At 45.4% G+C, this 142,701-nt stretch overlaps 3 protein-coding genes across 9 annotated transcripts in view; all 3 read left to right on the top strand.

The window, feature by feature from the left end:
* Nucleotides 1–55,329: 55,329 nt before the first annotated feature.
* On the top strand, nt 55,330–63,191 carry LOC140515363 (uncharacterized). Of its 6 annotated transcripts, none has more exons than XM_072626040.1 (6): nt 55,348–55,784; nt 58,064–58,772; nt 58,978–59,014; nt 60,437–60,549; nt 60,703–60,804; nt 62,622–63,191. In XM_072626040.1, exons 2-6 carry the CDS (start codon nt 58,128–58,130, stop codon nt 62,742–62,744), a joined length of 1,020 nt encoding a protein of 339 aa, XP_072482141.1. In that variant the 5' UTR covers nt 55,348–55,784; nt 58,064–58,127; the 3' UTR covers nt 62,745–63,191. The 6 variants fall into 6 exon arrangements, with proteins under 6 accessions (XP_072482144.1, XP_072482141.1, XP_072482145.1 ...); XM_072626039.1 differs by having other exon boundaries at nt 55,476–55,784; nt 58,091–58,772; XM_072626041.1 differs by having other exon boundaries at nt 55,542–55,784; nt 58,091–58,772; nt 60,494–60,549.
* A 1,787-nt stretch (nt 63,192–64,978) lies between these two features.
* FLNA (filamin A) lies at nt 64,979–119,967 on the top strand. 2 transcript variants are annotated; one of them, XM_072626037.1, is made up of 48 exons: nt 64,979–65,117; nt 70,046–70,535; nt 77,813–78,061; nt 78,430–78,527; nt 78,907–79,054; nt 79,517–79,635; nt 79,821–79,898; nt 79,997–80,159; nt 81,007–81,207; nt 82,029–82,166; nt 83,396–83,519; nt 84,101–84,237; nt 84,685–84,878; nt 85,608–85,721; nt 85,806–85,949; nt 87,052–87,175; nt 87,560–87,720; nt 88,215–88,305; nt 88,552–88,721; nt 89,298–89,415; nt 89,712–89,974; nt 92,052–92,649; nt 94,710–94,883; nt 95,010–95,172; nt 95,303–95,463; nt 96,053–96,223; nt 97,067–97,190; nt 97,973–98,129; nt 99,463–99,652; nt 99,927–99,950; nt 102,831–103,078; nt 104,030–104,122; nt 104,827–104,929; nt 105,060–105,200; nt 105,423–105,551; nt 106,688–106,861; nt 107,224–107,385; nt 108,665–108,868; nt 109,007–109,159; nt 109,466–109,588; nt 110,098–110,364; nt 111,193–111,330; nt 112,375–112,490; nt 113,278–113,410; nt 114,178–114,354; nt 116,335–116,553; nt 116,640–116,843; nt 119,164–119,967. In XM_072626037.1, exons 2-48 carry the CDS (start codon nt 70,139–70,141, stop codon nt 119,349–119,351), a joined length of 7,965 nt encoding a protein of 2,654 aa, XP_072482138.1. In that variant the 5' UTR covers nt 64,979–65,117; nt 70,046–70,138; the 3' UTR covers nt 119,352–119,967. The 2 variants fall into 2 exon arrangements, with proteins under 2 accessions (XP_072482138.1, XP_072482139.1); XM_072626038.1 differs by lacking the exon at nt 99,927–99,950.
* A 21,219-nt stretch (nt 119,968–141,186) lies between these two features.
* The window catches only part of RPL10 (ribosomal protein L10), a 3,108-nt gene continuing 1,593 nt past the window's right edge, over nt 141,187–142,701 (top strand). The window contains exons 1-3 of the mRNA XM_072626046.1: nt 141,187–141,593; nt 142,272–142,330; nt 142,520–142,627. Coding sequence (XP_072482147.1) covers nt 141,226–141,593; nt 142,272–142,330; nt 142,520–142,627 — 535 coding nt within the window. The 5' untranslated portion in view covers nt 141,187–141,225. The remainder of the gene's footprint in view (nt 141,594–142,271; nt 142,331–142,519; nt 142,628–142,701) is intronic.

A 142,701-nucleotide genomic window follows, 5' to 3' on the forward strand; every position in this document is an offset into this window, starting at 1 on the left:
GCCCAAGACTAGATTTTGCAGTGTTTTTTCTTATCCTCCACCCAGAGCAGCTCATGAAACAGTAAAATACCATAACCCCCTCCCCCTCTCCAGCCTGCTGAACTATTTTGGCTTCTGCTGCTGCAATTACACTCAACAAGAATTTATTTTCCACCAGCAGCTTTCCTTAGTTTCCATTTCACAAAATTCATGTCCCTACAAGATACTCTTGGTGGCTCCTGACCCCCTTTTCAGCTTTCTTTTGTGTATTGTGCTTGCCCCATTAGATTGTGAACTCCTTGAGAGCAGAGGCCCTCTTTCTTTTTCTTATCTGTATCCTCAGCGCTTAGCACAGTATCTGGGACATAGGAGGTACTTAATATATCTTTACTGACTATTTCTTAAGAGTTTGGGATGCATGACCAACAAGATGGCAGCCTAGATATTTTCACAGATCCTCAGGAACTCTCAGACCTCTCCAAAATGGGAATTATGAGTGGGAGCTAAAGCAATTTCAGCTCTCTACAGGGTATAAGACATCAAATATCCAAACAAGGTAAAAACTAAATTAACCAACAACAGAAAAAGCCAACATTCCCTACCCTCTAATGAGCCCTCACCCAACATCCCCTCCTCTGCCATTCACTAAGCTCCATTCATTGGCAACAGACCTCAATTCCATACCCACCCCCAACCCCCATCCCTACCCACAGTGCAGTAGAGATCCAAACTCCAAATAGCAGAAGTTCACTCAGGCTGTCATAGCAGCATGGCAGCATTCTGTGCCATCGGACCAGAGAACTGAGGGACAGAGAGAATGGGCAAAAGGGGGAAGAGGAAGTAAGAAATGTATGGCACTTCATTGAGCCTGAGAAAAAGAGCCCAGCATGCAGGTGTGGCCAGTTCTACCCACTAAAAGTCATTTGGAGCAGAGACCTAGTAAAGGCTAGTAAACCAGGAATTAACCAGCAAAGGAGGCTGAGACACTTAACATCCAGCCCCTATGAAAACCATCAAAGGGGAGGGAGTGAGAAAGTAAGCAATAGAGGAAGGAAGCTATTTTTTAAAAAGATTAAAAGTACCAGAGGAAGAAGCAGATAAATTGGTCATGAAGAGCTTTGAAAGTCAAACAGAACATTTTGTATTTGATCTTGGAGGCAAAAGGGAGCAACTGGAGTTTACTGAGTACACTGGGGGAGGAGGTAGAGGGTGACAACATAATCTTACCTGCACTTTAGGAAAATCATTTAGTAGCTAAATGGAAGGTGGACTAGAAAGGAGAGAGATGAAGCAGGCAGACCCACCAGCAAACTATTGAAGTAGTCTAGAAGCACGGAGATGAGGACTTGCACAAGGGGGATGGCAGTATCAGAGAAGAAAAGATGAAATATTAGAGAAATATTGCAGAGATGAGATGGACAGATCTTGATAACAACTTGGATATGGGGGGGGGGGGTGAAAGATAGTGAGGAATCCAGGATGACTCCTGGACTGAGAGACTAAGGTGCTAGGAGGGTGGTGATGAACTCTACAGTAAAAAGGAAAGATGGGAGAGAAGAGAGAGGGTTTAGGGGGACAGAAAATGAGTTCTATTTTGGATATATTGAGTTTAAGATGTCTACTGAAAATCTAGTTCAAGATGTCTGAAAGGCAGTTGGAGATTAGAGAGTGGAGACCAACAGAGAGATTGGGCCAGGAAAGGAAGATGTGAAAATGGTCAGCATAGAGATGGTAATTAAACTCATGGGATCTGATGAGATCAGCAAGTGAAATAGTGTAGAAGGAGGAGAGAAGAGAGCCAGGACAGAACCCTGAGGGATTTTAAGTGTCCCTCCAGTGGAGGGTGTGATTTGGATTAGGATCCAGCAAAAGAGATAGACAAGGAGATGTCAGAGAGGTAGTAGGATCCCAAAGTAGTAGTAAGATCCCAAGTAAAATCAGTGTTTAAAAGAAAGAACCCAAAATAGGAACCTCAAAAGGCTTAATTCCACAAGATACACAGAGAAAAGAGAATGACTAAATAAATTTGTGGGCCATGAATCAAAGAATAAAGGTCTAAACTAGGCAGAAAGGGAAGATAAGTGATGAAGAGAATGAAAGAAAGAACTTCTTTTTAGAAAAAAGATACAGGAAATAAAAATTTTAAAAACTAACAAAGCACTGATCAGGAGGAGAAAAAAGAGAATTCTACTTGATTACTTAACCAAGAGGGGGAAAAGAAGGGAAGAATTAAATAAATAAATTTTAAAAAATAAGAAACTAATAAGCAAAACTCCAAAAATCAGGAAAAGGAGCAAAAAATAGAAAATGGGACTTGTGGATGAAGGGGGAAAAGCCAGTGGGAATAGGGCCACCTTAAAAAAAAGATTAAGGTAAAATAACTGAAGAGACATTATACTGTGTTTAGAATGGGAAAAAAACCCGTAATTTGTAGAAAAACAGCATTAGGAAAAACTGGAGGAAAACATAAACCCAATTTGTAGCTTTAAACGTGATTGGGTTAAACAATCCATAAAATGAAAGAAAGTGACAGATTGAATAATAAAACAAAACTCCACAGTCTGATTCTTACAAGAAACATATTTTTTGAAAAAATGGGGAGGCAGAGCCAAGATGGTGGAGTAGAAGGACAAACCTGCTCTATGTCTCCCCCCATTGCCCATAAATACCTGTAAAAATGACTAAACAAATTCTAAAGCAGCAGAAGCCAAAAAATGACAGAATGAAACAGATTTCCAGCCCAAGACAGCCTGGAAGGCCAACAGGAAGGGCCTACTGCACCAGGTTCAGCACAGAGCACAGCCTGGTCTTGGCATGCAGCAAGGACAGGACTGGAGCATGTCTCAGGGTGCGGAAGCATGGGTAGCAGCTGAGTCTCCCAAATTTCTCAACCCACAACACCAAAGATAGTTTCAAAGGTCAGTAAGAAAGCTCTTTCACCTGGATGGGAGGGGAGCATGATCTGGCCCCAGCCCTGGCCCCAGGGCAGCAGCAGCCACTGCAGCAGCAGCGTCCACTTTTAGAGCCCTTGGCCTAAAGACCCTGGGGGAATCAAAGAGCTGATCTTCGTCCCAGTCCAGAGTAGCAGTCATGGGGTGAGAAGGAGCACTGGTGCTGGAGTGGTGGAGCAGGTGGTGACTGTGGAGAGGGAACCCTATTCATAATTTCAGGACAGAAATGAGTGATTGTGGTTGCTCACAGATCAGAGTACAGGCCAGGAGATTGTGCCCTTAATTGTGCCACCTTAGAGGAACTGAGAACTTACAGGTCCCTGGAGTATACCCTCCACTTGACAAAGGACTCAAAAGTCAAGTAACTGGCTGGGGAAATGTCCAAAAAAGGGGAAAAAAATAAGACTACAAAAGGTTACTTTCTTGATGAAAAGGTATTTTCTTCCATCCTTTCAGATAAGGAAGAACAATGATTACCATCAGAGGAGGACATCAAAGGCAAAGCTTCTACATCCAAAGCCTCCAAAAAAAATATGCAATGGTCTCAGGCCATGGAAAAGCTCAAAAAGGATTTTGAAAATCAAGTAAAAGAGGTGGAGGAAAAATTGGGAAAAGAAACGATAATGATGCAAGAAAATCATGAAAAAGAAGTCAACAGCTTGCTAAAGGAGACCCAAAAAAATGCTGAAAAAAATAACACCTTTAAAATTAGACTAACCCAAATGGCAAAAGAGGTCAAAAAAGCCAATGAGGAGAAGAATCCTTTAAAAAGAAGAATTAGCAAACTGGAAAAGAAGATTCAAAAGCTCACTGAAGAAAATAGTTCTTTAAAAATTAGAATGGAGCAAATAGAAGCTAATGACTTCATGAGAAACCAAGAAATTACAAAACTAAACCAAAAGAATGAAAAAATAGTAGACAATGTGAAATATCTCATTGGAAAAACAACTGACTTGGAAAATAGATCCAGGAGAGACAATTTAAAAATTATTGGTCTCCCTGAAAACCATGATCAAAAGAAGAGCCTAGACATTATCTTCCAAGAAATTATCAAGGAAAACTGCCCGGATATTCTAGAAGCAGAGGGTAACATAGAAATGGAAAGAATTCCCCAATCACCTCCTGAAAGAGATCCCAAAAGGAAAACTCCTAGGAATATTGTAGCCAAATTCCAGAGTTCCCAGATCAAGGAGAAAATATTACAAGCAGCCAGAAAGAAATAATTCAAGTATTGTGGAAATATAATCAGGATAACATGGGATTTAGCAACTCCTACACTAAGGGATTGAAGGGTTCATCTTTTACAACAAAACTATTATGGAAGTGCTCTGCATTCTTACATATGTATGACCTCTATTGAATTGCTTGTTTTACCAATGAGGGTGGGTGGGGAGGGAGGGACAGAATATGGAACTCAACACTTTAAGAATGACTGTTAAAAATTGTTTTAGCATTCAACTGGAAATTAAGCTATACAGGCAATGAAGTATAGAAATCTATTTTGCCCTACAGGAAAATGGGAAGGGGGATGGAAGAAGAGTGGGTAATAGAAGGGAGGGCAGACTTGAAGAAGGGGTGGATGGGGTGCATGATGTCCTGGGCTGGAGGGTGGGGAGAGATGGGGAGAAAATTTTGAATTCAAATTCTTGTGGAAGTTAATGTTGAGAACTGAAGAAAAAATAAATTATAGATTAAAAAATAATAAAATAAAATATTGTCCAAAAAAATAAAACAAAAATGTAAATAGAGTAAAAATGAGGAGCTGGAAAAAAATTTGCTGTGAATCAAGTGAATCCAAAAAAGCAGGCATTACAACCATGTTATCAGGCAAAGTCAAAAACAAACATTCACAACATTAAAAAGGGATAAACAAGGAAGCTACATTATGCTAAAAGAAACCATAGGCAAACCAATATCAATACTAAACTTATATGCCCCAAATGCTGTGGCATCTAAATTCAAAAAGGAAAAATGAACTGAACTATGAGAATACATACATGGTAGCACAGGAGACAGAGACTCTCTCAGTTCTGGAGAAGTCTAATAGAAAGATAAGTAAAAGAAAACTATGGAATTGAATAAATTGCTAGAGAAATTAGAACTAAAAGACTTATGGTGTCTTCTAAATGGACCTGCAAAAGAATATAAATATTTCTCTATATCACATGGAACTTTTATAAAAATTGTCCATGTGTTAGGGCACAGAGATATTGCAAACAAATATAAAAATGCAAAAAGTCTTTTTTTGTGTTTTTATTTCTTTTTAAAATTATTTTATTTGTTTTCAGTTTTCTACAATCACTTCCATATATCTTAGATTTTTTCCCCCTACTTCCTCTCTCCCTCCCCTCTCCCTCTTTGAGATGATGTGCAATCTTATATAGGTTCCACACGTACATTCTTATTAAATGCATTTTCACCTTAGTCATGGTGCATAGAAGAATTAAAATGAATGGGAGAAACCATAAAACAAAACAAAACACAACATAACACAAAAGAAAATGGTCTGCTTCATTCTGCAATCCAATTCCTTAGTTCTTTCTCTGGATGTGAAAGGCATTTAGCATCAAGAGTCAAGGGAATTTTTTAGGTCCTTGCATTGCAATGAAGTGATAAGTCTACCAGAAAAATTCCTCACACACTGTGGTTGTTGCTGTATACAAAGTTCTCCTGGTTCTGCTTCTTTCACTCAGCATTAGTTCATAGAAGTCCTTCCAAGCCTCTCTGAAGTCTTTCTGTTCATCATTTCTTATAGCACAATAGTATTTCATTACATTCACATACCACAACTTGTTCAACCATTCCCCAATGGATGGGCATCCCCTTGATTTCCAGTTTTTGGCCACCACAAAGAGAGCTGCTATAAATATTTTTGTATATGTGGGACCCTTCCCATTTTTATGATCTCTTGGGAATACAGTCCTAGAAGCAATATTGCTGGGTCAAAGAGTATGCACATTTTTGTAGCCCTTTGGGCATGGGTCCAAATTGCTCTCCAGAATGGTTGGATCAGCTCACAACTCCACCAACAATGAATTAGTGTTCCAACTCTCCCACATCTTCTCCAATACTTATCATCTTCCTGTTTTGTCATGTTAGTCGATCTGATAGCTGTGATGTACCTCAGAGTTGTTTTGATTTGTATCTCTCTAATCAATAGGAATTTTGAGCATTTTTTCATATGATTATAGATAGCTTTAATTTCTTCCTCTGAAAACTATCTGTTCATATCCTTTGACCATTTATCAATTGGGGAATGACTTGTATTCTTGTGAATTTGACTCAGTTCTCTATATATTTTAGAAATGAGGCCCTTATCACAGACACTAGTTACAAAAATTCTTTCCCAGTTTTCTGCTTCTCTCCTAATCTTGGTTGCATTGGGTTTGTGCAAAAACTTTTCATTTTAATGTAATCAATTATCCATTTTGTACTTCATAATGTTCTCTGTCTCGTTTGGTCAAAAATTTCTCCATTCTCCATAAATCTGACAAATACACTATTCCTTGCTCCCCTAATTTGTTTATAGTTATCAATCTTTACACCTAGATCATGTATTCATTTCGACTTTGTTCTTGTGTATGGTGTCAGGCATTGGTCTATGCCCAGTTTCTGCCACACTGTTATTCAGTTTTCCAACAATTTTTGTCAAACGCTGAGTTCTTAACTCAGAAGCTGGAGTTCTTGGGTTTATCAAACAGTAGATTGCTATATTCATTGACTACTGTGTCTTGAGTACCCAACATATTCCACTGGTCTACCCCTCTGTTTCTTAGCCAGTACCAAGTGGTTTTGATAAATGCTGCTTTACAATACATTTTGAGATCTGATAGGGCTAGACCACCTTCCCTAGCATTTCTTTTCATTAGTTCCCTTGATATTCTAGAACTTTTGTTCTTCCAGATGAATTTTGATATTTTTTTTAGCTCTAGAAAATAATTATCTTGTAGTTTGATTGGTATAGCACTCAATGAGTAAATTAATTTAGGTAGAGGCAAAAAGTCTTTACATCCTTTACAGACCATAATCCAATAAGAATAAAAAATTGTGTAGGGATCAGAAACAAAATATACAGACCTAAATGGAGACTTTACAATGAAATCTTAAATGAGTGGTCAAAGAACAAATCATAGAAACAACAACTAGGCAAAAATTATAATGATGAAACAACATTTCAAAATTTCTCAGATGCAGCTAAAGCTAAAGTCCTCAGAAGGAAAAACTTATCCTTGCCATCATTAGCAAAATAGAAAAAGAGAAGATTAATGACTTGAACATGCATTTTTAAACAAATCTAAAGTAAGCACAAAAGAGATGTTATAATCAGAGAAGAAACAGATAAATTGGAAGCCAAAAAACTATAGAAATGATCAATAAAATTCAAAGCTGATTCTTTGAAAAGACGTACAAAACTGATAAACCTTTACCCAATCTGATTAAAAAATATAGTCCAGGAAATCAAATCAATGATGTAGCTAATGAACCAGGTGAAATCGCAACAGAACTAGAAGAAAACTATGAACACAAATTGCTCCTAGCAGTCTTCCTTCTGCAGCAAGAGAGGGAAGGTGAGTAGTCAGAGAGAGGTAACTTCTTTTTTAACCTTAGGCTGGAAATCAAATGATGTTGCAGGAGGTGCAAGGCTAGTAGGCAGTGGAGATGAACCAAATGCCTCTTCCTGCCTTCCCTCTGGGGATGCTCAGAGCAAGAAAGGGAAGGTGGACAAAAGTCGCTCCTGTTCTCACCTGAATAACTGGTTCATAAAGTGCATGGAGGAAAGTAAATTGTAAGAAGACAGGAAAAGCCAAAAGGAGGGCAGTTGTGAAGAGCTTTAAATGCCAAAATAAATCCTTTAGCTATTGAGGAATCACTGAAATATACTGAGAAGGAGGATGATGTGGTCAGACCTATGCTTTAGAAAAATCATTTTGGGAACAGTGGAGGATGAATTGGAGTGGGGTGAGACTTGAGACAGAAATATCAATTGGAGGGCTATTATGATAGTCCAGGTAAAAAGTTATTTGAGCCTGAACTAGGCTAGTACTTGCATGAATAAAGAGAAAAGGACACATAGAGAAGATGGGAAGATAGAAATGACAGAATGTGACAACAGATTGGATGTGCAGAATGAGTACAAGTGAGAAATTGAGGATGACAGCCTGGATAACCAAAAGCATAAACGGATTTATAGAGGTCAAGGAAGACAGTAGCTAAATATTAGAAAGAGAGGCAGAAGGTGCTATGAATCACCCATTTTTTGAATGTTTATAAACTTGAATCTAGCTACTAATTCTCTGAATGGTAGATCTTTGCCAATGATTTCCCATTTAGAGGTCAGGATGAAAAGATGTCAGAGCCTGTAGGGAGTTTGAAGATAATAAGATACTACCTGGAAGGGATCTTAGAACTCATTTAGTTCAACCCCCTTATTTTATGAGAAAACTGATTGGTGCTCATATAGCTGCAAAGTCGCAAAACAAGAATTCAAACCTATGTCACAAATACAAATATAGATATAGGCACAGATTCACACTCAGACCCAGATACAGATAAATGCAGATATAGATACAGATATAGATATAAATCTGTATATAGATACAGATATTAATTGAGCTATCAATACCAATATTTATATAGAGCTAATGACCTTCCTCTGTCTTACCCACCTCTGTCCCAGCTCAGTTCTTTACCTTTCTCATCAGGAGTGTGCTGGAGAGCCAAACTTGATACAACCTCTAAAATAAAAGTTGTTCTAACCAGCTTGAAAATAACCAGTTTTCTCAACCTATCAAAATAGGATTCTTATGCAGTACCATGGCTAATCTAAGGACTTTTCTACACTTAGTCTAAGCCCTCTGAGCAAGAATGATTGAACATCTTATCACTTTTTTTAAATGGCATGGGACTGAATAAATTGAGTCACCCCATTTTCACAAAAGGAATATTATTGAACAGAAGAATTCTATAGTATCTCTTCTGGACTGACTTGCACTGGCAGATTGAGTCCCTGAAGGACAATGACTACTCCTCTGCTCAGGGTCAACAAGTAAGCCTGAGGTGCTGGGATATCTAATACTCTAATTCAGGATCTCCCCTCTGGTGTGCTCCTTAATATCTATTAGCCAGAGAATATCAGTCCAATACTAATCATCCAGTTGATAATTAGCTTTTACAAAAGGACATATATGAAAAAGGTATGGAAGGACAGAAGTTACTAAGACATTCTCCAAAACTGGGGACACACACTGTCCCCTCTACATACAATCAGTATCTGGGGAGAGTGGGTTCACCTTCAACTGCTGAGTACAAAATACGTCCCCTGTAAAAAAAATGGAATGAATAATGAGTTTACTAATCACCTTGATTCACTTGAGCTCCCTTATTATCCAGGAAAGGTTGAAATAACCTGAGAACCAAAATCAGCCAATCAGGAGGCAGAATGAGTGTTGCCTGAGTTTGACATACCAGTGATCCTTTTCTGTGTCCACTGGGTGAACTCAAAACACCTCTGTTGTACCAGCAACCACAGGGCCAGCTCAAACTGGTTCAGCTCTGAATGGACAGAACTCATACAAACATCCTGGTTCCAGGTACTCTGTATCCCTCCTATTCTCCTGCCTCCCTTTGTTGTAAAACCATAAAAACCACTCCCTAAACCTCCAGTCTTTGAAGCAGCAGAGTAGGTTCCGCTGTTTCTCACTTGCACACAAATTAAATGAAATAGAAAATTTTGAGAAAAGCAACAAGATTAGACTGTTGTCTCTAAAAATTATATAAATATGCATATGATTGGCTTCCAAATTTATCTATCATGGAAATTCAGGTTTTGAGTATGTTTTACTAATAAGTTCTCAAAATTGGATTAATAATTTTACACATAAATTGTACTGATAATGGTAAAGAAAGTGAAATTATTTCCCATTTTTAAAGTATTGGTCTGATCATATTAGAGGGCAGAAAAGTTCATTTTACAGTTGGACCCTCATGAATTTTTTTTTCAGATATGGCATAAGCACATTTATTCTAAGATGCACAAAACAACTGTGCATGTACATTATATTTTCCTGTAAGTACACATATATTTGCTCTGGATCTACAGTGTTATTAAAATAACTGGATCAAAATAACAAAATGTATTGATATAAAATAAACCTTATAGTTTTTGCATCCTTAAAAATCTCAATATGCAACATATCCTCTTTTTGCTGTAATTACTTCTTTTACACTAGATGGCATTGCATTCATAAGATTGGTATATATTCTTTAATTCTTCATCTCTGAAATATCATATTGCAAGTCCTATAATTGCTTAGTGTAGAAGCTGCTCAATCTTGTGTTATCCTGATTGTATTTTCACAACACTTGAATTGAATTGTTTCTCTCTGGCTACTCGTAATATTTTCTCTTGGACCTTGGAACTCTGGAATTTGACTACAATATTCCTAGGAGTTTTCCTTTTGGGATCTCTTTCTGGAGATGATTGATGGATTCTTTCCATTTCTATTTTACTCCCTGGTTCTAGAATCTCGGGGCAGTTTTCCTTGATAATTTGGTGAAAGATGATATCTAGGCTCTTTTTTTGAGCATGGCTTTCAGGTGGTCCAATAATTTTTAAATTATCTTTCCTGGATCAATTTTCCAGGTCAGTTGTTTTTTCAGGGAGATGCTTGACATTGTCTTCTATTTTTTCATTCTTTTTGTTTCATTTTATAATTTCTTGATTTCTCATAAAGTCATTAGCCTCCATTTGTTGCATTGTAACTTTTAAGCAACTATTTTCTTCAGTGAGCTTTTGGACCTCTTTTTCCATTTGATCTCTTCTTCTTTTTAAGACATTCTTCTCCTCATTGGCTTTTTGGACCTCTTTTGTCATTTGGGTTAGTCTAATTTTAAAGATGTTATTTTCTTCAGCATTTTGGAAGGTTTCCTTTAGCCAGCTTTTGACTTGTTTTTCATGATTTTATTGCATCATTATCATTTCTCTTCCCAATTTTTGCTCTACTTCTCTTACTTGATTTTCAAAATCCTTTTGGAGCTCTTCCATGGCTTGAGACTAATTCATGTTTTTCTTGGAGGCTTTGGATGCAGGAGCTTTGGCTTTGTTGTCTTCTTCTGGTTGTATGTTTTGATCTTCCTTGTCACTGATGATGTAAGAAAACATCTCTTGAGAAAGTAAGAATCTGTAGTCTGTTTCTTTTCTCCCTGTTTGCTCATTTTCCCAGCCAGATTACTTGACTTTTGAGTTCTTTGTTAAGTGGAGTGCTCCAGAAGCAGCTGCAGCTTCAGCAGTGGCTGCTGCCACCCTGGGGCTGTTGCCACCCTGGGGCTGGGACCAGGGCTGGGACTGGGACTGGGACTGGAACTGACCACACTCCCCTCTCAACCAGGTGGAGAGACACTTCCTACTGACATTCAAAGCTGTCTTTGGGGGTTGAGAAATCCAGAAATCACAGCAGCCACCAGCAATTCAGTCCCCTAAGACCTGCTACAGCTCTGTCTGTGCTGGCATGACCCACGCCGAACTGATCTCTGTTCCTTGCCCTGTTCAACAGACCCTTCCTATCAGCCTTCCAGATTGTCATGGACTGGAGTATTGCTTCAGTCCATCATTTTGTGACTCCTGCTGCTCTAGAATTTGTTTAGAGTCATTTTTACAGGTTTTTTGAAGGATTGGGGGGGAGAGCTCTAGCAGGTCTCTGCTTCTACTTCACCATCTTGGCTCTGTTCAACCCTCAGGAATTTTTTAATATTCTTATATCAGGTACATGGTTTAGGTAAGGATAAAAATAGCAATTGGTATATAAATTGACATTCTCTGAAGTTTCAGATTTGGAATACTCAATTTAAGTGATTGTTAGAATTATCTAAGAACCTCTAGATTCGGACCCAGAGCCTGAGAATAAAGCTTATTATTATCCAAGAAAAGATATCTAGGGACAAGACGACTACATGAGGCATTTGGGACTCAAAATGTGCTGGTTAAATGGATATTGAAAATCGGTCAACAGGAAACAAGGAAACTTGATGTTAGTTAATATTGATGATAATTATTGTATTACTTCAGTCTTTTGTTTCATGATGTTTATTTTTAAATTTTCTTGGTTATTTTGGTGACACATAAATCTCCCTTCTCCAAAAAAATAGTTCACTGTGAGCTAGTAGTTTGATCTGCAACCTTATATTAATGTAATTATGATAATAAATTTATGAAAAATCTTATTGCCTTGTTTGAAACTAGTCCTGTGTGCCTGCTTAGAAATCCTTAATCAAGGACCTATGTTATGCTGACCAGAAACTCAGATCCAAGGATTGATGCAAGCAATTTCCTCACAATTCATCATTGCTAAGGGGAAAGGTTAACAAATTGGTAGATTTGCACCTTATAGTCCCCTCTTGTTAACCCTTCCTTGATCGAAAACCCTCTCCCTCTGATCCTTTTAGACTGTCTCGTCTTAGATCAAGTTCCCAAATAAAGGTATTGAGGGGAAAAATGCTTTAAAAATGTAGTGAAACTTGAACTGTGTTCCAGTTGCAGAAATTTATTAGCTGTGTAATTTTTAACAAGTTGTCTTGTCTCTGTTTGCCCCAGTTTCCTGACCTGTAAAGAGGAAAATAATAATGGTACTCAATTCCAGGATTGTTGTAAGGATCAAAATGATATAATGATTATAGAGTGCTTAACGCTAAGCACTAAATTATTATAATTTCTTTAATTGAATGTAATTGTTATAAATCTAAAGTGGGTTTAAAATGCCAAAGGTAATATTTTATAAGGGATAATTTGAGAATGTAATTAAGTGAATTGATGCCATCTAAAGTTTTGTTTCATGTTTTAAATACATGATCTTGTTTGTATTATTATTGTATTTCAAAATTCTATGACATTATGAAATTTGAGGGACCATTGTAACAGAAATGCTGTTGGACAAAACAACTTTTTAATCTAGATGAATTAATATTTGAAGAATATCCGAAATAGATACCCAAATATCTGAAACAGATATTTGAAAACTATTAAATATTTAATGAGGTATATTTTGTTATAAAACAGATAATTATTACTACTACGCAGTACTATAACAGCAAATTTTTATTTAAAATTTGAGGTTATTATGAAAATGTATAGGGTGGTTTATGAGTCAACTATCAGGTATTTGATGTATGTCTGAAGCCTCAGAATATATGAGGTAAAAATTCTTGGGACTGTAATTTACTATTATTTTGAGTTTTGATTACAGGGATAGTTGTCTGAATTGTCATGAAGCCAGTGGTAGAGAATGGCATGTGCTGCAGTCTGGCAACTGCTAACAGTGAATGTCTGTGTCTGGGAAAAGTTTTGGGGATGACCTTAGTGTAGGCTAATGTCTTGACTAAAAGAAAATTTCCCCACTTGGTTACTCTTGAGCCTTGTTTTTAACACTCTGTGTGAGATAAACTCCCCTCTATTAAATTCCTTGGACTCCCAATGGACTGTGTCTCGATTCTTAAAGGCCAGTCTCTCCAGGAATATGCAAAGAAGGGAATGCATGTAGGGTCTTGACCCAGAAACATGGGAGAAATTTCCACTCCCTTGATTATTATAGCAAAACTCTTGATACTGTGGCCAAAGCAGTCTTAAGATACTTGTGAGCAATTGTGGCAGCAGCTGATTTGGTCAAGTCTCTTGCTGATGTGGTGTTGGATTCCCCTTTGACTGCATTTGTTCCCCATGTAGCAGATGCTTTATTCAGCAGTCACCACACTCAGTATCTTTCAGCTAATTGCCTCACAAATTTTGAAGCTGGTCTCCTCAGCAAGTCCAACATTACCAGTGAGCGCATCTGAAAATGACTGAGCCCACTGGTGATCTGACTGCAGTCATCCAGAAGGGCCAGAAGCCATTGACTGCAAGTATAGACAGCTCCTCCCAAGAGATGAAGAGGATGACATCCAGTATAGACAATGGTCCCAAGACTCAGGATTTGGACTGAGGAATGCCAAATATTTTAGCTTGCTTTGCTATTGCATTTGTTTTATTGCCTTCTTGCATATTTTGGTGGGAATTTTTGGAGCCCCATGCCTGTCTTCCTCTTTATTACCTTGGTTTCTTGTTACTTCCTGGGGATCTCCATCTACTGGCCCTTAATATGATCCTTCTCATCAAGTTGTTCTTGGTTGCTCCACACCATCTTGCTAGACCTTCACAAGCCCCAGCCCTCAAGGCCAACTTAACCTTATGCCTATTGCTGGGACTTCTAGGAGTGTGTCCCACACCCACTGAAGCAGCCCCTCCAAGCATCTGCTTGACACTTATCATTGGTTGGGTACCCCATGTCAAATGCAAAATCTCAATCCTGGAGCAAAATGGTTGGTGGACTACCAGGGTTTGGGATTTATTCCCTTGAAGCAGCACTTAGTAATTTATCATGTGAGATCTCAGAATTCTTCATCATCACTTTCCAAGCCCTCCACAAGATTCATGGAGAAATAGACTCCCTCTCCACCATGGTCCTTCAGAATGCCCTCATCACTATGCAGGAGTGTGCCTGTGCCTATACCAGTGAGAAATGTTACTTCTGTGTCAACTAATCTGGTATCATTCACAATGATATCAACCTACTCAGGGGAGAAGGTCAACCTCTTTGATTCTTTGGGGCAATAGTATAATGAATTCTTAATTGGCTCCCTGGAGGCATAGGCTCTCTACTCTATTTTCTTTTACCTCCTCACTATCCTCATCATTATAATATCAATCTATGATATAGTCAAGTGCTTCTTTGTGCTTGTTTCATGCTGTTCTGCCCCAGTAGTTGACAATGTTCCAGTAAATTTTGTCCCCTTGGTGTTCAGGTGTTCTTCAGACCACCTTGACCAAAAGGAAGGAATGTAGAAATGGAATGAATAATGAGTCTATTAATCACTCTGATTTACTTGAGCTCCCTTATTATCCACAAGAGGCTAAAATAACCTGGGAACAAAGATCAGCCTATCAGTAGGCAGAATGAATGTTGCCTGAGTTTGCCATACCAGTGATCCTTTGTGGCATCCACTGGGTGAACCCAGAACACCTGTTATGCCAGCAGTCACAAGGACAGCTCAAACTGGTTCATACTGGCCCCAAATGGACAGAATTTGAACAAACATTCTGGTTCCAAGTATTCTGTATCCTTCCTATTCTCCTGCCTCCCTTTGTTGTAAAACCATATAAACCACTCTCTAAACCCCTAATCTTCAGAGCAGATTAGATTCCTACTGTTCTCCCAGCATGCATGTGCTGCATTCATCAAAAAATGCTTCTGTGTTTTGCACTTGAACTATGTCTCTGTTCCCTCTGATCAGGTGGAGGCCATACCCCAATTAGTCAAAATGCCAATTAATCACTGCCTACCCCAAATCATGGCATGCTTTCCTTCCTACACATACACAGAGTCAATCATTAACAAATAAACATTTATTAAACGCTTCCTATGTGTGAGACATTGTACTAAATGCTGAGGATACAGAAAAAGGCAAGAGATAATCCTTGTCCTTCAGGAGCTAATTAAAGAGACAAATAACTGTGTCCAAACAAGTTATATAGAGGATGAATTGGAAATAATCAATACAGGAAATATCAGGGGATGCTTCCTGTAGAAGGTGGAATTTTAGCTGGGACTTGTAGAAAGCCAGGAGATGTACACCATGGAAAGAGCATTTCAGGTATGGAAAATTCAGTGAAAATACCCAGAGCCTAGGGATAGAGTATCTTGTTTGAGGAACAGAAAAGATGCTAGTGACACTGGATAACTGAGTAGGTGTTATTGTGTAAGGCATAAGAAGCTGGAAAAACCTTTTCCAAGATGAGGGAATAGGGGAGGTTATGAAGGGCCTTGAAAGCTAAACAGAGCATTTTGTATTTGATCTTGAAGGTAACAGGGAGCCCCCAGAGTTTGTGGAGTAAGGAGTGATATGATCATGCCTGAGCTTTGGAAAAATCACATTTATTGACTGAGTGGAGGATGGATTGGAGTGGGGAAAGACTTGACCCAGGAAGACCTCCCCCCACCCGATAGTTATCGTAACAGATTAGATATGAGGTGATAAGGGTCTGGACCAGGATGGTAGTAGTGTCAGAGGAGAGAGGGGGACATAGTTGGCAGATGTTACAAAGGGAAAATTAACAAGACTTGGCAACAGGTTGCTTTATGGTATGGGAGTGTGGAAGAAGAGTGAGGAATCAAGGATTACACCTAGACTGTGAGCCTGAGTGAGTGGAAGGATAGTAAATAGGTAAGATACAAAGAAGGGAAGGTTTGGGGTGAGGGGGAATAATGAGTTCACTTTGGGATATGTTTTAATTGAAGAAATCTATAGTGTACTATTAGAAAACCAAGCCAGGTGGTCTTGAGACTACTATGACAATGTCCCCTTAAAGGAGCTTTGTAGAATTTATGCATGGAAGCCATTATTATAAAATTAGGCCTGATAGTCTTGGAGCTATCATGACAGTCTCCCCTTAAAGGAGGCTGTAAGCTTAGGGAAGATATTCATGGAGAAATATTAATAATAACATTTTTTGAATGTTGGTACAACTATGTTCCTCAAATAATATTTTGTCTATAAAAATACCAGTTGTTTTTCCCTCTGATAACAAATCCCCAAAATAACATTTTGCCCTGACACCTCTAAGGAAGTCATCCAACATCAGAGTATAAGAACCCCACCCTCAGAAGGGTACTTGGTAGTACACCCTGGTAACTTTGGTAACACCCCTCCAGTAGAAGTAAGCACCCCCTCCACAGCGCCACTCCAATGTGAGCTATGCTGTACTTTAGCCTATGTGTGTCTGAGTTGTAAATCAGGTCCTCTTCACCCTCTTCCCATTGCTTACAATAAAGCTCTGTGCTGAACGGATTCCCATCATTTTACATGTTATTCTCAGCACCCAAACTCATTAACAGGTTATTTTCCCTGCTGTCTCTGGCTATCCCACAAATCTTTCCTTAGACATAAACTGGGTACCCAGAAAAGGACTTAACCTATGGATGGCCACACGTGTGTGCAGCAGGGGAGGGGGTAGTATGGCACTGTGAACTCAGTTATAGAAAACAAGGGAACCCTACATCCTCCCAGGAGAGACATTTTTTGTGCCAAAGGACTGTCACAAAACATACATTCAGTTCAAGAGGTCAGCTAGGCAGTTGAAAACCTAGGGAGAAGAGAGGATGAAAGACAAGAGAACATATATAAATAATGTCTCTGGGAAGACTGGGCTAAACCTTGAAGCACAAAAGTACTGAAACACACATGTTTTCAGGCAGCTAGATAGTGCCATGCTAGAGTTGGAGTCAGGAAGGTCCAAGTTCAAATATAACCTCTTCCCAGCTGTGTGACCACGGGCAACCAATGTCTACCTCAATTTGCTCAACTGCAAAAGGGAACAATAACAGCACCTACTTCATAGGATTGTTGGGAGGGCCAAATAAGATAGTAAATGTACAGTGTTTTGCATACTTGAAAGCATATATACACATACATATATGCATGTATGTATAACTGTTAGAGATGAAGATGATAACAAAACAAGTGTGGGCTCAGACTAAAAGTGTGGGTATAAAACATTTCCCCCCAACCTTCCTGTCACTGAAGTTCTTTTCTCTTTTCACAAAGTCCCCATAAATTTCAATTCCATGTGCAGTAAAGCCCATAGATAAGCATTGCCCTTATCTACAGGACTGTCTTAACTACTGGGTCAAATCACTGCTGGACTGGGTCAACATTTTCCTCCACGGGTTTGGCTACTTGCACATTCTACTACCAGCTCCAATAGCTGGACCTCCTATGTACCTTCTGACCTTTCAAAGCTCACAGAATCTCATCCCGGTCTGTCCCAGGATCCTTGGTCACCTAAGATCAGGAAAGAATTAACAAAAAAGGGACAGTTACTGTGTATTCAGCGACTCAGGATGACCAGGTGGGGAAAGGGAAAGGGGTTATATGTGGCAAGGGCAACTTCCCCAAGCCTGTAAGTCCCTCTTCTTCCTTCTCACAAGAAAGCTGTCAGGTAAGATAGGGTCCTCAAGCCTTTTGTATGCATATTCCTTTTGGTCTCAACAGTCTTGGGGCAACTCCAGTCATCCTGATCTATATTTTGCTACTGGATCCATATGGCTCTAGAGGAGAAAGTGAGGCTGGTGGTTTTGCACAGCCCTCCCTCTCTCAAATCCAAGTCAACTGAAAATCATGTCATCATTCCCTGACGTCATGGTCCTCTTCCAGAACAAAGAACAAACACAAACAAGAGGTCTCAGTAGCCAATTAAAAAGCTTTTCATCTCACTTTAGGAAGCCAGTAGGAAACAATCAGGGGATACCTGTGAATTCATTGAAGTGATGGGAAGGGCACCTCCTAAATAATACATGACTGTAAGCAGTCTCACCAAGCCTCCACACTGGTTGGGACCAAGGGGGTCATATTGCTTATGCTCTAAAAACTGTGTGCTCACCCATTATACTTGTAAGGAATGACAAGGATGGTAAATACAAAGATATAGGGGAATGCTTTGCCCTTTGGGGTCACCTTAACTTTGGAAATGTATGATCAGAAGAGATAGTCTAGTCATATAGGGACATTGAAGGTTAACAGATGGGCAACCCCAGCTCTGCACAGGAACCCAGAGGAACCTCAGAGGCAGGTCTTCAGTATGCTAGGCAAATTCTCTATGAAGGTATCATGGGAGGGTGCAAGATAAAGAGATACATAAGGACTGCAACTTGCCACCCGTGGATACAGTTCCCACATATAAAGCTAGAATTCAAGATTCCATACAAGTATCATGAAAGTCACCCTCAAATCAGTTTCTTAAGACAAAATCAATTTGGAGAAGGGAAACAGAGCCCTTGGACCATAATATCACCTCATTGTGGGTAGTAGGAGAGAAAGAGAGTCAGAAACACTAGGGGATGGTTCCTGGGAGAAGGATCAAGTTAGGATCAGGCTAGGAAAGAGTTCACCTGGGTACAGTCTTTTCAGAGGAAGTACAGGGGGTAGAACAGGCACCATTCTGGTAGTTTCCAATTTTGACTGACCATTTTTGCTGACTACGCACTAAGTTCAGTTGTTTCTATCTACTGAAGTTTAAACGTTTTCAGCACCCTCAACATTTTGGCACCCTAAGTAAAAGCCCTGATCATCCCATCCTAGTTCTAGTTCTGTGGATGAAATCACAGCTCCACTGAAGACTTATGTGAAATGATGAAGAGTGAAAAAAGCATATGGTAAAGAGATAAGGTATCTATCAATGATGTAGATGAAGACAGTGTTGAACAGTAACCTAGATACAATGGATCTAGATTCAATGTGCGGCCTTCTAAAACTCTTATAAAAACCCAGAAATAACAAAATTGGATGGTTCCATCTAAGAGTACACATAATATTGGTTTTGGTTGAGTTTTGTCTATTTTCAGGAATTTTATTTTGAGTTAAGGGTTTTTGGGGGGGTTGTTTTATTAAAAACAATTTATCAATATAAAAGTTAATTAGTGCAAAAATGGAGGACTATGGGTATGGAACACCGACTAGAATGTCAGACTTTTTCAATATGTTGTTCAGTTTTGTTGAACTGGGTGTTTTTCTACTTTTTTATCCTTTGTAATTAAAACAACTGTCTAGGAAAGGGAAGGGAAAGAATATGTTGGGAAATGTAGGTAATATAAAAACCAAGGATATCAATAAAAATGTATTTGTAACTGAGGACTGGCCAATAAAGACAAAGTCTCTTAAGGATACACAATCTAATCTGTCAACCCACATGGGTGCTTGGGACATGGCCAAATATTCTTTTTAAAATTTCTACATATTTTATTGTTTATTTTTGTATTACACAGTGGAACATAAGAGAGGATTCAATATTAAACAACAAATTTCCATTTCAAGAAAACCTACACAATAAATACTACACATTGTTTTCAAAGCTATTCAGCATTTCTTTGCTTCCTTATAGATTTTCTTTTTTGTTCTCTGCTGTGCACTTTTTACTTTATTTTTCCCTCCCTCCCCTCCCAAGAAGGCTACAATACAACACACACACACACATACACACACACACACATACACACATAGATATCTATAAACATACACATATATACACTCATACACATATATGTAAGACCATACTATGCATATTTCCACTTGTCACCTATTTCTCTGAAGGTGAATAGCATCTTCCTTCATAAGTCCAAGTCTTTCCATGTTTTTCTAAATCAACCAGCTCATCATTTCCTATACAACAGCAATATTCCAATCCAAGCACATCCTACCTGAGAGATTGTCTATGAAAGTTTTTTCCCAATCTGCATTCCTTCTACCATAAAATTTTTATTCAAGTAATTAAATTAGCCATTTAAACACTTCAACAATGCTCTCACTTTAAAGTACAGTTTAAGGTCTGATACTCCTGAATCTACTTCCTTTATATCTTTTTTCCCTGTTTTTTTTTTTATTCCTGACCCTTTGTTCTTCCAAATTAATTTTGTTATTATTTTTTCTAACTCAGTAAGCTAATTTTTTAGTAATTTATGACACTGAAGAAAAAGCTTATATTTTTATTTATGTTATAATATATAATATTTTATATATAATAAAATATTTATATATTTATAGTATCTTATGTGTATAGTATCTATTATGTACAATATAATATATTATAATATAATAGCTTATTGCATATTTTATACAATAAAATACAAATTTCACATTTATTATATTTTTATTATATTGGCTTTATCTACCCATGAACAATAAATATTACTTCAATTATTTAAATCTGACTTTATTTGTACAAAAAGTGTTTTATGTTGAGGTTCATATAATTCTTGTGTCTGTTTTGGCAGGTATATTCTCAGGTATTTTATACTGTCTAGTTATTTTAAATGGTCTAAAATAATGTTGAATAATATTGCTGACACATATGGTAGTTTCTCTATTTTGCTTTTTTAATTAAATCCATTTTAGCTTTAACTTTTTCTGAAATTATGATTATTATCCCTGGGGTTTTTTACATAACAAATTCTACTCCTGTTCCTTATTTTATCTTTGTGTGTATCTCTCATTTTTATAGTGTTTCCTGAAAGCAACATATTATTGAATTCAAATTTTTAATCTACTGTTTCCATTTTTTGGGTAAATCCATCCCATTCACATTCTAAACTATAATTACTTGTGTATTTTCCTCTTTCCTATTTTTCCTCACTATCTTTCTCACCCTATTTACCCTATCCTTCCTCACTCCTCTGCTTCATTTCTACCCACTACCTTGCTCTCCTCTCCATTAACCTACTCACTCCTCCAACAGTCCCTCCCTTATTCTCTCCCTCTGCCCTATCCCCTTTCCCTCTTATTTGTTTCTGAATTTAGAAGACTTTTATACCTTTCTAGATATATATGCCGTTCCCTCTTTAACCCATTCCCAATGAAAGGGAGGTTCTAGCACTACCTGCCTTCCCCCTGCTAGCTTCTTCTGTATCAGTTTTTCCTTTTATGCCTCATTTAGATGAGAGAATTATTCCTTTTTAATCTCTCCCTACACAGTTTTATTTTTCTAGAATCATCCCATCATACACAGTTCAGTCCACTCCTTTATTTCAAACTATCCAAATAATGACAATCATATGTGCACTGATAACATTTTCACATATAAGAAGTAAACAATTTGACCTTATTGAATCCTTCATAATTGGTCTTTAATGTTTACTTTATATTTCTCCTGGATCTTATATGTCAAATTTTTCCTTAAGTTCTGTTGTTTCTGTCAAAAATACCTGAAAGTCTTTCATTTCTTAAATATCCATTTTTTTAAAAAATTCAGGATTATAACTTTGCTTGGTAAATTACCCTTGGTCCTAACCCAGCTCTTTTGCTCTACAAAGTATAGCATTCTAAGACCCACAGTCTTTCAACATAATAGCTGCTAGGTCTTATGTGATCCTTATTGTAGCTCCATGATATTTAAATTGTTTTTTTCTTGTTGCTTCCGATATTTTCTCCTTAACCTGGGAGCTTTGAAACTTGACTATGATATTCCTTTAAGTTTTTCTCCTGGGATCTCTTTCAGGTAGTGATCAGCGAACTTTTTCTATTTCTGCTTTGCCTTCTTATTCTAGAACTTCAGGGCAATTTTCCTTGATAATTTTTTGTTATGTTGTATCAAGATTCTTTTTTAAATCATAATTTTCAGGTAATCTGATTATTCTTATATCATTTCTCCTCAATCTGTTCTCCAGAATAGTTTTTCTGATTAGATACTTCACATTCTCTTCTATTTTTCCATTCTCTTGATTTTGTCTTATTGTTTCTTGGTGTCTTAGAAAGTCATTACCTTCCCCTTGCCTAATTCTAGTTTTCAAGGAATTATTTTCTTCCTTAAGTGTTTGATTCTCTGTTTCAAGTTGGTTCACTTTCTTTTCACAATTTTCTTGATTTTCTTGGATTGCTCTAATTTTTTCTATTTTTCCCCTTGATCTTTCTTATTTGATTTTTAGAGTTCTTTTTTAAGTTCTTCTAAGAACTCTTTTTGTGCTTGGGACCATTTAACATTTCTCACTGAAAGAGGAGTGACTCTGTAGCTCCATTATCTTTCTCTGAATATGAACCCAGATCCTCTCTATTCCCATAGTAGCTATCTATGATTGCATTCTTTCTCCTTTGTTTACACATTTTTATTTTTATTTTGGTTGATTTTGGTTTTAGCAGCTATTAATATAATCAAGTTCTAGTCCTAAGGTATGGGGAATAATGCCCCAAGCCTCAGATCTCTCCTACTGTTATTTTCTAAGGTCTGTCCAACCTTGGGCACTTCTAAGTCATGGCTAGGGCACCCAGACATGTTGTCCCCCCCCAAAAAAAAGATCTTGCTCCCTGCAGTCCCTCTGGTGGCTGCAAACTACAGCTGTCCTCTCTGTCCTGAAACCTGAAACTGCTCTCCTGCAAGTGTCCACAGTCAGCAGGGTCTCCACTCCTTTGCTACTGCTCACCTGCTGTGTACTAGTTCTATCTCCCCCATATCCACAGCCTGGGACAGTCTGGTCAACACTGCTATACTTGGCATCCTTCAACAATGGAAGGTCCTTCAATCTTCTATTCAGCCTTCTGACCCCCACACTGTCAATGAAATGAAAGTTTCTAAGGCTGAGGCTGCCTCTCATCTCAGCTGCACCCAGGCCTTGTTGTTTGTTGATTCTGCAGTCAGCCTGAAGTTGTCTGCACTTGTCAGGCTGAACCTCCAGAGCTGGAGATCAGGTCTTTCCTGGGGTCTTCTCAAGTTGTTTTAGGAGGACAATTGCTTTACCCTGACTTCTTTTTTATTTCTGCTGTTATGTGTTTCCTCTGAGGCAATGTTCTGGGGGGGAGGGGGAGGGTGTCAGGGGTTGTGTGTGTGGAGGAAATTTGGAGAGCCAAATATTTTCTGACCTACTCTGTCATCTTCCCAGAATCCTCTGTCTGGACAAATATTCTGTGACTGTTTTCTCTTGAATTACTTCATGACAAAAAAAAGTCTTTTGATTGGCTGCTAATCTCAAACTGAGTGCATATGCATATCAAAGGGAAGAACAGGAGAAATAATCTTATATTTCCCCTGGGAATGAGCTAGGTGAGAACTGCTGAAAGCCTCTGCATGAGGAGAGAAGGTGCAGTTGACGTGTGACTGTGAATATATGGAACATCTATTTCTTTGGCTCCTTGTGCAAATGAGTGTCAGAGAAGGATTGGTCCAAGTCACTCACTACCTTGGCAGCTTTAAAAAGTTGAAGGAACCAGCCAAGGTCCAGCACAGCCTGGTGTCACTAGCAAAGGCTGTGCCAGTTAGAGTAAGATGTTCCCCTCCTGGCCTTTTCCTGACTTTGTCCGGACTTCAGAACAATACTTCCTCTATTACATGGTGGACCTTCCCTCAGTGACTGGAGCCTCCTTGCCCTGAGGGAACAGCCTACCTCTCCAAAAGCCTGCTCACCCTGGTCTATCTCTCTTATCTCATTGGTGAGATTCGCTTGGAGCCTCCATTATTGTGGAGGAGTCCAGCCTGGCCTGGTCCTGTTCCAGACTTTTTCTGAACTTTAAAACCATCCCCCTATACAGAATATCTTCATTCCTCTCCCTCTGCCCCCATTAGAATGGCAGCCCCATGAGGGCAGAGGCTCTTTCTTTTTTTGAATATTTGTATCCCCAGCACATAGCTATGTACAATCAGTGCCTCCTCTTCTCTTACTTTCTTCTTAACCTCTTACAAATCCAGCTTTTGACCTTACCATTCCACTGAACCACTTTCTCCAAGATTACCAATGTTGCCAAATCCAGTGAACTTTTCTTGATTCTCATCCTTCTTTACCTCTCTGCAGCCTTTGACACTGTCCATCGTCCTCTCCTCCTTGATAACTCTCTTCTCTCTAGGTTTTTGGGATAGCACTCTCTTGGTTCTCCTCCTACCTACCACTCTGACTACTCCCTCTTTGTCTCTTTTGTTGGATGCTCCTCCAGATCACACCCTCTAACCACAGGTGTCCCCCAAGGTTCAGTCTTGGGCCCTCTTTTCTCCTCCTTCTATACTACATAGGGGGCAGTTAGGTGGTGCAGTGGATAGAGCACCAGTGCAGGAATCAAAAGGACCTGAGTTCAAATCTCACTTCAGACACTTGACACTCACCAGCTGTGTGATCTTGGGCAAGTCACTTAACCCCAATTGCCTCATCCTGGGTCACCTCCAGTCATCCTGATGAATATCTGGTCACTGGATGCAGATGACTCTGGAGGAGAAGTGAGGCTGGTGACCTGCACAGCCCTCCCTCACTCAAAAACAAAGTCAAATGCAAGTCATGTCATCATTTCTCTGAAGCCATGGTCTTCTTTGGCAACGAAGGACTAACACACACACATACTACTTAGTGATCTCTTCAGTCCCATGGATTTAATTACAATCTCTAAGCTGATAATTTTTTCATCTACCTTTCCTGCCCCAGACTCTGCTAACCTCCAATCTCACATTTCAATTGCCTTTCAGACATCTCAAACTGGATGTGTAGTAGATATCTTAAACTCCACATATCCAGAACAGAATTTGTTATCTTTCCCCCAAACCCACCCCACCTCCAAACTTTCCTATTACTGTAGGGGGCAATACCATCCCCCCCAGTCCCTCAGACTCCCAATCCAGGAGTCATCCTGGATTCCTCACTACCTCTCACTGCCCCCCCTCACTACCCACGCTATTTCCAAAGCTTGTCCATCTCTGCAACATCTCTCATATACAGCCCCTTCTCTCTTTTTACAAGGCCACCAAGCAGATACCTGCCCTTATTTCTTCATGCCTGAACTATTGCAATGGCTGCTGGTGGATCTGCCTGACTCAAATCTTTTCCCACTCCAGTCTATCATCCATTCAGCAATAAAGTGATTTTCCTAAAGCTCAAATATGACCATGTCATACACCCCCTACTCCATTGGCTCCTTTTGGCCTCCAAAATCAAATGCACAATTCTCTGTCATTCAAAGCCTTTCATGATCTAGCCCCCTCTTTCTTTTCCAGTCTTTTTACCCTCTACTCCCCCACACATACTCTTCAATACAATGACACTCAAGCCCCTCCATCTCAGCTCTGTGCATTCTCTCTGCCTATCCCCCATTCCTGAAACACTCTCCCTTCTTGGTTATGAATACTGACCTCCCTGACTTTCTTTATGTCCCAACTTAAATCCCGCCTCCTACAGGAAGCCTTCCCCAACCCTTCTCAATTTCAGTGCCTTCCCTCTCTTAATTACTTCCTATTTATCCTGTATATAGCTTGCTTTGTATATATTTGTTTGCATGTTTTCCTCCCTCCCCCATTAGATTGTAAGCTCCTTGAGGATTGACTGTCTTTTGCCTCTTTCTGTATCTCTAGTACTTAGACCAGTGCCTGGCACATGGTAGGTACCTAATAAATGTTTACTGAATTGAATCAAAATAGCATGGGCTGAGTGCTTAATAAATACTTGTTGGTTTCTCTTTCCTTCCTAACAACAACCACTGAATCCAACAAGGAGCTAGCATAGCACTTGAGAACAGAAATGGATCTAGCAGCTCAGACACCATTTCCTGGAAGCAAAGGGGAGACACTGTCTATGCCAAGGTGAGAAGTGAACCTTGAAAGAGGATTCTACTGACCACTTGAAATGTGAATATGCTGATCCAAGGGACAAAAGTATAGAGGAAAGAATGTGTGCCATTTTAGTGGGATGTTGGGGTTTTTTTGCTTTGGACTTTGCTATGCCTCTTCAACAAGTATTGCTTCATAAAAAATAACTGATTTTAAATTGCCTATCAATGAGATTAAGGAGATACCACTAGGTAATTGATAAGGGAGGGGAGCTAATCACCAGTGGGATGATCTTTGGGAGATGTTAACTACTCAATTGATGTGAGGGTAGTACACTGGATGGAGGCTCAGAACAATAGTATTAAAAAAAGAAACCCTGTCCCTCAAGAGTCCCCTGAGAACCCAGAGGGGAATATGGAGTCAGCTGCATTCTGGGATCTCATTCCTGCTTTGAGCTGTGTTGGTTGGGAAAAGGAGCCTACAGTCACACTACATATTGTTTTTTAAGTTAACGTTTGTAGAAAGTCTAAAGACTATGTGCTTCATGATTTCCTTCACCCCTTGTGAACACTTTACCATTATCACAGTAAAAGCAAAAGCAGCTAGAGGACTGAAGGATGCCTTTTCTTCCTCTGTTTCATGGGCTGCCTATAACCGGGTATTGCCTGGTGGTCAACCTCCAAGTACTGAGCTTCTCCAAACAGTCCCAGCCCATCCAATGTGGGAGAACCTAATTCAGTGTAACCTATTCAAATGAAACCAAAAAAGCAGGAGTTACCACCATTCTAACAGACAGAGCAAAAACAAACATTCAAAAAATAAAAAGGGATAAACAAGAAAATTATTATGCCAAAAAGAACCATAGACAACAAAACACTATCAGTCTTACATATATATCCCAAATGCCTTAGCTTCCAAATTCATTAAATAAACACTATCTGAGCTACAAGAAGACATAGACAGTAAACAAACAAGTGACTTCTTCTATTTTGGATCTATTCTATCTATTTTGGATAAGTCTAACAGAAAGATAAACAATAGGGGAAATGTGGAAAGAAATAAACTACCAGAGAAACTAGAGCTGAAAAACATGGGGTGTCTTCTAAATGGGACTCCAAAAGAATATATTTCTCTGTACCATGTGGGACTTTAATGCATTCTTTACAGACCATAATACAATAAGAATAGAAATTGATTCAGTGACCACAAACAAAAGATAGAGACTAAAAAAGGAGACTTAACAATAAATTCTTTAAAAATGAGTGGGTAAAAGAACAAATAATAAAAACAATTAATAATTGTGTAAAAGAAAATGATAATGACTGAACAAGATTCCAAAACTTCTGGGACACACCTAAAGTAGTCTTCAGGGGAAAAATCATATCCTTAGAGTGATACACTCACAAAATATAAAAAGAAAAGATTAATGAACTGAGTACGCATTTTTAAAAATTAGAAAATTTAAAAAACTAAAATAAGCATAAAAAGGAGATTAAATATTAGAGGGGAAATAAATTGGAAACAAAAAATCCACAGAAATGACAAATAAAACTAAAAGCTAGTTCTGTGAAAAGACTGATAAAATTGATCAACTCCTTAGCTAATCTGATTAAAAAGAAGGCAGAAAATCAAATCAATAAAATAACAAATGAGCAAGGTGAAATCACAGCAAGACCAGAAGAAATAAAAAGAATAATTAGAACATATCATGCACAGTTAAAAAGCTAACAAAACTGAAAACACAAAAGAAATAGAGAAATACTTTCAAAAATATAAAACAGCCAAACTATCAGAATACCAGATACAGATCTTAAATAACTTGATCTCAGAGAAAGATCTAGCTGTAAAGGAACTACCAAAGAAAAAAGTCTCCTGGTCCTGATGGATTCACAGGGGAATTCTATCAAACTTTTAAAGAACAATTAGTACCTATACTTCACAATTATTCTCAAAAATTAAGAAAGAACCCTATCATAATCATTTTAGAAAACAAATTTAACCCTAATACTTAAATCAAGGAAAAATAAAACACAGAAAGAAAGCTCCAGTCCAATATCATTAATAAATATTGACTCCAAAATTTTAAACAATATCCTGTCAAACAGACTACATCAATTTATCCAAGAAATTATTCATTATGATCAAGTGAAATTTATACTGGAGATGCAGAGATAGTTCCACATTAGAAAAAGAATCAACATGATTAATTATTTTAAAAACCAAAACATCCAAAACCTACTTTATCATCTCAATAGACACAGAAAAAGCTTTTGACAAAGTATAACATTCCTTTATCTAAAAACTCCATAAAGTATAAGCATAGTGGGACCTCTATCATTTTTTGTCATATCATAAAATTTTTAATGTCATAATCATATCATAATATCATAAAATATCATAAAAATTTTAATATCATAAATATCATTTTTATATTATAAAAAGTGCCTACCTGAAACCAAAAGTAAGTATCATATGCAGTGAGGGTACACTAGAACTTTTTCTAATAGATACAAGAGGATGGTCAATCTCTTCACTGTTGTTTGATGTAGTTCTAGAAATGCTAGAAATAGCAATAAGATGAGAAAAAGCAATTAAAGGAATAAAGATAGGTAAGGCAGAGATAAAAACTACCACCATTTGCTGATGATATAATGGGTTACTTAAAATTAGCAAAGATTCTCATTTAAACAACTTCAGCAAAGTTGCAGGCTACAAAATAAGTCCTCGAAAATAAACAGCATTTCTATATAGTCATAACATAAGTCAAGAAGCAAGAGTAGAAAGGGAAATCCCACTCCAAAAAACCACAAAATGCACAAAATTTGGGTATGGACCTCCAAAAGCATACAAAATACATGTATAGATTCAATTATGAAGCGCTCCTGAAAAGAAATTAAAAAAAAAAAACAACCTAAATGCTGCAGAAATATTCAGTACTCATGGCTAAATGGTACCATTATAATAAGATGATAATACTACCAAAGTTAACACTGGATGCTTTACAGAGCTTGACAAAATAATAACAAAATTCACTTGGAAAAAAACAGAAGATCTAGAATATCAAGGGAAATGATCAAAAGAAGTGAAGATGAAGTGGGACTTCACTTCTAGACCCCAAGCTATATTATAAAGAAATAGTCATCAAAATTATCTGGTATTAATTTAAAGAATATAGGAATAGATCAATGGAATAGACTAGAGAAAGGAAATTCAGAAACAATAGAATTCTTTAACTCAGTATTTGATAAAGTGAAAAACCTAGGGAAAAATTCCCTATTTGACAAAAACTTTTAGGAAAACTGGAAAGTGGTCTGGTAGATGTTAGACTTAGACCAAGGCCTGTCAGACTAGGAAGAGTCTAAAGGGCATGGTAGAGCCAAACCCTCCCAGCATTCCCCTTCAAACAACTTTAAAATAATTCTTCAAATTGAATTCTGAAGTGTCAGAGTCAACAAAAGGTTAGGGTAAGACATTTTTTTCAAACCAAGATAACTTAGGAAGTTGTAAGGAAAGGTCTGTGACACTGGAGTGGAAGCTTTGGAAGCAGTGACAATGGCAACAGTAGCTTCAGAAATTCGATGGGACAACTAGTCAGAAAGAGATTACAGAGGATCCCTATGCTAGCACTGGTCATAGGACCAGGTGCTGTTTGGTAACTCCATTGCCCATACACAGTTCAGGGTCACAGTTCCAAGGCAGAGATGAATACTTGCAGTCAGCAGGGGCCCTTCCTAGATAAGGACCAGGAGAGCAGTGAACACACCTTTCCCCAGATCATACCACCTTGGAAGTACCAAATACTTGCAGACCCCTAAAATTAGCTCTGAAAACAGTAAGATGAAAAAGCCTGAAGCTTGGGACAGTGCCTCCCTACATCCAGGTGAGCAGAGTCTAACTTTAACATGAAGTTCAAAGTCAAGAAACAGGTTGGGAAAATAAGCAAACAACAACAACAAAAGAATTGGACCATTAAAAGCTGCTATGATGACAGGAAAGATAAAGACACAAGCTCAGAAGAAGGGAACAATATGAAAATGGCTACAAGCAAAGCCTGAAAGAAAAATGCAGATTGAACACAAGCCCAACAAGAATTCCTGGAAGAGCTAAAGAAAGAGCCAAAAAAAATATTCTAGAATTTTAAAAATCAAATAAGATTGGTACGGTAAAAATTGGCAAAGAAATGAGAACAATGCAAGAAAATTATGAAATGAGAATTAACAGCCTGGTAAAAAAAAAAGGCACAAAATTTCTGGTAAAAAAATGCCTTTAAAAAATCAGAATTGACCAATTGATTTAAAAAAAGACAAAAAAACCTCACTGGAGAAAAGAACTCCTTAAAAAGCAGAATTAGTCAAAAGGAAAATGAGGTACAAAAGCTCACTGAAGAAAATAATTCTTTCAAAATTAGAATTAGGCAAGTAGAGGCCAATGACAACAAGAAACAATAAAACAAAGTCAAAGGAATGAAAAAATAGAAGAAAATGTGAAATATCTTATAAAAAACAAATAATTTGGAAAATAGATTGAGGAGAGATAATTTAAGAATTATTGGTCTATCTGAATGCCAGGATCAAAGAGAGAGTTCTAGATGTCATATTCCAAGAAATTATCAAGAAAAATTGTTCTGATATCCTAGAATCAGAGGGTAAAATAGAAACTGAAAGAATCCATTAATCACCTCCTGGAAGACATCCCAAAATCAAAACTCCCAGGAATACTATAGTCAAATTCCAGAGCTCCCAGGTCAAAAAGAAAATAAGCAAGTCAAAAGAAACAATTCAATATTGTGCAGCCAGAGTCAAGATTACACAATATTTAGTGGCTTCCACTTTAAAGAAGTGGGGGGTTTGGAATATAATATCCTAGAAGGCAAAGGAACTAGGATTACAATTAATAATAATCTACCCAGCAAAACTGAGTATAATCCTTCAGGGGAAAAATGAATCTTGAGAGAAATAGAGGACTTTCAAGCACTCTTGATAAAAAGATCAGAGTTGAACAGAAAATTTGAATTTCAGGTACAAGATTCAATAGAAGTATAAAAATATAAAAACAAAAGAGTAATCATAAGGCACTTCATAAGATTAAATTGTTTACATTCCTATATGAGAAAATAAAGATAAAGAAGATGTAACTCCTAAGAACTTTATCACTCTTGGGAGTGTTAGAAAGAGTACATATGAACAGAGGGCATAGATGAGAGTTGATTATATTGGGATGATCTGAAAAAGAAAATTGGAAGGTGTGAAAGAGAGATGCACTGAGAGAAGGGGAAAGGGAAGGGAAGAAGGGGTAAAATTATCTCACATAAAAAATGTAAGAAATAGTTTTTACAGTTTGGGGAAAAATGTTATTAGAGGAGAGGGCAATGCTTGAACCTCACTGTCATCTGAATTTCTTCAAAGAAGGAAGACTACACGCACACACACACACACACACACACACACACACACACATACACACACACACACACACACACACACTCAGTTGGATATAGAAATATAACAACCAGTAGGAAAGTTGAATGGGGAAAGGAATGAGAGAAAGCACCACCCTCAGGGGGTAATAAGAGGGGGGGAAGATAAAAGAAAGCAGTGGTCAGAAGCAAAGCAGACTTTAGAGAAAGGACAGGAGAGAAGGGGGAGGGGAGGTTTATAAACAGAAGAAAACAGATAGAGGGAAATACACAGTAATCATAATTGTGAATGTGACTGGGATGAATTTACTCATAAAATGGAAGTGGATAGCAGAAAGGATTAGAATCCAGAATCCAAAAATATGTTGTTTACAAAAAAACACACTTGAAGCAGAGAGAGAGAGACAGACAGACAGACACACACACACACACACACACACACAGCTAAAATAAGGTATTGGAGCAGAATCTATTATAATTCAGCTGAAGTAAAAAAAAAAAAAGGCAGTGGTAGCAATCATGATCTCAGACAAAGCAAAGGCAAAAATAAACCTAATTAAAAGAGATAAGCAGGGAAGCTATATTTTGCTTAAAGGTGCCATAGACAATGAAATTATACCAATGTTAAACAAATATGCCCCAAATAGCAGAGCCTCCATACTCTTAAAGAAAAAGTTAAATGAATAACAGGAGGAAATAGACAGTAAAACTATGCTAGTGGGGGACCTCGTTTCCCCTCTCAGAGCTAGATAAATCTAACCATAAAATAAATAAGAAAGAAGTTGAGGAGATGAATAGAATCTTAGAAAAGTTAGATACGATAAACATCTGAAGAAAGTTGAATAGGGATAGAAAGGAATGTACCTTTTTCTCAGCTGTATATGGCACCTTGACAAAAATTAACCATGTATTAGGGTACAAAAACCTCACAAACCATTATGGAAAAGCAGAAATATGTAAGGTACCCTTTCAGATAATAATACAACAAAAATTACATTCAAGAAAGGGTCTTGGCAGCTTAGACTAAAAATTAATTTTAAACTAAATGATCTAATCTTAAAGAATGAGGGAGCCAAAAAGCAAATTACAGAAACTATCAATAATTTCATTAAAGATGATGACAATAGTGAGACATCATATCAAAATTAGTAAGATGAAGCCAAAGCAGTACTTAAAGGAAAATTTGTATTTCAAAATGCTTATATCAACAGAAGAGAGAAAGAGCAAATCAATGAATTAGACACACTACTAAAAAAAACTAATAAAAGGAACAAATTAAAAATTCCAAATTAAATACCAAAATGGAAATTCTGAAAATCCAAGGACAGATTAATAAAATTGAAAGTAAAACAAAACCAAACAAAAACCATTATACTGACAAATAAAACTAGTCTGTTTTAATTGGGGGAGGAGGGACCAATAGATAAATCACTGTTTAATTTGACTAAAAAAGAAAGAAGGAAAACAAATTATTGGTCTTGGAAATGAAAAGGATGAATGCACCACGACTGAAGTTGTAATTAAAGCAATTTGGGGTGTTATTTTGCCTAATTATAAGCTAATAAAACAGTTAAATGAATAAATATTTACAAAAGACTAATTGCTGAGATTAACAAAAGAGGAAATAGAATATTTAAATAACCTTATTTTAGAAAAACAAGCCATAAACAAGCTCCCTAAGAAAAAATCCCCAGGACCAGATGGAGTTACAAGTGAATTCTATCCAACATTTAAAGAATAATTAATTCCAATACTATATAAATGATTTTTAAAAATAGGTAAAGTAGGAAATCTACCAAGTTCCTTCTATGATACAAACATAGTTTTGATACTTAAACAGAGGACAGCAAAAATCAGAGAAAGAAAATGGTAGGTCAATTTCACCAAAGATTATTGGTGCAAAATTTTTAAATAATATACTAACAAGGACATTTCAGAAATATTGAATATTAGGAAAACTATCAACATAATTGACTATATCAATAAGAAAAGCAACAAAAATCATATGATTATCTCAATAGATGCAGAAAAGGCTCTTGACAAAATATAACACCCACTGCTGTTGAAAACACTATAAAGACAAGAATCAGTGGAAGCTTCTTAAAATGATAATTAATATCTACCTAAAACCAAGAACAAGCATGATCTTCAATGGGGATAAACTAGAAGCATTACCAATAAGATGAGGAATGAAGCAAGGATCCATGATCATCACTATTATTCAATATTGAAGGAAATAAAATTCTTTACAGATGATATGATGACATAGGAAACTCTGGAGAATCACCTAAGAAACTAATTGAAACAACAACTTCAGCAAAGTTAGAGCATATAAAATAAACCCACATAAATCATCAGCATTTCTGTATTTTACCAACAAAACCCATCAGGAAGAGATAGAAAGAGAAATTCCATTTAAAATATCTGTAGACAATATAAAATAGTTGGGAATCTACATGCCAATACATACCCAGGAACTAGATGAACACAATTACTGCTAATAATAAAAATGACAATTTTACTTAAATTAATTTTCTTATTCAGTGCCACATCAACCAGCCTACCAAACAAATATTTTTAGAGTTAGGGAAAATAACAGAATTACTTTGGAAGAACAAAAGATCAAAAATAGCAAGGGAATCAATGAAAAAAATGAGGGAAGGTGGACTGGCAGGACCAGATTTCAAACTATATTACAATGCAATAATCATCAAAATAATCTGCTGGACTAAACAAGAGATAGAGAACATTATGAAGTGCAAAATGCATAATTTTGACTACATTAAATTGTAAAGGTTTTGCACAAACAAACCCAATGCAGCCAAGATTAGGAGGGAAGCAGAAAACTAGGAAAGAATTTTTGCAAGTAGTGTCTGTGATAAAGGCCTCATTTCTAAAATATATAGAGAACTGAGTCAAATGTACAAGAATACAAGTCATTCCCTAATTCATAAATGGTCAAAGGATATGAACAGGGAATTTTCAAAGGAAATCTATCTATAATCATATGAAAAAATGCTCTAAATCACTATTGATTAGAGAGATGCAACTCTAAGTTACCACATCATACCTATCAGATTGCCTAATATGATAGAACAGGAAGATGATACATGTTGGAGACGATGTGGGAGAGTTGGAACACTAATTCATTGTTGGTGGAGCTGTGAGCTAATTCAGCCATTCTGGAGAGCAATTTGAAACTATGTCCAAAGGGCTGCAAAAATGTGCATTCCCTTTGACCCAGCAATAGCGCTTTTAGAACTGTGTCCTCAAGAGATCATAAAAATGGGAAAGGGTCCCACATGTACAAAAATATTTATAGCAGCACTCTTCGTGGTGGCCAAAAATTGGAAATCGAGTGGATGTCCATCAATTGGGGAATGACTGAACAAGTTGAGATATATGAATGTAATTGAATACTATTGTGCTATAAGAAATGATGAACAGGAAGACTTCAGAGAGGTCTGGAAAGACTTATATGATCTGATGCTGAGTGAAAGGAGCAGAACCAGGAGAACTTTGTACACAGCAACAACCACAGCGTGAGAGGGTTTTTTCTAGTAGACTTAGAACTTCATTGCAGTGCAAGAACTTTAAAAATTCCCAATGTTCTTTTAAGGCAAAATGCCTAAGAACTATGGAATTCAATCACAGATTGTAGCAGATCATTTTCTTTTGCATTACATTTTGGTTTGTCATATGATTTCTTCCATTCATTTTAATACAGAAGTATTAAACATGACTGGTGAAAATATGTTTAATAGGAACATATATGTAGAACCTATATAAAATTGTATGCCATCTCAGGGAGGAAGAAGGAAGAGGGGGAGGTAGGGGAGGGAGAGAAAGAAAAAAATCTAGGTTGTATGGTAGTGATTGTATAACACTGAAAATAAATAAATAATTTTTTTAAAACAAATAATTTTTGCAACTAGTGTCTGTGATAAGGGCCTCATTTTCAAAATACATAGAGAACTGAGTCAAATGTACACAAATACAAGTCATTCCCCAATTGATAAATGGTCAAAGGATATTGCAGAGGAAGAAATTAAAGCTATCTGTAGTCATATGAAAAAATCTTCAAAATTCCTATTGATTAGAGAGATACAAATCAAAAGAACTCTGAGGTGCCACATCACACCTGTCAGATTGGCTAACATGCCAAAACAGGAAGATGATAAATGTTGGAGAAGATGTGAGAGAGTTGGAACACTAATTCATTGTTGGTGGAGTTGTGAGCTGATCCAACCATTCTGGAGAGCAATTTGGAACTATGCCCAAAGGGCTACAAAAATGTGCATACCCTTTGACCCAGCAATATCGCTTCTAGGACTATATCCCAAAGAGATCATAAAAATGAGAAAGAGTCCCACATGTACAAAAATATTTACAGCAGCCCTCTTTGTGGTGGCCAAAAACTAGAAATCAAGGGGATGCCCATCAATTGGGAAATGGCTGAACAAACTGTGGTATGTGAATGCAATGGAATACTATTGTGCTATAAGAAATGATGAACAGGAAGACTTCAGAGAGGCCTGAAAGGACTTCTATGAACTGATGCTGAGTGAAAGGAGCAGAACCAGGAGAACTTTGTACACAGAAACAACCACAGTGTGCAAGGAATTTTTCTGGTAGACTTAATACTTCATTGCAATGCAAGGACTTAAAAAATTCCTAATGGGCTCTTGAGGCAAAACGCCTTCCACATCCAGAGAAAGAACTATAAAATTGGATCACAGAATGAAGCAGACCACTTTCTTTTGTGTTATGTTTTGTTTTGTTTTGTTTTATGATTTCTCCCATTCGTTTTAATTCTTCTATTCAACAACAACAACAAGAAAACAATCTGCTGGGCCTCTGAAGACTCATCTTACTGAGTTCAAATCTGGCCCCAGACACTTAGTAGATGTGTGACCCTCATCAAAAAAAAAACAACAACAACAACAACTATTTGCCTCAGTTTCCTCATTTGCAAAATGAGCTGGAGAAGGAAATAGCAAACCACTCCAGTATCTTTGCCAAGAAAACTCCATATGGGGTCACGAAGAGTCAAACACAACTGAAGTAACTAAACAACAACAATTGGCTAAGAAATAGAATAGTGAGTTAGTGGAACAGCTTAGGTACGAAATACACAGTAGTAAACAACCATAGTAATCTTGTGTTTAGGGACAGCTAGACGGTACAGTGGATAGAGAGTTAAACATGACTGAAAAACAACTGAACAACAACAAAATAGATAAATAGTCAAAGGATATGTAGAAACAGTTCTCTAAAGAAGAATTAAAATTATTCACAACCACATGAAATCATATTCCAAATCTCTAAAAAGAGAAATTCAAAGAAATACAACACTGTAGTTTCACCTTATACCTTGCAAATTGGCAAAAATGACAGGAAATGGTAATAGTCAATATTGGAGGGTTTGTGGGAAGATAGACACACCAATACATTGTTGGTGGAGCTGTGAATTGGCACGACCATTTTGGAAAACAATTTGAAAATATGCCATTAAATGACTAAAATGTGCATATGTTATGAACCAGAGACTCCATTACTAGGCATATACCCCAAGGAAGCCACTGATTAAAAAAAAAGTCTTAACATACTCCAAAAAATTTATAGTAGCACTTTTTGTGATAGCTAAAAATTGGAAACAAATAGGTACCCATCAGTTAAGAAATGACTAAGCAAACTGTGGTACATGAATATAAGGAAATATTGTTGTGGTGCAAAAACTGATGTACGTGATGAATACAGAGAAACATTATAAACTGGTGCAGAGTAGAACCAAGAAAACATTCTACACACTAACTACAACAATGTAAATGGAAGAAACACGCCAAAAAATCAAAAGTAAATGTAACAAAATTAGAAAGATTAAGTGAGACTTGAATGAAGAAAATGTTCCCAGCCTACCCCTTCATGGAGGAGAAGTTCACAGGTATTAATCACTGCACATGTTTTTGGACTTTTTCAACATATCCAACAGTTGTACTGACTTTTTTTCCTCTCTAAAAAAATGCTGTTTGAGGGCAACTAGGTGACACAGTGAATAGAGCACCAGCCCTGGAGTCAGAAGGGCCTGAGTTCAAATTCGACCTCAGACACTTGACACCTATCAGCTGTGTGACCTTGGGTAAGTCACTTAACTCCAATTGCCTTGCCTTTCCCCCTCAAAAAAAAAAAAAAGAAAAGAAATACAATTTGTCCTGAGGGATGGCTTTTGGGGAGGGGGAAAGGGAAAGGGAAAATCTTGGGATAACTATGATGATATAAGAAACAAGAAATATCTTCAAAAATTTATTTAAAAAAAAAAATTGAGAAAGATTTCCAGTAAAAGATGGGACTTTAGTTGGGACTTTAAGGAAGCCAGGGAGGTCAGTAGGCAGAGTGGAGGAGGAAGAGTATTCAAGGAATGAAGGACAGCCAGAAAAAATGCCTCAAGCTGAGAGCTGGAGGGTCTTTGTTGGTGGAACAGCCAGGAGGCCAGTGTGGATGAAAGAGTACATGTAAGAAGAGTGGAAAAGGTAGTAGGGAGGTGGATTATAAAGGTCTTTGAATGTCAAACAGAGCATTTTGTATTTGATCCTGGAGACAATCGGGAGTCACTACAGTTTATTGAGTAGCGGGGTAACATGATTGGATGTGAGCTTTAAGAAAATCACTTTGGTGGCTGAATGGAGGATGGATTAGAGTGGGAAGAGACTTGAAACAGACAGATCCACTAGCAGCTATTGCAAAGTCTAGGCATGAAGTGATGAGGGCCTGTATCAGGGTGCAGACAGTATCAGAGGAGAGAATATAAAGGTATATAGATATATAGGTATAGATATAGAATACATATGAGGACATATTTGAGAGATGCTACAAGAGTGAAGTTGACAGGCCCTGGCAACAGCTTGGATATGGGGAGTGAGAGGCAGTGAAGAGTTCAGGATGACTCCTAGGTGGTGAGCCTAAGGGACTAGGAACATGGTTGAACTCTCTTGTTGTTTGTCCTTCATTCTTGAAGAGGACCATGTAGGTGGTGCCATGACTTGAAAGTGAATTGGATTTAAGTGAGGAAGGGCTGTGCAGCCCCACATTCTCCTCCAGAGCTATCTGGGTCCAGTGGTCAGATATAAATCAGAATGACTGTAGATGGCACAGGATGCAGTGGGGGACCATGGCCTTTTTAAGCTAAGGTCTTTTCCAAGTCTCAGTTTGACTGAGATAATGTCCATCCAGTGATTGACCAGGTAAGAAGTGAGGCCAAAAAAAAATGGCCTCTTTTACCTAGTCAGAAAAAATAAATAGATAGATAGATAGATAGATAGAGATCATAGATAGATATAGATAGAGAGATAGAGAGATAGATAGATAGATAGATAGATAGATAGATAGATAGATAGATAGATAGATAGATAGATATAGGTTGGTTGGTTGTTGTCCTTCGTTCTCAAAGAGGACCAAAATGAAATCATTATTGTAAAGTGAAATTTCAGTATTTCTGACTGTGGCTGATCAGATCAATATGAACTCGGAATGCTCTACCACAGGTTGGGCACAGATAGTCCATTTGAATATTTAGGGTGGATACCCCAAATTTGTGCATCCTACATTTCCTTTGTGCTGTCTCAATTCTGCTTTGTTCAAAGAGCACAGCACCTATTCTTATGTGGGCATGCCATGCTGAACGATCCTGTGCCAGTGTCTCCATGTTGCACAGTCAAATCCAAAGTTCTTGAGAGAGACCTTGAGAGTGTCCTTGTATCGTTTCTTCTGGCCACCATGTGATCACCTGTCCCATGCAAGTTCTCCATAAAATAGTCTTTTTGGCAAGCGTATATTTGGCATTTGAACAACATGGCCAGCCCATCAGAGCTGCGCTCTCTGAAGCATAGTTTGAATACTTGGCAGTTCAGCTTGAGCAAGGACTTCAGTGTCTGGTACCTTATCCTGCCAGGTGATCCTCAGAATCTTCCTAAGACAGTTCAAATGGAAACGATTTCATTTCCTGGCATGGCACTGGTGGACTGTCCGTGTTTCACAGGCATACAACAATGAGGTCAGCCCAATGGCTCTGCAGACCTTCAATTTGGTAGTCAGTCTAATACCGCTTCTCTCCCAAACTTTTCTTCGGAGCCTCTCAAACACTGAGCTAGCTCTGGCAATGCGTGCATCAACCTCATTGTCAATGTGTCCATCCATGAAAAGTACATTACCAAGAAAAGCAAACTTATCCACAGCATTCAAAACTTCTCCATTTGTTGTAACCGATGGTTCCACGTATGGATGGTGTGGTGGTGGCTAATGGAGCACCTGTGTTTCCTTAGTGTTAATTAACAGGCCAAAATTAGCACAGGCAGCAGAGAACTGATCCACACTTCGTTGCATCTCAGCTTCAGGGCTGCACTGAGTGCACAATCATCTGCAAACAGAAAATCATGCACCAACACTCCCTCCACTTTGGTCTTGGCTTGTAGCCTCTTCAAATTGAAGAACTTACCACCAGTATGGTAGTTGACCTTGAAGCTGTGTTCATCCCCATTGAAAGCATTTGTCAACACGACTGAAAACATCATGCTAAAGATGTACATTGCTGATGAATTTCTCTGAGCAACTAAATTTTGACATAATTTTTCATAAGCCCTCATATCTAACAGTGTCAAAGACCTTGGTCAGGTCTACAAACATTGTGTGTGGACTTCTGTTCTGCTCCTAGCATTTCTCTTGGAGTTGCTGGGCAGCAAACACCATATCGATTGTTCCTTGGTCCTTTCTGAAGTCACACTGACTGTCAGGTAGATGACCATCTTCCAGGTGAAGGATGAGCCTATTAAGGAGGACTCTGGCAAGAACTTTGTGAGCAATGACAAAGAGAGAGACCCCCTGTACAGATATAGATATAGATAGATAGATAGATAGATAGATAGATAGATAGATAGATAGATAGATAGATAGATAGATAGATAGAAAGATAGAAAGAGAAGACCCTCAGGGTTTCTGGCCCAAACAGAAACAATTGCTATTTACACTCAGAGCAATGAGGATCCAGACAATGACCCCATGGGCTTGGGCTGGAACTTGTTGCTGTCCAGTCAATGACAGTCAGAATGATTTGTGTTTAACGTATGGTCCTTAAGAAAGAAACATAGCCTATAATCCCCAAGATATCTTGTGAGGTTTCAGTGATCAAAATTTACATTCATTTGAGCAGAGCACCCGCAGGTGATATGACACCCTATATGTCTAGAGAGAGAAGAAGAAGAAAAGAGAAAGAAAAGAAGGAAAAGGAGGAGGAGGTGGAAGAGGAGGAGGAGAGAAAAGAAGGAGTTGTGTTGCCCAACTGTAACTGGCCAGCTGGGTCCTCAGTGGAGCATCTTATTCTACTCACAGATTGTTGTTTGTTTTTTGTTCCCAAAGAGGACCATGACATCAGAGAGATAATGTCATTAATTACAAGTGAATTGGATTTAGTTGGAGGAGGGTTGTGCAAAGTTGCCAGCCTCACTTCTTCTCTGGAGCCATCAGGATGAGTGGAGATGACCCAGGTGCAGTGGGGGACCAGAGTCTTTTTAAGCTAAGGTCTGTTCCAGGTCTCAATTTGACTGAGGCAAAGCCCATTCAGTGATTAAAGCTAGGTAAGAAGTTATTGCCCTCTACCTTAACAAGGAAGAGGGTGGGATGTGGAGAAGGGTTTAGGGGGAAAGATAATGAGATCTGTTGTGAACATGTTGAGTTTAAGATGTCTACTGGACATCTAATTCAAGATGTCTGAGAGGCAGTTAGAGATGTGAAATTACAGGTCATCAGAGAGTTTGGGGTACGATAGGTAGATTTGGGAATCAGCATAGAGATGGTAATTAAATTCATGGTTGCTGCTGAGAGCCTCAGTTGAGCACTAAGTTGGAAATTCTGAAAATCAAATGTGAGATTAATAAGATTGAAAGAAAAACAACTATTGAAGCAATAAATAAAACTAGGAGCTGATTTTATAATAACAAACAATAAAACGGATAAGTTATTGGTTAATTTGATTAAAAAAAGAAGAAAACCAAACATCCAGTATCAAGAATGAAAAGGATAAAATCACTACCAATGAAAAAAAGTAAACATTTTGTCCAATTATATATCAACAAATCTGAATGAAATCAGTGAAGATTTGTGAAAATATAAATTATCCAGATTAACAGATCAGGACATAGAATGCTTAAATTACTCCATCTTAGAAAAAAAAATTGAACAAGTCATTAATGAACTCCCTAAGAAAAATTCCCCAGGGCCAGTGGGTTCACAAGTGAATTTTACCAAATAATTAAAGAACAATTAATTCCAATACTATATAAACTATTTGAAAAAGTAGAGGAAGAAGAAGGTGATGGTAAGTTCTTCAATTTGAAAAGGCTACAAGCCAAAGTGGAAGGAGTGTTGGTGCATGATTTTCTGTTTGCAGATGATTGTGCACTCAATGCAGCCTATGAAGCTGAGATGCAACAAAGTATGGATCAGTTCTCTGCTGCCTGTGCTAATTTTGACCAAATAAACCTTCTACCAAACTCATTTTATGACATAAATATGGTGCAGATATCTAAACCAAGAAGAGCTAAGACAGTGAAAGAAAATTACAGACCAATTTCCCTAATGAATATTGATGCAAAAATGTGGAACAAAATATTAGCAAGGTGATTACAGGAATATATCACAAGGATTATGTACTACGAGCATATAGCATTTACACCAGGAATGCAGGATTAGTTTAATATTAGGAAAACTAGAGAATAATTGATCACATCAATAATAAAACCAACAGAAATCATATAGTTATCTTAATACCTATTGAAAAAGCTTTTGACAAAATACAGCTCACTCAAATTAAAGTCAGCTGCAAGTCATGTCATCATCATGATGTTATGGTCCTCTTTGAGAACGAAGGACAAAACACAACAACAACAACCAAGTGAAGTAGTATAGAAGGAGAAAAGGCCCCAATACAGAATCCTTCCATCTATATGTACAGGGTGTGACCTGGAGGAGGATTCAGCAAAGGAGAGAGAGAAGGAACAATCAGATGGGTGGGAGAATCAGAATAGAGGACTGTCCCCAAGACCTAGAGAGAAGAGTGTATCAAGAAAGAAAGAATGACAGTGTCAAAGGATACAGAAAGGTCAAGAAGAATGAAATGATCATTGGATTTGGCAACCTTTAGTAACTTTGGAGAGAGCAGTTTCAGTAGAATGATGAGGTCAGAAGCTGTATTGTAAGGAGTTAAGAAAAGAGTGAAAGGAAAGTGAAGACACCTATTGTAGACAACCTTTTTAAGAGGTTTAGTTACAAAGGGCAGGAGAGATATGGGATGATAGGTGGAGATGGCACGATCAAGTGAGGGTTTTTTCAGAATAGGGGAGATATACGTATGTTTGCAGGCAGTAGGGAATGATCCAGTAGACAGAGAGAGACTGAAAATAAATGAAAGAATAGGGATGACAAAGGTATCAATCTCTTGGGAGGAAATGGGATAGAATGTGATCACCTGTGCAGGGAGAGGGGTTGGCCTTGGTAAGAAGTAAGGCCACTTCACTATATGATACAGAAGTGAAGGAGAGAGTGGCAAAACGTACCCAAGTGACAGGAAGTGAGAAAGAGGGGGAAAAGAAGGAGTTAACAACCTCAATTGAGAGCAAATGGCTTCAATTTGTTTCTGTTACATATAAGACAAAGTTCTTATCTGAGAGAAGGAAGGGGAAACCATGGGAGATTTGAGGGAGGGGTGAGGTTTGGAAGAGCCTCTCTGGAGAGTAGGATAGTGAGTTGATAAGGCAGATATAGTAGAATTGCCTAGCAGCAGTGAGGGCTCAGATGAGGTTGCGTAACAGAAATTTTTGGTGAACTCAGTCAGAATAGTAGATTGACTTTCTCCATCTTTGTTCAGCAGCTCCTATGTAAGAGAGAAAATTGAGGGGTCAAGTAATGGGAGATCATGGTGTGGATGAAGAAGAGGATTTGGTAAGGGAAGGGAGAGGGAGAGGTGAAAAGCCAATAGATGATGAATAGATAAGGGGATTTCAGAATTCCTGAACATAGAAGTGGTACATTTGTGAGTGATGGTAAGATCAAGGGCATGACCATCTTTGTGTGTGGCTAAGGTAGGGCGGATGTCATAGAAAGTGAATAAGTTGAGCAAGTGAATGATTAGGGTATTTGAGGGAGTGAATATATATGTTAAAGTCCCCTAGTATAAAGGCAAGAGTTGGCAGGGAGAGAAAAACTGTGAGCCAGCTAGGCACTGAAATACTCAGAGAAAGAAGAAATATTTCATAATCTGTTTTCAGAGACCATAATTTAATCTAAATCTTTTCCACTCTCCTCAAACCCCCATCTCCACTCCCACCCGTCTCATGTCTCCCCTCACATCCTAGTGCCTCCTGGAGCTTGTGATCTGTATTTTACATTTTTCTACCAAATTTCCAGCAAGAATCTTGGACACACAGTTTCCATATTCACTTCATTCATTGCTTAGCCACTGCAGTCTGACTCCCATTTGTCCTCCACGACTGAAGGTACTCTATCAAATGTTACTAGTAACTAACTGATCCCTAAGCCCAGTAGTCACTTAAGCCTCATCTTCTCTGATATGTCTACATCATTTGACCCTGTTCACTATCCCTCCTCCTTTTGGTTCTCTCTCCCATGAATTCAAATATCATGTTGACACTAACAATTCTCAGGTCTCTGCATCCAGCTCTAACCTCCAGTCTCACATCACCAATTGCTTTTCAAACATTTCAGATGGGATATCCAGTAAACATCTTAAATTCAACATGTCCCAAACGGAACTCAATTATCTTTCCTCTTCTAAATCCTCTCCCCTTCCAAAAGATCCCTATTACTGTCAAGGGCAGCACCATCCTCAGAGTTCCCTAGATATACAAATTAGGTGTCACTCTTCACTGGCTCTCACGCCCTCCCCCCCCCCCCCCCACCATATTCCGGCTATTGTCCATTGATTTTATCTTTGTAACATCTTTCATATACATCTCCTTCTCTCCTTTGACACAGCTACCAACCTGGTACAGGCCTTCATTCCCTCATACCTGGACTATTATAGTAGCCTCTCAGTTATTCTCCCTGCCACAAGTCTCTCCCAACTCAAGTCCATTCTCCACTCAACTGTCAAAGTGATCTTCCTAAGCACAGGTCTGACCATGTCATCCCCTACTCAGTAAATTCCAGTGACTCTCTATTACTTCCAAAATTGAATATAAAATTCTATAGTTGGCTTTTAAAGTCCTGCTCTGCCCCACCTGTCCAGTCTTCTTGCATCCTATCCTCATCCACTCTACCCCCACATACTCTTCTATCTGGTGAAACTTGTCTCCTTTCAGTTCTGCCTACGAGACACTCCATCTCTCAATTCCAGGCATTTTCACTGGCTGGTCCTCATACCTGGAATGCTCTCTTTCTTCATCTCTGCCTCCTGACTCTCCTGGTTTCCTTCAAGTATCACCTAAAATCCTCCCTTCTACAGGAAGCTTTTGTTAATTCTTAATCCTAGTGTCTTCCCTCCACTAATTATTTCTCAATTATCCTGTCTGTAACTTTCTTGTCAATAGCTATTTGCTTTTGGCTTCCTCATTAGACTGGGAACTCCTTATGGGCAGTGACTGCCTTTTGCCTTTCTTTGCATCCCAGAGGTACTAGTCTTTCTACCTTTGGTGTCCACCTTTTCCACCCAACTCTCACCTGTGTCTCCAATAAGCTGCAGCATACACAGTAGCCACACCCCAGTAAGCCATTTCGGCAGACGGGCTAAACCAGGTTGAGGGTAACCAAGAGGTTTCAAACCCACTGGTGAGAAAAGGGGGTGTCTACCCCAAGCATGTGAAGTCTTCCTCTGGTGGAATGGGTGGATAAGAACAATTTGTTCCAACGGCCATGAAGGCAGCTAAAGCAGGCTATGTGGAGGGCTTAGAGTTTGGTTAGACACTGAAGACACCAAGATCATCCACTGCATCCTGAGTCATTGCCTGCCATCTTGACTCTGTCCTGTCACTGGACTATGAGGACTCTGGAGGAGAGCATGAGGCTGGTGACTTCGTGCAACTCTGCTTCACTTAAATCCAATTTATGCACAAATCAAAAGACATCACTCTGATGGGCTGGCCACATTGTTCAGATGCAAAATGTATGCTTGCTAAAAAGACTATTTTATGGAGAACTCACACACAGCTGGTGATCACAAGGTGGTCAGAAAAAGCAATACAAGGACACTCTCAAGGTTTCAACAACAAAATTAACAGAAACCACATGATTATCTCAATAGATGCAGAAAAAGCTTTTGACAAAATACAACACCCATTCCTATTGAAAACACTGGGGAGCATAATGGAACTTTCCATAAAATAATAAACAGTATCTACCTAAAACCTTCAACAAGCATTATATGCAATGTGGATAAGCTAGATGCATTTCCAATAAGATCAGGGGGTGAAGCAAGGATGTCCATTATCACCACTATTATTCAATATGGTACTAGAAATGTTAGCTGTAGCAATATGAGAAGAAAAAGAAAGTGAAAGAATTAGAATAGGCAAAGAAACTAAGTTATCACTCTTTGCAGATGATATGATTTACTTACAGAATTCCAGAGATTCCAGTAAAAAACAACTTGAAATAATAAGCAACTTTGGCAAAGTTGCAGGTTACAAAATAAACCCACATAAATCATCTGCATTTTTATGTATTACTAACAAAGCCCAACAACAAGAGATAGAAAGAGAAAGCCCATTTAAAGCTACAGTAGATACTACAAAATATCTGGGAGTCTACCTGCCAAAACAACCCCAGGGACTATATGAACACAATTACAAAGCACTTTTTGCGCAAATAAAGTGAGAACTAAGTAAGTGGAAAAACATCAGTTGCTCATGGGTAGACCAAGCTAATATAATAAAAATGACAATTCTACCTAAATTAATTTACTTATTCAGTGCCATACTAATCAAACTACCAGAAAATTATTTTCTAGAGCTAGAAAAAATAATATAAAAATTCATCTGGAAGAACAAAATGTCCAGAATATCAAGGGAACTAATAAAAAGAAATGCTAGGGAATGTAAACTAGCCCCACCAAATCTCAAATTGTATTATAAAGCAGCAATCATCAAAACCACTTGGTACTGGCTAAGAAACAGAGGGGTAGACCAGTGGAATAGGTTAGGAACTCAAGACACAGTAGTTAATGAATACAACAATCTACTGTTTGATAAACCCAAGGGACCCAATTTCTGGGATAAGAACTCACTGTCTGAAAAAAAATTGCTAGGAAAACTGGATAACAGTGTGGTGGAAACTGGGCATATACCAATGCTTGGCACCATACACAAGAAGTCCAAATGGATACATGATGTAGGTATAAAGACTGATACTATAAACAAACTAGGGGAGCAAGGAATAGTGTTTTTGTCAAATGTATGGAGAATGGAGAAATTTATGACCCAACAAGATATAGAGAACATTATGAAGTGCAAAATGGATAACTTTGATTACATTAAATTGAAAAGTTTTTGCACAAACAAATCCAAGGCAACCAAGATTAGGAGGGAAGCAGAAAACTGGGAAAGAATTTTTCCAAGTAGTGTCTGTGATAAAGGCCTCATTTCTAAAATATATAGAGAACTGAGTCAAATGTACAAGAATACAAGTCATTCCCTAATTCATAAATGGTCAAAGGATATGAACAGGGAATTTTCAAAGGAAATCTATCTATAATCATATGAAAAAATGCTCTAAATCACTATTGATTAGAGAGATGCAACTCTAAGTTACCACATCATACCTATCAGATTGCCTAATATGATAGAACAGGAAGATGATACATGTTGGAGATGATGTGGGAGAGTTGGAACACTAATTCATTGTTGGTGGAGCTGTGAGCTAATTCAGCCATTCTGGAGAGCAATTTGAAACTATGTCCAAAGGGCTGCAAAAATGTGCATTCCCTTTGACCCAGCAATAGCGCTTTTAGAACTGTGTCCTCAAGAGATCATAAAAATGGGAAAGGGTCCCACATGTACAAAAATATTTATAGCAGCACTCTTCGTGGTGGCCAAAAATTGGAAATCGAGTGGATGTCCATCAATTGGGGAATGACTGAACAAGTTGAGATATATGAATGTAATTGAATACTATTGTGCTATAAGAAATGATGAACAGGAAGACTTCAGAGAGGTCTGGAAAGACTTATATGATCTGATGCTGAGTGAAAGGAGCAGAACCAGGAGAACTTTGTACACAGCAACAACCACAGCGTGAGAGGGTTTTTTCTAGTAGACTTAGAACTTCATTGCAGTGCAAGAACTTTAAAAATTCCCAATGTTCTTTTAAGGCAAAATGCCTAAGAACTATGGAATTCAATCACAGATTGTAGCAGATCATTTTCTTTTGCATTACATTTTGGTTTGTCATATGATTTCTTCCATTCATTTTAATACAGAAGTATTAAACATGACTGGTGAAAATATGTTTAATAGGAACATATATGTAGAACCTATATAAAATTGTATGCCATCTCAGGGAGGAAGAAGGAAGAGGGGGAGGTAGGGGAGGGAGAGAAAGAAAAAAATCTAGGTTGTATGGTAGTGATTGTATAACACTGAAAATAAATAAATAATTTTTTTAAAACAAATAATTTTTGCAACTAGTGTCTGTGATAAGGGCCTCATTTTCAAAATACATAGAGAACTGAGTCAAATGTACACAAATACAAGTCATTCCCCAATTGATAAATGGTCAAAGGATATTGCAGAGGAAGAAACTAAAGCTATCTATAGTCATATGAAAAAATGCTCAAAATCCTTATTGATTAGAGAGATGCAAATAAAAACAACTCTGAGGTACCACATCACACCTATCAGATTGGCTAACATAACAAAACAGGAAGATGATAAATGTTGGAGAAGATGTGGGAGAGTTGGAACACTAATTCATTGTTGGTTGAGCTGTGACCTGATCCAACCATTCCAGAGAGCAATTTGGAATTATGCCCAAAGGGCTACAAAAATATGCATACCCTTTGACCCAGCAATATCGCTTCTAGGACTATATCCCAAAGAGATCATAAAAATGGGAAAGGATCCCACGTGTACGAAAATATTTACAGCAGCTCTTTTTGTGGTGGCCAAAAACTGGAAATCAAGGGGATGCCCATAATTTGGGGAATGACTGAACAAGCTGTGGTATATAAATGTAATGGAATACTACTGTGCTATAAGAAATGATGAACAGGAAGACTTCAGAGAGGCCTGGAAGGACTTCTATGAACTGATGCTGAGTGAAAGGAGCAGAACCAGGAGAACTTTGTACACAGTAACAACCACAGTGTGCGAGGAATTGTTCTGGTAGACTTAGTACTTCATTGCAATGTAAGGACCTAAAACATTCCCAAAGGACTCGAGGCAAAATGCCATCCACATCCAGAGAAAGAACTATGGAATTCGATCACAGAATGAAGCAGAGTATTTTCTCTTGTGTTATGTTTTGTTTTGTTTTGTGGTTTTCTCATTCATTCACTCATTTAAATTCTTCTACGCAACATAACTAATGTGAAAATGTGTTTAGTAAGAATGTATGTGTAGAACTCCTATAAGATTCCATGCCATCTCGGGTAGGGAGAGGAAGAAAATCTAAGACTTACAGAAGTGATTGTAGAAAACTGAAAACAAATAAGTTAATAATTTTTTTTAAAAAAATGCAAACTCCCTGAGGATTAAAAAAAAACTTTGGAAATGATTGTGTGACATGGGAGACACTAGCAAAGGACCACTCAGCATGGTGAGCCCACATCAGAGAAGATGCTGTGCTCTATGAGCAAAGCAGAATTGAAACAGTTCAGAGGAAATGTAGGATGTGCAAATTTAGAGTATCCACCCCAAATGTTCACACGGACCATCTCTGCCCAGTCTGTGGGAGAGCATTCTGAGCTCGTATTGGTCTGACACATTGAAACTTGACTAATGATGTCATTTTTATCCTCTTTGAGAATGGACAAAAACCAACCAATCCTAAGTGCTTAGCACAGTACCTGACACGTAGTAGATACTTAATAAATGGTTATTTGCTGACTGCATGCATTCTCTTGGTACTTTGTTTATCTCTCTTACCTTCAAAGATATGGCCTTCTCAGCCTCCTGAATGAATCAGTTACTTACTATTGTGTGATGTTGGGCAAGTCACCTCTTTGGGACTGTTTAGCCCTCTGTATAATGAGAGACTTGGAGGCAGCTAGACAGTGCTGGTTAGAGCACTTGGCCTGGAATCAGTAAAACTTAAGTTCAAATCAAGTCTCAGACACTTACTAGCTGGGCGACCCAGAGCATGTCACTTAATCTCAGTTTGTCTTAATCCACTGGAGAAGGAAATGGCAAGCCACTCTAGTATCTTTGCAAAGAAAACCCCATGGACAGCATTGGCTTGATATGATCCACAGAGTCACTAAAAGTTGGACATGACTAAACAACAACAATAAATGGTTCTGAGGTCCCTTCACAGCTCTGGCTCTAGGATCTTATGTGTGACCTGGGTAAATAATTCCAGGCTTCAGTTTCTCCCTTTGTAAAATAAGAGGGTAGAATGAAATAAATGACTTCCAAAGCCTCATCCTGTAGCTCTAGATCTGAGTCTATGATACCATCTATCATACTTTCTTGTTTACTCATCTTCTTTTTAGCCTTGTGAATGTAGGCATCTCTAGAACTCCATCCTTGGTCCTCTACTCTTCTCTCCCTTGCTCACTCTCTCTCCCCTCTCTGCAGGAAATCACATGGATTCTTAAGTCTTTGGTGATCACTTCCCAGTTCATTATCTCCAGCTCCATCCTCTTTTGTGCTTCAGACCTACATCTCCACCTAGAGGTCCTACTGACACCTGAAGTCCAACAAATCAAAAACAGAAATTATTTTCTAACTGCATAGCGGAAATGCTTAATGAGTTTGGTGAATGGAAGTGAATTTGGAAATGATTAAGCCCACTTCAGACTAAAGGTATTGCAGGAAGAGGAAGAACAAGGAATAGAAGTGGGAAAGGGGCAAAACGGACTCAGAGTCTCTGCTCAGCTGCAATAGAGAGAGTAGAAAAGAGAAACTTATGAAAGAGGACTAGAAAGGAACTTGAGCCTAGAATGTGGCTCTGGTAATATGCTCAGCCTACAGGAGAAAAGAGGCTAATGAATAAGTAAACATATGGGCTTGACACCTAAATCAGGAAGTGCCAAAACAGAGAAAGAAAACTATAGGCCCATTTCTCTAATGAATACTGATACAAAAATTTTAAATAAACTACTAGCTAGAAGATTATAAAGATATATTGCAAAGATCACACACTATGATCAGCTGGAATTTATACCAGGAATGCATGGATGGTTCAATATTAGGAAAACTAACAGCATAATTTACCATATCAATAACAAAATCAACATAAATCATGTGATTATCTCAATAGATGAAGAAAAAGCTTTTAACAAATACAATACCCACTCCTATTGGAAAAAAAAAACACTAGAAAGCATAGGAACAAACGGAAGCTTTCTTAAAATGATAAGTAGTATCTACCTAAAACCAAGAGCAAGCATCATCTCTGATGTGGATAAGCTAGAAGCTTCCCAGTAAGATCAAGCATGAAGCAAAAACGTTCATTATCACCACTCTCATCCAGTATCATACCAGCATCATCAATACTGTACTAAAAATGCTAGCTCTAACAATAAGAGAAGAAAAAGACATTGAAAGAATAAGAATAGGCAACAAGGAAACGAAATTCTTTGAAGATGACATGATGACATTACTTAGAGAACCCTAGAGAATCACCTAGAAAACTAGTTGAAACAAACTTTAGCAAAGTTGCAGATATAAAATGAACTCACATAAATCATCAGCATTTCTGTATATTACCAACAAAACCCATCAAGAAGAGAGTGAGAAATTCCATTTAAAATACCAGCAGAAATATATATAAAATCCTTGGGAGTTTACCTGTCAACACACACTCAGGAACTACATGAACACAATTACTAAATACTTTTCCACAAATAAAAATCAGTCTAAAACAATTAGAGAGAATATTAATTGCTCCTGGGTAGGCTCAAGCAATATAATAAAAATTACAATTCTATCTAAATTAATGAACTTGTTCAGTGACATAACAACCTAATAAAGAATTCTTTTTCAGAGCTAGAAAAAAAATTCATCTAGAAAAACAAAAAATCAAGAATATCAAGGGAATCAGGGGCGGGGAGGGGGGAATGAAAGAAGGCAGCCTAGCAGTGCCAGATTTCAAACTATATTACAAAGCTGTAACCATCAATCTGGTCCTAGCTAAAGAACAGAGTGGTGGATCAGAGACATATGTTAGGTACAGAATACATAGGACTAAATGACCATTGCAACCTAGAGTTCAATAAACCCAAAAATCCAAGCCTTGGTGGGCAAGAACTCACAAAAACTGCTAGAAAAACGGGAAAGTGGTCTGGTAGAAATTACGCACACAGACCAACGTCTCACATTGTACACCAAGATAAGGTCAAAATGGGTATATGATTTAGTAAGGTAACATCATAAATAAATTAGAGGAACATGGAAGAAATTACCCGTCAGATCTATGGATAAGAGAAGAGCTCATGACCAAGCAAGAGACATGGAAGATCACAGGAGGTAAAATGGATAATCCTTTTTTTTCTGTAACAATAATTCTATTTCAGATTCAGGTTCCAACACATTAGAAAACTATTACCCTTAAGTAAGGATTTGGCCAACAGGCAATGATTTCTTTCCTTATGACTCATAAAACCACCATACTTTCTCATGCCAGTCTCCTGCACTGATCTCTTCCTTCTAGCAGAGGATTCATTAAAATGGATAATTTTGATTACATGAAGTGAAAAAGATTTTGCACAAACAAGACCAGTGCAGCCTAAATTAAAGGAAAGTGGAGAACTGGGGGAAAATTTTATAGCAAGTTGCTCTAATAAAGGCCTAATTTCTCAAAAATATGGGGAGCTGAGTCAAATTTATAAAAATAAGAGTCATTCCCAATTGATGTCAAAGGATATGAACAGGCAATGTTCAGAAGAAGAAATCAAAGCTATGAAAAAAATGTTCTAAACAAAAGAGAATTAGAGAAGTACAAATTAAAACAACTCCATCACAGTCATCAGACCTCACAGTCATCAGACTGGCTAACATGACAGAAAAGGAAAATGATAAATGTTGGATTGGATGTTGAAAAATAGGTACACTACATGCATTGTTGATAGAACTGTGCAACTGACCCAACCATTTTGGATAGCAATTTGAAACTATGTCTAAAGGATTATAAAACTGTGCTGCCCTTTGATCCATCAATACCACTACTTTGTCTGTATCCTAAAGAGATCCAGTAAAAGAGGAAAGAATCTATATGTACACAAATATTTAGAGTAACTCTTTCTGTGGTGGCAAAGAAAGGTGGAAATTGAGGAGAAGCCCATCAAAGGGGGAATGGCTGAATAAAGTGTATTATGTGATTGTGATAGGTTTACTATTATGATGTAAGAAATGAAACGGGTTTCAGAAAAACCTTGAATGACTTATGTGAGCTGATGACTAGAACATTGTACACAGTAATAGCAATATCTTCCGATGAACAACTGTGAAAGATAATCTAAGACAATTCTAAAGAGCTGGATGAAAAATGGTATCCCCCTTGAGAGTGAACTGATAGATTCTGAGTGCACATTGAAGCATTTTTTTCCTTTATTTTTTCTTGCTTATTTCTTTTTAACAACATGGCTAATACAAAAATGCGTTTTGCATGACTTCATCGGTATAATGTGCTTGTCTTCTCAATGGGTGGGTGGAGGGAAGGAGATATTTTGGAACTCAAAATAAATTTAAAGAAAAAAATTGAAGAAAGCTAATGCACAATTTATAAAAGATCAGTAAAGGCCCAGACAGAGGTGGTAAGTGAGGAAAGAGAAAAGAGGGAATAAGAACCCAAATTTGACTTCCTTTGCAATATTGGCAAGAATGGTTCAGGACTCTTTGAAACATTCACAGGCAGTGTACCCAGTGGGAGTACCAGAATTAGAGGTTAGAAGCCCACCTCAAACACCTACTAGCTATGTGATGGACCCTAGGCCTTCCATCTTTGAGCCTCAGTTTCTTCATCTGTAAAATGGAGGTAATAATAGCACTTACTTCATTGCAAGGATCAGATAAAAATATTTGTATTTGTATTTTCCGAACTTTAAAGTCAATGTAAATGTGAGCTCTTCTTCTACTCCTCCTCTCCTTTCTCCAAAAAAACTTATTTGGGTGTTTTCCCTGCCCTGGGCTTGGCAGATGGTAGGCGGGGGAGTTTAAGGACCTAGCTAAATCCTTCCTTCTCCCCACTTTCTTCCCTGTAACATCAGGGGCTGCTGCCTGTCTCTGTTCCCTTTTTAAAGACTGATTTCCTAGCTTGTTGATATGCTTGCGGGAAAAGACTAGTATCTGTGGGTACCTGGTGACGTGGTTCAATACCTTGGTTAGTGCCCCTACCCCACAAGCCCAGGAAATCTGAGTCACCCTGACAAGTATGGTTGACATGCAATTCTGCCCTGATGCCAGGGGAATTACCCTTCCCTTTGGCCTGTTTTAACTCAGACCCTCCTAAGCCTGAGTGTCATCACTAAAGCTTTTCCTTGATAAGCTTGATAGGCAGGGATTCCTGTGTCTAGGAGGGGGTGATTGTGGTATCAAGGTCTCATTATAGGTCTAAACAGCTTGCCCTTGAGTAGGCATGAATTCTTGTCCACATGCCCTTGCCCCTGAAATTTCATCTTGGCCACCTCAGATGGACCAGCCTCAGAGAGGCTGGAGAACCAGAGGGAGGGAGGAAGGAAGTCTGTGGGTGGGTGTGTGGGTGTGTGGGTGTGTGGGTGTGTGGGTGTGGGTGGGTGGGTGTGGGGGTGTGAAAGGCAGAGAGAGAGAGAGAGAGAGAGAAGGAAAGAGGGAGAGAGGGAAAGAAGGAAGGAAGAGAGAGACACAGAGATATAGAGAAACAGAGACAGAGAGACAGACAGAAGGAGAGAGGAAGAGAGGGAGGGAGGGAAGGAGGGGAGAGAGACAGACAGACATAGAGAAACAGACGTAAGGAGAGAGGGAGAGAGGGAAGGGGAGAGAGAGACAGAGTGAGACAGAGAGAAACAGAGATAGAGAGAGACAGAAGGAGGGAGAGAGGGAAGGAGGGGAGAGACAGAAAGAAACAGAGATGGAGAGAGACAGAAGGAGAAAGGGAGAGAGGGAGGGAAGGAAGGAGGGGAGAGAGACAGAGAATGACAGAGAGAGAGAGAGAGAGAGAGAGAGAGAGAGAGAGAGAGAGAGAGAGAGAGAGAGAGAGAGAGAGAGAGAGAGACTGGGAATGGAATGGGGAGCAGAAGGAGGAACATTCAGGAGAATATCCATACCCCAACATGGACTTGCGATCCAGGGACCACAGTGCTGTTCTCTGAGCAGAATGCTTTAGCTCCCGACATTTTCCAAGCACTTGTGCTTGCCTTATCTCTATTTCTCTCCCTTCTCACCTTCCTGGCTTAAAGATCTAGCTAAAATTCGACGTTCTACAGGAAGACTTTACGATCCCCCATATTAATAGCTGTCATTTCCTCTTTATCTGGTTTATATCTTGTTTGTAAGTGGTTGTTTACATTTGCCTCTCTCTTTTGTGAGTAGGGACCCCGTTTTTGCCTTTTCTTGTCTCCCTAAAACTTAGGTACATAGTAGGCACTTCATAAATGCTTATTGCTTGAGGAGAAAGAGGAAGAAGGGGCCCCCGTCAGCCGCCTGAGCCTGTGATGTACGTGCACACCACTCCCCCATGGTCAGGCGCCACAGACTTGCGGACCCCTCCCAGTCCAGCAACCCTTTCATGTGGCCCCACGCCTTCCTTCTAGGTGCTTTCCCCAGTTTGGGGGCACAAAAGCGGAGATGGGAGGGGGAGAGAGGAGGTCTAACGACGACCATTAGCCCCTTTCCCAGCTCGGAAAGCTGTTGGTCCCCGCCGTGACCAGAGGCGGCGCTCTTTCCGCGTCTCGTCTCTTTTTCTGCACTGTCTTATCAGAGGCTAGCCTGCCCCTTATCTCGTTGGGTGCCTTTGTGGCCGCAGTCGCAGCCGCAGCCGTAATCGCGGTGCCCTCATTTTCCTCCTCATCCTCTTTATCATTCATTCCCTCTCTCTCCCCCTTCTCTCTCCATCGAACCCTCTCTCTGAAACTATTGTTGCCGCATCCGATTCTCTCGTTGGCTCTACTAGAGTGAGAGGACCCGGCTTGGGAGCCTGTCTACCATCCATGTGACCTTGGGTAAGTCACCTAACCTCGCTGGGCCTCAGTTTCCTCCTCTGTAAAATGAGGCCCCTCCAGGGGGGATCCCGTCGGCCCGCTTCTGCATCTGTTCTAAACTAGGGGTGAGAAGCGAGCCGGCTGTGGGGGGCCGCCAGCAGCCCCTCCTTTCCTCCCAGTGATTTTTGTGGGCCCCCCCCCCCCGCCCCGCCACTGAGGCTGTCATGGAGAACACTGGATCCCTCTTTCATTCCCTCCATTCCCAGGCCCCCTCCCCCCACCGCTCTCGCCCCCCAAAAGCTTTCACTGAGGGCGGTGACGTCACCCGAGGGCATAATGAGCCTGGCAACTACCGCAAAGCTGAGCTGTGATTGGCTGAGAAATAAGTGACAAATGCTGATTGGCCTAGCTGAGAATGGCCGAGCCCCTTTGGCCCCAGTTGGCAAGCGATTGGCTGAGACCATGTTACCGGGCAGCCGCGGGGCGAGAGCTGGGTAGGGATCGTGAGGCTGGGTGGGGCTAGGCTGGGCTGTGGGGAAGGAGGTGGGGGGGCCCCGGGATGAATCGGGTGGGAAGCATCGTGTGACCCCCAAGGATGACCCAGGGCACGGCCACGCCCCCCGAGAGAAACAGCTACCCTAACCTTGCCATCCCAGACCCGCCATATCCTTCCCCCCAGCCCCACTGGGTGCCCCTGCCCAGCCTTCAGGGCCCTGGTCTGTACTGGTGCTTGGCCTGCCCCTGTTGGCCAGCCCAGGGTCCCCAGCTGGGCACAGCTGGTACACACACCCTGCCTACAAGCCCAGATTGCGTGTGGGATTTTGGGCAGTCCCCCTCTCTGGGGCCGGTTTCCCCTAGAGCTTTAGGGCCCCATGTGACTCTAGCATGACCAACGGAAAGCAAGGCTGCCTCAACCTCCTTCACCCCAAAGCACCCTGCCCTCCTGTCTCACTGCTGTTGCCCAGTTGCAGCAGCACCCAGGTTTGTGGTTAGTAGAGCTGAGGAGGCTCAGGGACAGTTTGTTCATCCCACCCAGGCTGTGGCCTCCAAGCAGGTTACCACCCATAAACCACAGGGTGGGGAAGGAGACAGCCACGTGGTTACTGTTATGACTCTGCTACCTCTTTCCTCAAGCAATGGCTCTGCTTAGGACTAAGACCAACTCCTGGCCCCTCCCCTCATCCCAGTCAGTCCGAAGGTATTTCTCCAGCCTCTAATGTATGTCAAGCCCTGTGCTAAGAGCTGAGGATACAAAGAGAGGCAAAAAACAGTTCCTTCCTTCAAGAAGCTTACTGTGTAGTAAGGGAGACAATGTGTGCAAACCCATTTTGTATGTACAGGATAACTACAGTGTAAATTCTTCTGTCCAGGTGAGGTCAAGTAAAAGAGAGTTGCTGATACACAGGGCCTCACCATTCCCAGTCAGTACTAAGTCCAGCACTTTGCATTGAGATGACAAGATAGGAGCACAGAGACATGGTTGTCACATTAGGGAAAAAATCAGAAAACTCCTAGCAATTCAAGTGGATCCAGTTTAAGGACCTATAAACCAGGCTCTGTCCTAAGTTCCAAGGATACGGGGAGGAACCAATCAATCAATAAACATTAAGAGCCTACTATGTGCCAGGCACTATGCTAAGCACTTCAGATACAAATATCAGTGAATAATGAAACAGTCCCCACCCTCAAGAAACTTGTATTCTACTGGGACCAGGGCTTTGGCACTGGCTATCCACCAATGACTTGCCATGTGACCTAGGAGAAGTACCCATCCTTCTCTGAGTAGAAATATCCAGATAGCCCTTGGGCCCAGAGTCAGGAGTTCAAATGTAGCCTCAAACACTTAGAAGCTGTGTATCCGTGGGCAAGTCACTCCACCCCTGCCTGCCTTCATTTCCTCAACTGTAAAATGGGGCTAACAACACCTGCCACCCAGGGTTGTAGTGGGAATCAAATGAAAAAATATTTGTAAAAAGCACTTGATACAGTCCCTGACTCACAGCTTATTGTGGTTGCTCAGCCATTTCAGTAACGTGTGACTCTTCGTTTAGGGTTTTCTTGGCAGAGATACTGGAGTGGTTTGCCATTTCCTTCCCCAACTCATTTTACAGATGAGGAAACTGAGGCAAAGAGGTGAAGTGACTTGTCCAGGGTCACAGAACTAGGAAGTATCTGAAGCCAGATTTAAGCCTTCCTGATTCCAGACCCAGCATTCTATACACTTCACCCCCTAACTGCCTCCTGGCACACAGTAGGCACCATATAAATGCTTATTCCTTCCTCCCCATCTGATCCTCCAGGGATAGAAAAGACCCTTCTCATTCCAGATTGGGCATCTGAACTGTGACAAAAAGAGAGGAGAAAATGGAGGAAGTCACCAAGACAGAAGATGGAAAAACAGCTGCAGAAAGGCCAATGGACTCGGCCCTTGAGACGCAGCCTGCTCTGCTCTCCCACCAGGGGGAAGCCAGAGCCACTGCCCTCCAGGAGCCAAAAGTGTGGCACCCTGGAGAGGCAGAAGTAGGGGCCTATCACCTGCAGGAGGAGGAGGCTCTGAGCCTCCCTGGCTCAGCAGAGGAGGATGAGGAGAGTGAGGCTGTCCAGGCCATGGCCCTAGGGCTGGAGTTACAGTGCAGGCTTCAGCTCCACCTGGACCAGCTGGAGGCCAAGGCCAAGGCTGCAGCCACAGCCCAGGGCAGCTCAGAGCCTGCTCTGGAGGCCTGTGGAAGTCTAGCAGCCCCAGACCACCCTCAGCCCTTGATCTGCCAGGGCAAGCATGGGGACCCCCACATCAGGACCCAAGAGTTGAAGACTGTCCTGGGGCAAAAGATCAAGCTGCGTGAGAAGGGAAGCTCAGAGGTATTTGGGGTACCATACCGGGGGACAGGATGGTGTCCCAGAGAAAAGGGGGAAATTACTGCTGAAGCTTGGGGAAGCCGGCCAACCTCTGGTCCTACTAGTGTCTGCCAAAGAAGGCAGCTCTACCCAAATCTGGAGCGAAAAGGCCAGGTGAGTATCCTGTCCTGGCCCTTCCCCAGACCCTAAAACATCCAGGTGTCCCATCCCACCTCTTCCCTTGTCTTAGGACTTGAAGGAACATGAATCCTTTGCTGCTTCCCCACACCCCACCCAACTTCCCTCTGCCCCATCCACTGTTGAGGGGAAGGGCATTGTCCCTCCCTTTCCCAGACTTGATCCCATATCTACTCCCCAGGTCCCTGAAGGAGCCAGCACCCTGGAGCTAACACATGGTAAGACTGCTCAAGAGGTATGTGTGTGTGTGTGTGTGTGTGTGTGTGTGTGTGTGTGTGTGTGTGTGTGTGTGTGTGTGTGTGTATGTGTGTGTGTGTGTGTGTGTGTATGTGTGTGTGTCCATCCCTACCTCTATAGGCAAAGACTGACTCACTGTTCACTGTTCCCCTGGGTAGCATAAACAACTCCTTTCCCCCTAAGCCAGAATGAGGCTGTTTCCTTATGAGGAGAGGAATTCCAGCTTAGCTGTTCCCCAGGGGCTGCCAGGCCTGGGCACGTGTATGGGCATTGCTTTCCCTAGGACCCCCAGCCTTCTAGGGGGAGATGGAGGACTGCTTCTCCTGCCCCCCACCCCCCTCTCCCATTGAGCTTCCAATGAGCCCTATCCCTGCCCTCCTCCTTGCCCCCCCCCAAGAGAACTGCAGCCTCAGGGACATGAGTAGCCAGAAGCCTGGAGAAGCCTTGACCCCACTTGGGGAACAGCTGGAGAGGTGAGAGACTCCCCCAATGCTTCCACCCTCTCCAGGTGCCTTCCTCACTCATTCTTTCCTTCATTTCTCAATGGAAAGCCAGAGTTCTGGTTGAAGAGCTTGGTTCAAAGTCCAGCTTTGACTCTCACTAACTGTAATCTTGGGAAAGTCATTTTTTCCTCCCTGGACCTCAGTTTCCCCTCTTTCAAAGAAGAGGTTTGAGACCCTTTCCAGCCCAACTTCTCTGATCTTCTTTTCCCATATCCTTGGCCCTCCTCTTTTCATCCCACTAATCCTCCTTCAAACCCTAACTGTGTGACTTTGGGCAAGTCCCTTCTCTTGACACCTCTGGTTCCTCCTCCAAACCTCCATCCTTTGGGATGCTTGCCCTAACTGGCCTCATCTCCGCCTTTCTTTTTGTACCTCCTCTGGCCTGAACTCTGATCAGATTGTCCATATTTCTCTGCTACCTGGGAAGCTAGCCTTTCCCGACTAGCCTCAGGGTTCCTCTCCCCTTGTCTCCAGCACAGTGCCTGGGGCAGGGGCCCCTAACTGCTGCACCCCTCCCCAAGGAAGAACAGGAACATCCTAGGTCCATGTCTCGAGGGCCCAAGCCACAGGAGTTTGACCCCTGCCCCCATGTTATCCTCTCTTTCTTGCGCCCTGCCTCTGTCTTCCAGTGTGCTTGTATGACCTCAGACAAGTCCCTTCTCTTGAGGCCTCAGTTTCCTCCTCTGGCTCTGGCAAATGAAGGAAAATGGGGATTCAATGATCTATAAGCTCTTTTCCAGTCCTCAATTTGTGTGTGTGTGTGTGTGTGTGTGTGTGTGTTTGAGTGTGTCCACATCTGTACCCTGCTGTTGCCACCACTGGTGCTACCTCCACCACCACCACCTTCACTGCCTCCTCTGGCTGTGCTCACTAGACCCTTGTGCTGCCCCATATTTGCAGTCCCCCCCACCCCCCAGAAGCAGAGGAGGCCCTTGTCTACTCCTCTCCACCCTGTAGCCTGTCTGACCAAGAGACATTTGCCAGCAGAGGAAAAGAAGAGTCGTAAGCTTGAGGTGAGTGGCCCTGGGTGAGGGAAGGGAGAGAGCAGGGGGATGGGTGCCTTCCGAGATGCAGGTGCTAAGCCTCTATAGTGTCCTTGCCTTTCTATAGCTTCAGGTCATTAGAAACCTAAACTTCACTGACATCCTTCTCCATTCTTGCCACAGGCAAGATCCCAGCTCCAGGCTCTGTGGCAGGAGGATGGTGGCCTTCAAAGAAAGGGCCTCAACAAGGAACTGAGGGCCTGGCCTCCACAAGTCCCAAAACAGGTGAGACTTTGACTTCCCCTTCATCTGGGGCAAAGTAGGGCCAAACAGAGACCGAGTTGGAAAGAGGGGCCCTCAGAGATCAGCCTTCCCTCCCTCTCCCCCCCACTTCTATTTTAGAGATGGAGAAAGTGAGGTACAGAACTGAGGATTGACTTATTCAGGTCATGCATCTTAGTCAGAGGCATAGGCAGGGCCCTCGTCCATCCGTAAATGAAGTAGTACCAAGCAACACATGGGCAGACATACATCCCCTGGGACCCATAGGCACAATGAAGGAAGGGCCTGGGTCAGGGTTAAGGGTCCTTATTCACCCTTGCTTGCCCACTTGGCCCCTTCCAGCTTAGGGAACTTGAACCCACAGGTTCCCTCTCACCCCCTTCCCCACCCCTTGGGATGAGATGTCAACAAAACAGTCTTCCCCTGGGTTGGGAGCATTAGGGACCTCTGAGTCGCGCCCCACCCCATTTCTGACTGCAGGGTAATGAAGCCAAGCTTCCAGCCTGGGATTCACCCTGCTGTACCCAAACCCAGAAAAAAAGAAAGTCATCTCTTCTTTGTGCGGGTGGTCAGGGAGGTTGGGGGGCCTAGGGGGAGGTGGAATGGGCTTAGGAAAATTGGGGCTTGGTTAGGAGTTGGAAAGATACCCAGGAACCTTCCCTGGCATGGCTGGTGCCACACCCTACTCCCCCAGACTTGGGCACAGGAGGCTGATCTGGATGGAAATATTGTGAAATAAGGCAGAAAGAGGAACTGAGCCAGAGAGAGAGACCAAGAGAAAACTGAGAGAGAGGGAGACAAGAGAGAGAGAGAGAATAGGCAGGCTTTTGGACAGAATCCTCAGTGATATCAGAGGCCAAGAATGAGGCCCATTTCCTTCATTTCTTTTAGGATCCTTTTCCCAGGTCCTAGTTCAGAGAGGGACTGAGACTGGTCAATAATTGGTTGGAGAACAGGCAGGCCAAGGGGGGCCCATCTGGGACAGTTTCCTGTTATTTTGAAGACACCTTGGATTGGGAGACTGCTGCCTGGACTAAGGGGAGGACAGAGACAGATATGGACATTTTCTCTGAGTCCCTGATAGGCCTGGGCCCCAGTGGGTCTAGGAAGTAGACACTAGCCACAAAGAGACCACTCTTTGCCTTGAGATAATAAGTCAGACTAGGAGTGCCCAAGAAACCTGCACTGATTTCCTCCCAGACTCTGGTTCCCCCCAAATGTAGCCAAAGCCAAAGTCCTCCTGAACAGCAGGTGCTGAGAAATATTTTCTCAAAGCATGGCCCATCAGAGCTAGAAGGGACTTTGGGGACCCTTGTTCTACAGGGAAGGATTGGGGTGGGGCAGGGGAGACAAGGCCTAGAGAGGGGAAGGATCTAACAGAGTTAGTGGCAGAATCCAGAAAAAAGAGCAGACCTACTGACCATTCAATCCATGTGTATGCCACAGTAATGCCCCATTTGATTCAACAAGCTCCCATTGGGTGCCAGGCACTAGGCCTTGGTCTCCATGAGGAGATAGAACCAAAAGGGAAGCAGCCCCTGCCCTCAGGGAGTTTATGTAGTGCTGAGGGAGAATGAAGGAGGAGGAAATATAAGATATAAACCAGGAAACACCAGGTGCTGAGACAGGACCTGACAGTGGGCAGAATGGGAAATGGCTTCTTGGCAGGACGCCCAGAAGGGAGGGAGCCATTTGTATGTAGCATGTGCAAACATTCTACCTCAGCTGAGTACATTGGCTGTTCTATGAAGATCCCTGAGGTGGCTGTGGTGGGCATGGGAGACACTTAGGGCTCTTTTCTCCTCCTCCTCCCCCCCCAGCCCCCAGTTGACCTGCTAGTAGCCTTGTGGCTACTGCGGGAATCGGGTCATTCTGGTGGCTCACCAGGCAACAGAGCTGAGCCTATGACGGACATCTACCTGCCCAGCTGTTGGAACCTGTGAGCCTCCTGAGGGAAGGACCCCTGCTTGTAGGCCCTGTTCACCTTTGTCCCTGGCAACCCCTTGGGATCTGGGGCTGGGGAAGGGCCACTGCCCTTTGCCACCATGGGAGGATCTAGAGCTGTGGGGGTACAGTAAGGCTGGGATCTGCCACCCCCTGACCCCACCCCTTTAGGACCCTCCCTCTGCCTTTTCAGTGTCTGGAGAGAGTTCAGAGAGCTCTTTCAGGCACATCTTCCCCACCCCCACCCCCACCCCCCATGGTCATCTCCTCAGTTCTCTTCTCTCCTTTGTCTCTGTGTTCCCTTGTGCAATCCATCCCAAAGACCAGAACCTTAGGAGCCAGGCCTGGCTTCCATTGAGGGTGGCAACTTTTGAGAGTGTTGTCTTTGTGTCTCCCCAGGGCCTGACATAATAGAGGCTAAATAAAAGCTTGTTGGTCAGTTGAAATCTTGACTGTTGTCACTGATTATCCTTCATTTTGGGGAAGTATAAAATCGGGGAGGGAGGGTATGAGTCTAGGGAGAACAGAGCAGGAGTAAGACTAGATAATCTCACAGGGCCTGTTCTCCTCTAAGACTCTGGGGTCCTAGACCTCTGTGAGCTCCAGCCCACCCCTACTGGTCCAGTTCTGGGCCAGACTGTGCTGAGGGCAAGAAAAGGAAGATTCTGGAGAAGTCTTTGGCTTCCTCACCCCCACTTTCCTCCCACCTTTTGACCCTACTTCCCAGTTAGGGGACATGGTGAAGTTTTAACCTATAGGTAATGCTACTGTTTCCTTACTGCCTTTAAGGGAGTCACAGCTGGATGATGCTCATGGTCCTCCATCAAGCCAAGGGATTAGATTGGATGACCTCCAATGGCCCTTCCAGCTCCAAGTCTAGGATTCTGTGATCTCTCTCCCTTCCCCTTGACCCTATCCCTCCCCTGCTGATCTACCTACCTCAGGTCTCCTCCTGTGGCCCTGGATCCTGACACTTGGCTTTTGAGGAGGCAGGGAGGGGCCCATGTTCCCCCTGTATCTGAGAATGGGGATGGATAGCTAGATGCTCCTAGAAGAGGGTGGCAGTGTCCTGGACCCATACCCCCACCAGCCCCCTTCCCCCCCATGGCATTTTTATAATATTGCCTTATATTCTAATACACTATTAAAGCTGGGAGGGACCTTAGAGAATCTGTAATCTAATCCAATTCCATTTGCCAGATGAAGAAACTGAGGCCAGGAGAGGGGTAGGGACTTATCCAAGGTCACACAGGGAATGAGCCAGGAATCCCAGGCCAGGATTGTTTCCATTTTCTTTTCCATTGCTTCATTCAAAAATAATTCTGTTAGGGGCCAACTATGAAGAAAGAGTGTGGGCTAGACTGGGGAGCCTTGGAGATCAGAGGGAGGGGAATGAACCCTGAACAAAGGAGGACGCTATGGAGGAGCAGAAGGACCCAAAGAGGTGGAGCCACCCTGGGGGAAGAGGGTCCCCAACCCAACTATAGGAGAGCAGGAAACAGCTTCAGGGTCCCTGTCCCCATTATTGAAATAGAATTTTGGAGAGGAAGAGAGAAAATGGGGGAGATGCCCCCTCCCCTGCCCCAGAGTCTACGCAGCTCTCCAAGGATGCTTTCTTCCTCTCTCATTCCAATCTGCTCCATCGATAATATGTGATTGAAGTCAAGGTCCACCCAGGAACTGACCCCTGACCCTCAGCCTAAACAAGAGATAGGAGTGTGCCTCCTTCTTTAACCCTACAAGTCAGCTTGAACTTGGGGGAGTGGTGTTGTGAAAGGAGAGCATTCAAAGTAAAGGGGGTCTACGAAACTAAGAGGGCACCCTAGTGCAATCCTCCCCCTCCTCCTCTCTTTGCCCCTCTGGGGTGGGGGTAAGGGTGCCCCCCCCCTGGGCTGGAGGCCCGCTGGGCTGTGAGCTCATTCCCCTAGGGGCGGGGTCGCCGCCAGCAGTGCCATCACCCTTCCCCCTCCTGCCCCCTCCCCCCCTCAGTTTCTCCTTCACTCTTCCTCTCGCTCCCTCATTCCGGGCTCCCCGGCGACTTTACCAATTAAGGCTTTCTCCGCCCGAGCCGGCTCGGACCCAGGGGGGGTCTTACTGCTGACAAGAGGTGGCCCCGGCCAGCGGGTGAGTTCCCGCAGCCCAGCCCAGCCGAGCCGAGCCGCCAGGCAGTCAGTCTGCTGGCCCTTGCCCTTCTGGTCCTCGGCACGCTCCTGGGACCCGGCTCCGGATCCTGCCCGTCCCGTCTCGGGCCAGAGCCGAGCCAGGGAGCCAGCACAGGTCGAGGTGCCCTCGGCTGCAGGTTCCCGGCTCCCGATCCCAGGCTCTCCAGGCTCCGGAGGCTCTCGGCTCCCAGCTCCGGCTCGGGGCTCCAGGTAAGACAGCTGCTCCCGGTAGCACCCTCCCATCCCACCCCGTGCTGCTGGCTACTGGCACCCGGGAGCCATACAGGCAGCCTGGCTTCTCTATCCTGGGCCTGCCCAGTCCCATCTAAGGCGCGTTCCCCTCCCCACTCTACCCCCCTTCCTAGTCACCACAGGTTCTCTTGGCCTGGACATCCTCTGTCTTGGCAGGGGGCAGAGTCAAGTGGGTAGGAAAGATCAGGACCCGCTGAGTGGGCAAAAGGAAGAAAGAGGAAATCCATTCAGGGGATAGATATTCGTGGGTGCCTGACCCTCCATTTGTGGAGAACTGCTGTGGATGTGTGCAGGCAGGCAGGCAAGACTGGGGAATCAGGGTGGGGCGGGACAGGACAGAGAGATGGACATGACTCCAGGTCACTCTGTAGATGGATATGTATGATTCTAAGTCATTCTGTGTGTGTGTGTGTGTGTGTGTGTGTGTGTGTGTGTGTGTGTGTGTGTGTGTGTGTGATGGTCACTCTGGGGATGGGTGTGTAGGATTTCAAGTCACTATGTGTGTGTGTGTGTGTGTGTGTGTGTGTGATGGTCACTCTGGGGATGGGTGTGTAGTATTCCAAGTCACTGTGTGTGTGTATGTGTGTGTGTGATGGTTACTCTGGAGATGGATGTGTAGGATTTCAAGTCACTGTGTGTGCGTGTGCGTGTATGTGTGTGATGGTCACTCTGAGGATGGATGTGTAGGATTCCAAGTCACTGTGTGTGCGTGTGCGTGTATGTGTGTGTGTGTGTGATTCCAGGTCACTCTGTGGGTGAGTGTGTAAAATTCCAAGTCTGTGGATGTGAGTGTGTAAGATTTTAGATCATTCTATGTGGGTGTACGTGTGGAAGATTCCCAGTCACTCTGTCAGTGTAGGTGTGAGTGTACAAAGGGGTATGGGGGGGGTATATAAAATTGTCACTCTATGGACATGTGTGTGCATACGTGTGTGTGTGCATAAAAAAGTGGCCAGGCTCCTAGCCACTTGATAGCCATGTATTGGGGAAACCAAAGAGCCCAGTAGCCTCCCACCAGGCACCCATGGGAGCATGTAGCATCCCTTGCCAGACCCTGGGGCTGCGCTCCACTCCAGCTGCTCTGTGAACAGTGCAGTGTGTCTCGGTGGGGTGTTGGGGTGGCATGGACAGGGAACTTCTTGGCTAAGTCTGAACTAGATCTGTCTCCAGTTCAATTGAATGGTGCCAAATCCCTGGCTTCCTCCACGGGGCAGTCTGAGCCTCCAAACAGGGTGCTGTTTGGAAACTAGGGATGTGTGGCCCTGGGTGGTGAGGAGTGAGGCCCCACAACTGGCACAACTGATACTTCCTCTGATTGTGTCCCCCCCATCCACCCATCCCCTCTGCCTTCCAGTCTCCCCTCTTCTTTGGGGAGGAAGTGCTTCGCCAGAGCCCCACAACGTCAGGCCAGCATGAATTTAGAGTTGGGGTTAGGTAAGGTGCTCTGGGAGAAGCCTCTGTTGCGGGCTTCAAGTCACATTCTGAGGCTCTCAGGCAGGGCCGTGAGAGACTATGAGACTGGGGAAACTGAGAGCCCAGGAAGGGAAAGTGAGAGGAAGGAGTGGGCCCATTGCCTTAGCTAGCCCATCACGCCAAAGGGAGACAGCCTTCGAGTCTGAGCTGCAGGCAATGCTGTGTCCTGGACAGGGGAATCGGGGAGGCAGCAGGCCAGGAGAGGGGCGTGGGTCTGAGGCTATGTCTGACTCCTCAGTCTCATTCCAAATAAGGGAAAATATGAACTCGCGGAATTTCAGCTTCCTCGGACAGGGGAGCTGCTGGGGTGTGGAATGGGGCGTCCCCTAGTGTCCAGATGTCCACACTGCAATCCCAGGTGGAGCTGGGGTCCGTAGAGGAATCCATCACAGCTGGAGAGACATCCGAGGCTGTTCTACTAAACCCCTTCTTTTTACAGATGTTTTGGCAGCCTGAGGCCTTGAGAGACAAGTGACTCATTAGCAAGTGACAGAGTAGGGTTTGAACCAGATGCTCACTGTCCTCAGTTCCCAGTGGTGCAAATCCAAGAACAGGCTTGCTTCTCCTCTCTCCAGCTCAGGGAGCAAAATCTAATGGGATTGGGTGAATTTCTCTGGGAATTGGGGGCCTGGGGCTGGAAACTAGAATGCCTGAGGTTAACTGCCTCCCCAAACAGGAGTTGATTGATGAATAATCCCCTGCATCAGTTCTCCCTTCCTTGGAGAGCTGCTTCCATTGAGACCTGCAGAAAGAGCAGCCCAAACGCCAAACTCAGATTTTTAGGCATATGTGTTCACTGGGTTCTGGGTTCTTTTCCACTGGGCTCATTGCAAGGGGAGGGATGGAGGACACTACTGAATGTGAAAAAGAGACTGTATCAGAGCTGGAACCTGTATCAGAGCGAGCTCTGCCCACCCCCATAGATGGACATGAAAAAGACCAAGGAGACTGAAATAGACCCAGAAATGTGCTGGGAGGGGAATGAGGCCAGTCTGGAATTAAAAATAGTCCTCAGGTAATTCATAAAGTGATCTAAGTGAAAGTTGACCGTATTTGGATGGGTCATGCTGCAGAGACCATGGCCTCCTCCTTCCCATCCTCCCATTCCCCCCTCAGTCAGAAAGAAGAGAGTGGTGAGGAAAGGGAGGGGAGATGAGTTGGGAACTGGTCCAGTAGTGACGCAGGATTTCCTGGCAGATAGATCAATGACTTAGGTCTTCAGGTTCATTCAATGGAGAGAGCAAGGCACTGTTCAGGGGGCCCAGAGCTGGAGAAAGGAACATTAGGGCTGAAATGAGAAAAGCCAGGCACTTTTGAGGGGACAGAGTCAGGGGCAACTGGGAGGTAACCCTGTCTTTCTCAGCTCTTTGCTCCTTATACCGAGAAAACCCTCCCCCCAAATCCCAGAACAATAAACATATTGGCTCCTTCTAGCTCCCCTCCAGCAGGTTCTGCCCTCTGTTCTCCTGGACCTAAAAAAAGTTGTGGCCACCAACTGACACAAAGTAAAGGCTTTTTTTCCTGGTTTGGCCAATAGAGGTCAGCAGGGCCCTGGCCTCTGGTGGTGTGACTCAGTTCCCCCAGAGTTGGGTGTGGTTCCCCCCCCTCCACCTCCCACATTTCTGCCTTGGGGTTTGGTTTTGACTGGCTGGTAGTTGCATCCCTTAGGGGTGGGCCAGGGCAGCCAGTCACTACCACCCTGGGCCACAGTGGGTCCACTGAGGCTGGAAGGGAGGAGCCCCTGGAATCTGGGTCCCAGTCCTGGGCTTCAAGGTGCTGCCTGCCCTACCTTACTGCCCCAGGTGAATGTTCCAGCCTTCAGGCAGACACAGTGAATCCAGCTCTCCACGGGGGGTGCTCTGGGGTTCGGTCACTGAAGTCTGGGAGTTTCAATTGCGTCCTAAGTAAAATGAGGCTAAAAGATCAGCCCTGCCTATCTCTCCCCAGGTGGTTTTGCAGATGCCACCCCCTTTTACCTCCTCCCCTCACACCACCCCAGAAACTACAATTTAACTGCCTTCTGAGAGGATGCTGAGAAGTGGAGGAGGGGCAGGTTTCTAAAACCTGGGAGTGCCCCTGGCGGGGAGGGGGGCGGTGCAAGGCGGACTGGGAACTTCAGGGTGTGGCAGGGGCCTTGACTAAAGGCTGAGAGCCCAGAACCGAGCCAAATATGGAAAGATGGGGACCCTCGGGTCCCTGTTTGCCCAAAAGCCTGAGTAGCCCCCTTTCTAGTCAAGCTTCTTTCAGATGGTGAGAGGATGGCCTGATCTTTCCTTATCTGGAGATGGGAACCAGTATTTTCCTAAGCCAAGACAGAATTCGCAAGTGCCCCTCTCTCCTTCAGGCCCCCCTCCCTCTTTAGGGGGTCAGGGGAGAAGGGAGAGGTCAATTAATCTCCTCCCCCTTCATTCCTTGGCCAAATAGGGAGTGCTAGGGTTGGGGTGAAGGGCAGGCTGGAGCATCAAGGTGGGGGTGCTGAAGGTAGAAGGGCTCGCCCCAGGCTTACAGGGTGGAGGAGGTCTGTTGGAAGAGGAGGAGGAGGAGGTATCTTGTAGACAGACAATGAAGGGATTCGGTAACATGCCCGGGCCTGAAGGGCAGCTGCAGTCGTGGGAGGAGGACGGGAGAGGGACTTGGGATCTTTCCCAAGGACAGCCCTAGTGTCCCGGGAAAGCTTCCCTCCCTTTAACAAATGGAGCAACTGAGTCTCTTCACCTCAGAGCAGGAGGGGAAGGAAAGCCTTTACTGCCCAGGATGACTGGGTGGGCACTTGTATACCTAGAAACCACGAACGTGTGAGAGAGGAGGGGAAGGGTTTTGGATGATGCAGGAACAGCGCCCTGACAGCCCAACTGCGATCTAACTGCCAGGGTGACCTTGGGCCAGTCCTTTCCCTTCCCTGGCCTTCAGTTTCCCCCTCTAAGATTGACTGGGGGGGGGGGGGGCAGGGAGAGAGGAATGAGGTTCCTCAGGCTCATTCCAACAGGAAAATGCTTGGTCATTGGGGGGTGGGGTTTGGACGGAGGGGGCTCGCCGAAGTGGGGAGATCGGGGAGGGAAGGTTCGCCTTCCTCTACTTCCCTTTACCCGACTGGGGGTGCCCCCCCTCCCCCATCAAACCCCAGGGACAGGGAAAAGGGATGAGTTTAAAGGGCCAGCAGGGGAAGGCTAAGCTTGGGAATGGGTTGGAATTGGGGCGACTGGGGTGGGGGTAGGGGCAGAAAGCAAGCTTTCGATGCTGTGTGGAGTGGGGAATGGGGGCCTGGAGCAGAGGGGGAAGGGTGGAGGGGAGGTCTCAGCCCCCTGACTCCCCCTCCCCCCACCTCTTTCTCTCCCTCGCCGGCCCGCCCCCGCCCCTTCCCATTTAAAGGGCCGGAGCGTGCAGCCGCCCCAAGGCCGTGTCTCTTCTCCCAGCTCGTCTGGCTCTAGGTGCCTGCGTCTTTAATTAAGGAGGGCCGCCCCCTAGCCGGGCTCCAGCACCGCCCCCAGCCTCTCCGGGCTCTCAAAATGAGTAGCTCCCACTCGCGGCCCGGCCACAGCCCCAGCCCCAGCAGCGCGGCTTCGGCAGCAGCGGGCGGCGGCGGCGGCGGCGAGAAGGACAAGGACGCGGAGATGCCGGCCACCGAGAAGGACCTGGCCGAGGACGCGCCGTGGAAGAAGATCCAGCAGAACACGTTCACGCGCTGGTGCAACGAGCACCTCAAGTGCGTGAGCAAGCGCATCGGGAACCTGCAGACGGACCTGAGCGACGGGCTGCGGCTGATCGCGCTGCTCGAGGTGCTGAGCCAGAAGAAAATGCACCGCAAACACAACCAGCGGCCCACCTTCCGCCAGATGCAGCTGGAGAACGTGTCCGTGGCGCTCGAGTTCCTGGACCGCGAGAGCATCAAGCTCGTGTCCATCGGTGAGCGACTGGAAGGGGGGAAGATGGGGGCAACCGGGAGTGTGGAGGTCGGGGAGGGAAGGTTCGCCTTCCTCCGCTTCCCTTCACCCCACTGGGTGGGGCACCCACCTGCGAGCGGGGATCCCGACCTGCGGGGGGCACCGCACTGCGGATGGGCACAGCGGATGGGGCACCGACCTACTGGGGGGGCACCACCCTGCAGAGCTGGGCACCGCACTGGGTGGGGCACCACCCTGCAGAGCTGGGCACAGCACTGTGGGTGCACACCACGGATGCGCAATGCGGTGGGCACTGCACTGCGATGGTACGCACAGTGGATGCACACTGTGGGTGGGCACCGTACTGCGGATCTCTGATGAGGCACCGCATTGTGGGTGGGGCACTGTATTGCGGGATTGGGCACCACGAGTGCAGGGCAAGGCAGGATTGGGCATCCGAGGCGCGGGCCATGTCCCAAGCCCTCCATAGGGGCCCCCTCGGAGCTGTGACTCAACCGGTCTCAGACCTCTTTGCCCACACATGTTCCCCAGGCCTGGCATGTGCCAAGGCAGCGGTGCCAAGACTCACAGCTGGTCTAACCTGTTGGAGTACGGGCCCAGGGTGTCACCCCAAGCTAGTTCCCTTCCGAGCTCCTCTTTGGAACCACATTGGGGAGGGGTGGCCCGTTAAAGGGCCGAGCCAGCTGGAGAGGGGGAGGTGCTGTTTCGACATTTGTGTCTTGGGGGAGGCTTATGGCTGGCGACTGTGGAGCTTCCAAAACAAAGGAGGAGTCCTGTCTGAGCCCACTGCTTTTCTGGAGCCGAAGGAATGTTGCTGGGGCTGTTAACTGATTGTGGATTGGGGGCTTGTGGTGGGGTCAGGGAGTGTGTGTGACTGTGTGTGAGACTGAGGGGAGGAGGGCCTCTTCTGGGCATTGCCTGGGGTTGGACCCCAATGCTCAGCTCCCCCTACACCACCCCTTCAGCCCCCCACACACACACCCACACCTCCCCTTCAGCCCATCCTGTAACACCTTCTTGATGGTGAAGGGCTGGGTGCTTCTGTGGGTAGGAGTGGGTGTGGCAGGGTAGAGCTGCTGCTGCCAACATGGGGAAGGACTTCCCCAGAACCAAACTGTTGCTTCTCGTCCCTTAGCGGGCAGGCAGGCAACAGTGGCTTGTATTGAGGCTAGAGAGAAAATGATGCTGCCCCTGCCCAACAGGGAACCTGGCAAGGTACAATGACTTGAACTTTGACCACTGCAGACAGACCTGGAACACCATCCTCAGTTCTGACTCTTAGAATCCTTCCTTTCTTTCAAGGAGCAATTCAGAAGCCATCTCCAAGAAGTTCTCCCTGATTTTCTCCAGCCGTAGGGCCGTAGGTTTCCGGGAAGCCTTCCGGGTCACCTTTCTCTGTGGCTGTCTCATATTTCTGAGTGTTATATTTATCCTGAAGGCAAGCCCTGATACCTACCCTGTACCCAGCAGGGCATTGATGAAAGTTGACTTAGATAGGTTTAGATGGAAGGAGAGATCCAGGTGAAAGGCCTGTGAGACATCTCAGCAGAGGGAACCCTGAACCATGCAGCCTAAGAAGGAGGGGTTGAGAGTGGAGTATCTTGGAAAATGTCCTGGTTAGAGGTGAGCCAAGCCAGGATGGAGAAGGATTTCCAACAACCAGGATGTGTAAGGCTGGGGCCAGGGCTTAGGAGTAAGGCCTGTGCCATAGCAGGAAAGGATGGGACTGGATTCAAATAATGAAGGAGGGGGAGTAACCATGCCCATGGGCTGCAGTAGACTCTTAAACTGTAGGCCCAGATATGGTGTCTTGAGCCACATTTTTAAAAGCCAGGAAGGAGTCTCTAGTGGAAGAAATTTAAGAAGCTCTGCAGAGAATACCCAGTTTATGTGACCAGGGGCAGCAGCCTAGCTATGTGGGTCTGTCTCCCCTGCTCAGTCTCTCTCTTTCCTCCGTTCCCAACTCCTGACTCAGAAAGCACCAGTAATCTGACTGGGGGGAGGGGGGGGCGGGGAGGGCAGGGGGCAAGTACCTGTGTCTGGAATGAGGAGTGAAAACAAAGGGAGGCACCCAGAGAATGTTTGGGGGATTTGCTGAGCATCATTTGTTATCAAATGCTCTGGGGGGGAGGCAGATTCTGATTCAGTGACTATCTAGTCCAACTCCATCCTAGAGAAACAGGCCTCAAGAAGGCATGGGACTTGCCCAGGATCAAGCTGCTTACCAGATGGGGCTGGATTTAGTTCCCCTCCCTGGTAATGATTAGAACAGCCCTGAGCTGGTGTTTTCTTCCCCAGAATTCCTCTTTTGAGGGCCTGAGGGCTGCTCACAAACCCTGTCGACTGTTTCTGAGTGTGCTGCCCCCTCCTCCCCTTCTACTCCCAACTAGGGCTTATTGTAGTTCTGGGAGGCCAGCCCGGTTGGGTACCAGGCCCCACCCTGTTTCCTGTGTTGAAGGGGGAAGGGAACAGATTGGTAAAGGCTGGGCCTGGGCACCCACCCAACTCGTCCATCTCCCGTTTCTGTTGCCCTTGGCCCTTCTTGTTTCCAGCCCCTATCTTTCTCTTCCCACACCCACACCCCCACCCCCACACCCCTGCGCTTCCCCCCCGCCCCCCCATGCTTTAGGCGTTGCTTAGACTTTTTAAGCCTCTAGGGTTTTCTCCAGTCTGGGCTCTGGAGGGCTGAGAAAGGAACTACTATGGGGTTACTTCCCTCCCTGGAAAGCCTTCCATTCTGGTTACAGGAATGTCTTAGTCACCAGACCCAGACCTTGGAGGCCTACACTCCCTTCTGCCAGCTACCCTTTGGGGTCTCACGGGCTTTCCCCCAGGCCCTTCCCAGACATTTCCCTCTGCTCCAAGAAGTCTGAATTTCTGGGGCAGGAAGGGACTGACTCACCTCCCCTCTCCCCCCCCCTCCCCCACATAGTATCTGGGCCCTGAAGGGGGTGGGGTGGGGCAGTTGTGCCCTGAAGCTAAGGAAGGAGGGAGGGTGGGTGGAGAGAGTGGGTAGATGGAGGAAGGAAGGCAGGATATGGGGAGGGGGGGTGCTCTTCCTTTTCCCGCCCCTGATTCCTAGAGCTTTGCCCATATATGGCTAAAAAATGTTGGAAAGCTGTGTGATTAGCAGGCTGGGGCCCAGCGGCTGAGGGGGAGGGGTGTGTCACCCCAGCAGAGGGGGGCGGGCCCAGCTGGGAGCTGGGGGGAGAGGGGAGGGCCTGGGCTGGTAGCTAGGCCGTGGGAAAGGCCCCTTTAGTAAGGGCCCATGGCTCAGGTCTTGGTGGGACAGGGATAAGCTGTTGTCTGTGGCAGATTCCTAAATACTTGCTGCCTTAGGCATTCCAAGGGAGCCTTGGTACCAGCCTGTACCAAATGGATGGGAAAGAGCCTTGCTCTGGGCTTAGCTGGGAGCAAGTCGTCTTTCTTCTCTGGGAGCCTCAGTTTCTCCCCTTTTGGACCTCTGCCCTGGAAGTGAAGAGATAAGCACTCTGTAAATACTCTATACATATACATACACACGTGAGGGAATGACCATTGTTGTGACTGGAACTGGAGGGTGTGTCCCAGGCACTCCTGAAGAATAGGGCCTGGCCTGGAAGCTGAGTCGGCCTCCCTGGGTCTGAGGGATGGCTGGTGATGGCTTATAACCTGGCCTTACCCAGCCCCTCTTCCTCAGTGCTCTGTACCTAGCTGACTCTTGGCACATCCAGCCCACTAGGCCAGCAAAGGATATGGTAGAAGAGGTGCCCAGCTTGAGCTCTGACCAATGCCAGCTGGAGGCCTGGCACATCTTGTTTATCTTTGGCATACTAGCTGGCAGTGAATAGTCTTTTCGATCTTCCCCTCTTCTGATCAACTGTTTTGAAGTAGGTGAGATGTAATCAGGAAAATAGTGTTGAATTTAAAAAGTGGAGAGACCATTTGAGGTGGGCCATCAGAGCAAACTTCTTGCCTCTCTCTATGCTTTTCTGCCCAGAGAGAATCTCCCAGCTTTCTAAGCTAGCTAGAGCTCTCAGTTATTGATGGGTAGGGAGGCCTATTCCCCTTGGTCATGTTTGAGTGTGTTAGGGTTCTCTTGCTTCTGGAGAATAGGTTGACAAGAGCTGCTTCTGACCTGGGGAGCAAACTGAAGGCCTGGGAGAGAAAGGAATGAATCCTGACTTGGGGGAGGCCTAGAACCTGAGTTCTAGTCCCAATGTTGTGTCAGTGTGACCCCTGGCATCTTCTTCCCTGGGCCTGGATAAAGGCATCTGTAAAGTAAGGGGCCTGAGGTGATCTCAAAAGTTTGACCAGCTTGATATTTCGTAAGCCCCTTATATGGAAAAGTCTTACTCCAGACTTTCTCTTCTCTCCTTTTTGGTACCCTCCCCACCCCCTTTCCAACTGACTCAGAGGGCAGACATTTTTTGCTGCATATTTGTTTTTTCTGACTTTGGAGAAGAATCTTACAGATAAGGACCAAAACCATCTGTCCCTTTCTTAGATGGACCAGGGAAGGTCTGCTGTCACCCTTTTTCCCTTTCTGCATTGGGTAAAATTGACATCATCCCTGCCTTTGTGGAAGTCCTTTTAGAGCTCCTGGTAGGTAAACCAAGGCACTCCCTTCATGAGAATCAGATTTCAGTTCCACATAAAGAGAAACTTCCTACACTTGGGGCTGTCCCCAAGAAGAGAGTGTTATCTTAGGAGATCATGAGTTTGCCCTTCTGGTAGTTTTCATAATGACCTAGAAGAGTTTCCTGGATAGATAGGGTGAGACTAGGTGATCTGAGATCCTTTCAACCCTGAGGGTCTGATTCTCCACCCCCCCCCTTCCCCTCCCCCAAGGCCCTTTTCTTATCTTCTCAAAGCCCAAGAATGTGTTGGCAGGGACCATGGGTTGCATCTTATCTCATCCTTACTTTGCAGATGGGCACATTGAGGTCCAGAGACAAGAAGGGACTTGCCCAAGGTTTCAGGGGCAAAACTGGGACAAAAATCCCAGGAACCTCCAGGGCTACCTAGTCTTTTAGCCCTAACTTCCTGAAACCAGGAGGCTTACTACTACAGCATACCTGCTAGAGCAGGAACCCATTCCCCTTGGAGACCATTCTCCAGGTTTTTTGTCCTATGAAGCCTAAAATGGAATCCTTTCGACATTTCCATCCCCCACCCCCACCCCCCCACTCCTATTGTTGTCCTGCTTCAAGACATGGGATTTCTTTTCTGGTTTTTCTTGGTTAGAGGGCCTTTCTAACTTTTCTCTTCAACCTTCCTTCTGTTTCCTTTCTTAGACCTCTCTACCATTCCCATCGCCACTCCCCCCCACCCCACCCCACCCCCTTGCAGGCTTGGGTCAGCTATTCAGGGCAAGGCCCCCTGAAAGGCGGGGTATGTGTAGGGGCTAGCCCTACTCTGCTGATTGGGGCTGAGGGGGTTGCCGTGGTGATCTGAGTGGCTGCTTTCCAGGCCCTTCGGGTGGGTCTTGGAATATCCTGGCCTATTTCCCCAGACCAGGCCCGGCCAGGTTTTCCTGGGCCTGTTCCTTCTCCTGGCTCACAGCCTGCTGTTAAGTTTGGTTTCTGTGGTTTGGGGTGGGCCTGTCTTTTTGCTCCAGTCCCCCAAATCAGAGGAGATTTTTGACCTGTGGGTATATATTCCCTGAACTCTTTGGGGTGCATTCTGATCAGGACCATTCCTTTTATTCCCAACCCCCCTCTTCATTTCCTCCCTCTGGCCCCACAGGCCTTGCAGTAGGAGAGACAAAGTGTCTAAACTATTCTTTCCTGGCCCTCAGGGCTGGCCTAGGCCTCCTGAGCCCAAAATAGAGCAGCAGCAGGGAGGGAACCAGCCTTTGGCAGCCTCCACCTCTTGTTCCATCCCCAAGGCGATCTGGGGCTTGTTCTAGGGGCTGTAGAGCTATCTCAGGAAACAGAGGCCCCTACCTGTGGAAGCCTCCCCTTCCACTTCCCAGTGGAATGTCCCCAACTTGGACAGGCCACCATCTTGGTTGGAAGGCAGAGCTAGAGCCTGCTGGTCTCCATCAGCCTACACTGCACTGGAAGGGGAGGGGCTGGCACCAAGAAACCCTTTGTGATAATAGGCATTCTTCCCCTCACCCCCCCACCCCCACCCCAGCCTTGCCTGTGATGGCAAAGGGGGAATGAAATCCCAACAGTTAGCGATTTTGAGTCAGCAGACCTGAGCTGAATCCTGGCTCTGCCAGGACCTGAATGTGGCCTGGGGCATGTTCCACTGCCTTCTCTGGGCCTTCTTTTCTCCCTCTGTAAAAATAAAGGGATTGTGCTTTCTTTGAGGGGTCTCTTCCAACTCTGCTATTCTGTGGTCCTGTGTCTAGGCCTCAGGAATGTGGAACTCTTATCTCCTCAGCAGGCCTACCCCCAGGCTGGGGTGATGGGTGACTCAGGGCTCATTAGTTATGCCCGAATTCTTGGCTCCCTTGTCTTTCAACCTTGACCCCCTCCCCCCCCAATTAATTTCTGCTGACTTTTACAAGCTCTCTGTCTCTCTGTTCCTCCACCCCTAGGGGGCCGGAATCTGGCTGGCTGAATGCCAGCTCACTGAGGACTTTGGGGGTAGGGAGTGGGAGAAGAGGAATTCTGTTTCTTTTTTATACACATGTGCACACATATACATTCACATGTACATATTCTTTCTCTATCCCTCTGCACCACCACCCCTTCTCTCATTTGATCCTTATAACCTTGTGAAATGAAATATAGATGAGGAAACTGAGACCCAGAGGTTAAATGACTTGCCCAGGGTCACTTAACTAATAAAAGTCAATGAGGATTTGATCTCATATCTTTCCTAATTGCTGGTCTAGCGTTCTAGCCATTTCACCTTGCTCAAGCACCACCTCTCCTGAGTCACTGGCATTCAGAGCTAACTCTGGGGAGGGGCTGAAGTACTGGTATGTGCTAGAACCTCAGAGGACATTTTCAAGACCTGGGGTCGAATCTTGGGTGTCCTCATTACCTACTGGGAAACCTTTTCCAAGTTCTTTCCCTCATCTGCCCTGGATGTTTCCCCGATTCCTTTTAGTCTGGATAGATCTTACATTTGGCATAGACCTCCAGGGAACCACGATTTTGTGTATCCCCAGCACTCGGCCCAGTGTCTGACACCCAGTAAGTAGGTGCTTAATCAGTGCTTGTTGATAGATCCTTGAGGGTTCTAGCCTTAGCTAGAGGCTACCATAGCCCTGTGTGCACCCAGGGCTCTGGAAAGAGGCTGAGCAGATATCCCTCTCTCCCCATGCCATGCCCCCTGCAGACAGCAAGGCCATTGTTGATGGCAACCTGAAGCTCATCTTGGGTCTGATTTGGACCCTGATTCTGCACTACTCCATCTCAATGCCAATGTGGGATGAGGAAGAGGATGAGGAGGCCAAGAAGCAGACGCCCAAGCAGAGGCTCCTGGGCTGGATCCAGAACAAGCTCCCTCAGCTGCCCATCACCAACTTCAGTAGGGACTGGCAGAGTGGCCGTGCTCTTGGGGCCCTCGTGGACAGCTGTGCTCCAGGTGAGAACCCAACCCTGCTGCCTCTTCTGTGCCCAGGCTTCCCCACTTAGGAACCAGGGCAGGGAAAGTGCTGGGAGGGGCCAGATTTTCCATGCAGTAGAAGAGACCAAGGGAACCCTGTCCCCCCACCTCCTGCCACTGTATATTGGCACAGGTTGACCCTTTTGCCCTCTTGGAGTCCCTACCTCCCTTCAAGGCTCAACTCAACACCTGCCTCCTACAGAATGGAGGCCTTGGCTGACATCCCCATACCCGAATAGAATGTATTCCAAGGCAAGTCCAGCTCAGAGTCCATTCCAAGATGGTATGAGCTACTTCCAAGAGTAGAGGGAAGTCTGGCTTATGACATGCTCCTCTGTCTGCTGCAGGCCTGTGCCCTGACTGGGATTCCTGGGATGCCAGTAAGCCTGTGAACAATGCCAGAGAAGCCATGCAGCAGGCTGATGACTGGCTGGGCATTCCTCAGGTACGAACTTTGCCAGTATTTGTGTCTAGTTCAGCCTACTGTCTCTTCTCTGTCCCAAGAGAGCTATGTGATTGACCTAGAGCTGGAAAGGACCTCAGAGGCCATCCAGTCTAACCCCCTCATTTTACAGAGGAGGAACCTGAGGCACAGAGCAGAAAAGTAAGAGTTAGAGGGATTTAACCATAGGTCATCCTGTGACTCCAAATCAAATGCCCTTTCTGCTGGGCCTCTGGTCCCTTGTCCCATTTTCCCCCCATGGGTCCCCAACTCCAGGCCCTCCCTTGCTCTTTGTCTATAAGTTGGGGTAGCAGGAGGATGGTGCCAAGTTGGCTTGACCTCCCTTCATCCTGGCAACAATGGTCCATCTCATCTTCTGCAGGTGATCACTCCTGAGGAGATTGTGGACCCCAATGTCGATGAGCACTCAGTCATGACCTACCTGTCCCAGTTCCCTAAGGCCAAGCTGAAACCTGGGGCCCCACTGCGTCCCAAACTCAATCCAAAGAAAGCCAGAGCCTATGGGCCAGGTGAGAAGTTTTTGCTTCAGTGTAGTGGGCAGTTGGAGCTAGACAGAGGAGGGTAGACCTGGGAGGTCGGCACTTTGGGGTAGGGAGGGCAGGAGGGCAGAAGCTCTGAGGTCCCAGAAGAACAAGCAGGTACCAGCTGTCTAGGAAGGCAAGGAGTTGAGTCTTGATGTTGACCTGTTCCTGCCAAGCCGTCTGTGGGGAAGGGGCAGCTTAACACTGTTAAGGAAGCTTAACACTGACACCAAGCTAGACGCAGCCAGCAGATATCCTCCCCAGACCCCCTAGGGGAAACCAGTTGGGCCACCAAATTGGAGAAAACGGGGGTGGGTAGGGGATTGGGCAAGGGCCCCGCAGGGGTGGTTAGTATACATTTGTGGGGACCCTTTGCTTGACCATGATGCAGAGGAGAATTAGGAGCCAGTCTGGTGACATCCTGACTTTGCCTTGGTATCTCCCACGTAGGAATAGAGCCCACTGGTAACATGGTGAAGAAACGGGCAGAGTTTACCGTGGAAACAATAAGCGCTGGCCAGGGGGAGGTCCTGGTATATGTGGAGGACCCTGCTGGTCACCGGGAAGAGGTAGGTGGTAACCCTGCTTCTGCCCACCTACGGGCTCCAGAGGGATGAGACTGGACATCTGTATGGGAAAGAGAAGGAATCTAGGGCTGGCTACCAGAGAGAAAATTGGTCCAGGAGAAATGGGTGAACCATGTCCTGGCCTCATGCCTGGCAAGCTGACCAAGGCCCCCCATCTGCCATTACAGGCCAAGGTGATTGCCAACAATGACAAGAATCATACCTTCTCTGTCTGGTACATCCCTGAGGTCACGGGAACACATAAGGTGAGACCAAGGATTGGGCCAGAGGAGGGGAGGGAAAATAGAGTTCTACCAGCCTCACTGCTTGACTCCATCTCGCCCTGGCATCCTACCTTGTCTAGGTGACAGTCCTCTTTGCTGGCCAGCACATTGCTAAGAGCCCCTTTGAGGTGCATGTGGACAAGTCCCAGGGAGACTCCAGCAAGGTCACAGCCCAAGGCCCCGGCCTGGAACCCAGTGGTAACATTGCCAACAAGACCACCTACTTTGAGATCTTCACTGCTGGTGAGGCTGACCTCCTTCCTATTCTCTCTCCCCTCCCCACCACCCCCTGAATCTTCCCCCTCCCAGAATCCAAGAGACCTAGAGCCAGACCAAGCTCACATCCCTCATTTTATGGAGAAGTGGTTGGATGGGTATTTGATCCCAAACCCAATGTTCCTTCCACTGTGCCATACTCTCTCTCTCTCTCTCCACTAGCAACCCTCTGTGGGATGTGAGGTTCAGGCCTGAGCTTAGAAAGAACCAATAAGTAAGGTAACAGTGGCACAGGCTGCCATACCCTTGGGGAACACCCTTGGCCCTTTGAAGCCTGTAAGTGGCAGATGCCACCTTCTGGACTCATTAAGCACCAACCAGGGGTGGGGAACCTATGGCCTTCTAAGTCCTTGGGTGTGGTCTTTTGACTGAGTCCAAGTTTTACATAACAGATCCTTTTATGAAGGGGATTTGTTCTGTGAAGTTTGGATTCGGTTGAAGGGCCGCACGTGAGGACCTAGACCACCACCCGAGAGGCCTGAAGATTTCCCACTCCTGCACTAAAACTCTTGATCTTTTGCCCTAATAGCTGGAGCTTTCACCTGCTCCAGGGCACTTTCATTAGTTAGTTGGCAGATGTGAGCACAGATTGCATGCCTGTTCTAATAGGAATTAACTGCTCTCATCTTTTCAGAGGTAGAAGAGACCCAAGAAAATGAGAAGGAAAAGTATGCTTTTCAGCTTTATTTCAGATATTTGTTCTGAGTCAATGATTCTATAGCATAGCCTGCCCCTCCCTACCCACAGCTGTTTCCCACCTGGATGGGGGTGGGGGAAATGCATCTCAGATCCCATAGTTTGGTTTCCCTATCAGGTGCTGGTGTTGGAGAGGTGGAGGTAGTGATCCAAGATCCCACAGGAAAGAAGGGTACTGTAGAACAGCAGCTGGAGGACAAGGGCAACAGCACATACCGATGTAGCTACAAGCCTACCCTGGAAGGAATCTATACCATCTATGTCACCTTTGCTGGGGTACCCATTCCCCGGAGCCCCTACAGTGTTGCTGTTGGGCAAGGTGAGCTCCTCTGATGCATGTTTTGCTCCCCATGAGGCCAGCCATCCCATGCCAGGGACCCCAGGCTGACCACCATCTCGGCCACTGCTGCTCTGGCTGCCCTCATCCATCCCTCATCCCCTGGCTGCCCTGTCCTGGAGAGATGGAGCCCATGGTGGGTGGGTCACAAGACCACTCTTCTTCTCATCTTAATTCATGGCTGCCTTGGGTCCCCCCTCTTTCCCTCTCCTCTTTCTTCATCCATCGCCTCTCTTTTCGTTGTTCTTGGCAAACTTGCTCTTTCTTCGTGGTTTGTTTCCCCTCTTCTGTCTGTCTGTCTCTTCATGCTTTCGTCTTCTCTGAAGACCTGGCTCCGGCTGCCCAGGAATCTCTGCTGAGCTCTGATCTCACCAAAGGGTGGACGGTACTTGAGCCCACTTATTTTGGAGGGAGGGGGTAATGTTGGAAGGAGTAGGGGAGGGGAGGGAGGGAGAGAGGGAGGGAGGTCCCAGCATGTTCCTGTAGCCTCCCAGCTCTGGTAGCGCAGTAAGTAGCAGGAGCTCACAAGTACCCTGGATCCCAGTCACTGGACTAGCTCGGCCTGGTCACTCCCCTTCCTTGGGGCCCTCTGTCGCACTGATGATTGGCTGCTCTAGCTTATGATTACTGCCTACTCTATCACCCAATTCTTTGAGAAAAGAGGATCCTGGGTCCAGGTTCTGGCAAGCAAGAATGTAATGTCAGAGCAGAGGCCTCATCCTTGGCCTTGGGCTACCTGGACCCAGGGTATCCTTGTGGTTCCTCCAGTTCTCCAAATAGTGAGACCACCCTTCTCTCCCCAGCCTGTAACCCCAGTGCCTGCCGGGCCGTGGGCCGAGGTTTGCAACCCAAAGGTGTTCGAGTGAAAGAGACGGCTGACTTCAAAGTCTACACCAAGGGGGCGGGCAGTGGAGAGCTCAGAGTTGTTGTGAAGGGTCCCAGTAAGTCAACTGCCAAACATGAGGACATGGGGGGTGCAGGGCTGGGGGGGCCCCACAAGCCAAGAAAGAGAGATGTCTAACCCCAGAATGTGTCTTCTGGAGGCCCAGAATGGGCCAAAGGAAGGCCAAGGCGGGGAGGGACAGCAACCTAGGAATTCATGGACCGTTTGTGCTCAGTCTAATGAGATGAAATTTAAAAATGTCAGGTTTGGAATGTAAGTACCATAGGGGTGCGGTTTTTTGAGATAGCAGCTTATCTACAGCTATGGGGACTGAGTGGAGTTAACAAAGATACAAAGTTAACAAAGGAGCTTACTTTCCTGCTCTGCGTGGGCTAGGAAGATGTTGAGAAAGTGCCAAGAGGAGAAAAAAAGACTGAGATGGGGGGAGGACATGATCACTGCTTTGTAGTACTTTTGCAAAGCTGTCCCAAGCAAGGCAGACTGATTTCCTTTGGTCCTCAAGGGCAGAGCCCTTTCAAAGAGGAAGCTGTAGTCACTGGGTGGTTGGGTCATTGTAGGGTTGGGGGGTGGGCCCATCTGGAGTGGAAGACCTCAGGTCTTCCTTGGTTGATGACTCTGGACTAAGTGTTATAGGAGGTCCTGGGGAAACTAAGGCGCTTCCTTAGCCCTGTGGAAAGCTTACAGTCACATTTCAGGGGGGAGAGGTCAAGACGACAACACATAACTGAAATCTGGCATTGCCTGATGCCCACCTCTGATAGATGCAAAACCATTTGCCATGTGAGGCCTGAAGTTGCTTTGGGCAGGAAGGATATGGAATGGTTTCCTTTCCCAGAGAAAGTGGCATTTGAGTTGGGGATACTTTAAGAATGAAAGGAATGACACAAAGATGACTAGGGGTTGGTGGAAGGAAAGACCTCTCCCAGTATGTACAGACCTAGAGGGCAAAGTGCATTCTTGGCCCTTGGCCAGAGTGGAAGTGGGGAGAACAGCGGTAGGAAAGAAAGCCAAGGCAGATTGGGGGGGGGGGGGTGGGGGGAGGAGGGTCTTCCATGACAAGCAGTTTTGTAAAAGCATCTTCTAGAGGTATCAGAAATGGAAACCTCTGGACAGCTAGTAAGAAGCCACTCTGCAACTGTGCCAGGCTCCAACTGGGGCCTCTTCACAGTGGCCAATATGAATGGATACTGGGAACTGGGATTCTTGGAATACTTTGGGGCCAACTCTTTCACCTACTTCTCTTCTTTCACCTCTTCCCCCCAACAGAGGGTGAAGAACGAGTGAAACAGAAGGATCTTGGAGATGGCGTCTATGGCTTTGAGTATTATCCTCCTGTCCCTGGCAACTATACAGTCACTATCACCTGGGGTGGTCAGAGCATCTCCCGGAGGTGAGGAGGCTGGGGGCAGTGCTCCCTTTTCAACACCCTCCCCCCCACCAGGACAGGGCACTGATATCTGTCCCATTCCCTCTGGACTTCCTTATTTGAACAAAATGGAAACCAGGTCACATGGTGGAACCCCCACAGCCTAAGAAACAATCCCTGTATGACAGCAGTGTGTATGTATCAATAACATTTTATATACATTTATATACACATGTATTGTCTCCTTTGAGCCTCCGCACAACGCTGGCAGTTGTATTTCCCCATATGATAAATAAGGAAGCTGAGGTTTGAAATGACAAAACACCCAGGTCACAGACCTAGCAAGTGTCAGAGGTGGAATTCAAACCCACAGTTTCCTAACTCAGACATCAGTAAACTGTCCCTTACACCTGACTGTGTCAGTCAGATCTGGCCATGGTTCCTACACCTGCCACCTGGTAACAAGGCCGTTCTCCTCCTTGAGCCTTAGACACTGTAAAATGGATAAAGTCTCCCTTCTCATCTAGGAGGACCAGGGTGGGGAGGAGGAGAGGAATTCAGTGCTTTCCTCACAGCCGTTTATATGTTGTGTGTCCTCTCGGTAGCCCTTTTGAGGTAAAGGTGGGCACGGAGTGCGGCAACCAGAAGGTTCGGGCCTGGGGCCCTGGCCTGGAGGGTGGCGTGGTTGGAAAGTCAGCTGACTTCGTGGTCGAGGCCATCGGGGATGACGTTGGCACCCTGGGTATGTCAGAAGGCATTTTCTTCGGGAACATTTACCCTAACTGGGGTGTGGGCAAGAGACTAGAGAAATGACATGAAGCCCCATTACAGGATGCTCCTCCCCAGCTTAGCAGAGAAATCAGGAATCTATGGTGAAGGGATCCTCTACTCAGTTAGATGGTTCCTGAGTAGAGTTGCATGTAGGGTCTTGTACTAGGTTCAGAGAAAAAGGAATTATTGGGATGGCAAGGTGGTGGAAGATGTGGGTTCAAATCCTGGCTCACTTATGATGTGTCCGAGCAAGAGACTTGCCCTCTCTCAGACTCAGATCTCTCTAAGGCTCCTTCAGATAAGGGGGAGTTCAGAAATAGTCTCTGCCTCGGAAGACCTTTTGGTCAGAGGCAGACCCGCTGCCACTTGATCCAGGCTCTCAGGTGGTTACCCTGCCATGATTCCCCCCCACCCCCAGGATTCTCAGTGGAGGGCCCCTCACAGGCAAAGATTGAGTGTGACGACCGGGGCGATGGTTCCTGTGACGTGCGCTACTGGCCACAGGAGGCTGGAGAGTACGCTGTCCATGTGCTCTGCAACAATGAAGACATCAAACTCAGTCCTTTCATGGCTGACATCAAGGCGGCCCCCAAGGACTTTTACCCAGAAAAGGTGAGGGAGGGCTTCATCCTAGGAAGACGCCCAAGGCCAATGCTGGACACCAGGCTGTCTAGCCTTGCCCTACTACAGTGGGCATGGCCGGTGGCCTCTCAGCTGCTAGGCTCCTGCCTCACTTCTCACCCCACCTGAAAATATGCATGTGACCCAATCTTTTCTTCTGTGTTCCACTTCAGGTCTGTTCTGGAGCCTGGCCAGAGGCCAAAACTGAAGGGAAAGGGAGGTCCCTTGTCCTAGAAGTTGGTTGGATCTCCCCTTTTGGGAGAGTCCCAGAGTGTCAGCCAAGCTCAGGGGGGGAGGGGAGGGGGGAGTGATGGGGCCAGCTAGCAGTGCTCCAAGGCTGCCCTGATTGCCCTCTTTGATCATATTGTCCCTTTCCCTTCAGGAGGGAGATGCCACTCCCATTAAGTTGCTGCCAAGGCATAGGTTAGGTCAGTGCCAGGGAGGTGTGGTTCAATCCAACAAGCATTTTATGAAACCCACACTTCATGCAAAGTATGACCCCTGGCTTGCCCACTCTGGGTCCCTGAAGAGCTTTTGGAGGTCTCTGGGCTAGGCTGGTGGAGAAGGGACAGATTTTGATGGGCACCCTCATGGCTTCCCTCCTGCCTTAGCTCTTCTGACTGTCTCAGGGCTGGAGTCAGGGTGAATTGACTGCTCCAGACTCTCTCTGCTTTTCCGGGCCAGGCCCTCTGGGTTTGATGTCTTTTGGACTTGTTTTAGGTGAAAGCTCGGGGCCCAGGACTAGAGAAGACTGGCGTGGCCATCAATAAGCCGGCCGAGTTCACCGTGGATGCCAAGAATGGTGGCAAGGCCCCTCTGAAAGTCCAAGTTCAGGTGAGATGGGGTTGAGAAGCACAGGGCCCACACAAGCCCTGAAAAGAAACTGTCTGAGCTCAGTTGCTTCTCCTCCCCTTTCAGGACAGCGAGGGCTCCCCTGTGGATGTAACCGTGAAGGATAATGGTAACAACACTTTCAGCTGCTCCTATGTCCCCAAGAAAGCAGTCAAGCACACAGCTGTGGTCTCTTGGGGAGGAGTCAATATCCCCAACAGCCCCTACCGGGTGAGCTTCCCTCCTCCCATCTCCACCCAGGAAGAAATTAGGGACCTTGGGTGATAGAAGAGGAGACAGGCCTGGAAAGGTTCAGTGACTTCGCTAAGGTCATGCAGGGAGACGGCCATGTTGGGTGATGAGCCAAAAGAGACTTGAATACAGCCCCCTCCTCTCTAAGCAGTAGAGCTAAGATTTCAGCTTACTCTGCTCTGCTGTTGTTCCCATTTCACAGAGATGAAGCCAAGGTCCAGCTTTGTCTGCCAGTGTGGACATTGTCCCCCAGCCACAGCCTGCTGGTTCCTCTTGGGACCAAGCCAACTGATGTTTTTTGTCTTTGCGGTGGCCATGCCACTGGTTTCCATTGAGCTAGCACTTGTTCAGGAGCCCTGGGCAGCTCTTTTCTTCCCCCTGTGCCTCATCTTGTATTGGAATTCAATCCCATGAACATTGATTGATTGAGCTCTTACTTTGTGTCTGGCCAATAGCCTGGATTACAAATGAACCAGCAGCAGTCTCCACTATCCCTCTGGGGGATGTAGGGGTGGGGATGATAATGAGCTATAAGGAGATGAATGAGCATAAGATGATTTGGGAGTGGGGTGAATCAGAAAAGGTCCTTCAGAAGCATCAGCTGAGCCACAGAAATATAAAGGTTAAGGATTTGAAGGAGAACGGCCTGAACGAAGGAGTTTTCCTGCCTCTCTCTCTCCCTTCTCCCACCCCATCTCCACCCAGCTGCCCAAACAGTTTTTCTAAATAAGGAACAAACAAGCCTGACCCCTTCTTTGCCCAGTCCAAAAACCCTCCATCAGTGCCTGCCTTCTACCTCCTGGAGGCTGGGCCACCAACTTGGTCAGATTGGAGATTCCAAACCCTCTTCGGGATGTGTCCCAGGACCTCCCTTTCCAGATTGATTTTCCATGATTCCCCTCACAGACTCTATATTCTGACCAAACTGTCCTAGTGCCTGGAGGAGATGGTCACCTCCCATCTTTGTGTGTGCACAAGTATTTCCCCCCTCCTGCCCCATGCATGGAACGCAACCCATCTTTCATCTTCCTCATCATCTGAAATGCCTGTCATCTTCCTCCTTTGTCTCCTGTCTTTGTAGGTAAATGTGGGAGCAGGAAGTCATCCTAATAAGGTAAAAGTCTATGGGCCAGGAGTGGCCAAGACTGGTCTCAAGGCCCATGAGCCAACTTACTTCACTGTGGACTGTACTGAAGCTGGGCAGGGTGAGTCACCTTGGGGGTGTGGTGAGGCAGAGGTGGCTTATAGACTTGGGGGCCTGTTGGGGAGCTATCATAAGGATGAAGTAGATGGGTTTCTTCTCCTTCTTGGATTTCCTTTTTTGTCACTACAACTTTCTATTGGACCCTTTGGGGAGGAAAGTAAGGGGCCCAGGGAGATGTCATTAGAAGCCTCTGTTGTCCAAGGCCCCACATTTCCATAGGTCTGGAAGTAAGCCTGAAGGGAAAACCCTGGCTTTCACCTCCTCAGTCCAGGTTACTGGACAAGAAGGAATTCAAAGTTGGCTCTAGGGTGGCTTTGGCCTAGCCAGGGGCCAGGGAAGAAGTCTAGCCAATACTGTACTAAGCTTTGCCCTTGCCCTATTCCAGGTGATGTCAGCATTGGCATCAAGTGTGCCCCAGGAGTGGTGGGGCCAGCTGAGGCGGATATTGACTTTGACATCATCCGGAATGACAATGACACTTTTACAGTCAAGTACACCCCTCGGGGGGCAGGCAGCTATACCATCATGGTCCTATTTGCCAACCAGGTGAGAGGTACCCACAGCCTCTTGAGTGCAGATCTAAGAAGCCTTTCCGTATTTTCTCTACTTTTTCCCCCTATCTGGCCCCATTCTTGAATGCATCAGTTTTTTCCTCCTTTTTAAAAATGAAACGATGGGTTTTTTTTAACATTCTAGAATTTCCTCTCATACCCTCCCCCAAAGCAAAACTCCAAATACAAGGCAGCAAACCCCTCTGATCTTGTATGCACTAACAGTCCTCTCCTCCTCTCCCCCACCAAGAGGAAAGAATACATTTCTGTTCTCCAAAAACCATCCTTTTCTCTCCCATTCTTGCAAGATACAAATTTTCAGTTAACATTTACCTCTGTCTAGTCCCTTTTCTTGAAACTCCTAAGAGTAGCTACTGGCTTCTTTTTCCTTTCCTAAATCTGAACTCCTGAGCCAGGGGGGGCAGAGACTTGTGGCCCCCTGGAGACCTGAGGGAGTTTCTTGCTGCTTACCTTCTTGATTCTTTCTAGGCCACACCTACTAGTCCCATTCGAATCAAGGTCGACCCTGCCCATGATGCCAGCAAAGTGAAGGCTGAGGGCCCTGGGCTGAGCAGGAATGGTGAGTGCCTGGAATAGAAGGGATTGGGCAGTTCAGGAAGAGAGGAGCCCATCCCATCTACCTCCTGCCCCCTTGGCTATGCCACCTGGGTAGTGGGTCTGCCAGTATATCTATCTTCATCCAGCTAATGGGAAGGAAAGGAGGGAGGGTAGCACTAAAGCAAGAGAGGGGACTGTGTCCCCAAGAGTCCCATCTGAGGGGTAATGCAGCTGCTCTAGCTGTCCTGTGCCTTGTCTCTCTCATCAGGTGTGGAGCTTGGCAAACCCACTCACTTCACTGTCAATGCCAAGCCAGCAGGAAAAGCCAAGCTGGATGTGCAGTTCACAGGCCCAGCCAAGGGGGAAGCTGTTCGGGATCTCGATGTCATTGATCATCATGACAATACCTACACTGTCAAATATGTTCCTGTGCAGCAGGTAAACCCTGTGACTCTGGCCCAGGCATCTCTAGGGATGGCCGTGCCATCTCTTCATCCCTGTTGCAGACATCTTAACCCACTGGTAGGATGTACCATTAGACCTAACCCTAATCAATTGTTTAGTTCTTGTTTTCAAATTTGCTTCTAGATTCTGAACTTGACAAATTTCAGCAAGCATGAATGAGGGCTATAAGCAATTAATTGCCTAAGCATTCAGTTCAGTGCATTTATTAGGCTCTGTGCTACGCAGTGAGGAGACCTGGACAACAGAATGATCCTTGCCTCAGAGCTGAGAACTTCAAGATTGTACAAGAAAGGAGCCCCTTAAGTACCTCCTACTTCATTTTCTCTAAGAAAAGATGGGAGGCCAAGAGAAAGAAAATAATTGGTCCAAGGTCACCTCATGAGTTACAGGCAGAGCTAGGACCAACGGGCCAGCCTCTTGGTTTCTTGCCACATTATGACCAGGTTGTAAGATTCTGGCCTAGGGAGTGAAGAAATCCTCTTTCCCCCTTAGAGTTTAGCAGATGGTAACTAAGGGCTGAGTATTGCTGCCTCCCTCTCCCCAATCCAGGGCAACATGGGTGTGAATGTGACCTATGGAGGGGATCATATCCCCAAGAGTCCCTTCTCTGTGGGTGTGGCCCAGACCCTGGACCTCAGCAAGATCAAAGTGTCTGGCTTAGGAGACAGTGAGTATTTGAGAGAAGGGCTATGTGGCTCTTCATCCCATGGGGACCCCCTCCCCCCTCTCTGAGGATTGCCATTCTCCAAGACCCTGTCCTCCCAAGAGACTAAATACATGTGGTTTAGGGGAGTCTGGGACCCCTTCCCCACCACATTGGTCATAAGTCAGCATTTGGGGGGAGGAAGTCACAGATCTGCCCCTGAGCCTTGTCTGGCCCATGTACACACGCGCGCGCGCACACACACACACACACACACACACACACACACACACACACACACATCCCACTGTTCCCCACAGAAGTGGAAGTCGGCAAAGACCAGGAATTCACAGTCAAGGCCAAGGGTGCAGGGGGCCAGGGCAAGGTGGCGTCTAAGATCACAGGCCCTTCCGGCAAGGTGGTGCCCTGCAAGGTGGAGCCAGGCCTGAATGCAGACAACAGTGTGGTCAAGTTCATCCCCCGAGAAGAGGGCCCCTATGAAGTGGAGGTGACCTATGACAGCGTTCCTGTCCCTGGAAGCCCCTTCCCAGTGGAGGCTGTGCCACCAACCAACCCCACTAAGGTACCAAGCTAGGTGGTAGCTACCCAACTCTCAGGCTTGACAAAAGAGCCCTTAGGAAGCCACATATCGCCACAGTTTACTGGCCTAATAGCTCTCAAACTCCCAGGATTCCAAGATGTCAGCAGCTATGCATTTAGTAATCCTCTGTGTGCCGAACAACACTGTTTTAGCTGAGTTCTGGAAAGACAAAGAAAAGCAAAAACTAGTCCCCTCCCTCAAGGAGTCACATTCTAATGTGAAAGAAAACATGTAAATAGATACAGAGTAAACGAAGGGTCATCTCAGAGGGGAAAGGCACCTTCTACACAAGGTAGGATTTGAGCTGAGTCTTGAGGGAAGCCAGGAGGCTGGGGGGAGGAGGCAGAGGATTCTGAACATGACTGTCCTGTGTCAGGACTCGCAGGAACAGGGTCTATGTGGGGAGTAGGAGACTGGAGAGGTAGAAAAGGGTCAGGTAGTGAATGCCCAATAGAAGCATTTCTATCTGATCCTAGAGGTGATAGAGCACCACTGGAATTTTGAGTGACCCAGGCAACTGAATGGAGAAGGGGCTGGAGTGGGGAGACACTGGAGGCAGGCAGATTACACCCCACCCCCGCAGATTGTCTGCCACAGTCCAGGCATGAGGTGATGAGGGTCTGCACTAGAGGGGTGGCCATGCCAAGGGAGAGAAGGGGGTGCTGCAGAATCTGAGTGAGGAGTCCAAGGTGACATTGAGGTTTTAAGCCTGGGTGAGTCACTGAGGGGGATGATTGCCTTTGATAAGAGAGGGTTCTGGGGGATATCTTTCCTGTGAGTACAGTTTTGGACGTGTTGATTTTGAGGTGACTACATGACTGCTAGGTGGCGCTATAGTGTACAGAGCACCAGGCCTGCAGTCAGGAACACTCATCTTTCTGCGTTCAAATCCAGCCCCAGGCACTTCCAAGCTGTGTGACCCTGAGCAAGTCACTTAACCCTGTTTGCCTCAGTTTCCTCATTTGTAAAATGAGCTGGAGAAGGAAATGGCAAACCACTCCAGTATCTCTGCCAAGAAAATCCCAAATGGGGTTTTGAAGAGTCAGACAGGACTAAGCAACAACATGCCATTCACTTCAGGATAGAAGTTGGTGTCACTCTGACCAGTGCCTAGGAGAGAGATTGGGGCAGGATAGGTAGATCTGAGGATAATCCACATAGAGATGATAATGAAATCCATGGGAGCTGATGTGAAATAGGGTAGAGGGAGGAGAGAAGAGGGCCCAGGACAGAGGCCTGAGGGATACCTACAGTTAGAGGAAGTGACCTGGAGGAGGATCCAGCAGAAGAGACAGAGAAGGAGCAGTCAGAGAGGTAGGAAGAGAACCAGGAGAGAGGGATGTCCCCAAGACCTTGGAGGAGAGAATGATCAGCCCATAGTCAAGAGAATGAGGATGGAGAAAGGCCATTGGATTTGGCGACTAAGAGATCATCAGTAACTTTGGAGAGGGCAGCTTTGATGGAATGATGAAGCTGAAGACTGTAGAGAGTTAACAAGAGAAACGTTGATTATAGACAGCCTTCTCCAAGAGTTTAGCTGCTAGAGGAGACAACCCAGAACGGAAGGGTCAAGAAAGGGGTTTTTGAGGGTGGCAGAGACACGAGTACATCTGTAGCCAGTGCCATGCCTGGCTGTTTTTAATCTCCACAAACGCCAGCTGATGGTCATATCTAACCAGTCATTGTTGAGCATGAGCAGCCAGCCGTTCCCCGCAATGTTCCTGGTGGGTTTTTAGAGAGTGGAGATTACCAAGTATGGTTGAGAAAACAAGCAATATTTCACAATATGCTGTGGTGGTGGTGGCACTTTGTTTGAGACTTCTGCAGGCCTGGTGTGAGACCTTATGAGTCCCTAGCTATGCGTAGTCCTGTCTATAGCTGAGGAGGCAGGCCTAAAGAGTTCACAGGTCACCCATGTTAGGACCAGGACTAGAAGCCAGGTCTTCTCATTCTCAGACCATATGCTCCTCGCTAGTGAAGTTCTTGGAGTTCCCTGAGGCCTGTTAGTCACCTCAGCCTTACCTGCCTCACTTCCATTTTCCTGTTTCCTTCCCTGCAGGTGAAAGCCTTTGGGCCAGGGTTGAAGGGCGGCAGTGCTGGCTCCCCAGCCCCCTTCACAATTGACACCAAGGGAGCAGGCACAGGAGGCCTTGGCCTGACAGTAGAGGGGCCTTGTGAAGCCAAGATAGAGTGCCTGGACAATGGGGATGGCACCTGTTCCGTGTCCTACCTACCCACAGAACCCGGAGATTACAACATCAACATCCTCTTTGCTGATGCTCACATCCCAGGTTCCCCCTTCAAGGCCCATGTGGCCCCGTGTTTTGACCCCTCCAAGGTCAAGTGCTCAGGCTCCGGACTGGAGCGGGCCACAGCAGGTGAAGCAGGCCAGTTTCACGTGGACTGCTCCAATGCTGGTAGTGCTGAGCTTACCATTGAAATCAGCTCTGATGCGGGCATGCAGGCAGAGGTACACATCCAAGACAATGGGGATGGCACCTACACCATTACCTACATCCCTCTCTACCCCGGGGTCTACACCATCACCATCAAGTACGGCGGCCAGATGGTCCCCAACTTTCCCAGCAAGCTCCTGGTAGAACCAGCAGTTGACACCACTGGTGTCAAGTGCTATGGGCCTGGTGTGGAGGGCAAAGGTAAGCCCCATGTCTCTGGGCACCTTTCTTCCCTCCCTTCTAGGCTTCTGTGAGCATTCACGTCCCAGGAAGCTGATTTTCCTTTGTCTCCCAGAGGCATGCTATAAGAGCAAGCTGAGGTCGGTCTAAGGCTGCTTTCTGGGAGGCCCAGCCAACTTCTAGGACAAGGGAGGTGCTGGACTTTCTGTGTCCCTCACCTTTGCTCACACTCCATCGGGTATCCCGTGGAGCCTTCTGGGGGCCCCAGGTTAGGGTCACAGCTGGACAGTGTCCAGAGGAGAGCAGCCACAACAGAGTACCACAGGAAGATGGCCTGAAGGAAGCTGATGTGTTTCAACTGTGGAGTAGAGAGCCTAAGAGATTGGGGGGAGTGGGGGGGCGGGGGGTGGAGAGGGCACTTGGGGGCTGTTTTTGAAGGCAAGAAGAGGTTTGGGCTCCCAGGGCAGAGCCAGGAGCTATGACGATGGGGAGGGAGCAGAGCCCTAGCAATGTCAGAACACTCCCAGAGTGGGCTGGGCTCCCCTTCACTACATGTTCTCACCCCCTGGGCCTGGGTGTTAGAGCAGGAATTGAGGGGGAAGGGGATGGAAGGTTAGATCAGCCTGGAAAATGATTGGCAGGGTTCCTTTCTACAATTCTGGGCACCTAACCTGGCCCTCATCTGCTGTGAAATCATCTCTTGGTTTGTAAAGCTGGCAGAGACCTCAGCCATCAGCTAATCCAAGATAGGTCAGGGCTACCTTGGGGGTACCAGGTCATACGTCAAAGCTAGGGCCTCTGACTCCAAATCTTTTTCCCTTTTTTTTTCAAATACTATTTTATTTTTTCCAATTATATATGATAATTTTTAACATTCATTTTTACAAAATTTCGAGTTCCAAATTTTTCTCCCTCCCCTCTACTTAAAATGATAAGTATTTTGATACAGGTTGTGTATGTGCAACCATGTAAAACGTATTTCCATGTTAGTCATGTTGGGAAAGAAGAAATAGACCAAAAGGAAAAACGCATGAAAAAACATTGAAAATGGTATGCATCCATCTGCACTGAGTCTGTCCGTTCTTTCTCTGGATGTGGATAGCATTTTTCCTTTATGTCTGACTCCAAATCCATCTTCAGCCACTGGCAAGTTGGGGAAGAGAGACTTTGCAAATCCCCTGGGATCCAGGGTTTCTACCTCTTCTCTCATCTTGGGGAACCCTTGGATTAGCTTGGTGGCTTGCAGTCTCTGCCTTTTTGGTACATTATGGTTGGTAATCAAGACAGGGAGAGTCAGCATGTGGACAAGTCCTCTGGTGGGGTTGGCGGGGCTAGAGTTTGTACTAGAAACATGACCAGTCCAGCACTGTGATTTTGTAGGCAAGTAGGTGAGGGGAACGGATGTGGTCCCTTCCCGATGTAAGTAAGCTCGTCCTTCCCAATGAGGGAACCCAATTGACCTGTGTAGGTCACTGGGTTGGCCTGAGCAGCTGGGCCCTACCTCCCTACTCTCTCTTGCCATCTCAACTAAGCCAGGCTGTCAGTAGCCTAGAGCTCCTAGCGTAAGCCTGGAAACCTTGCTTCTTTTAACATTGTCCCTGCCCATTGACTAGGGCAAGCTACATAAGTGAAGCCTTCCTTATTTTTGTCCATTTGTAAGACAGAGGTTAGTAGTGAGGGCATTTTCTGCAGCCCTGTCTCAAGTGCCAGATGCCACTGGGGGTGCTCAGGCCATAAGGTATACATGCCTACTTAAAAGAGAGGACTTCTCTGCCACAACTGCTATCCCCATTCCTGGACAGTAAACAGAGGGGGACAGGCCTGTAGCATTGGCCTTCCCCATCTCAGCCAGGACCTTCCTTACCTCCCTTCATATATTCTGCTCAAGTCTCTGGGGTATCTGTGGCAGGGGTGGTGGGGCCAACTCTAGTTGTTTTTAGCATTGCTGAAAGGCAACCAGCCACTTGTAGGGGGCTCAAGGCAAGGGATGACAGCTTCCCAGCTTTCTGACATAGAGCCTGAGGGTTACCATAATGTCCCTGGCCAGAACCCTCCCCTCATAGTTCCTTACACCTTTGCAGGGGTATTCCGAGAGGCCACCACAGAGTTCAGCGTTGACGCTCGGGCCCTCACCAAGGCTGGGGGTCCCCACATCAAGACACGTGTTGCTAATCCCTCAGGCAACCTGACTGATGCATACATCCAAGACAATGGAGATGGAACCTACAAAGTTGAATATACACCTTATGAGGAAGGTAAAGTGAGAGGGTCTCTGGGAAAGAGAGAAGAGGAGGCAATAAAGCTTTTCTAGGCCTGAGGATTGGAAGACAGGGGCCTAGCTCTCCAGAGTCAACCACTGCTTCCCTCTTCCCTTGGCTCAGGGGTCCACTCAGTAGATGTGACCTATGATGGCAGCCCTGTGCCCAGCAGCCCCTTCCGAGTGCCTGTGACTGAGGGCTGTGACCCGTCCCGAGTACGTGTTCATGGACCAGGCATCCAGAGTGGTACCACCAACCAGCCCAACAAATTTACAGTGGAGACCAGGTACAGGGGACAGCTGGGTCAGCTGCCTCCTGGTAACCCAGAGTACCTGGAGGATGGGAGTGGAGGGGGGCAATGGCATGGAAGAAATTTTCAACTGGGTAGACACTGTCTGTTTCCTTGGGACCTCCAGGGGTGCAGGCACAGGGGGCCTTGGTCTGGCTGTGGAAGGCCCGTCAGAGGCCAAGATGTCCTGCATGGACAACAAGGATGGCAGCTGCTCTGTGGAGTATGTGCCCTATGAGGCAGGCACCTACAATCTTAATGTGACCTATGGCGGCCACCAAGTGCCAGGTAATGGGAACTGTGTTTAAAGCGTGTGCCTGAAAAAAATCTAGGGGTTTAGGGTCTCACAAGTACAGTGTGAGTGGGTAGGGCTTCCAGACCTGGGGAGGGGAGAGTCTAGCTGTCCTCTGCCCTGGTCAGGGCCTGGTCAGGAGTATGCAGTTTAGTTCTGAGCACCATGGCTTAAGAAGGGCATGGATAAGCAGGTGAGCAAGCATCTAGAGGTGGGCAGCCAGGACAAAGAACATCCACAGGTCTGTGCCATACATAGGACAACTGGGTAGAAGAACAAGGAAAAGAAGCTTTAAGTAGAGGTGTGATTGTAAGGGACAGAACCCAAACCAATAAATAGAAGCTTGAAAGATAAATGTAGGCCTTTTTAATGCTGTGAATTGGAATGGGGAGCCATCATGGGGCAGCCTCTTGCTGGAGGCCTTCCAACTCAAGTTCTAGGTTTGTGCTGCTGCTATGGCCATGTGGGAGAGAGGGAGGCCAGCTGGGGCATGGAAGTGAGTGGCCTAGCCCCATTTGGCCCTGGGGACTGGTACCTCGTACTCCCTCACTCTTTTCTGGGCCTCTCCTCACTATGCCCCCACAGGTAGCCCATTCAAGGTTCCTGTGCATGATGTGACCGACTCATCCAAGGTGAAGTGCTCAGGTCCTGGGCTGAGCCCTGGGGTGGTCCGTGCCAATGTTCCTCAGTCCTTCCAGGTTGACACCAGTAAGGCAGGCGTGGCCCCACTCCAGGTTAAGGTGCAGGGACCTAAAGGTAAGTACATAAGCAGCTGACTTGGGGGGGCGGGGTGAGGGTTGCATAGTAGCCATCATACAGGAGGGCCTCCAAGGCATGGACTTAAGTGACTGAGTACCATAAGGAAGGAAATAAGCATTTATTAATGTGCCAGGCATGTGCTCAGTGCTTTATAAATACTCCTTTATTTGGTCTCCACAACAGCCCTGAGAGGTAGGGGCTATTGTGATCCTCATTTTGCAGATGAGGAGACTGAGGCAGACAGGAGTTAAATGACTTGCCCATGGTCCCAGCTAGTGTCTGAGGCTGGATTTGAATTCAGATCTTGCTGACTCCAGGCCCAGCACGCTATCCACTCTGCCAACTAGCTGCCTTAAAAATGCCCAGGTGGCTCTGTTGTAAGAGTTTGAAGGGTGCAGTTATGAAAGGCTTAGTGGAGAGTCAGTGGGTTAGCAAATGGACAGTTCTTGGAGGAGAGAGAACTAATGCTTCCCATGCAGCTATCAATGTATGGCTTTTCTAAAAGTCTGGGATAAAGCTGGAAGAGAAGTTTGGGGTCAGGTTGGGAAGAATTAACTAGCCATGGAGACTTGGCTAAATGGAGGTGGCTTCAGCTCCATTAAAGGAGGAGGAGGCCTATACCAGCCAGGCAGGCTTTTGGGCCTGGTAACAAAGCTAGAAAGGTTATTTTTGACCCAGTGACTTGAGCAAGGGTCAACTGCGGGCCCCACTGCCTACTTGGCATTTGGAGCAAGCAAAAATAATGCTGAGAGAGTTTGGGGAGGGTGGGGTACAAAAAGCAGCTTGACCCATTTTCTTCACCCAGCCTGATGCCCAACATATTCTCTTCCAATCCCACAGGGATAGTAGAGCCTGTGGATGTGGTGGACAATGCAGATGGCACAAAGACAGTCAACTATGTACCCAGCCGGGAAGGCCCCTACAGCATCTCAGTGCTGTATGGAGATGAGGAGGTTCCTCGGAGGTAAGTCTGCTCTAGGGTGGGAAGGGAGGCAGAAAGCAGGGTTGTTGTTGTGTTTGTCCTTCATTCTGGAAGAGAACCATGCCATCAGAGAAATGATGACATGACTGGCCATTGACTTTGATTTGAGTGAGGGAGGGCTGTGCTGGTCACCAGCCTCACTTCTCCTCCAGAGTCATCTGGGCCCAGTGGCCTGATATTCATCAGGATGACTGGAAATGGCCCAGGATGCACTGGGAGACCCTGGCCCTTCCAGGTTAAGGTCTTTTCACAATTTCACTCTGAGTGAGATACACCCATTCAATGAATAGGCTTCTTTAAGTTACTCGAGGGATGGCCCCTTTAATAAAAAAAAAAAATCAAACTGGGAGGGAAAGACCCTCAGGGTTCCTGGGTAAATGAGAAACCATTATTATTTAGTTATAACTAAAAGCAGGGCGGCCAAGGTTGACAGATGAGGGGGTGGGGCAGAGTCCTCATGCTGAAGGAATGCTACCCTCCCCAGGGGGGCCCTCAGTTGGCAATAGGGAGAATAATCAGGAAAGGTTATCTGGGAAGCGTGCTCCAGAGGGGCCTGGGAAATATTTATCTTCCCATTCTGTGTGGCCCTGGGGCTGAGGTTCCATACTGGCTACTGTTGTCAGGGCCTGAAGCTTACTGGATGTAGACAAAGGGAGGGCTCCTGGGGCTGGTGAGTTTATACATGTCAGAATGGTAGCCCATCTTCTAGGAAGTCGTGTGTGCTCATGAGAGTTTTGTTTTGTTTCCCCATCTCAACTTTCTAGTCCCTTCAAGGTCAAGGTTCTGCCTACCCATGATGCCAGCAAGGTGAAGGCCAGTGGCCCTGGGCTCAACACCACAGGTGTGCCTGCCAGCCTGCCTGTAGAATTCACTATTGATGCCAAGGATGCAGGTGAAGGCCTGCTGGCTGTCCAGATCACGGTAGGTTGGTCAGCTTGAGGGGGAGGTGGGGTGTGCCTAGCTGATTACAAAAGTTACAGAGCCAGTCTAGGAAGGGCAGTGGGGGGAGCCCTTCCTAGATTAGTGGGAGGCAGTGCAGCTGGCCAGGGAGCAGGGGGATTGCTGTGTGTGTGAGAGGTCAGCTCACATAGGCACTAGCCCCACCTTGGATTCATTTAAGTACTGATTATTAAGCACTCACTGTGTTCGGAGAACTGGGTCCCCGACGAAAAGAAAGTGACTCACTAGTGGGGGACCAGGACAGATGTTTTGCCTCTGATGTTGTTGCCTTGCCTACAAAAAAGGACTTGGGCCAGGGCTTATTTATAAGGAAAGTGCTTCCAAAATAGGTGAACGAATGGTAGCTAAATGTGCCATTGATGTGGTGGGAAGGACTTCTGTGCCAAAGGTCCACTGAGAGCTTGAGGCAGTGAGGAGGGCCTGTAAGGGCTGAGGTGGGAGAGCATGAGGAGGCGCTAAGGACTGGGCATGGGCCCTATACTCAGAGAACTCTGTCTGGTGAGTCAGAGATGGTGCATGAAGGGCAGACTGGGGGGTACAGACCCAAGCCTGGGAGGAGCAGGCCCCTCATCTTTCATCTGCCTCATCAGTCTGAAGTTCTTTGGCTCTCTGCTCTCAATTAAGTGTTCTTTGACTGCTGGCTTAGTTGAGATGACCATGTCCCAAAAGGCTTCGGTGGCTTCTCCACTGGGCCCTCTGTGACCTAGGTGGGAGCTGGGTTTAGGGCAGGAGGGCTCCTTGGGCCAAGGACTGTGTCCTACCCTTGGCCCATGCCCCTGTTGACTAAGGTTTGAGAGAGCCTTCCCTTCAGAGAACCAGGATTTGTAAAGGCACAGGATCAGAAAGGAACTCACTTAAGATGAAATACAGTGATCACAATACTTGTTAAAAATCAGTTCATGGGCTTTGGGTTAAGAATGACTTACAGTCCAAAATCTGCTTCTGTCACTTAACTCCCTATCTGAACTTGAGCATGTCAGCCTCTCTGACCCTCAGTTTCGTCATCTGTAAAATAAAAGGGTTGACTTCTGGCCTCCAAAGTCCTTTTCAGCTCTACATCTAGGTTTCTCTGGCTTGGATCAAATCCTGGCTTAACTGATTTCAACCTATGGGACCTTGGGTAACCTCCCCAAGGCTTCACTTTCTCTGTAAAATGAAAGGATTGGATTGGCTAAGCTAAAATCCCAGTTCTCAATCTCTGATAATGACATTTGGGGGAGTTGTGTCCTGCATGGCGGGCAGGCAGGGTTCAGGGAGCACCATCTCATGTCCTGGCTTCCTTCCCTTATGGCAGGACCCTGAAGGGAAACCCAAGAAGACGACGATACAGGACAATCAGGATGGCACTTATACTGTGTCCTATGTCCCCGACATGACGGGCAGATACACAATTCTCATCAAGTATGGGGGTGATGAGATCCCCTTGTCCCCATACCGCGTCCGGGCCCTGCCCACGGGGGACGCCAGCAAGTGCACAGTGACAGGTGAGAGCACTGGCAGGGGAGGGGCCTTGTGCCCCCTGGGAGGGGGTTGGTGGGCCCCCTCCCCCCAAGCCGAGGTCGGGTCAGCAGCCCCGCAGACACTCGCTTTCTTACAGACACCCCTTGTTTCACCGCTGCTCACCGCCCCCCCCAGTTGTCTGTGTGTGCAGATGTGTGTGTGCGCGCGTGTGTGTGGGTATGCAGGTGGCATTGGCACCTTGTGTGACCTGGTTTTCTCACTTGACCTTTCTCCTTGCTCTCTGCCCTTTCACCTCAGTGTCAATCGGAGGTCACGGGCTAGGTAAGCTGCTTGCTGGTGCATACCCCGAATTCATCCCTGTCCAGAGGGGCAGGTTCCTTTCCTGCTTGTCCCAGCTCCCCTCAAACCGTTCACAGCTGCAGCCACTCTGGGCAGTGTTGGGGGGGGCAAGGAGAGGTAGACTCTGGGTTGGGGGGAAGCTCTCTGAGCCCTAGCTCAGCTCAGCCTCTGCACGGCCTCAGGCAAGTCGCTTCCCTTTCAAGGCTAGGGGTGGAAGTGCACACTCCCCCCTTGGCCCTAGGGCTCTCTAGGGAGCTGCTGTGAGCTGTTTGGGTTGGGGGCATCCAGAGGGACCATCTTTGCCAGGGAGCCTTGGGGTCTGGGGATCTCGGCACAAACGCTGCCCCTTTTCCCAGGGAAGCTGGGCCTGGCACCTGGCTCTCTGTCTTCCCTGACCCCAGTCTCCTCCTATTCTCCCTTCCCCTCCAGGGGCAGCTGTCTCCCTCCCATCCCCCCCTTCCTCCCTCTCTTCCTTGCTAGCTGGGGAAACCCTGCCTTCCCCTCCCCCAGGGCTATGATCCAAAGGACTGAGGGAGTATCGGTTTGCCCTGCCCCTGGCCCAGAGCAGTCCTTCTTCCCCTTCCCAGCCTTGGCCGGATCCGCAGACTCCTATTCCCACCTCCAGGGGGTGCCTTGGTCCCTATCCTGGGTGTGCATGGCAGGGGAGGTGGGTGTTGCTGGGGAGGTGGTTCCGCCAGCATGGCAGGAGATGGTGCTGTCTCTACATCGTCTTGCACTCCCCTGCTCCCACCCCACTAACCCCTCAAAGCCCAAGCAGCGACGTTGCTTCATGTGACCCAAGGGCCCTGAGAGTTTGGGGAGATCAGAAAGGAGTGAGGCTTAGGCCCCACCTGAGAAAAGCTGTGTGAGGCTACAGGCACCACCCTAGGGGAGTTAATGGCTTACAAGGGACGAGATCTGCAGTTGGGCTTTGAAGGCCAGGCCAACCAAAAGGCGAGAGGAGGGGCCCCATTCATGCACGTTCCAGCTTCTTGGCTGGGGCCGGAAAAAACCCTTGAAGGCAGCAACCATCTCTTGTTTGTACTCCCAGGGCCTAGCCTGGCCTAGCACCTCATTTGGGATGGTTGTCACATATGTGGTCTAGCACTTCACTTGGGATGGGTGTTGCATACAGATGGAGGCACCTCCATGGGGATGTGTCCCATAGGTGGCCCTGCGCCTCCATTGGGATGGGTGTCCCATACGTGGCCCTGCGCCTCCATTGGGATGGACACCTCCGTTGGGATAGGTGTCCCATATGTGGCCCTGTGTCTCCATTGGGATGGGTGTCCCACACATGGCCCTGCACTTCCATTGGGATGGGCATCGCAGACATATTTGGTGTATGGCTTTGAATGGATTAATTACACAAGAGGAGACAAGGAGGGCCAGGAGAATGGCCTTAATAAGGGGGAGGTGATGCAGAGGGCAGATGCAAAAGGAGGCTGGAGAGACCAGCCAGGCGGCTGAGGGAGGGCCTCAGGTTGCCCGTCACTCACCTTGGGAGCCCACAAACCTGAAAGTGCTATTGAGAAAACCCCAGGGGTTTGAGCAGTGAGGAAGAGGAGGAAGCTACTATAGGCCAGGCCACTTCCAGTGCACTGAGCTCTCAGTACCAAGGAACATTTAGAGGTAGACATAAGATTGGCTACTAGTGGGCTGGGACAGAATAAAGACAGGGTACCTGGGAAAGCAGTGCCAGAGACAGGTGGAGGGAGCAAAAGGGAGCTCATCCCCAGAGCTGCCTTCATCCTGAGGGTTGGACAGGTCCCCTAAGTCGTCACCTGTCCCCAAGCAGAGTTGGGGCAAGGCCAGACAGTCCCTCAGTAGCCCTTTCCCTGTGAGCTCTTATAGGTCCAGTAAGATCTCACTAGCGGTTCTTAGACCCTCAGTAAAGGAGCCAAGAGTTTTGCCTTCCCTTCCCAGGCAGGAACCACCCACACATACAGTTACCCAAATGCTCTCCAGGACTAGCCTCTCAATCCCATTCAACAATTGCTGGAGGGCAAAGTACCCCCCAGGTAGCAGAGTGGGAGGATGGCACAGAGATTGCTCAGGTCTAGACCTTCCCCTCTAACAAGAGGAGCCCTGGGGTGCCTCCTAGCACTCGGTCCCTTGCTCTCAAACGTCACTGCCAGGCCCTTGTCCTTTAGGCTGCAGGGCCCCCCACTAGGCGGCTGCTACTCCTGCTTCTTTGCCCCTTTCTCAGTCCTTGTTCTTCCCCTCTGCCCAACCATCACCACTACTGCTGCGCTAACCCTGCTGAGCCTTGCAAATCTCACTGAACTCCCCCTTTTACTGCACACTTCACCCGGGCCCTGCCTGGCTCCCCTGCCCTGCTCCCTGCCTGGCTGTGCTAGCATCTCCCATGGGGTGAGCATTCTCAGTCGTCAGGAAACTTCACTCAGAACCTCAGTGCCCCACACACTGCTGCTGGGGCAAGGGTTTCTCTTCAATTCCTTCTGCAAATCCTGGGAGGAGGGAGAAGGCAGCTGTGTTGCCAGGGCATGTGCCCATCTTTAAGTGGAGAGGGGCTGATGATGCACACTCACTGCTACCACTGGGCTGGAAACTGCCCCTCACACAGCCCCCCAGGCACCCCACAGTGCTCCCCCAACCTTTTGGAGACTCTGATTAACAGTTGGCCTCACCCACTCCAAGTGAGGAAGGCAGATCTGCTGGATCAGGGTTGCCCTGACACTACGGAGAAGGAGCTACTTTCCTGCCCACTGAGAAACTCCTCCCCTTCTCCCTTTGGGACAGATGGGGGCTCCCTTGGCTGTGCTTGGGGAGTCATGGAGGGGGGGACCACAGGATCAGCCAAAGGCCCAGGCTCACTGTCCTGCCCCTGCCCCACACCAGGCACTGGCATCGGCCCTACCATCCAGATTGGCGAGGAGACAGTGATTACTGTGGATGCCAAGGCTGCTGGCAAAGGCAAGGTCACGTGCACAGTGTGTACCCCCGATGGCACGGAAGTAGATGTTGACGTAGTAGAGAACGAAGATGGGACTTTTGACATCTTCTACACAGCCCCCCAACCAGGCAAATACATCATCTGTGTCCGCTTTGGGGGCGAACACATTCCCAACAGCCCCTTCCAGGTCATGGTGAGTTGGGCCTTGAGGGAATAGGCAAAGGGTATGGGCCTTCCTCTGCTGGGCTCGCCCAGTCCCCAACAGTCTGCATGTTTGGGATTTGGGGCTTTTTGGTCATTCCAGGGATGGCCCTCCCCCTGCTTCAGTGGACAAAGGCCCCAACCTCTGGGGAGGCTGTTCACATTCTCCTACCCTTATCCCTTCACTGGCTTCAAGAAGGTGAATGGTAGAACAGTGATGCAGTGGAGAGGACATTGATTGGGTTAGGGCTCTGAAGACTCTTGGGCTCCTCACTACCTATGGCTTGGGTCAAGGCCCTTCCCTAATCTGGGCCTCATTTTCCTTAATCTTCAAGTGACAGGGGTGGCCATTAGACCACTGCTCTGCCTCTATAGCTGTGATCCTGTGTGTGTGTATGTGTCTATCTCCAACCCAAAGTTGTTGGCTCTTTTCATACAGCACACCCAGAAGGCATAAATGTCTTCTTTTTCCTGGGCTACAAGTTGGGGAGTCTGTGTTGTGACCTCCTTTGTTCTGGAGTAGGTCTCCCCATGTGAGAGTGCAGTAGATAGATAGACCCCTTTATCACTGGGTTGTCCCAGCGTCCCTTTTTCCTGGACTTTGGAAAGACCAGGAACAGGAATCCAGGTCAGGTGTGACAAGCCATTCCCTTTGGTTTCCAAGGGGAGGCCCTGCCTGGCACTTTCTGACACCACATGCTGCATTCCCCTCCAGCTTCCAGGTACCCAGGTACTTTCCAACTGAGGCCTAACTCTGGGGTAGGCTGAAGATGGGGCTACTTCCTGTTTTTCCTCCCCTCCCTCCTCCTCCTCTAGTTGAGCATGGTGAGGCCCTGTACTTCAGTGGCCTGTCTTTTGGTTGAGCGTCCGGGTGTTCCAGATGGAGGTTATCCCAGGTGGTTTCAGCTAGCCTGTCTACTAATGGCCTTCTTTCTCCCACCAGGCCTTGGATGGGGACCAGCCCACTACTCAGCAGATGCGTACCCAGCAGTTGTCAGCCCCATACTCATATGCACCAGGCGTCCAGCAGCCTTGGGTATGAGTCCATTTGCTCTCTTTAAAAACAGAAGCAGAGGCCACTCTCAGCTAAGGACCTGGACCCTATAGCATGTGGGCCTTCAGTTCTGTCACTGACCCTTCTAACCCAGGGGAACAGTGAGACTATAGGGGTTCAGTCTGCAGGATGGTGAACAAGAAGGATCCTGGGCTCCAGCCCAGGGCTTCTTTCTCTATTCCAAGAGTGCTCTTTTCTCATTGGGCTGGGGAGAGGTCACTTAGTCACCCTCAGTGGGCCCCCAGTTTGCCCATTGGAAAGGCATTCAGTCTTAAGAAGCCTAGTGTAAATGCCAATGCTGAGGGTACAAAGACCAAAACTAAAACGGTCCTTGGCCTCAAAAAGCTTATAGTCTACTGGACCAAACCACTGGGATCTGAGGAACTCCTGAGGCAAATGAGCATGACAGAGGTCATGCCTCTGTTCAGAGCACTTGTGCCTGGTCTGGGATGGCATGTGGCCAGCCAGAGGGCTGGTCTGTCCTCCATGGGCCTGACTTCAGCTTCCAGCCAAGGACTGGGACAAGAAGAATTCCCAATTTGGGGGAAGGAGAGACACATTGTCTCTTTCCGTGGGCCCCTCTGAATCCGATTCTATTTCAGCACTCCTCCTTTTGGCCCAGCCCTGGTTCTCTCACAGCTGCCACCTCTAACCTGGAGCATCTTATCTCTGTTTTCACTTTGTAGGCTGCAGAACGGCCATTAGTGGGGGTGAATGGGCTTGATGTTGCTGGCTTGCGGCCTTTTGACCTGGTCATCCCCTTTACCATTAAGAAGGGAGAGATCACAGGTGAGGAGGAAAGCAAGGGAAGAGGAGGGCTAGAGCCTGACTGTGGACCTTTGGGGCAACAGCTAGCTCTTCCTCATGGGGGCTGAGTAAGGCCTTCTCTAGACATCTCTAAGGTCTCTGGTCTCTGCAGGGGAGGTTCGCATGCCATCGGGCCAGGTGGCAAAGCCTTCCATCACAGACAACAAGGATGGCACTGTAACTGTGCGCTATGCCCCCACTGAGGCAGGCCTCCATGAGATGGATATACGCTATGACAGCATGCACATCCCAGGTGAGCCTGACTGCTGTGCTTTCAGTGCTGAGTGAGCTTTGACATTGTGGGCAAACAGAACCTGTGAAGCTTTGAAGAAGCCTGGCTAAGAAAGGTTTCAGCACTTGGGCAGGGGCAGAAGGTAGCTGAGTGGGCCTCTAGATTGGTGAAAGCAGCAGGGTGGGCTCCAGCTTCCAGGGCACCAAAGACCCAGCCTTGCTGAACTCCTAACCCTACCCACAGGAAGCCCATTGCAGTTCTACGTGGACTATGTCAACAGTGGTCATGTCACTGCCTATGGCCCAGGCCTGACTCATGGACTAGTGAATAAACCAGCCATTTTCACTGTCAACACCAAGGATGCAGGAGAAGGTAAGGAGGGATAGGGGCAGGGAAGGCTGCCCTCTGGCTGGTTTTGGTTAACACAATACTTTCTCATCTTGGTTTTGGGGATTATAGAGCAGGTATTCTCTAAGTTAAAGGTAGTGGTCAACATGGTGTAGTGGATAGAGGGGCCAGGTCCAGCCTCCAATTCTGGAAGACCTCGCTTCAAACCCTGCCTGTGACACAAACTGGGGCAAATTCCATTGGAGGAGGGGGTCCATACTGATGAAATTACGGGTTTCTACACTTACAGGAAACTCAGACCCTGTAATGAACTTGTGTCAAGGTCCCCCAGTGAGTTAGTGGCAGAGCTAGGAGTGGGCCCTAGTTAGAGTGTTGTCTACTAGGTCAGATCATATGACTTTTTAATGGAGAGGTAGTGTGACCTGATGGATAGAGTACTGGCCTTGGAACAGGAAGACCTAGGATTGAATTTTACTTCTGGCCCATACTGACTCTGTGAACTTGGACAAGCCTCTCAACATTCTAGGCAACTCCCTAAGGCTCTAAATTGCAAAGGAGATGGTGGCCTGCTTTAGGAGAAGGAATCTCATCTAAGAGATTCTTTCCTTCCCTAACCTGAGCCTATGATCTTCAGCATTCAGGTTACAACTGTTGTAAGATGAAAGTCTGACCACAGTAGTCTGTCGAGCTGCTTTCTGGTTTTCCCCGAAATTCTTATCAAATAGAGAACTCCTTCCTAACAGCACACAGCTAGTTTTTGGAATCTCCACAGCATGGCTGAGCCCTATAGACATGTGTCTTGAGACAGTAGGCCCTGGCCCCATTTCTTCTTTCCAGACAGTAGCATGCTGTCCCCATATTAATTTTTTTACTTACCATGTTGTATTCCCTGCCTCCTCCTCTTCATTAGAATATAAGCTCTGCCAAGGGCAGGGACTGCTAAACTCTGTGTGTGTGTGTGTGTGTGTGTGTGTGTGTGTGTGTGTGTGTGTACATGCACATGTGCACATGCATGACACATAGGTGCTTCACAAAGGCTTATGGGATTAGAGTGAGCCTTCGGGTCATCCCTGGAAGACTTGGGGCTCTATCCAGCCAGTATAGCACAAGGGACCTCTCTTCTCTCTGGACCCTCTGGGCTCATGGTATGTCTCCTTCAGGGGGCTTGTCCTTGGCCATTGAGGGCCCTTCAAAGGCCGACATCAGCTGTACAGACAACCAGGATGGAACCTGCACTGTCTCATACCTCCCAGTCCTCCCAGGGGACTACAGTATCCTGGTGAAATATAATGACAAGCACATTCCTGGCAGCCCCTTCACAGCCAAGATCACAGGTATTGGTCCAGGGGGCTCAGGGCAGGGCTGAACTAGGGAGAGAAAAAGCCTAGATGAGGCCATCTTTTGTTGGGGGAGGACAAGAGAACTTCCATGCTCCTAGAGCAGTCAGGGGACTCTTAGATCATTAAATCTCATTTTAAAGATGTAGGAAACTAGGGTCAAGGGAAAGGAATTGACTTGCCATGAGTCACGTGACAGTCTATATGAACAGGCCAGTTCTCCCCCAACACAGAGTAGCAAAATGTGAAATCTCAAGTTGAATGTATGTTCTCTTCACATCTAATCAAGGAAAATGTCCCGGATGAAGAGATGGGCCAAATCTTTGTTTTCCTTCTAGCTCTGTCATTTTTTCCCACAGGTGATGATTCCATGCGCATGTCTCACCTGAAGGTGGGCTCTGCTGCTGACATTCCCCTCAACATCACTGAGACGGACATCAGCCAGCTTACAGCAACCGTTGTACCCCCATCAGGCCGAGAGGAGCCCTGCCTGCTCAAGAGACTACGCAATGGCCACGTTGGTTAGGAAACTCTCGTTTGCTCTCCTCTAGCCCTAGGAACACCAGGGAGAAAGTCCCACGATAGCAGTTTGTAGCCAAGTATTAGGAGGAATTTGCTGGTAACTGGAGCCATCCCAAAGCCAAATAAACTGCCTAGTGGAAGTAGTGAGTGCCCTGGTGCCCCTAGCATTCAAGAAGAGGTTAGGTGACCACTTGGCGGGGTTGGAATGCTCCATGATGTATGTTTGTCAGTACCAGACCTCAATGGTATTGAAAGAGTCAGGGTCTGAAAAGAGCTTCGTAGGCAGGCCAGGAACGTAAGGCTAAATCAAACAGAATGAGATGGAAAGTCTTTGGCTTAGGGGTTCCAACCAATCAACCATGGTTGTATGGAGTGGGGAACAGGGGAGAAGAAGGTCAGACAGAAAGGGAAGACTAGGGGTGGACAGTGATTCACAGGGAAAAGATTTGCACCTCTGCCAGTTTAATATGAGTCAGCAGGCAGTGTAATAGGGCAGCCAGATGGGATTGTGGGCTACATTTACAAAAGATGTGGGTACTCACAAGTGGGGGCAGTCATCCCTCCTTAGTCTGTCCTTGCTGGACCCCATTGGAAGTTTAGCTAAGAGGAAGATTGATAAGCTGGAGTCTAGAAGGATGATTACACCTTGATAAAGATCTGTGACATCTAAGGAATGGTTAAAGGAACTGGGGATGTTTTCTTAGGAAAAAGAAAGATTGGGGGGAGATGCACTTACCCTCTTTAAGTAATCTGCAAGGCCCTCGTGTGCCTGAGGGGGTAGGTTTGTTCTCTTTGACCCCCAGGGGCAGAACCAGAGACACAGTGGGGTTGTCCCAACCAGAGGGCAGTCTCAGTGGGACGGTCCCTCAGGAAGTGGTGGCTCCCTTTGAGAGGTCGGTTTCTTAGGGCCAATTTGGCTAGTGAATTCCCTTCCAGCTATGGAATTCTGGGATTCCTCCATGGGGGATTGACTGATCCCCTCTGAGAGCCTTCCCTACATGGACATGGGTGATGCTAGGAATTGGCCTTCTATTCCCTAATCCATGAACACAGGCCCTGCCTCGAGCCTCAGGGCTACTCAAGAGGAGGTACTTGCCTAGGGGGGAGGATAAAACACTGAGACACAACCAGACTTACCAACAGCTGGAGGAGCAGGGGTGGGAAGCTAGAGGGAGCTTGCTTGCCAGAGCTCCATGGTGACTCTCAACCTAACAGGACTTAAGTCTTCCTCTCCAGATGCCCAACCTTGTTCACTGGGCTCCGTTCTCCCCATCCCAGGGATCTCCTTCGTGCCCAAGGAGATAGGAGAACACCTCGTGAATGTCAAGAAACATGGGCAGCATGTCCCCAACAGCCCTATCACAGTGATGATCAGTCAGTCAGAGATTGGGGATGCCAGCCGTGTACTTGTCTCTGGCCAAGGCCTCCACGAAGGCCGTACCTTTGAGCCAGCTGAGTTCATCATTGACACCCGGGATGCAGGTGACCATGACCATCTGAACTGGGAGGGTGGGGAAGGGAGCTTAAGAAAAGCAGAGTCCTCATTGGACTGCAAGTTCAAAGGAAGGGGAGAGAGCCAGGCTGAGCAAGTGGGCTAAACCTTGTCTTTGTGTGGCCCAGGCTATGGAGGGCTCAGCCTGTCCATTGAGGGCCCCAGCAAAGTTGACATCAATACTGAGGACTTGGAAGATGGTACCTGCAAAGTCACCTACTGCCCCACAGAACCTGGAAACTACATCATCAACATCAAGTTTGCTGATCAGCATGTTCCAGGTGAGCAGTGGACCCTATGGAAGTAACTCTGTGTGTGTGTGTGTGTGTGTGTGTGTGTGTGTGTTGGGGGTGGTGTATCTAAGGCCTGTCTGATGTCACCCACAAGTATGTGTGTATACCACTCTAAAACAGACCAGCTAAGGGAAGCAAGCTAACTAGCAACTTCATGGTGCATTGGTATGATGGTGCCCATATTATACCCAGTGTCCTTCCCTTTTCTCTTGCCACTGACTAACATGGTAGGAGCAGGCAACGGGCAGGGTAGGAGATACGATGTAATACATAACTGAATTCTGCCTTCTGCAGGTAGCCCCTTTTCTGTCAAAGTGACTGGCGAGGGCCGAGTAAAGGAAAGTATCACCCGACGACGAAGAGCCCCCTCGGTTGCCAATGTTGGCAGTCATTGTGACCTCAGCCTGAAAATCCCCGGTAGGTACACCCAAGGTAACCTAACATTAGGTGTAATCTTAGGCAAGACACTTCACTGTCTGGGCCCTTCCATGATCTGCAGTACCTAAGTCACTCCAAAGCTAGAAGAATCTGATTCAAAATAGACAAAAGCTATGGCCCAGGAGGTAAGGCTGGGACAAGGAATTCACTTCCTCTGCCGTTGTAAAGTATGGCAACAAGGGAATGGGGTTCCTGGATCTCAGGGAGGGCAGTGAGGGCCTGGACAAAGGCCAAGGCATTTTTTCTATCACTTCTCCCCACCCCACCCCATTTCCACTCTGGTCCAGGTGTGAATCAGATGGCTGTGAGCTTCCAGGGCCAGAAGGGCAGCTGGTAGAAAGGAAGGGAGGGCACAGACCCCTAAAGCCAGGGGGTTAGAAGAGTTTGGGCCTCTTGAAATAAATACCTGGCCTGACCTATATACCATTTTCCTGCCTTGCCCACTGTCTGTCTCTTCCTCTCTATGATGTCTCTTCCCCCCCTTACAGAAATCAGTGTCCGTGATATGACAGCCCAGGTAACCAGCCCTTCGGGCAAGCCCCATGAAGCTGAAATCCTAGAGGGCGAGAACAACACCTACTGTATCCGTTTTGTACCTACTGAGATGGGTGTGCACACAGTCATTGTCAAGTACAAGGGGCAACACGTGCCTGGCAGCCCCTTCCAATTTACAGTGGGGCCCCTGGGAGAAGGGGGTGCCCACAAAGTCCGTGCTGGTGGGCCTGGCCTAGAGAGGGCAGAAGCTGGAGTGCCAGGTAAGCCATACCCTTGCCCGCACACACAGCCTCCTTCTTCCTTTGGTCAGTGTGGGAGTCTGGGGTCACTTCCTTCACATGGGTTGTTAGCCATCCCTGGGCTAAGAGGGATACTTAGTGGCACTCCCTTGCCTTCATGGAGCCTGTTGTGCCCTCCTAGGAGAGTGTGGAGAGAAAGGAGCAAGGAACAAATTGGGGCATCTGTACTGGGATGGAGAGTGGGGAAACTGGTTCGTTCCAACTTTCTGAGCACATGTTGAATGCCCAGGTTGGGTGGGAGCTGGGTAGCCACCTAGAACAAAGGTCACCACCAGCTGCAATGCCAGTCTGCCAACCAGCCTGACACTCAAAAGAAGAAGGTTGTAGAGGTAGCCTGGAGCCATGGTAGATATATAGTCACCTAGACCTGGGCCTGAATCTCAGTTCTGCCACAGCTTTCTGAGCCCTGTGATCCTGGGCTCATCTGTATAGTAAGGGTCTGCCTTACTGCTACAGTGTATGCTTCAAAGGGTTGTTACAAGGATGTGAGATACACTGAGATGGTGCACATCAAGGCGCTACTATGGCAATGTCAGCTATATGTCCAGTGTCCAGTCCAATGTCCAGGCTTATCATGCTGTCCGAGATAGTGACTTGAGTGTGGCAAAGGTAGGGTTTGAACCCAGGACTTTGCCGAATCTGAGCCCAGCCTTTTATCAACTGTCTGTTGGCACCATTCTAGAAAGGGCAAAGGTGCTGAGCTGGAGCTGTGCTTGGCATCAGTTGCAGCCTCCTGCCCCCCCCCCCCCAAAATACATACACACATGTGCTTCCCCCCTCCCTCCACAGCGGAATTCAGCATCTGGACGAGGGAGGCTGGCGCTGGGGGCCTGGCCATCGCTGTTGAAGGCCCTAGCAAGGCTGAGATCTCCTTCGAGGACCGCAAGGATGGCTCCTGTGGCGTCTCCTATGTGGTCCAAGAGCCCGGTAGGTGGGGGGCAAAAGGGCAGGCCACGCCACGGCGGGCCACATGCCATGGCGGGTTGTGCCTCGTGTAGAGCTTGATGAGGGCTGAAGTCTGACCTGTGCTCCCCACAGAGAATTCCCCACAGGAGCAGTTGGCCTGGCCCAGGTTGCTGTTGGACAGACACATAACTGATTCTTGAGCAGCTGGAGAGGCTTACTCCCCATCTCAGCCACTGCATTCGTCAGTGGTTGGGGCCTATGGAGGAGGGACCAGGGACCCCTGGGGAAAGATGTTGCCCCTGCCCTTAGGAGCCCCTTGATGTAAAGGGCCCCCTCCTTTGGGGAGCCCCTGGTCTGAGGGGAGAGACATGGCCCCTGTCCTTGGGGGAACCCCCCGATCTAAGGGGGGAGACGTGGCCCCTACTGTTGGGGAACCCCCAATCTGAAGGGGGAGACAAGAAGCCCCACATATGAAGGGGATAACAAGGCCCCCTCTTGGCTCTGGGGAGCCCCCTCCATCTGAAGAGGGTGACAAGGCTCCCTCTTGGCTCTGGGGAGCCCCCCCATCTGAAGGGGAGACAAAACCCCCCCATTCTGGGGAACCCCCACATCTGAAGAAGGAGACAAAGCTCTTTGCTCAGCTCTGGGGAGCCCCACATTTCAAGGGGGAGACAAAAATGCGGTTAGAGATAACAGGCAAATGACTTGGTGCCCAAGTTGTTGCATGGCCCCCTAACCTGCCTGTTTCCTTGTGCTACATTGCTGCCTTGCGCCCTCTGCAAGCCAATCTCTGCTCCTGAGACTGGAGGGGAGCAAATAGTAGATGGTTCCCCGCTAACCTGGCTAAAGGAGGCACCTACATTTCCAGAGGGGCTCCTACAGCCCCAGTGCCACCAGCCTCCCTGCAGCTGGGTTTGAGAACTAGTTAGGGTATGGGCCAGGACTGGAGGGGAACCATCAGGGTATGGTTTGTGAGAGGAGTACAGAGTGGGCTTCCCCAAGGAGGGAGATTGCCAGGCAGCTCTGGCATGTAACACCTAATACCTTGTTGTTTTTCCTGCCCAGGCGACTACGAGGTCTCGGTGAAGTTCAACGATGACCACATCCCCGACAGCCCTTTCGTGGTGCCTGTGGCTTCCCCGTCTGGTGATGCCCGGCGCCTTACTGTTTCTAGCCTTCAGGTGAGGCACTGAGAGAAACCATCCCCCAGCAGGGCCCAGCCCCCCTGGGCAGGACATGGGCAGCGCCAGGCCAGACCCTGCCACAGGGGAGAGCCAGGGACTTTCGAGCAAAGATCTGGAGCCTAGGCCCAGGCTGGGGGATCGGGGTAGGGGATCAGCTTGGGGGTCTGTAGGTAGGGGATCTGCCTCAGCCAGGCTAGTGGGGAAAGAGGCAGGAGTCCCTGGTCTGGCCATGCCTTCCCCTGCCCAGGGCTGGCGCCAGCCCCTGCCCACCACTGGGGGTTTTTCTCGTGTCTCAGATCTAAAGGTTTTTAACAGATCTTGGTGCCTTTTGTGTACCAGGGCTGAGGTTTAAAGAGGGAGAGCCTGGCAAGGCTGTGTGGCAGTACTGAAAGTCCTCCCCCCTCCCCTCTCCTCACCTCCCCTGGTCCCACAGTGTGAGAGTATGTGGCAAGTGTGTGGCCTGTGTGACACATGTGTGCCATGTGTGAGTGTGGCTTCTGCTGCCTATCCCAGGGCCCCTTGCTCTCCCTCTTTAAACTGAATTTGCTGCCAAGTGGGTAAGTTGGACAAGGCCTTGGGGCTGCTATTACTACCTACCTACCTCTTTGCTCTCCCCCCACCTCCTCCTACTTTTCCTCAATTTCTCCCTTCCCCTTCAACCCCTCCCTGCTGGAAGGGGTGGGGCTCCTCTGTGCATCCCCTTCTGTACCAAGGCTCCCCATCTCCCTGCCCCAAAACAGCCTGGTCCCCTGAAGGTCTCTAACCACCTGTGCTGTGATTCCAGGAGTCAGGTTTAAAGGTCAACCAGCCAGCCTCTTTTGCAGTCAGCCTGAATGGGGCCACAGGTGTCATCGATGCCAAGGTCCATAGCCCCTCAGGGGCCCTGGAGGAATGCTATGTCACAGAGATTGACCAAGGTGAGGCCATGCTGTGCTGCCATCTCCCTTTTAGCACTTGGCAGGGCAGGGGAGGGCAGAGTCACTTATCTAGTACCCCAGGCACCAGAGCAGCTATGCCACTGGCAGGGGAACACTGACAGGTGATGGTTGTTGAGAAGCAGGTAGGGAGAGTTTTCCCATCTGCTTTTTCTAGAACCCTCACATGTGGAAGCTTCTGAGGGCTCCACTAGATTGTCACATACTAGAGACCATCTAGTACAGCTCTCATTTTCCAGATGATGAGGCTGAAGCCCAAAGAAAGGGAGTTACCTCCACATCCAGCTGTTTGTTACATCATCCTGGCACCCGGAGCCATCTCTGAAGACAAGAGAGGCATGGCTGCCACATTAGACTTACCTCCAGAACTGCTCTGTGTCTGCTGCCACCACCACCACCACTGCTGCTGTGGCTCAGTGTTGCAGTTACTGTGGCTGGGATGAGAGGGGCCATGTCCCCACCCCAGGCTTCCCAAGCAGAATAGCAGTGAATATGTGTTCATGGGGTATCAGGCAAATTTGGCAGTGCAGGAGTTAGGCATGACAAGCAGATACCACCTCTAGGGAGGCCCTGGAGGCCAAAATTTAGCAATGAGGATGCAGGGAAGAGCTTAGACAGTGGCTGTTGGTGGGTGAACTGGGCAGGACCATGGCTGTCCCTCAGGCAGGACCTTGGACCAGCTCTCACATATGTATGGAGGGAAGGGTTGGTGGTATCTCCTTGTTCTCTCATCCCCCTTTCCCTATCAGATAAGTATGCTGTGCGCTTCATTCCCCGAGAGAATGGTATCTACCTGATCGATGTCAAATTCAATGGCTCCCATATCCCTGGGAGCCCCTTCAAGATCCGCGTGGGAGAGCCTGGGCAAGGAGGGGATCCAGGCATGGTGTCTGCCTATGGGGCAGGCCTTGAAGGCGGGGTCACAGGTAGGTCTGTGGTAAGGAAGGGAGGAGGGAAGGTAATGGCTGTGGTTGGAGTAGGCAGAGCTGGCCAGTAAAGGTACAACATGGCCCTCCATGGCCCAGCAGTAGCTGTCCTAAACCATAGCCTTATCTGGTCCTGTGCATATCAGTACCATAACAAAGCTATGGGGGAAAGCCAGGTCTCCTTTTTGAGAAGAAACCACACTTGGCCCTCTGCTGCTGAGTAGTCACCACTAACTTGTTTCAAGGTATGCTCATCCTAGCTGAGAAGAATCACTCACACTCTGACCCAAAAGCTATCTCTCACTAGGCCTTAGGCTCAGTCAGTGTTTGTACTTGACCAGGTTGAGCTGCTTTTCGAGTCTGACCAAGCTCGTGAACTCACAGCTTGGGAATGCCTGAGCTCTGGGAACAGGAGGCCCAGGGAGGCCTGGCTTAAAGTCAGCCAGGTGCTAAATATCAGAGACAGTTCTGGGCTACAGCATCAGCTTGCCAGAAACAATTTGGCAGCTGGCTGAGATGACATCTGGATTTACTTTGGCATCTCAGAGAACAGCAATAAGCTGAAAGGCTTGAGGCCTTGCCTTTAAACGCAGGATTAGTCCCAGAGGGTAGCACCAAGACCAGCAATGGTGGGGAGGTGGGAGAACTGGTTCAACGGGCCAATTAAGGGTGAGGTCAAGGGTCAATATTCTAACAATGAGAGCTGGCCTGGGGAGGTAGTGGGCTTCCCATCACTGGAGAGCTTGAAGCAGCAGCTGAGGCTGGATGGGCTAGGTCGTGTTGGCCTCCCAGTTTCTCTCTAGTATAGTGCTTTAGGGAGCTGGTGAAGTTCTGGGGACAGTGGCTCTTTCCTCTCAATCTCCTGGGATCCCTAGGCAGGCAGGTAGGCTTTCTACTAGTCACCTATCTAGGACACAGTGTGACTGACTCCTGCTTTAAGACCTCCAAACAGCAGCAAACAAGAAAGCTTCCCTAGCCCATTTTCACAACACTAGGAGGTATCACCTCATGGTGGGGAGACTGGGCAGGGCCTCAAGACCCAAGCTCTTCTGAAGCCAAGCTCTGTGCTTGGTCCACTGTATCTTTCTCACTTTGCCACCAATTGCCTCTGTGAAGCACCTCTCATACATGGACACTTTCCAACCAGCTTCAGACCTCCTGCTGCTGCTGTCTGTGAGTGGGGAAGGAATGGGGACACACAGAGAAATACTAATCAGTCATATCTTGTTCCAGGTCAGATCCCAGGCAGGGAATCCATAAGTGTCCCAGGAAGTTTTCTGTCACCATTCTATTTAGCCATGTCACCCAGGCCTCAATGTCCCCCACAGCAGAAAGTCCCTGTTCTTCCTCCAGACTGGCCTCACCTCAGGCCATGACCTTGTCTTCAGAGGGTGGATTGCCTCACCCAAGTAGCTGCTTCAGCTCTCTTGAAAGCTGCTTCTATCTTGTGGAGAGTTTGAGCCCATCCTTACTTGTTCTTTGCTTCAAAACCATGTGGTTCCCTTCCTCCAGATAGATACAGCTGAAGAGAACTCCCAAATTGGTCATTGCTCTTTCTCCCTCTGTTCTCGAGCCCTGAACATCATTGGGGTAGGGCCATCTTGAGCATTCTCTTTCACTCGCACTCCAGAAGCTCAAAGGGGGAAAAAACATTGAGTGTTCAGGGACAGGGCCATCTTGAGCATACCCAGATCTCCCTTCATTCACCCTAGAAGCTCCAAGGGGAAAGTAATCTTGGTGTTCAGGATCATCTCCTTTGCTTTGTCAAGCCCATTCCCCCCTCCCCCTCATGGATCCTCTCTTGCTCACAAATCTCAACAGAAGTGCTAAGGCCCTCTGACAGACAACACTGTCACCTGCCATAGCTGCATTATCTCATGTATCTGAGTCAGAACTAGTGAAGGAGGGTAAGGTTCAGGGGTCAGTAAAAACCTTCACCCCTTTCCCTCTGGGACTACCTTCTTCTTCCCTCAACACTAGGGAGCCCAGCAGAGTTCATTGTCAATACCAGCAGTGCTGGAGCTGGCGCCTTGTCTGTCACCATTGATGGCCCTTCCAAGGTGAAAATGGATTGTCAGGAGTGTTCAGAGGGCTACCGGGTAACCTACACACCCATGGCGCCTGGTAGTTACCTCATCTCTATCAAGTATGGAGGCCCTTACCACATCGTGGGCAGCCCTTTTAAGGCCAAAGTCACAGGTATGGACTTTTATCCCCCAATCCCCCTTGGCCTTGTATTCCTCTCTTCTATTTTCTAGCCTTCTCACACTGTGTCTGCTCCATAGGTCCCCGATTGGTCAGCAGCCACAGTCTCCATGAGACCTCATCAGTGTTTGTGGACTCAGTAACCAAAGGCGAGGCTCCCGTACAGCCTCGAGCCCTGCCCAAGCTCCATTCCGATGCCAGCAAGGTGGTGGCCAAGGGCCTGGGGCTCAGCAAGGCCTTTGTGGGCCAGAAGAATTCTTTCACTGTGGATTGCAGCAAAGCAGGCAGGCGTGGGGGCCTCTTCCCAGAGGGGGCAGGCCTGGGGAGTGAGCGGGCCCGTAGTTAGCCAGCTGCTTTTAGAAAAGGGATTCTGGGGCTGGAGTAGACTCTGAATTGGGAGTGGAGACCAGGGTCCACACTGGCTCCTTCAGTCAAGGCACTAAGTGCTCTTGTGGGGCCCAGAATGTATAAGAATTTTGGGGGGAAGCAAGGTATAAGACCTGAGCCACAACTTAGTTTTCCAGAGTTGCCTGGGGCACGTTGTCAAGAAGCATTTATTAAGCACCTACTGTGTAGCGCAAAACACTGATCCAAGGCAAAAGATAGCCCCTGCCCTCAAAGAGCTTACAACCTAATGAGGGAGACCAAGTGCAAACAGATAACAAAGCAACCCCCAAGTGGCCCCCAACCCCCCCACACACACACACACACACACATAGGATAAATAGATAATTAGCAGGAGGAAGACACTGGAATTAAAAGGAGTTGGAGAAGGCCTCCTATAGAAGCCAGAGAAGTCAGCAGGCAGAATGGAGGAGGGAGAGCGTTCCAGGTATGACAGGCAGCCAGAGACAACGCCCAGAGCTGAGAGGTGGAGGGGCTTGTTGGTGGGACAGCCAGGAGGCCAGTATCACTGAGTCAAAGAGTGTATGAGGGGAATAAGATAAAAAGACAAAGGGTAGAAGGGAGCTAGATTATGAAGAGCTTTGAATCCCAAACAACATTTTGTATTTGATCCTGGGGGTGATAGGGAGCCACTGGAATGTATAGAGTAGGGGAGTGATGTAGTCAGACCTGCACTTTAGGAAAATCACTTTAGTGACTGAATGGAGGATGGACTGGAGGGGAGAGACTTGACAGTCAGATCTAGGCATGAGGTGCTGAGGGACTGCACCGCAGGGGTGGCAGTGTCAAAGGGTGTAATTGAGAGATGTTGCAGAGGTGATGTTGACAGGCCTTGGCACTATATTGGATGTAGGGAGTGAGAAAGAGTGCGGAGTCCAGGATGACTCTTAGGTTGGGAATCTGACGGATGGGAGGATGGTGGTGACCTTTCCAGTAATAAGGAAGGTGGGAGGTTGGGAGGGATTAGGGGGGAAGATGAGGTCAGTTGTACACATGTTGAGTTTCAGATGTCTACTGGACATATGGTCCAAGATGTCTGAAAGGCAGTTGGAGATGGGAGATTGGAGGTCAGAGGAACAGGAAAGGTAGATCTGAGAATCCTCAATATAGAAGATGGTCAATCTATCCATGGGAGTTGATGAGATCCCCAAGGGAAGTAGGATAGAGGGAGGAGAGAAGAGGACTCAAGACATAGTGCTGAGGGATACCTACAGTTAGAGGAAGTGATCTGGAGGAGGATCCAATAAAAGAGACAGAGAAGGAGCAGTCAGAGAGGTAGGAGGAGAACCAGGAGAGAGCAATGTCATAGTTAAGTGACCTGCCCAGGGTCACACAACACTACCAGAGGCACATGAATCCAGGGCTTCCTGACTCCAGGCCAGTTCTTATCTGTGCTAATTCTTTCAAGGAAATGACTTGCCCTTCCCAGACCGAAGAGAGAATTTGGCAGGGGAAAAGGAGAGATGAGCATTTATATAGCACCTCCTGTGTGCCAGGCATTGTGCTAAAAGTCTTACAATGATTATCTTATTTGACCCTCCCAACAACCCTGGGAGGGTGGTGCTGTAGTCAGATGTAAAATGACCTGCCAGGGTTACACAGCTAATAAGGCCAAATTTGAACCCCCATCTTCCTGACTCAACCCCCAGAGTTCTATGTGGCACCCCCTAACTGCCTAGGAGGAGCAGGATTCCAATCCGAATCCATTGTCCCCTGCCCCCACCCCCACATTTCTAGACCAAGTGTTTGGGGTTGGAAACAGAACAGGCCTTGGGAAAAGTCATGTGTTAACAGAGTCCCAGGATATCTATACAGGGCCAGATACGTCTCTCACATATCTCTTGTACACACACAACCCCCAGCCAAGCAGTGTTTAGTGAGTTCTGCTGATTCCCCTGGACATCATGTCCACCCATCTTCCTTTCTCTCCACCCTTGTCACTTGTCGCCCTCAGCCCTTGGATGCTGTTTGGCATTCAGAGCCCTTCGCAATCCACCTCCACTTGAGTGTATCTTACCTCTCTCCATTGTGGCCAGATTGACCTCTTCTCTATGCCTTCCAGTCTGGAAAGCCAGCTCCTTGAGGATGGGCCCTTTTGTCTTGGTAGTCCCCCAGTGCCTAGCACCAGGGCTCAATGGGGGTTGGTGGGCTCTAGCCCAAATTCCTAGAGATTCCTAAATTCCTCTCTCCTGTTCTTAGGTAATAATATCCTCATGGTGGGGGTCCAGGGCCCCAAAACCCCATGCGAGGAGATCTTGGTGAAACACGTCAGTGGCGGCCTCTACACTATCACCTACCTGCTCAAAGAGAAGGGTGACTACACCCTCATGGTCATGTGGGGCGAGGAGCATATTCCAGGGAGCCCCTATCACATCACCATGCCCTGATTTTCACCTCTTCCCCTCCTATTCCACGCCACCTGCCTACCACTTGCTCCTGACCCCCCTTCCCTACTCCCAGTATTGACCTGTGGATCAGTTTACAAGGAGGAGAATTGACCCTCTTCCCACCCCATGACCTCCCATCACCATTTTTCTGGCCTTGTATTCTCTGCAGGCAAAAAGATCCAAGCCCCACTATTGATACAGTGTGAGGGGGGAGGCATGCATGAGTGCATTTAGGGTTATGCCTGCAGAACCCCCCTCCCCCATAGGCCGTGGATGCCTCCTTGCTTCCACATTCACCCTTCCAGGCTGGGGTTGGGGGAGGGATGGTGGCTCTGTCCTTAGAACATAGCCCGCCCCACCCCCACTGTACTACTGGCATGGGCTAGACCGCCAGCCTATTGCTGTGCAGAGGTGTCCCCAGCTGGCTGCTTCTTGCTCCCTGCTCTAGACACATCTCTGGTCCTTAGGCTCAGAAAACAGTTGGGTATTTTTTGTTTTGTTCTTGTTCTTAATTTTTTTGTTTTATTTTGTTCAAAAAACTTTTTGGGGGGGAGGGGGCGTGCAACTGCCACTCCCTTTCCTACCTGAAGGGGAATAAAGTTCTGCTCCAACTCTCCTCCTCGTCTGGGGGGTCCTACTTTCTGCGCCGGTGCCTAATGGAGGGAGTGGGGTGGTAACCCCACAGAACCCATCTCACTTACAACTTTCTGAACATTTGGGGTTTGGACCCTAATCTTGAAGTCAACAGCTCAACCAGTGCACCCCAAAGTGCTGGTCATTTTGTTCAGCTGTGAGTCTGAAGCCTCTGCCAGCTACAGTGGCTTAGACCCTCAGACTTTGGAAGGCAAGGAGATTCAGGGAAGGCCTCTAGTGGGTGTCCAGGGAGATCTAGGGTGAATTTTCAGGAAGGAAGTGAGGAACAGGCTCTAATCCATATGAGTTGCTTCATTCTTTCCACACATTTGTCAGCTTGCTGGTAGACTAGAGCCAACTTGGAAAGTTGAGCAGTGAAATAGACTGTGAAGGGATGGAGGCAGAAGCCTTCTGTCAGGTCTGGGATCAGGTCATACCCACCATCTGGTCTAATACTGAAGCAGAACTCTAGACAAGCACAGGGTTAGCTGGTGGGGCCACTACCCTTAATTGATAACCTCTTATTATTCAATCGTTCCCAACTCTGTGACTCCATGGACCACAGTATGCCAATGCTGTCCATGGGGTTTTCTTGGCAAAGATACTGGAGTGGTTTGCCATTTCCTTCTGCAGTGGAATATGGTAAATAGTGAAGTGACTTACCCAAGGTCACATAGCTTGTAAGTGTGTGAGGCCTCAGGTCTTTCTGACTCCAGGCCCAGCCCTCAGTAACTGCCCTGGGCTTCTCAAATCTAAGCTGTTTGATAGCCTTACTCATTCCATCTCTACCTTGACTGGGACCATACAACAGAGCATTACCTCAACCAGGAGGCTTGGGGGGATGAGAAAGAGTGGGAAATTAGCCCAAGGTTTTTATACCTTCAATTCAACAAACATGAAATGCCTATCATAAAACCAAAAGGGTCTCTGGTCCCTGCTGTTGAGGATTTTATCTAATTGTTACACAACCATTTGATGAGAACTTTCTTAAATGGAAAGTATACACCATCTTAATCCACAGACCCCCAAAAGCTCCAAATGGTACATATTGTAGATTTAAAAGTTCCTAACATCAAGAAGAGGGACAAGGAAGGAGAGAGCACCTTTTATAACTACATGATCAGGCATGGAATGAAGAAAGCTCACAGGAGAGAACATGGATGACCTTGAACTTAAAGTGAACATGTTTTTTACACAGAGTCAATGAAGCTGACATCCAGACAAAAGGTCCAGACAGGTCTCAAGAAATTTACACTATTAACAACCAGATGAAAAAAAGCTCCAAATCATTGATCACATGAGAAATGCACATGAAAGTAACCGAGGTTTGACCTCACACCCATCAAATTGGCAAGAAAAATGACATATTGGGAGAGCTGCTCCCATGGCTTCATTTGGCCTGGGCAACATTCCATCAGTGAAGTGGTGTACACCAATTTTCAGGAAGAGAGGCCTCTTTCAGGTTTCGGCCCCCTACCCCCCAGTATGTGGTAGTAGGAAGGACCATTCAGGTAGCCCTGAATGGGGTAGGATGACCAAGGTAAACCTTGCTAGGTGAAAGACCCAGGAATAGAGAAATGAGCAGTGCAAAGGTTGATGAGCACACCACCACTCAGTCCAGGCCTGGCTGCCTGGTCCACCACACTGATGGGCAAGAATGATTGCATCTGTGGGGCTGCCATAAGACACCAAGAAAGCCAGTGCCATCAGACCTCACAAGCTGCATAGGATTGTTAATGTGGATAAAGATAATAGATAAGGGAGCAGATACACCAAAATACCCCAGTTTACTTGATCTCTATCCCAGACAGGAAATGGATTGTTCCACCCCCACCCTGGGGACCCAATAACACCAAATGTTGGGGTTAAATACACTTGATGGTTTGGGCAACTCCAAGGGTTTCCATGTGAACCTACACACAATAATCAACATAAGGTACAGATCCTGACTCCCAAGAACTCATGATACCCATTTTCTCAGCTGTTTGCCCTCTGTACCCTCCTTCCCCTCCCCGAGGAACCCAACGTGCTCCAAAGGGTCATGGTAGTAACCTGGCTTCCAGCAGCCAGCAACTTGTTATATCTAGATGATCGTTTAGGAATGAAGCCTATATCATAGACACTAGTTGTAAAAATTCTTTCCCAGTTTTCTGCTTCCCTCCTAATCTTGGTTGCATTGGGTTTGTTTGTGCAAAAACTTTTCATTTTAACGTAATCAAAATTAACCATTTCACACCTCATAAAGTTTTCTATCTCTTGTTTGATCATAAATTTCTCCTCCATAAATCTGACAAAAACACTATCCCTTGCTCCCCTAATTTGTTTATAGTATCAGTCTTTATATCTAGACCATGTACCCATTTAGACTTTATTCTTGTGTACAGTGTCAGGCACTGATCTATGTCCAGTTTCTGTCACATTATTATCCAGCTTTCCCAGCAGCTTTTGTCACACAGTGAGTTCTTATCCCAGAAGCTGGGGTCCTTGGGTTTATCAAACAGTAGATTGTTATATTCATTGACCACTGTGTCTTGAGTACCTAACATATTCCACTGGTCTACCCCTCTATTTCTCAGCCAGTACCAAGTGGTTTTGATGATTGCTGCTTTATAATACAATTTGAGATCTGGTAGGGCTAGGCCACCTTCCCTAGCATTTCTTTTCATTAATTCCCTTAATATTCTGGACCTTTTATTCTTCCAGATGAATTTTTATATTATTTTCTTCTAGCTCTAGAAAATAATTTTCTGGTAGTTTGATTGGTGTGGTGCTGAATAACTAAATTAATTTAGGTAGAATTGTCATTTTTATTATTTTGGTTCGGCCTACCCACGAGCAACTGATGTTTTTCCACTTACTTAGAACTGACTTTATTTGTGTGAAAAGTGTCTTGTAATTGTGTAGTCCCTGGGGTTGTTTTGACAGGTAGACTCCCAGATATTTTATAGTGTCTAGCATAGCTTTAAATGGGATTTCTCTTTCTATCTCTTGCTGTTGGGCTTTGTTAGTAATATAGAGAAATGCAGATGATTTATGTGAGTTTATTTTGCAACTTGCAACTTTGCCAAAGTTGTTTATTATTTCAAGTAGTTTTTTACTTGATTCTCTGAGATTCTCTAAGTATATCATCATATCATCTGCAAAGAGTGATAATTTAGTTTCTTCTTTGCCTATTCTAATTCCTTCAATTTCTTTTTCTTCTCTAATTGCTACAGCTAACATTTCTAGTACCATATTGAATAATAGTGGTGATAATGGACATCCTTGTTTCACCTCTGATCTTATTGGAAATGCATCTAGCTTATCTCCATTACGTATAATGCTTGCTGAAGGTTTTAGGTAGATACTACTTATTATTTTAAGGAAGTTCCATTTATTCCTATGTTCTCCAGTGTTTTCAAGAGGAATGGGTATTATATTTTGTCAAAAGCTTTTCCTGCATCTATTGACATAATCATGTGGTTTCTGTTAGGTTTGTTGTTGATATGATCAATAATCCTGATAGTTTTCCTAACATTGAACCAGCCTTGCATTCCGCAAATAAATCCAACCTGATTATAATATATTTTTCTCATGATAAGTTGCTGTAATCTTTTTGCTAATATCTTGTTTAGAATTTTGGCATCTATATTCTTTATAAAAATTGTTCTATAATTTTCTTTCTCTGGTTCTTCCCGGTTTAGGTATCAGAATCATATTTGTATCAATTAAAAGAATTTGGTAGGACTCTGCCAATTTTCCCAAATAATCTACATAGTATTGGAATTAACAGTTCTTTAAATGTTTGATAGAATTCACTTGTAAATCCATCTGGCCCTGGAGATTTTTTCCTAGGGAGTTCATTGATGGCTTGTTCAATTTCTTTTTCTGAGATGAGGTTATTTAGGTATTTACCTTCCTCTTCTGTTAATCTGGACAATTTATATTTTTTAAATATTCATCCTTTTCACTTAGATTGTCAACTTATGTGCACACAATTGGGCAAACTAATTTCTAATTATTGTTTTAATTTCCTCCTCGGAACTGTCTACCCTTTTCATTTTTGATTTTGGTAATTTGGTTTTCTTTCTTTTTTGTAATGAAATTGACCAAAGGTTTATCAATTTTATTGGTTTTTTTCACAAAACCAACTCTTAGTTTTATTTATTAGTTCAATAGTTTTCTTAATTTCAACCTTATTAATCTCTCCTTTGGTTTTCAGTATTTCTGATTTGGTATTTAATTGGGGATTTTCAATTTGTTCTTTTTCTAGCTTTTTCAGCTGCATGCCCAAGTCATTGATCTCCTCTTTCTCTATTTTATTCATATAGGCATTCAATGATATAAAACTTCCCCTAAGAACTGCTTTCACAGAATCCCATAAGTTTTGGTAGGTTCTCTCATTATTGTAATTCTCTTGAACGAAGTTATTGATTATTTCTATGATTTGTTGTTTACTCCACTCATTCTTTAGGATTAGATTATTTAGTTTTCAATTAATTTTTGGTCTATCTTTCCATGGCTGTTTATTACACATAATTTTTATTGCATTATGATCTGAGAAGGATTCATTGACTATCTCTGCCTTTCTGTACTGGATTGTGAGGTCTCCATGCCATAGTACATGGTCAGGTTTTGTCTACGTGCCATGTGCTGCTGAGAAAAAGTTATATTCCTTTCCATCCCCATTCAATTTTCTCCAGAGATCTATCATATCTACCTTATCCCAAGTTCTATTCACCTCCTTAACTTCTTTCTTGTTTATTCTGAGATTAGATTTATCAAGTTTAGAGAGAGGGAGGTTGAGGTCCCCCACTAGTATAGTTTTGCTGTCTATTTCTTCCTGTGATGCCCTTAACTTCTCTTCTAAGAATTAGGATGCTGTGCCCCTTGGTGCATATATGTTTAGTAATGATATTGCTTCATTGTCTATGGTGCCTTTTAGCAGGATATAGTTTCCTTCCTTATCTCTTTTGATTGGATCTATTTCTGCTGAGATTAGGATTGTTACCCCTGCTTTTTTTATATCAGCTGAAGCATAATATATTCTGCTCCAGCCTTTTACCTTTACCCTGTGAGTATCCCCCTGTTTCAGACATGTTTCTTGTAAACAACATATTGTTGGATTATGGTTTTTGATCCATTCTGCTATCTATCTATCTATCTCCATTTTATGGGAGAGTTCATCCCATTCACTTTCACAGTTATGATTACTATCTGTGCCTTTCTCTCCATCCTATATCCATCACTTTATGCTTTTATTTCTCCATTCCCCCTTCCCCTCCACAATGGAGTTTTATTTTTGACGACCTCCTCTCTCAGTTTTGCTTCCCTTCTATCATCCCCCCTCCCTCTTATTTCCCTTTTCCCTTACTACTTCTTCCCTGCCTTTTAACCTCCCTTCCCTTTTCTTTCCCCTTTCCCCTCCTAATGCCTATATGGCAAGTTAGATTTCCATACTTAACTGAGTTTATTGTTCCCTCCTTGAACCAAATCAGATGAGAGTAAATCTCAAATAATGCTCATTTCCCTCCTCTGTTTCCCTCTACTATAATGTTTTGTTTCTCTTCCTGTGATTTAATTTATCTTTTTCTGCCTCCTCCTTTTCTATTCTCCCATTACAATCCCTTCACACTCTTTAATCATGTTTTTTATCATCCATCAGTTAATTTATACCCACTCCCTCTATCTATGTATGTCCCTTTTAAATGTCATAATAAATATACAATTCTCAAGATTAACAAGTGTCATCCTCCCATATAGGGATGTAAACAGTTTGCCTATACTGAATAACAAGATTTTTTCCCCCTATTTACCTTTTTATGCCTCTCTTGAGTCTTGTATTTGAAGATCATATTTTCTATTGAGCTCTGGCCTTTTCATCAGGAAGGTCTGGAAATCCCTTATTTCATTGAATGTCCATTTCCTTGCCTAAAATATTATGCTCAATTTTGCTGGAAAATGGATCCTTGGTTGTAGTCCCAGCTCCTGTGCCATATGGAATATCATATTCTAATCCCTACAATCTTTTAATGTAGAAGCTGCAAGGTTCTGTTTGATCCTGACTGTAGTTCCTTGATATTTGAATTGTTTCTTTCTGGCTACTTGCAGTATTTTCTCCTTAACCTGAAGGTTCTGGAATTTGACAACAATATTCCTTGGAGTTTTCAATGTGGGATCTTTTCAGGAGGTGATTGATGGATTCTTTCGATGACTATTTTGCCCTCTGGATCCAGGACCTCAGGGCAGTTTTCTTTGATGATTTCTTGGAAGATATTGTCCAGGATCTTTTCTTCATCATGGCTTTCTGGTAGACCAATAATTCTTAGATTTTCTCTCCTGGATCTATTTTCCAGATCAGTTGTTTTTCCAATGAGATATTTCACATTTTCTTCTATTTTTTCATTCTTTAGATTTTGTTTGACTGATTCTTGATGTCTCATAGAGTCATTAGCTTCTACTTGCCCAATTCTAATTTTTAATACATTGCTTTCTTCAGTTAACTTTTGCACCTCTTTTTCCATTTGTCCAATTGTTCCTTTTAAGGAGTTATTTTCTCCAGGTAGGTTTTGTACTTCCTTTTCCATTTGCCCAATTTTCCTTTTTAAGGTGATGTTCTCTTCAGTGAATTCTTTTTTTTTTTTTCATTTTCTCAGTTTTTAAAGTCATTGGCCAATTTTTCTTCTACCTCTCTAATTTGGCTTTTAAAATTCTTCTTGAGCTCTTCCAAAACGCTCTTTGGGCTTGATACCAGTTCATATTCTCTTTTGAGGTTTCTGATGTGAGTACAATCTCAATGCTGTCCATTTCTGAATTCGTGTTTTGGTCTTTGTCCCTATAGTAAGATTCTATTGTCTTTGCTTATTTGGTTTGCTTCTTGCTCAGGATGATTGCCTTTTTCCTGGCTTTTAAAGTGGATCTCTGCTTCTGGGACACAGGGAACTCTGTCTCACGTTTCTGATGCTGGGAACTTGTGGCTTTGTGTGTTGTGGCCTCTGGTTCTTTCACCTAGAAGCTAGAATGCTGCAGCTTACTTGGTGCTGAGCTGACTGGTGTGTGCCAGGGCCAAGGCCAGGTAAAGTCATTCTGAGTTTCCCCAGGTTTGTTCGTGGAACAGTCAGGAGGCCATTGTCACTATCCAAGAGTGTGTGTCAGGGAGAAAGGTGTGAGACATCTGAAAGGGAGGAAGGAATTGAGTTATAGAGGACTTTGAATGTAAAAGACAGCATCTGGTATTTGCTCCTGGAGGCAATAGGGAGTTATGAGAGTTTACTGAATAGAAGGATGACATGGTCTGGCTGAATGGAGGATGGACTAGAGTGGGGACAGACTTGAGGTAGGCAGATCCACCAGAAGGTTATTCCAAAACCTAGGGGGAGTAGATGAGGGCCTTCATGAGGGCAGTGTCAGAAGAGAGAAGAGGACATACTTGAGAGATGCTGCAGAGATGAAAATGAAAGGCCTTGGCACCATATTGGATATAGGTGGTAAGAGACAGTGAAGCATCTAGGAGGACTCCTAGGCTGTAAGCCTGAGGGACTCAGGGGATGGTGGTGCCCTCTACAATAATAGGGAAAGCAGGATGGGGGAGGGGGAGATGATGAGTTCGGTTTTGGACACATTGAATTTAATATGTCTATTGGGCATCCAATTTGAGATGTCTGAAAGGCAGATGTGAGATTGGAGGTCAGCAGAGAGGTTGGAGCAGGATAGGTAGATGTAAGAAGTATAGAGACATGTAGAGCTTGTTGGTCATTAAATCCATGGGAGCTAATAGTCAAAAAGCATTTATTAAGTATCTGCTATGTGTTAGGTACTGTACTGGGGGTGCAAAATAAGGAAAAGTATGACAGCATCTGGCCTCAAGGAGCTTACAATGTCAAAACTAGAAGGGTGAGCAGAGAAAGGGAATAGGCAGGGAGAAAGGATGGGAGACTGGTTTAGAAACAACCTCTACACATCCAAATTGGAAATGAATCTGTAATCTAGAGTCTTAGAGAGTTTGTTAGGGTCACTAACAGATTAAATGACTGCCCATGCCCACACAAGTTGTACACGTCAGGGATACAACCTGAACAAAGCTATACCTCTCTCTGGTATTCCATTATTGCCTTTCGCTGTACTTAAATGGGGTGGGAGAGATATATTTTAGGTTTACAACAATTTTAAGTTTTTTTAATTTAATATGGAAATATAGTTATAATTAGGACACCATATTTCTCACATTTTTAGGTTTGTTAACAATTTGCTATAGTTTTTGAGTGACCACGTTTAACCAGACGCTATGTATATACTGTCAGAACTTCCCAGGCAGTTTTGCAAATGATTCTATAAAACCATTCAAAAGACCTTAGCTTAAAAAAGCCAAGGTCACCTGCTACACCCTGGGCCATCTCCAGTCATCCTGATCCATATCTTGCCAGTGGACCCAGATGGGTCCATAGGAGAAAGTGAGGCTGGTGACTTTACACATTTTCCCTCACTTAAATCCAATCATTTGCAACTCATGTCATCATCTCCCTGATGTCATGGTTCTCTTTCAGAACAGAGTACAAACTCAACAACAACAAAGTAATGGGGAAAGACAACAGAAAGGAAAACCAAAAGGGGGTGGGAGAAGGCTAATGAGATCCACAAGTGAAGTGGTATAGAGAGAGAAGAGAAGAGGGTCCAGGACAGAGGCTTGAGGGAACCTACAGTAGGGGTTGGCGGGCGGGGGACAGGGGCGGGGGAGTGGATATTGGAGGAGGATCCAGCAAAGGAGACAGAGAAGGAGTGGTCAGAGATATAGGAGGAAAACCAGCAGAGAGGTGTCCCAAAAACCTAGAGAGAGGAGAGAATCCAGGAGGAGAGAATGATTGGCAGAAAAGTCAAGAAAAATGAGGATGAAGAAAAGACCACTAGAAGCGGCAACTAAGAGCTCATTGGTAACTTTGGAGAGAGCAGTTTTAGTGGAATGATGAGGCTGGAAGCCAGAGAATTAAATAAGATTAAATAAGAGAGGAAGAGGAGAGAAAGCAGAAGCACCTGCTGTAGATGGCCTTCTCAAGGAGTTTGGATACAAAGGGCAGGAGAGATATGGAATGATAGCAGTGATAGGGATCAAGGGAGGGTTTTTTCAGGATAAGGAATACATGGACATGTTTGTAGACAGTAGGAAAGCAGCTAGTAGACAGAGACAACTAAAGTTTCAAGGTTTGATTGGTTCTATGTGATTTCCTCCCCCACCACTCCTCCATGGCATGCTAATACCCTGTGTTCAGCCTGCCTGGGGTCTTCTGGTCTTTAGCTCTGAGTTTCCCCACCCCAACACACACACACACACACACACACACACACACACACACACATGCCTATATGCGCAGATCAATTGGGAAAATCAGAATGTAAGACTGAGACATTCATTGGTGGCTGGAGCAAATAGGGCTGCTCCTGGGAATGGTGGGAGAAGGTAATGAAATGCAATGAGTGATGGGTGATGACAGCGGAGTCTCTTGAAAAATGGCGTTAGGATAGGCAGAGACAAGATGGAGGAATAAAGGCAGGAACTCTCCTAAGCTCTCTCCTAAACTCCTGCAAATACTCTTAAAAATGACTCTAAACAAATTGTTATGGAATGATGAGGTTGGAAGCCAGAGAATTAAATGAGAGAAAGTGGAGGCACCTGTTGTAGATGACCTTCTCAAGGAGTTTGGATGCAAAGGACAGGAGAGATATGGGATGATACTTAGCAGTGATGGAAGGATCGAGAGAGGGTTTTTTTCAAGATGAGGAATACATGGACATGTTTGTAGGCAGCAGGAAAGCAGGAATCCACAAAAAGATGAAGTCAAACAAATTCCTAGCTCAAGACAACTGGGAAGGTTGCCAGGAAAGGTCTGTGGCACCAGGGTGAGAGAGGAGTGCAGTCTAGTGCAGACCAAGCCAGCACAGACCAAGCCCCAACAAACCTGGAGCAGGTGTTGGGGTGACTGAATCACTGGCTTTAGTGAGGGTCTCCAGACCTCTCATCCCATAGATGCCAAAGACAACCTAGAAGGTCAGCAGGAAAGGTCTGTCACACATAACTGAGAGTGGAGTACAGTCCAGCACAGGCCACACCAGCATGGTCCCAGCCCCAGAAAACTAGGAGCAGGCCTTGGGAGCCACTGAATCAGCAGTGGCAGTGGCAGCAGGTGCTTCTGGAATTCACAGCCCACAGACAGTAAGGGAGTCAAACAACATTTGCTAGCATTGAGGCAGGACTCTGTAGATTCGCCCATACTCAGATCTGGATTCCAGTCCTGGGTGGCAGTCCCAGGACAATGATGAGCACTAGCGGAGCTTGTGTCCACAGTGGAGGGGGAAACCTTCCTCACAGTCCCAGAGTAGGAAAGAGTGCTTACAGACTCACAGACCAGAGCACAGGCCAAGAAGGAGTAAACACTTCTCCTTAGATCATACCACCTTGGAAAAACTGAAAACTTACAGGTTCCTAGAAGTATCTTTGAAAACAGCTACACAAAACCCCTGAAGCTTGGGACAGTGTGCCCTCCACCCTGGAAGCAGAGCCCTGCTTTAACAAAGAGTTAAAAGTCAACTAATAGGCTGGTAAAATGAGCAAACAACAGAAAAAACTCTACTGAAAGTTACTATGGTGAAAAGGAAGATCATAACACACACTCAGAAGAAAACAAAATCAAAGCTCCTCCATCCAAAACCTCCAAGAAAAATACGAATTGGTCTCAGGCAATGGAAGAGATCAAAAAGGATTTTGAAAATCAAGCAAGAGAGGTATAGGAAAAATTGGGAAGAGAAATGAGAGTGATGCAAGAAAATCACGAAAAATGAGTCAACAGCTTGGTAAAGGAGACACACACACAAAAAAAAATACTGAAGAAAGCAACACCTTAAAAAACAGACAAGGCCAAATGGTAAAAGAGGTCCAAAAAACCAATGAAGAGAAGAATGCCTTAAAAAGCAGAATTTACCAAATGGAAAAGGAGGTCCAAAGACTCACTGAATGAAATAATTCCTTAAAACCTAGAATACAGTAAATGGAAGCTAATGACTTTATGAGAAATCAAGAAACAATAAAACAAAACCAAAAGAATGAAAAAGTGGAAGACAATATGAAAATACCTCATTGGAAAAACAACTGTCCTGGAAAACAGATCCAGGAGAGATAACTTAAAAGTTACTAGACTACTTGAAACCCATGATTTAAACAAAAAGAACCTAGACATGATCTTTCAAGAAATTATCAAGGAAAACTGCCCTGATATTCTAGAACCAGAGGGTAAAATAGAAATTGAAAGACTACCAATCACCTCCTGAAAGAGATCCTAAAAGGAAAACCGCCCAAGAAGATTATAGCCAAATTCCAGAATTCCCAGATCAAGGAGAAAATATTGGAAGCAGTCAGAAAGAAAATAATTCATGTACCATGGAGCCACAGTCAGGATAATACAAAAGATTTAGAAACTTCTACCTTAAAGGATTGGAGTACTTGGAATATGATATTCTAGAGGGCAAAGGAGCTAGAATTACAACCAAGAATCACCTGCCCAGCAAAACTGAGTATAATCCTTTTTGGGGGGGTGGGGGGAGGGAAATGGACATTCAATGAGATAGGGGACTTTCAAGCATTCTTAATGAAAGGACTAGAGATGAATCCAAAATTTGACTTTCAAATACAAGACTCAAGAGAGGCATAAACAAGTAAACAGGACAGGGAAATCATAAGGGACTTGTTAAAGTTGAAATGTTTGCATTCCTACATAGGAAGATAATATTTGTAACTCATAATACCTTTCTCATTATTAGGGTAGTTAGGAGTATATATAGACAAAGGGTACAGGTGTGAGTTGAATATGAAGGAATGATATGTAAAAAAAATAAAATTAAGGGGTGAGAGGAATGTACTGGTAGAAAGAGAAAGGGAAAGGTAGAATGGGATAAATTATCTCACATAAAAGAGGCAAGAGAAAGCTTTTACAGTAGAAAATGTTAGATGAAAATTTATTGCAGCAGAGTTCAGAGGAATTGAACACCTTTGGCCAAAAGCAGGCTTTCCCCTCTTAGGAAGGAAGAGCACTGAATGCAGAAATGAGATGAGCTATATACCATTAGTGCAAGACAGATCCTCCCACCAGGATACAGATTGGACCGTTCTCCATCAGGTCACCATCTTCTCTACATGCTCATTATGTAATCACCCTTGGTGTGATTCCCCCCTCGTAAACATGCTTTAACATAGGACCCATGATCAGAAAATGGAGGGATAATTTTATGCATGATGTGTCTGCTTATATGCATGAGGCTCATTAAGCAAGCGGAATGAAGAAAAGCCTTCTCCAGGTAACTCTAGGTCATTTTTCCTGACTGGTTCCAGCTAGCTGTAGATTTGGTTCCTTTATCAAAAACTTTGTAATTTTCTGAAGGCCACTGTCTGTCTCCCAATTGGTTGAGTCCACCAGCAATCTGCTGGCCTTATTATCTGACTTATTTTCAATGACTTCATCAACTAATAATAACTTCTGTGGAAACTTAACATTTATTGTCTCTCACAAGGGGAAGAGAGGGGAAGTGAAGAGGAGTTGAGTCGATCTTACTTTCATCAAAATCGACTCAAAGAGGGAATAACATACACACTCAATTGGAAATCTATCTTACCCTACAGGAGACTTATGATGAAAAATTATATCCATCCCCAGAGAAAGAACTGATGGTATCTAAATACAGATTGAGGCACACTTCTTAAAAATTTTTCTTTATTTTTCTTGAGTTTTTTTGTCTATGTTTTCTTTCACTGTTATGGATATGTTTTGCATGACTACACATGTATACTTATATCAAATTTCTTGCCTTCTCAATTGGGGGCAGAGAAGAAGAGAGAGAATTTGTAAGTCAAAGTTTTAAAAATGAGTGTTAAAAATTGTTTTTATATGTAACATGGGAAAACATTTTTTTAAATAAATACATAAAAAAGGAAATTTTTTAAAAAGAAAGAAAAGCAAAACATAGAGGTCTCCTGCTATCAGGAATAGATCCAGATTTTAAGAATGAGGACATTTTAAGATTATTGGCAGAAAAGTAATAGAATTGGAAGAGTATAATATTAAGGTCATTGATATTAACACAGGTGAGACAACTCAACAAGTTTCTCTAATCCTTTCTAAAAAATGTTTTTTCCTTTCTGAAAATTTTGACTTTGGAGATACACCTGAGGAATTGACAGTAGGAAGTTATTCTTGAGAATTTCAGACTTGCCCATCCTCTGAGGATGAGGAATAGATTAAAAAGGTAGGAGCCCTTCTAATCAAGGGAGGTCTTCTTACAGAAAGAATGTCTTACCCCCTGTGCTATGCAGATACCATAGTTGCAAAATTGGCATTTTCCCTGGACGTGAACCACGTCACCCAGAAGAACTGTCCTGGGAGACTTTGGCTAGAAAATAGCCTGCTTCATTGTGCAATCCAGTTCCATAGTTCTTTCTCTAGATGTGGAAGGCATTTTGCCTCAAGAGTCCACTGGGAATTTTTTAGGTTCTTGTTTTGCTGTGAAGGACTAAGTCTACCAGAAAAATTCCTCACACACTGTGGTTGCTGCTGTGTACAAAGTTCTCCTGGTTCTGCTCCTTTCACTCAGCGTCAGTTCACATAAGTCCTTCTACACCTCTCTGAAATCTTCCTGTTCATCATTTCTTATAGCACAATAGTATTCCATTACATACATATGCCACAACTTGTTTAGTCATTCCCCAATTGATGGTCATTCCCTTGATTTCCAATTCTTCGCCACCATAAAGATAGCTGCTATAAATATTTTTGTACATGTGGGACCCTTTCCCATTTTTATGATCTCTTTGGGATACAGTCCTAGAAACGATATTGCTAGGTCAAAGGGATGCACATTTGTGTAGCCCTTTGGACATAGTTCCAAATTGCTCTCCAGAATGGTTGGATCAGCTCACAGTTCCAACAACAATGAATTAGTGTTCCAACTCTCCCACATCTTCTCCAACATTTATTATTTTCCTATTTTGTTATGCCAATCTGAGAGGTGTGATGTGATACCTCAAAGCTGTTTTGATTTGCATCTCTCTAATCAATAGTGATTTTGAACATTTTTTCATATGACTTTATATAGCTTTAATTTCTTCCTCTGCAAACTGCCTGTTCATACCCTTTGACCATTTATCAATTGGGGAATGACTTGTATTGTTGTACATTTGACTCAGTTCTCTATATATTTTAGAAATGAGGCCTTTCTCACAGACACTAGTTGCAAAAATTCTTCCCCAGTTTTCTGCTTCCCTCCTAATCTTGGTTGCATTGGGTTTATTTGTGCAAAGACTTTTCAATTTAATGTAATCAAAATTATCCATTTTTCACTTCATAATGTTTTGTATCTCTTGTTTGCTATGATTTGGATATTTATGCTTTTTGGCTATTTACTACAGGTATTCATTGGGAAATTGGTATTCAGTGGGAAAGAGGTCAAGTCTTGGATATAGAGCTTGGGGTCCCCCTTTGCTCCCCAAATGACAAGGGATAAGAAATTAATTGGAAACTAATTATACCCCCAGATGAAATATATATACACACATATATACATATATGCGTGCATATATATATTTGTGTGTGTATGTATACATACACACACACACACACACACACACACACACACACACACACACACACATATATATATATATGGATAGATTAAATAGATACGTTTCTATCCTGGTAGCCCCTCTCTCTGAGGAGAGCAAAGTGGTGGTCTCTGACCCTCATCCTCCTGCTTCCTTCCTGACAAGAATAGAAGTCTCCCTTGGAGAAGAGTGGAGAGCAGAAGAGGCTACAGATGTCTCTTCTGCTTCCCTTTGAGACACACTCAGTGGCAGCCTCCTCATAATACTTGGGGCTCTCTACACATGTGGGGCCCACTTTATCTACACAGGGCCCTTTCTACATACAGACATTCCTACCAGATGATTCCAGGCTGTCTAGCCTTAAGGGTTCACATGAAGTCAAGAGCTATCCCTCAGAGATAAAGGACAAGGAGGATGAGAAGAAGTAGCTTAGGAAACTGGGACCTGTCCTAAATGAGGAAGACTTTCCCACAGAAAACCAGAAAATCATATTCCAGTCTAAATATGACACTTCCTTTGTAACTAAGGAGGAAGGCAGCCAGATACTGTAGGCCCATAGTTAGCATCTTTTCTGGACAGGACCATGCCCCTCAGGGGAACATCAGTGGGAGACTTAGATCATCAGAAAGGGTCCAGCAAGGGAAGGTATCAAAGTCAGAAAAGATGATCAAATTTACAGAGAATCTCAGAGAGACAGCTCTTGATTTTGTGCTTAACCCTTAGGGACAAACAACTTGGAATCATCTGGCAGGCTTATATGCAAAATGTAGTAATGCATTTTGGAGGTAGTGAGATCCTACAGGAACTGTATACAAAATTGTATTCAAAATACAATTATACCATTCAGCATAAAGGAGAAAGACCTTCTGATTTCACAATCTGAGCAGATAATGTACAGCAAAGGCTAATGTGGGGAGACTCGGTAAAACTGAATTTAAGACTTCTGACCAACCTGAATGGAATTACATGGCCTAGTTTCCAACAAACTTACTCTTACAAAACCCTGAAATTTGCACCAGACCAAATAACTATCAAGATATCCAACCAGACTTCTTCCACCCCAGGAGACAAAATTAGCCAGAAGCCCAGAGTCAATCATTAAGAGGACTACCAATAAAGCTGGTGCCAATGCAGATAAATAAAGCACACAAGATCTTAGCACTGTGGAGCCTGCCTGGCTCTGAGGTCCGAGGAAGCAAGAGCAGCAGACTCTTAAAGATCCAGGGAGCTTACCAGAAAGCCCAAGGGTGGTGTAGAAAAGGTAGATGAACCTCTACTATGAGTTTGGTAGAAACATCTCCTCAGAGAAAAATCACCTCTGAGGCCAAGGAAAGAGAACTCTGGGAGTTGTGCTTTACCTCCTTTCTTACTGGCAACAGTCTGATTCTATCATGAAGGAGACCTCCACAATCTTAGATTTTTCCTACAAACACTGGCCATTCTAATGAGACAAACCACAGAGAGATGCATTTCCTAAAGGAACAAACCTGACCTGTAGCAATTCCTGTGACCTCAAGACTGGCACGCTTTCCCCATTTCTACCTCAGAATGCTACTGTACTCTAAACAAGTGTACTCTAAACAAGCCTAAAACTGTAAAAGCCCAGTTTGTACTTTAAGAAACTGAAGCTGCTAGCAGCCTGAGAGGTTTTCCATGATATGTTAATAAATTGCTTTTCCTTTCAGCTTTCCTACTCACTTCTTGACCCCTTGCAGGGGTCATGCAGACTTGATGGTGGGTGATATTTCTCCCTGGTCTCTCAAGGAACTCAGACTGGGAAACTCCCACAATAGTGGGGACTTTGGAAGCCTTGGAGTGACACTGTCCAGAATGGCATAGTACTGCTCACCCAGTCATGACTCAGGAGCTCTGAGGTCCCTAGCACTCTATCCTGACATACCACACAGGGCTCCAGCATTCTGATCACCTAGATCTAGGTAAACCCAAGCCCAGTAAGAACCCAGAGGACTAAGGATTTCTTACCCAAGCAAGGCCAACCACTCTGACCAAAAGTGTAACATGCATAGGACCTAATCCCAGCACAAAGTCCCAATTCAGGGACCAAAGGTGGAGAGATGAGTAAATCAAATAAAATGCTAGCCCATAGAAAAAAAAGTATTACAGAAAAAGGAATCTCTCCCAAAAGTAGTGAATAACTCCATAACCACTGCAAACAGAGACAGGAAGAAAGGAAGGAAGAAAGGAAGGAAGGAAGGAAAGAAGGAAGGAAGGAAGGAAAGAAGGAAGGAAGGAAGGAAGGAAGGAAAGAAGGAAGGAAGGAAGGGAGGGAGAGAGGAAGGAAGTTAGTTTCTGGAGAAAAGAATTGGAAGAAGAATAATTTAGAAGGGAAAGTTTGCATAGTCTAAAAACCAAACTCCCTGAAAACTAGAAAAAACAAACAGAAATCAACTATTCCATGACATGGCAAGAATTATTAGGAAATCAAAATATTAAGAAAATAGAAGGTATTTCATATTAAAAACAACTGATCTCAAAAACAGTTTTGAAAGAGAGAAAACTTAAGAATCACTGGACTCTCTGAAAACCACAATCAAAATAAAAGCTTGGACATAATATTGCAAGAAATAATCATTGAAAACTATCCAGACAGAATCAGAGAGCAAGATAGATAGATGATCACCTCAAAGAAAAAATATTGAAGATAAAAAACAAAATCTTTAAAAAGAAAAGAAATGCTAGGTAAAATATTTGCAGTGAATGTACTGGGATAAAGGTTTGACATTCAAAATCTATAAGAAACAGCTTCCCCTCTGTGTGGGCACAGAGACAAATTTCTTCTTTTTTCTCGTGTCTTTGACAGCAGACAGGCAGAGAATCTAAGAAAGCCTGTGAATGGATCCCTGCTCAGAATTATATTCCTAAATGAATAAAATACAGCAGATTACAAAGGAAACCAATTATATTGAAATAGTTATCAAGGCCCCAGGCTAAGAATCTCCACAGAGTCCAAAATTATTTATTGATGAATTTTATTGATGTCTTTGTTGCTCCATCACCCTCATTTTCAAATATATTATCCCTCCCTCCTATACCCAGTGAGGTGTTCCTTATAACAAAGAATGAAAAAGAAAGAGGAAAAAAAGAAGTTTGATAAACACAATGCACACATCAGCCAATCTGACTGGAACTCACTAGCTATGTGACCTTGGTAAAGTCACTTGCCCTCTGCTTTCACCTAGGAAAGTGGAACTAGGGGTTTGAATTAGATTCCTTCTAAATCTGTGATCTTGGGACTTGATCTATTTTATCCTAGAAGCAGCTGGGAGTCCCGGAGCTTCTAAACAAGACCCTTCTGAGCTGTGTGGCCTTGGGTAAGTCTCTTCACCTCTCTTTGCCTCAGCTTCCTCAGCAGTAAGATGAGGATGAAAGCAGCACCTTTCTCCCAGGGTTGTTGAGAAGATCAAAAGAGATAAAAAATTGTAAATCATTGAGCACGGTGCCTGGTACAAGACATAGTAAGCACTTTATAAGTGTTAGCTAGTTTATTAGGCAGGAAGGAAAGGGACACAGATCTATGCTTTCAGAATATCAATTTAGCAGTCATATGGAAGATGGCTTAGAAAAGAGGGATGGAACCACTCTGGAGAACACTTTGGAACTATGCCCAAGGGCGATCCAATTGTATATCCTTTGGTCTAGCAATACCATTACTAGGTCTATATCCCAAAGAGATCATAAAAAGGGGAAAAGGACCCACAGGAACAAAAATGTTTATAGCAATTCTTTTTGTGCTAACCAAGTATTGGAAATTAAGGGAATGCCCTCAATAGTCATGGAATTCTATTGTGCTATAAGAAATGATGAGCAGGTGGATTTCTGAAAAACCTGGAAAAACTTATACAAACTGATGCTGAGTGAAATGGGCAGAACCAGAAGAACATTGTATCAACTGTGATTGACTTAGATCTTCTCAGCAGTTCAGTGATCCAACATGATTCCCAAAGACTCATGATGGAAAATGCTACCCACATTCCGAGAAAGAACTATGGAGTCTGAGTGCAGATTAAAGTATACTATTTACTTTTTGTAGTTTTTTCCTTTTGCTCTGTTTCTTCTTTCATAGCATGACTAATTGGAAATATGTTTTACATGATTGCACATATATGACCTATATGGAGAGGGAGAAAAATTTGAAACTCAAAATCTTATTTAAAAAAAAATGAATGTTGACAATTGGTTTTACATTAATTGGAAAAAATACCATTAAAAATAAAATAATATAAACTCCAAAAGAGGGGGAGGGAGATGGGATCAGGCTATTGCAAAAGAAACTGAGGGACTGACTCAAGGTTGGAGCCAAATAAATGGAGAAAAGGGGGATGGGTGAGAAAGATATTAGGGAGGTGCAATGACCAGACTTGGCAGCTAGAGAGGGGGTTGTTAAGCACTGAAGAAGACTCCAAGGTTATAAACTAGGTGATTAGAAGGATGGTCTTGCTGTGCTCAGAAGTGGGAAAGTTTTGAAAAAGGAATTGTTTTGGGGGGGAAAGAGAATAAGTTATTTTGGACATGTTGCTTTTGAAATGCCTGTGTTTGTGCATGAACTGAATATAAAGTGAAATGAACAGAATCAGAACATTATGTATAGTAATAGCAATATTGTTTGATGGAGAACTGTGAATGACTTAGCTATTCTCAGTAATATAATGATCCAAAACAATCCCAAAGGACTAATGATGAAAAATGCTATCTGCCTCCACAGAAAGAATTGATATTGTTTGAATATAGACTGAAGCATGCTATTTTGACTTTCTTTCATTTCTTCTTTTTTTATTTGAATCTTCTTGTACAAAATGACTAATATGGAAATATTTTATGTGATTGTATATGTATAACCTATTTCTGATTGCTTAGTCTCAGGGACGGGAGAGACAGAATTTGGAACTCAAAACTTTAAAATGTTAAAAAAAAATGTTTTAACATAATTGGGGGAATAAAAACCTACTTAAAAAACAAAAGGAGGAACCATTAGAAAATTTTAAAAATGAAATGACTATGCTTGGCCCAGTTGGAAATGTGCAAGGGGCACACTGATGATGGACTAGAGCTGAGGAGAGGGAGTAGAGTTGCATCTATAGATGTAAGAGCCATGGGATATATAGGATAACAATTGTACCCTTGGGAGCTGATGAGGTCACCAAGAAAGGGTGCAGAGAGAAGAGCGATCAGGAGAGAGGCTTGAGGGTCACCTTTACTTAGTAGATCAGACACACATGATCATCCAACAATGGAGACTGAGAAGGAACGGCAAATAGTGTCAAGCCATGCAGAGAAGTTGAGGGGTTGTACCCAGTGAGACAGGCTACCTCTTCATTAGAGACCGAATTAGAGAATGGGTGGTTGATGGCTGAGCAGTACAGTATCTGGGCCTGGAGTCAAGAAGACCTGAATTCAATTGTGACCTCAGACACTACTAGCAAATCACTTAATCTAGGTTTCCTCATCTGTAAAATGGGGATAACATTTATAAAGTGTTTTTTAAAATACTAGAGAAATACTATTGCTATCATCATTATGGTGTTTCATTTTCCCTTCTCTAGGACCACTGCAACGAATAACTTTAGCAAAGTTAGCCAGCAATGAGAGAAATCTAGACACTGTCTAGATTTCTATGTCAACCAGAGAAAAACAGGAAGGGAACCAGTACTTATTAAACACCCCTTATGCACCAGGCATTGCTGGATGATCATTTGTGTCTGATCTACTAAGTAAGTTAATCACTTTACAAATATTACCTCATTTGATCCCCATAACAATCCTGGGAGGGAGGTGCTATTATTTTTCCCCACTTTATAGCTGAGGAAACTGAGTTGCCCTGAGATGAAGTGACTTGCCCAGGGTCACACCGCTAGTGAGTGTCGGAGGCTGTATTTGAACTCAGGTTTCTTCCTGACTCCAGGCCCTGCGCCATATCCACTAAGCCACCCGGCTGTCAATCACCCATTCTCTCCTTTTAATCCTGTCTGTTGAAAAGGAAAAGGCAGCTCTTCTCACCAAGGCCCAGCCATCTGCAGTAACCTTGATCCCCCCACCCCCTTTGCTTTTCCATATAGTCTCCACAATCAACCAGAAAAACTAACTGAAAGAAAGTGTCATGTGGAATAATAAAACAATATCTGGACACTAACTCTCAAAAAAAAGAAAAAATGATTTCGAAAGAAATGGGACAGTGACGGCCAACGGCTACCAGGTGCGGCGAACGCGGCAGTAATTTCAGGCTGAACTTAACCTGGCCCTTTCATTGGTGCGGCCAAACCAAAGGTCAAAGCCTCCTTCCCAGACTAAGTTCATCAAGCACAAGTGGATTAACAGAAATGGCCACCACGAAGGGTCAAGGGCCGCGGGACTCGCGCGTACACGCCCCGCCTGGCGGCCCCCCTCCCAACAGGAGAATGACGTAACCTAATCCTCCTTGCTCGTAATATTAAGCCAAGCGGGGAGCGGGGCGGGGCCATTGGATCCCGAAACCTCCCTCCCCCCAATTCCATTGGATTCCTAAAATTTCCTCCCCCAAATTCTATTGGATCCCGAAAACTCCCTTTCCCCAACTCCTCTTTGCCTCGCCAACCAGTAAAGCGAGGCTCCCAGGGAAGTGATTGCCTATGCATGAAAGGGTGGAGCTGGGGTCCTACGGGCCTCTCCCTTACTGAGATGCATGCGCAGTCGGCCGCTCCCCTAGGCCGAGCGCGCAGGCTCCGAGACCTGACGTCTCTATGGTCAGACGGAAGTTCTGGAGCGTTGGCACAAACGAGCCCGGAACTCTATGGTCGGGTGACGTCCTATAAAAGGCGTACGCAGCGGGTGAGGCGTCCCTTTCCCTGCGGCGAGGTGAGCGCGGCTGGTGGTACCGCGTCTCGCTCCGCGTCTCGCTCCGTGCCTGTGCCTCGGCCCCGAGAGACGTTCTTGTTTCCCTTTTCACCTTCCGCCTCAGCCCCTTCTGGCGCCGGCGCCATGGGCCGGCGTCCCGCTCGTTGGTAAGTAGGCCAGAAACCGGGCCCCGTGTGCGCGTAGGCCCGTGCGCTCCATCGGGGAAGGCCACAGCGGCGGCCTAGGCCTCGCCGGCGCTCTAGTGAGTCCCGCGGGAGCCTCGCTTGCGGGGGCGGGGACGGGGACGGGGACGGGGAGGCGGGGGGAGGGCGGCCAGCGGGGCGGCCCAGGCCTGGCTGCTGGGCCCAGGCCCGCCATGCTGCGTCACGGCGCTCCCGGCCCTGTCCCCTCCCCCTCTCGCCACGGCCGGCTCGGGCTCCCAGAAGGAAGGCCAGAAAGGCGTTTCTCAGCTGTCAGCCTCGCCCTGCACTCCCCTCTCGGGTCCGAGGCCTAGTAACGAGGACAAATGGAGTTTGAACTTCCGTCGTTTTACGAGGTGTACTTTGAACAGATCTCTAACCACAGTTGAAGAATCTAACAGCTCGCCGCTAGGTGACACAGTGAAAATCCAGCCTCCACGCTTGCTTTGTGACCTTGAACAAGTCACTTAACCTCGAGTTGTTTCTTCACCTATAAAATGGGAGCCATAGTAGCACCTGTAGTTGTGAGCATAATGTGGGATATTTTTAAGTATCACTTAATCATTTTCTGTGGGAAAATAGAGCTCAGGCAGCATTGATGACTTCTCTCAGTCTAACGGGACTGAATTGCTTTTGTCTTTTTAGTTATAGGTACTGTAAAAATAAGCCGTACCCAAAGTCCCGTTTCTGCAGGGGAGTTCCTGGTAAGTATTGGGTCCTTCATTCTCTCTAAAGGGAGGGGGAGGGCCAATTAAGGATATCCCAGATTTTGCTTCCCTAACTCAATCCCATCCATTTTTACTACTATTAGCATTTATTTGTGATGTAACTAATAACTGACTCTTAGACACTGTGGTATGCAGCTCTGTGACTTTTCACTTTCTCTTATACAGATGCCAAGATACGAATCTTCGACCTTGGCAGAAAGAAAGCAAAAGTAGATGAATTTCCATTGTGTGGCCACATGGTGTCAGATGAATATGAGCAGCTGTCATCAGAAGGTAAAAAAACTGGCTTTCAGTAGGTCCACCCTTAGGACAGAGGAGGAAAGAGCTATGATCTTCCTGGGATATAC

This window comes from Notamacropus eugenii, chromosome X (assembly GCF_028372415.1).
Source record: "Notamacropus eugenii isolate mMacEug1 chromosome X, mMacEug1.pri_v2, whole genome shotgun sequence".
In the NCBI taxonomy this organism is placed as follows: domain Eukaryota; kingdom Metazoa; phylum Chordata; class Mammalia; order Diprotodontia; family Macropodidae; genus Notamacropus; species Notamacropus eugenii.

Bases quoted from the DNA above. Each gene is read 5' to 3' on its own strand.
- LOC140515363 (XM_072626040.1), top strand. From the start codon at position 58,128: ATGGAGGAAGTCACCAAGACAGAAGATGGAAAAACAGCTGCAGAAAGG. The intron at 60,550-60,702 runs GTGAGTGGCCCT...TTCTTGCCACAG, and splicing joins AGAAGAGTCGTAAGCTTGAG to GCAAGATCCCAGCTCCAGGC. The intron at 60,805-62,621 runs GTGAGACTTTGA...CTCCCCCCCCAG, and splicing joins CTCCACAAGTCCCAAAACAG to CCCCCAGTTGACCTGCTAGT.
- FLNA (XM_072626037.1), top strand. From the start codon at position 70,139: ATGAGTAGCTCCCACTCGCGGCCCGGCCACAGCCCCAGCCCCAGCAGC. The intron at 79,899-79,996 runs GTGAGACCAAGG...TACCTTGTCTAG, and splicing joins AGGTCACGGGAACACATAAG to GTGACAGTCCTCTTTGCTGG. The intron at 109,589-110,097 runs GTAGGTACACCC...CCCCCCTTACAG, and splicing joins CCTCAGCCTGAAAATCCCCG to AAATCAGTGTCCGTGATATG.